This window comes from Myxocyprinus asiaticus, chromosome 39 (genome assembly GCF_019703515.2).
Source record: "Myxocyprinus asiaticus isolate MX2 ecotype Aquarium Trade chromosome 39, UBuf_Myxa_2, whole genome shotgun sequence".
NCBI lineage: Eukaryota > Metazoa > Chordata > Actinopteri > Cypriniformes > Catostomidae > Myxocyprinus > Myxocyprinus asiaticus.
Window position 1 is genome coordinate 27,985,378 of NC_059382.1, and position 101,017 is coordinate 28,086,394.

Consider the following 101,017-nt stretch of genomic DNA (forward strand, 5'->3'; position numbering starts at 1 on the left):
GGGGCATTTGTCATCCTCAGTGGTAGCCACCCTGCTCAGGTTGATGCATATGAGACCGCTTCAGCACTGGCTTCAGACTCAAGTCCCGAGATGGGCATGGCACGACGGGACACATCGCGTGGTCATCACGCCGGTCTGTCACTGTCTTTTCAGCCCTTGGACCGACCTCTCATTTCTACGGGCAGGTGTTCCCCTAGAACTGGTCTCCAGGCGCATCGTGGTCATGATGGACGCCTCCAAAACGGGCTGGGGTGCTGTTTGCATTGGGCACGCAGCCGCCGGCTTGTGGACGGGCCCGCGACTGCATTGGCACATCAACTGCCTTGAGTTTTTGGCAATTCTGCTCGCCCTGCGGAGGTTTCGGCCATTGATCCAGGGCAAGCACGTGTTAGTTCGGACAGACAACACAGGAACGGTAGCATATGTCAACCGCCAAGGTGGTCTGCGCTCTCGTTGTATGTCACAACTCACCCGCCGTCTCCTCCTCTGGAGTCAGCAGCACTTCAAGTCACTGCGAGCCATCCACATCCTGGGCAACCTCAACACTACAGCAGACGCACTGTCACAGCAGGTTGCCCTCAGGGGAGAGTGGAGTCTCCACCCTCAGGTGGTCCAGCTGATTTGGAGTTGATTCAGATGGGCACAGGTGGACCTGTTCGCCTCCCAAGAATCCTTCCACTGCCTGCTCTGGTAAGCCCTGACCGAGGGCCCCCTCGGCATAGATGCGCTGGCACACAGCTGGCCCCCTTGCCTGCGCAAAGATGCATTTCCCCCAGTGAGCCTACTTGCACAGACCTTGTGCAAGGTCAGGGAGGACGAGGAGCAGGTCGTCCTGGTAGCACCCTACTGGCACACCCAGACGTGGTTCTCAGACCTCACGCTCCTCGCGACTTTCTCTTTCTCAGGGACAGAGCACCATCTGGCACCTGCGACCAGACTTCTGGAATCTCCATATCTGGCCCCTGGATGGGGTGGTAGACACGATCACTCAGGCTAGAGCCCCCTCTACAAGGCACCTGTATGCCTTTAAGTGGCGTCTCTTCGCTAAGTGGTGTTCTTCCCGACGGGAAGACCCCCAGAGATGTGCAGTCTGATCAGTGCTTTCCTTCCTGCAGGAGAGGTTGGAAGGGAGGCTGTCCCCTTCCACCTTGAAGGTGTACGTTGCCGCCATAGCAGCACACCACGACGCAGTCGACGATAAGTCCTTAGGGAAGCACGACCTGATCATCAGGTTCCTAAGAGGCACCAGGAGGCTGAATCCCTCCAGACCGCACCTTGTTCCCTCATGGGACCTCTCTGTAGTTCTTCAGGGTCTAGAGAGAGCCCCCTTTGAGCCTTTGCAGTCAGCCGAGCTTAAGGCACTCTCCTTGAAGTCTGCCCTCCTGACTGCGCTCACTTCAATCAAGAGGGTAGGAGAACTGCAAGCGTTCTCTGTCAGCAAAAGTGCCTGGAGTTTTGTCCGGGCTACTCTCACGTGATCCTGAGACCCCGACTGGGCTATGTGCCCAAGGTTCCCACCACCCCTTTTAGGGACCAGATGGTGAACCTGCAAGTGCGCCCCAGGAGGAAGCAGACCCAGCCCTGTTGTTGCTGTGTGTGGTGCATGCTTTACATATCTATTTGGATTGCACGCAGAGCTTTAGGATCTCTGAGCAGCTCTATGTCTGCTTTGGTGCACAGCGGAAAGGAAGCACTGTCTCCAAGCAGAGGATCACCCACTAGCTCATTGACAACTATGGCATATCACGCCCAGGACATGCCGTCCCCAGTAGGGCTACAAGCCCATTCTACCAGGGGTGTAGTGGCCTCCTGGGCCCTGGCCAGGGGTGCCTCTCTAACAGACATTTGCATAGCAGCAGGCTGGGCAACACCCAACACCTTTGCAAGGTTCTACAACCTCCGGGTGGAACCGGTTTTGTCCCAGGTAGTGGCACGCAATACAAGCGGATAAGCCCGGGATAGCCGGCCAAGTGTATCACTTGCACATAGCGCCTTCCACCTCCTTTTGAGCTGAAGACGTGCACCATTAATTCCCAGTAGTGTTCACAAACTTTGTTCCCTGGTTGACTTCCTCCGAGCCCTGTGGCAGTCGAGTTTTCGGAGAAACTCGCTGCCGGCCCAGTACACGTGCTAACTAAGAGTCCTGTTCTGGGGTAGGTGCTCCGCATGTGGTGGTTCCCTGTAAGGCTAACCCCATGCGATATATATCTTCCGCTAATTCGTTTCCCTGTTGCAAACTGCGTCTTCCTTGGGCAAAGCCCCTCTGCCCCAGTCTCCATGTTTGTAGTATCTCCTCCCCCGTTGGGTAGGATCTACCTTGAAGACACTCCACATGGTCCGAAAGATCATGTGACGTATTTTTCCACTTAAATACCCCCCCCTCACTTTGGGTGAGTTGTGGTCTCCGTGGTGTCCTCCCCTTGGGAGGGACACCCCCCGACTATATCTGGCGGCCCAGTCTGATAGAAGGGGAAAAGAAGCCATGATCTTTTGGGTATAAAAACCAGCATAAAACCTGAATGAGTGTTTGCATACCAGCTCCTTTTATACCCATATGTCCGGGGGGGTGGCATGCAAATACCACTCACCAATTTTCATTGGCCTTTTATCAAAGACCAGAGGTGTCTCGGTCTCCCAAGAGTGACCCCTAGTGTCACAACATCGACAAAACGTCTCGTTCCCTCCATCAGGGAACAGAGGTTACACAAGTAACCATGACGGTTTACGTTGTCCCTGATGACTGTGGCCTGTGGTGCCTCTGGACAAGCCACCTCCGCCCTGCACGCCATGGCTCTCTTGCAAGTACACCAAGCCAAGGCGCTAAAAGAACTGCACGAGAGTAGTTCTGACCCGGGATTGATGCAGGAACTGCGCTTGGCGACCGACCTTGCCAGGTAAGCCAGGTAAGTGCTTCGATGTCCCTGGACTCAGCACGGCCACGGGGCTCAAGTCCCCTCGACGTGGCACCTCGAGCTCTGCCCTGCTGCGAGGCCCCAACCGCCGGTACGTCCGACGTGATCATTCCCTTGGTCATAAGAGCATTGGGGGAGGTTACGTGACGGCCTGGTGTGCTGGCTACAAGGTACACAGTGGTCTGCCCATCACACACCACCAGTTCACGTAACACAGTTAAGATAGTTGTGGCGTTTTGTATAGGGACCCCTAGTGTCACTACATCGACACAACATCGAGAACATCATGGTTCCTTTCGTAACTTCCGTTCCCTGATGGAGGGAATGAGACGTTGTGTCCCTCTTGCCACAACGCTGAACTACCCGCTGAAATGGCTGGGACCTGGTCTCGGCTCCTCAACACAAAACCTTAATGAGTAGTTGCATACCAGCTCCTTTTATACCCGTATGTCCGGGGGAGTGGCATGCAAATTCCACTCGCCAATTCTTATTGGCCTTTTTTCAAAAAAGCAGAGGTGTTTGGGGCTCCCAAGAGCGACCCCTAGTGTCACTACATCGACACAACGTCTCATTCCCTCCATCAGGGAATGGAGGTTACGAAAGTAACCAGGATGTTTTTACTTATATTTTTAAATAATATCATTAGAATTTTTTTTAATGCATGCGCTATACTTGGAAGCACATGTAACTTAACCTGTCCTCAGCAAGAGGTCATGATGTTAAACTGCCAAACAAAGTGTTTAAAAATGCAACAAATTCATAAATATTAATATCTAATGATAGGTAGGGATCTGTAAGATATCAAACAATACACAAAGTAAACTTTAAATGATATTTCCCATTAAAAAAAAACTGTCTATAATAGTTGTGTCCTCACTGTGCTTAATTATTTTTTATAATCCTGAATAAATCAGGCAATGCCATGGACAACTATAACTCTGAGGACCCCTTTCTCACCTCCTGCTCATGGTAGATGCAACAGTAGGACACGTGGTCTAGTAAATGTTACATATTATTTTTTTTTTTTTCATATTTTATACAAACAATGTTTACGTTTCTGCGGTCACAGCTTCAACTCCGTCATTCCCATTATGATCATTTCTGTTAGAACTGTGGGATATTTTTGGTATTTGAGTTTAGGTTATAGAGACAGCTTCATCTGAGGAAAAAACAAAATGGCTCCAGAGTACAACACATGGTTAAGACAAAGAAACCTTTGTCTACAAATATATCAATTTCAAAGTAATTTAGAATAAAAAATTAAAACTTTTAAACACGTTTTGTCCCTTATTTCAAGAATCAGTGCACTATAACTATGGTTACAGCTGTTAGAATACAGTTGTGACTTTGGTTGTTCGTTCATACAGACAGAATTCGAGCTGCTACTATACGCTGTTGTATGAACAGGATATTTCAAGACTCACACCTGTAGGTAAATATGGTTGTCAATCCCAAATACTGACTGTGTGAACATAGCCAGTGTAAGGTACACATCGGTTACACATTTCTGGAACAATGGATATTGTAACCAGGATAGGGGAATATGCTTATGTCATAAGTGCCTTGAAATACACAATATAAGGAAATACATTTCTTATGAAGGTATGGAATCTTGGTACGGCAAGTTTGATCAATGACAATCGGTCACAAAAATGCGAGAAGAAGTGTTTTCTGCAAATGGTGATGCGTGATGCATAATCCTAGCTCAAGCAATACAGCTTTACTGAAAAACAAGATTCGTTCAATTCCTTTTCAATCATGGCTCTGAGAGAAAACAAATTTGATTTGGTGTCTCATATCAAGTCATTGTTGGAAACCAAAATCAGGCACTGTAATGACAATAACATGTTGGAATGTTGTAAGAGAATAGTGATGAGATGTGTTTGGTCTCAGCTGTAATAACTTCCGTTACCTCTGTTCTTATTTTGAATGCTTAAATTGATTTGGTGTGGTCTTGCACATCTTCATGGGGGTCTCCGTCCAAAAGATCATTTTAATCTCTTGAGGTTCTGCCATGTGAATAATGGTCAGTGTGATTTTCAGAATGTTATTCAAAAAGAAGCTTATATTCTTAAAGGCTTAATTTGATGAGAGCATGTGATGTTTCTTTTTTGACAGCTTATGAAACTTGCAATCATGTCATTCGATTTGTCAAGACTGAAGCCAATCTTTGCCTTTCTGTCTCTCTTTTCCCTTGATCTTTGTCTCATTTCAAATTAAATCAATCCAGTCCTTTATTTATGTGTGCAAAATATATATATATATATATATATATATATATATATATATATATATATATATATATATATATATATACACACACACACACACACACACACACACTGGCGGCCAAAAGTTTGGAATAATGTACATATTTTGCTGTTTCAGAATGAAATTGCTACTTTAATTCACCAAAGTGGCATTCAACTGATCTCAAAGTATAGTCAGGACATTACTGATGTAAAAAACAGCACCATCAGTATTTGAAAAAAGGTTTTTCATTTTTGATCAAATCTAAACAGGCCCCATTTCCAGCAGCCATCACTCCAACACCTTATCTTTGAGTAATCATGCTAAATTGCTAATTTGGTACTAGAAAATCACTTGCCATTATATCAAACACAGTTGAAAGCTATTTGGTTTGTTAATTTAAGCTTAACATTGTCTTTGTGTTTGTTTTTGAGTTGCCACAGTATGCAATAGACTGGCATATCTTCTGGCTGCCTTGTTTTCCTTCATTAGATCTTCTGCAAACTGGACGCCAAGTTCTTAACAGACCTGTGAGTTTTTCATAGCTTTCCAAATGAAATCCCTGTGACGGCACATGGTAAACTGCAGAATAACCTGTCGTGGTTTCTTTCCATCTCAGCAAATGATGCACAGAATCCACCACGTCCTCTAGCTTAGGTGCCATCTTGGGAGCAATCCTTCCGAGAAGATTTATGATGTCTTGCCTGGTATCCTCGTTTTCTTTTTCTTTTAGACCATTAATGCGAAGATTCCATCGCCTTTTGTATCTGGCTAGATCATGGTTGGAAGCTTTCAGATCATTGTTCTCCTTAGTGGCCAGCGAGATTTGTTTCTCAAACACTGAAACCCTTTCTTTGCACTCCTTCACCTCTGTAGCATTAAACTCTACCGCTTTTGAAATCGAAGCTATCATGGCAGCATTCTGTTTCATCTGGGAAGCCAAGTCTTCTAGTTTCTGATCTTGACTGTCAAATCTTCTTGTAAGAGCCTGAATCGCCTGCAGTAATGTAGCGTAGGAGACTTCTTCACCCGGGTTATCAATTCTCAACTTTTTGGAAGAACAACTTTTGACAGGCACAAACGGTGATGCCAGTAGCAGCTTATCAACGCTGCTATCTTTAGATGAATTTGGCATTGTAACCTCTGAAAGGCAGACGACTTTCAATCAAATTCTCTGTATAAAAATGACATACAAATTAAGATATTACAGCCTATAAAAACGTATCTATTGGGGAATCACGTGTAGAGCAAACAAAATGGGTTCTGCTCAGTCCGCCATCTTGCCAGAAACCGTGAGCCACGAAAGCCCAGATATTATTTAACTATTGACTTAGCCTAGCTATGTGTGATTTTATTTTAATATAATGACCTAAGATAGCGATGTGTGCCAGCCAGATTTGGCTAAGGCTTACCTTATTAAGACGTGTTTCTGTGTGTCATGACCAGTGCAGACCTTAACATGCAAGCTGATAGAAGGAAACCCCCAGCAAACCACCTAAGCAAATAGCATTTTCAGAGAAAAAAACTCTTGCAGTGCTCTGTAGAGAAACCAGCTTAACTGCAATTTTAACTGAGCCATTTAAATGTTAGACAAGAGAGATGCAAGTTCATTGCTAGCCGATTGACTTAACATGTCACATGTGAGAAAGCCGATTGGCTAACAGATATCAAGTCAGCTTGCACCACATAAAGTTGTATGGCTGAACTTTGGTCATATATATAATTTTTGTTTTATTGAAGTATTTTTACATCACATTGTATATTACATCACATTGTACGATCATTGTTGTACTGAATTTGATTGTTGCTGTCATCAGTCATTGTACTGCAGTCATTTTTACTTTAATACCGTAAAAAATTATTGTATTACACCGTGCTCAACCTGACATGATGTGACAAGCAATTTGTCTGTCCATACTAAAAGCGATAATGATGCTAGACATGAGACACAATCACAGCCAGTCATATTTGAAGTTTAACACAACTATGTGGAGCAGGATTTTGGACCAATGAGATTTCACTGTGATTTCACATTACATATGAGTTATGAAAATCGAATAAGTAGCACTAACAAGAATAACGGTCAAAAAGCACAAAAGTAAAACATCCAGACACATACAGTAATGAGAATTTTGGGAGTAAATGTGCTTAACTGTCATATGTGTCACAATGCAGTTGTCCCAAAAAATAGGCGTAATTTTATGTATGCTAACTATATATATATATTTTTTTTTTTTTCTTTTTTTGTTCTTGAATCAGGGATGAAATATAATCTGGACATGTTTTCACCCAATCAGACCTTAGTTATATGAAATCAATTATTTGCATTTTGTTACAATGCCAGGTTGCACCTCCTACATGAACATGCTTCCATTTGTTGTCTGCACCTCAGGAAGGTAAAAATCAATTGCTTGAGGGAAGCAAAGCAGACACAGTGTTCTGTGCACATCAAAATCCCTCCAGGTTTCTTGCTGTGGTGAGATCTCAACAGTGGCTGCATATTGTGTAATGCAGAAACCCTTGAATTAGCTCTATTGTGATGCAATAGAGTTACTATCTAAGTAAACAATATGGCCTATCACTGTGCTTTTATGAACCCAGCAGAAATGTTCTAGACAGTGTGTGAAAAAAACAAAAAAACTCATAACTAGGGATGTTGACAGTTAGATTTAATCATTCACAAACACTTGACAATTTGTTTGACTAATGCTATTGGTAAATATTACTTTTAAAACTAGACTGATCACACTGTGAATTCAAAAACAGTAGGTCAAAAGTTTTCCTGCTGGAATCGGTCTGTGCTTACTGAAATTAGAATCACTGCCCTCCAGTGGTTGAAGCTGAACGTGTTTTTGAATGTATGGGCAAGTGTGAGATCATATTTCCGGTAAAATGTCCACAGTGTTGCACCTAAAATGATTTGTATTTTTTGTTGTAAATAATGTAATACAGTCATCAGTAATGCATAATTTATTAACCCTCACCCTAACCCAAACCCTAAATCTAACCATCAGTGGACCAAAATTGTATTTTAGAGTGATTAAACTTCAACAATGCAACCTCCATATTGTGCTCACCATTGTTTATGTGAACAGCATTACTTACCGAATCCCATGGGACCAGAAACTGTGTATTGGAGGGTACTCATGTAATGCATTAGTAGCACCAGATGAAAATGTATTCATGCTCGAATTGATGCAAAAAATGTCTGATGAGGGAGGGCGCTTGTGAGTAATTTGGCTGATTTCAGGGTACACAAACTTTCGGAAGTAACATGTTCATTACTAGTGTGATCATGTTGGTTTGGCAAGTTGCATCTGAACCACTGGCTTCCTCTCAATCTGTTGAGATAGACTGGAAAATTTAAAAAGTAAATCTAAAAAGAGTGCAGTGTCTCACCAATTTATTTGTGAAGACAACAAGGCCTGATGCAAATTGTGCAATACAATATTAAAGTTCAGTAGTCTTCCAAGTTTAGCATCAAACATCTGCAATCTTGGCAAATAAGAACAAGGTCCATAGCCCAGCATTTCATCCATGTTTCAAGGTAAAAGATGTCACCCTTTAAGCGACTGCCTACAGGTATGTCGACAACGCCAGGATCTGACACTGAGCAAGTTTATATGCAGGTTCTTAATCTGATTATTCTTAAAAAGCAGACAACTTGTAAGGTCATGTTAATGGCTTAAACTGTGTTCTTTTATCAGGGAAATGTCATTAGTAAAAGACTATTCTCAGGGCGAGTTTGACATCTCGTTCAGAGCCCGGAAAGAAGACGAGTTATCGAGCGGGCTCATCAGTTGGACGCAGAGGCTTCGACTGGGCTTCCTCCTTCGGGAGTGGTAGCCCAGTCCCAGACCGACGCAGAAATGACGGACATGCTTTCCCGGGCGGCCGCAAGCGTCGGGCTAGAGTGGAACCCTCCACTCTCCCCTGAACCCCCTGTGGCTCGACGATTGGTTCCTGGGCTCGGGGCGACACCCACAGCCACGCCCCAACCCGTAGGTTTACGTCGTCCCTGTAGGTTTACGTCATCCCTGACAGCTAGAGCCTATGGTGCCATTGGACAAGCTGCCTCTGCCCTGCACGCCATACCTCTCCTGCAAGTACACCAAGCCAAGGCACTAAAAGAACTGCATGAGGGTAGTTCTGACCCAGGATTGATGCAGGAACTAACCTCACTCTCCGGGCGATGAAGGTCACGGCGCAGTCTCTCGGGCAAGCGATGTCCACCCTGGTGGTCCAGAAGCGCCACCTTTGGCTCAACTTGATTGAGATGCACGAGCCTGACAAGGCACGGTTCCTTGACACCCCCATCTCCCAGGTTGGCCTATTCGGCGACACCGTCGAGCACTTTGCCCAGCAGTTTTTAGCTGTGAAGAAGCAGATGGAGGCCATACAGCACATCCTGCCCCGGCGTGGCTCAAGACCCCGCACCCCGTCTGCTTTTCACCAAGGGTGTCCTCCTGCAACTACAACACTTGCTCTGCTGCAGCCCGCCCCCGTGGCCCGGCCCCGGCGTGGAGCCCAGCGCAGGAAGCAGATGCCACCCGTCTTACGGCCAGCCGACCAAAGGGCAAGGAGACCCACTTCTCTGGAGCTGGTTAGCAGACCACTCCATCCCCCGGTGGAGGGCCGGGAGGAGAATCATTTGTTTCATTTTCATTTAATTTCGCCGCATGTCCAAGAGGCTGCGGTACCCAAAATTTCAACAGAAGAGTTTTTGTTCGGTGTGCACGGCCGTCGTCATGACCACCGTCCACCATCCCATCTTTGCAGGTATGGTGCTCCAGCGGCAGTCCCCCCGCCCCTGTGCACCCAGCTGTGGCACAAATACCGCCCCGCCGCAAGGCCCCACCCGCTGGTACGTCCGATGTGATCATTCCCTTGGTCCGCCTCACCCGGAGTTTGGACGCGTGGCTCGCGCTTTCCAACCCATCGCGGTGGCCTAGTGTCACTACATTGACACAACGTCTCGTTCCCTCCATCAGGGAATGGAGGTTACAAAAGTAACCAGGACATTTTCCCTGTGGTATAAAAAAGTACTTTGTGCTAGTAATTTCTAGTTTTTCCAAATGTATCAATAATCAAATAACATATTTTTTACCTAATTGTAATGGAATATTCTTACATTTTTAACTAGTTTTACACTAATTCCCAAACCTGCTTTTCTGCTGGGTCACATGTTTCATTTAAGGCTTGTCCGCAAACAGTTAACAATTAATGATAAATAATTGTTGCATCCCTACTCATAACATAAACGAGTCAGTTCTGACACTAAATAGCATCCCCATTCCTGGAAATGCATGGTAGAGTCTAGAGCGACAGGTGAAAGCGAGCAGTCATTTAAAGCATGCAGACTGCAGATCAGGTGCTCAAAGCTACAATTCTTTGCTTCACTCACACTCCAAAATCACTCCATTCAGTTGGTCCGTGGCATTTTACTGCAGAGCACAATGGCCACTCTAGCTCACAGACTTGTACATCTGAGTGCAGTCACATGAGAGGCACTCATCTATAGAGGCAATCATGCCAGCGGAACACGGAGGTACAAAACGGTACAAAGTATATCGTGGGCAATAGCAGTTAGAGATGCTATCCAAATGCTTTGCTTCATCAGCGCCCAAGAGCACTTGGCAGTGTCATTATGGCTGCTTTCTCCTCAGAAAGCATCATGATTACACTATGGTACCTGATTATATATGTGTCCCTCCCCTTGAATCAAACACTAATCATTTTCACTTCTTTTAAAGAGCTGTAATGGAAGTGCCACTTCCCTCAATGTGACATAGGAGTAAAAACAGTGCCATTTTATTATGTAATTTACAGTTTCTTAGCTTTAAATACTGTAATGGTAAATCACAGGAAAGAAAATGCAGCATTTGTTGAGCATAATATGTGAAGAACAACATGCCGTGCATCTAAATAGTTCACTTTGCAACAGGCTGTTTTTAACATCCAGATAGATTAAATCTTCTTTAAATGTGCTATATGTAATATTTTTACTGTACCAAATCATAAAATGAACATAGTATGTCATTAGAGAATTAGGAAACACGCTAAGTTTAAATACTGGCTTCTCCGATAACAATGCTACAGCCAGTATATTCTACATTGAAATTTCCATTCCGGGCCGGAATTTCTGTTTTTGTTTTGGCCTGTGTGATCCCGCCCACTGCCCACTCATCAATAGTATTTCGACACCGCCGGGTTCCAGATTTGAACAAGTTTGCAGGCAAACAACACTGCATGCTGCAGCCATGGAAGCCAGCAAACGAACTGGATCAGAGATAACAGATTCCACCCAACCTAAAAAGCCTCGCCATCCATCTAAATATCACCATGACCAGAGGCGCAGTAAAACAAGGATAAATATTAGAGATGTCTTTGGAAGATGGAGACAGCTTAAAGCCCAGAAATCCTTTAAAACGGATGCTGAGTTGGTAACATTTTGGCAACCCGCATGAGTTTCGAGTCTGGGGTGGGGCAGACAACTCTCCAATATTTTGAAGTTGGACTGCAGTACCCATTTCACGCTTGTTGTCAATCTTACATATAGCACCTTTAACGATTAAATCTGGTTTAATGGTAAGGTCACAGGGAGTAGTCTGTGAATTAATCAGGAAAAACAAGAAAAGCTTTAGCCCACAATAACAACACTTAGTACGCTGAATACAGCTCTTACACAGAAAGTTCAAGTGATTCAAGAGTCCTTCAAAGCCAAAGATCCTGGTTGCTGTAACACTGCAAATCTGAAAGTACATTTTGTAAACATCCTCTTGAAGCATGCGAGGACACAGTGACATATCCGTCATATCTCAAGCTAAAAAACAATGAAATTATTCCTTTTTGCAAGCCTTTTTTGACAAAAATTGACAGAATGGACTCCAATGTTGTTGTGTACAAACATGTGCACACAACAGTTACTAAACAGTTGTGTCACTTTTACTTCCAGTTTTTCATTCTGTTGTTTTTACAAAAAAAAACTGGCATCTGTAGTTGCCAGAATAATTATGTAAAAAATACAATTAAAATGTAAACAACTTTACAGAACAACCTGTAAATTTTACTGTTTAAAACTTGTAATTTGCATGACCGCGATGGCACTGTGAAAAAACAAACAACAAAAAAAACAAAAAAAAATCTGTTAAATTTACAGTAAAAAAAAACAAAAAACATCATAAACTTGATATTAACCTTCTAAAACTGTAAAAATCAGTTTTTTTCTTTATAATGTATTGTTAATCACTGTAAAAATTACAGAAGAGCACATGATGACATGAAGTTCATCAATAGTGGCTCTTCCAGGAGCAATGACCAATAAACATGTAGAGACAGTGCTCAGTGTCACTCACACAAACACTAAACACCATCAGGGTAACACATGTGAAATTTAAATAATGCAGTAAACTTTAACTAAACTACATTAAATATAAAACAGAACATCCCAAAGTATATAACTGATATTAAAAATCAGATAAAATATAATTAAATATGATGGGTCATGCAGGGAATTTTGGGAACACCTGATTATTGTTTTTTACTGTAATTTTAACAATAATTTACTGTAAAAAGTACATGTACTCTCTTGTTAAACATAATGTAAATTTTTACCATTAATTATACAGGAAAATCATACTTTTTACATTTAAAAAATGTAATTTTTACAACATTTTATTGTAAAAACTACTGTATTATCTTTTAAATATATATTTAAAAAAATAAAAGATAATACAGTAGTTTTTACAATAAAATGTTGTAAAAATTACATTTTTTTAAATCATACTTTTTACATTAAATTTGTTTTTGTTTTTTACAACATTTTATTGTAAAAACTACTGTATTATCTTTTAAAATATATTTAAAAAAAATTACTGTATATTTGACAGTTAATACTCGTTAATCTATTAACTTTTTTTTCTGTAGCATTTTTACAGTCTTTTACCATTAAAATGACAGACATTTTTAACAGTGTGGGGTCTTATTTATTAACCACCTGCAACCAGTGTTGGGTAATTTACTCTAAAAAAAGTAATTAATTTCTAACTAATAATTACATCTTCTACAGTGTAATTAGATTACTGTACTTCGAAAGCACACTTTTGAAATTTTAAAGTCCATTTTCCTGGATCAGAGTGTTGGATTGTGATGCTGTTAGGGCTGTCAACTGTCCCATATTTTGTGCGAAATAAAGATGCCTATTGTCCTATATCATAGCAGCTAGATGCTTAAGTGTCCCGTATTTGTGTGGGGAAAAGTTGGCAACCCTAATTTATGTACAGTCCTTGTAATCACGGTAAATAGTGGTAGTCTGCTGTACCCTCCTGATGCCAAAACAATGCAGAAAGCTTGTGCCAATAAACCACGCTCTCAGTGGGCACAATTCATTCTTAGTGAATTCCCCCACAATTTCTAAAACCTGAGGTTGGCCTCAAGACAAATGAGTTACTCTGGTCTTCCATTTTGAATCAACAAGAGGACTTCCTGTTTCCTGTGTCGGCCTGTTTTTCCAACAGCACCAACGCATGTCCTCCCTCACTCCATTACTGGCCAACACATAGAGCACTGGATCTACCATGCTATTGAGGCTAGACAGGGCTAGGGAGCAAGTAAAGGGTAAATACATTACTTGTTCAAACTTGCAGCTTGCTTTATCCCCAACAGAGAAGAATGCGATGGAGCGTAGCAGCAGGAGAATATGGTATGGGGCAAAGCAAATCGTGAAAATCCCAATAACTCCCATAGACAGAAGCCTCACTTTGCGCTTGCCCTGTTCGTCCACTCCTCTGCTTTGCTGCACCTTATTTGGGATCAACCAGTAGCAGACTGTGATGACCACAAGCGGCAAAAGAAAACCAATGGCCACCCGTATCAGGTTGAAGATGGCGATGCGCTCTGTCATGGGGAAGGTCTCGTAGCACCTCTTGTCGTTCAATGGATCTGGCAGCTTATCCAGGGCTAGAACCAGACAGTGCAAGACCATCACAAAAACATAGACCAACCCACAGATGATCCAGGCATACCGTTGGCGGCGGAAGGCTTGGATTCGCAGTGGGAAGGTGATGGCCAGGCAGCGATCGATGGAGATCCAGCAGAGTAGAAAGATGCTGATGTAAAGGTTGGAATAGTAAAAGAAGCCAGACAGGCTACACAGTTCCTGCTTAAGTGTCCATTTGTGGTTGTTGCTGAAATAATGTATCCACAGAGGCATGGTGAGGATGTACAGGATATCAGAGATGGATAGGCTGAGTAGGTAAATCCCTAAAACGTTCTTTTTGCGGATTTGCTGGATAATGGGACCGATAGTGATCAGGTTGAACAGCAGGCCCAGGATAAATGCAATGATGTAGATGGACATCAGCAGGTGACTTGACGATTGGGTCATAATCACACATGCAGAGCTTGAGTTGTTCATCATAATCTGTGTGCATAAAAAAAGTTCAAGTTTAGTCATGATTCTACATGCAATGGAATATCCAAGAAATGGTGTGTACTTTTTGCAATTGGGCTGACACTGTATGAGCCTACAAAGAAAAATAAATCAAATGAGACACATCAAACTTAATAATGAGCTTGTTATCATGCACGTCCTTGGACTGATTATGCTTAATAAACCAACAAAAGGCCATGAATGCACCTTAAACAGCATTCCTTTATCAGGGTAAGGTCATAAATTCCTTAGGAAAAAAATGATCTGTATACGTAGATTTCTGCCTATTACCCCGATTTCGCATTGCATGTAACTTTTCTCTCCTGTACATTTATGTTCTTACCATCTTATCCATTGTGTGAAAGTGTTGTGCGCATGTCTGTTTATGTTTTGATGTCAAAAGCATAGAATAATCCAATGATTTCATATCTTTTGTAAACACGAAACATGGTTCCCTATTGTCACTCACTCAACGTTGTGTCGATGTAGTGACACTAGGGGTCACTCTTGGGAGCCCGAGGCACCTCTGGTCTTTGATAAAAAGGCCAATGAAAATTGGCGAGTGGTATTTGCATGCCACTCCCCCGGACGTACGGGTATAAAAGTAGCTGGTATGCAACCACTCATTCAGATTTTGTCTTCGGACCCGAACGGTCATGCTCACTGAGCTGAATTCCCACGATTGTTCATTCACCTCTGCTGGATCTGACGGCGCATTTCAGCGGCTTCTCCCTCCTCTGCACTGGTGCACTGCAGAGAATGCCCCTGGGCGCTTCGGCAGAAATAAGAGTATATTTCTAAAAAAAAAGAGTATATTTCTCTAAAAGAGCGGCACACACGGAATGTCTTTTTAAAGATGCCTTTGTGTGTTATTCCTGGTTGCGCTCGTTATCTCACGCCTTATGACGGTCACGATCACTGTCTTTCGTGTCTGGGCACTGCTCACGTGGAGACGGCATTCGTGGATGGTCATGTACTCATTGCGAGGACATGTCCATGGCAACGATGCGGTCACGGCTCGCCTCCGTAAGAAAGCAGGCCACCCCAGAGGCTCCCCGCCTCGGTCCTTTTACCCATGGGTATGAGGCCAGCGCGGCTAGCACTGGGGGCGTTGGGTAGGATCTACCTTGAAGACTCTCCACATGGTCAGAAAGACCATGTGATGTATTTTTCCACTTAAATATCCCCCCTCTTTTTGGGCGAGGTGTGGTCTCCGCGGTGTCCTCCCCTTGGGAGGGACACCCCCCGACTAGACCTGGCGGCCCAGTCGGATAATCCCCCTTCTTTTTTAGGGAGTGGAAAAAGAGAAGGGGAAAAGAGGCCACGATTGGGTTAGCCTGTCTCTATCTTTTGGGTAGTCGACTTGTCCCCAAAGGGCCGTTCGACACTCATAACTATGTTGGGGGAGGTTACGTGTCGACCTGGTGTGCTGGCTACGAGGCACACAGTGGTCTGCCCACCACACACCGCCAGTTCACGTAACACAGTTCAGCCAGTTGTGGCATTTGTATAGGGACCCCTAGTGTCACTACATCGACACAACATCGAGTGAGTGACAGATAGGGAACGTCATGGTTATTTGCGTAACCTCTGTTCCCTGATGGAGGGAACGAGACGTTGTGTCCCTCCTGCCACAACGCTGAACTACCCGCTGAAATGGCCGGACCTTGTCTCAGCTCCTCAGCATAAAACTTGAATGAGTGGTTGCATACCAGCTCCTTTTATACCCATATGTCCGGAAGAGTGGCATGCAAATACCACTCGCCAATTTTCATTGGCCTTTTATCAAAGACCAGAGGTGTCTCGGGCTCCCAAGAGTGACCCCTAGTGTCACTACATCGACACAACATCTCATTCCCTCCATCAGGGAAAAGAGGTTACGCAAGTAACAATGATGGTTTCTAACATTGTGCCTTTTTATATAATTATAATAATAATAATTTTTATTATCTTTTTTAATAGTTATCAGCATATTGCTGTGCATGTAAATGCACTCACTGATTATTTCGCTGTCATTTAATTCAATGTTTGATTTATGAGTGTTTAAGTGTAGAAACAGATTAATGTATGTACATCAGGGTTAGGCATAAATCAGGATTTAATTTTTCGAGATTAGGTTCGATAGTTTTATGTTTAATACTACAAGTGTATCAGCCCACAAAATCAAAAATTTTGATTTTGTATACAACACCACAAAATGTGCACCACATTGTTTTTAGATAACTGCATGGAAATAAACATTAACATCCAAATTAAATTTATTGATTTGTCTGTATAATACATTGAGATATTACCAAACAATTTACTAATAATAAACATGCATATCAGAATATTCCATAGTCAATTAAATACACTTTTCACTTCTGACTTCTTCACTGAAGTTGTACTTCCTTAAAAAAAATACAAAATAAAATCTGCATTCTGGTTGCTACCACACTTCAGTTCCTAAATTGAATCAAAGGCTATGTTCAGACTGGAGGCAAATCGGGTTTTTTCTCAAATCAGATCTTTTCAGGCAGACTGTCCGCATTATTAATTGCAAGTGATCAAATCAGATTTGCGCGTTCAGACATAACCAACCTATCTACATGGGTTGCTTTGGTAACGACGTAGGCGTACTCACGTGACGATGCTTTCAAAACAGATGAGGGAAAAATGGAGGTCCATCATCTCGCTCTCAAAATAAGCACCCTCTCCAGTCGCGGTGCAGAACTCCTCCGTTGCACAAGAAACACTCAGCGACGGAAGAGTAATATTTATAATATTTGTAAATATTATGATTTTCCGTGCTGCAATCACCGATTTTTGACGTCATCGTTGTGTGTCGCATTAAGAGTGACGCAAAAGACCATTTGAAATCCGATTTGAGCAACTAGAGTGTCCGGACTGAGACGCATCTGAAAAAATCAGATTTCAATCGCATTTGAAACCACCTCCCAATTGAATCAGAATCAGTGGTTTGAATCAGATTTGGAAAAATCATATTTTGTGTTTTTTTTTTTTTTTTTTTTGCTCTCCAGACTATCAAAAACTCATCTGGATACAATCTGGATATGCAAAAAATCGGATTTTTAGTGGCAATCTGAACAAGGCCTAAGACACATTCTTAGTTCAATTCTGAATGATGCGCAACCCTGGTGCATACCTGCCAACACTCCCGATTTTCCACCCCTCCTCCCATTGTACTCCCGATTTACAATTTCTCCCAATAAACTCACAATTTTCTGCAAGCACACTTAGTTCATATGGGATCGACCCTTATTTAAATATGAAATGACGCGTCCGAATCAATCGAATCAATACGGTTGCGATTTGTCCATAAGCTGGTCAGATGGCGTCACGAAATCGTTCCAGATCGTTAATTTAACACTGATATAAGTTGGAACTTTTTAATATGGTCGGCAAGGGGTCGTCTGAAAAGTCCACACGTTGTGCTGAAATGTGCTAATACTGTGGAGGGTGTGGTAAGGGACCGTTTAAAAAGTCCACATATTGTGCTAAAACTGTCATAAGTCATGGGTCAGAAAAGTTCTCAGCATATAAGAAAGTATATATACGTACTATCATTAATAACGCAAACAAATATTTGTTGCTAAAACTGTGACTGATATGGTAAGGGACCATCTGAATACATGGTCAGTTTCTTGGTATTATTCATCTTCATTGTAGTATTACTGACCGGTACTTTTGCTCCCTATACATATACTGGATTATGCAGTCTACATGGTTCACCTACTCTCAACGGTGGCACCATCTTACCCTAGGTGGGCATCAAAAACTCCACCGGCTGCCATTCCTCGCACCACGACACCATCCCCAACACACCTGAAAAAACATCTCTCTATTTTTCACAATCCAATGTTGGCAGGTATGTCCTGGTGTACAAAGTAAAATTTACCATAGTCATATCAATAGTTAGTATGGGTTGGTTGTATTTGTATTAAGACCTTATTAACCACAGATAAATGATGGATGGCTCTCCTAAAAGTTTGAATATAACTAATTTACAACATAATACTATGATACATTTTCAAAAGGATTCTGAAATCTTTTGTCAAGCCTACATCTACTTGTCAGTTTGCTTGACAGAGACTGATTCATACTGCAGCTGTGAGACAGTGGTAAACCACTGACCTTTACACTGAAATTTGAGCTCTAATTTAGCTTCAGATTGTTTGTGGTTGTTTGTTTGTGCAGATGTTGTCATGTTGCACAGTATAGTGTCATGATAAATAGGGTTTGTTATGGATTTTGAGTAGTTATAACCTATACTATGTGTCAAAATGTCAAATTGATTGATTTATGATGTGATTTATGACCCTGTCACCCCTGATTGACAGGTATGTGTGACATGTGATTTATGACCCCCTGTCACCCCTGATTGACAGGTAGATGATAGTCTGGACATGTTAAAGAACATGTTTGGACATGATCTTCCTGGGATGTATTGGCCGGTCATCGGATGTCAGTGATTGTTTATGGTGTGTTTATGTTAATGATTTTAAGTGTGAGCCCTGCTTTTCACAGTTTTTTTCCAGAAGATTTATCAAACCTTGTAAACAAGATTGGCACGTCTGGAAGTGAAAATCACACAGTGAGGGCTAGCAGCCATGGCGTTGCAACAAAGCCGAAAAGACTCAAACTTAAAACGTTTACGGTCACCCAGGTGCACGCTCCGGTTGATGGGGGTGTGAGAGATATTGATCTCATACCACAAACACTAGAACGGAAACAGTCAAGACATTCGCTCAGAGCATCTGCTGGTATGTGTGTGTGTGTGTAACTAGATGCTAAAGTTTGTGAACAAACATTGATGTTGGCTTGAAGTCTTAAATAGTATAACAATATGTACGACTTCTCAAAGTCTACATAAATAAATATGTTAAATGATGTTCGGAGCTGGGGTGATGGACTGATAGAATCGTGGGATGCCTGTGCATTTTCCAAGTACCTAAAGAAACACAACGGGATGATCAATCCAACAAATGCGTGGTGTCTGTGGCAGATTCCAACCCTGAGGCTCTGCCTTCAAATCAGGAGGCTTACAGATGGGGATCATATCCCGTTATAGACAATCAACACATAATCAGACTGTTACAGGACGGTTTCAAGACCATCGAGGGACGTTTTAACGCCATTGAGGGACGTATTAAAGCCGTTGAGAGGCGTTTCAACATCATTGAGGAGCTCTTGGATACCTTTGAGAAGAAGCTGTATTATTATAAACAGTCTGTGACGACCACACTACAACAACAAGGTATCTGGATTATACAAGTGATAGCGACGCAGCGTTTGCATGGTGGGGCGAGCCAACGAGCAGCCTGCGATTAAAACCTGACAACGGACTTATTAAAGCAGGTCGTACTCATGCTTAAAAAGAAACTCGGGTGAGTTGTAAAAACTTTATATATTTTTTCAACATTTATTCCCACTGTATGTCATTTTGGTTTGGTTGTAATAGTTGATGTTTTCACTGTATGGGTCTAGATTTATTTCCTTGGTTGTATCCTTAGTTATTTTAAGTGTACACCCCTAAGTGTGGTTTAAATAAAAAAAAGATCTGTTTTAAAAATGGCAAAACGTTGTTGGGAGTCGGATGGTTGTGATCAGGGGCCAGCAGCTAGGTTTAGACGATGCGACGACAGTGAGATCCCCCTTGAACTGTGCAGCAACACAGAAACATTGCTCTATTTAATTAAGACAATGGAGGAGATGAATAGATCTGATTCTACAACTGGTATATTGCTAGAATTATTAAACATTGTGAGATCAATGTCAGATGATAAAACAGATCCAAATTCAGCATTAGACAGTGACAATTCTCACCAGGTGGGCGAGGGTACAAATAACCATCCGTATCATTCATTTGTTCCTACAGCACCAAATATGGGATTAACACCCACTGATACTGACATGCTTGTAAGAGTGGGTGGTGACATTGGTGGTTATACTGTGGTCCCGAGACACAGATTCAATAGTTTGGAGATACGTCGGCGTATAAATCTGCGTGTGATATCTGCCACAGACTTAGTAGCCTACGCTATATTTTTGCATGATATTTTGTCCGAAATAGTGTCATTTTCCAGACTGTTGGCTGGGGATGATGGGTTAATTAACATAACATTGAGAGGTCCTAGTCTAACCACTGATGTTAACACTGCCTTGTCACCTGGCAATGATTACAGTGTGGATGTCTTCACAAATCAGATTGAAAAGATAATGCAAAGTAACTCTGAAGTGCAGGTTGATGATAGTTTGGATCTAAATGTGACTATAGCAAGGAGTAAACAAGGGGGTGTGTATTGAAAGATACGTGATCTTGCCCATAACGAAGTGATCACCAGAAACAGGATGAATCTGTTCAGCCCCATCAACACATCATATAATCTGTTTTGTAATCTGCTTGGCACATTTTCTAAACCCTCAGAAACCACACACAGATCTAGAAACTATAGCAGCGGCGATGCAGAAGATGGCAGGATATTCAGAACAGCTTAAGATAGCGTTTAATGATATCACACGGTTTGAACGGATGTTACACATTAAAATAGCGGTCTTCCATAGGACATGCACTGGTGTGTTAGAGAAGTATACGTCCAATGACGCTCATCATCACAAGACAGTGTTCTTGTACCTGCACAATGGCCACTATTTTATGATTAAGAAGTTGAATGCATTCATAGGTACTCCATATGTGTCTGACTACTGCTACCAGGGTTTTACTAACTGTAGAGATCATCGTTGCAAATACGTCTACGATATCTGCAATGGTCCTTATTGTTATAAGTACCCTGTCAAAACAAAGCAATGCAGCGACTGTTTGCGGTACTGCAAATCTGACTATTGTTATGACGCACATAAGCAACAGCCATTAGGTCAACAGTTTGCACAGTGTGCTGTTACAAAATACTGCCAAAAATGTAATAGACGTTATCATGTCAGTGCCACCAACCCAAACCACACATGTGTGCAGCCGATCAGTGTATTCATTGTGGCGAGGAATTGATTAATGACATTGTACATCAATGCTTTATACAACCAATAAAGCTCGAGGCACCTAGCGACAAGTACATATTCTATGATTTTGAGACGCAATATGTAAATGGTAAACACGTTGCAAACTTCGTTTGCGCCATTACATTTAAAGGGGAGGAGTTCACAGCCGCTGGTCCAGACTGTATAGAACGACTTGTTAAAAGGTTTAGACATCCACATTATCAGAATTTCGTATGGGTTGCCCACAATGCTTCTGGTTTTGATAACTTTATACTTATGGAATATTTCACAAAAGCAGGGCTCACACTTAAAATCACGATGCAAGGATGTAGGATAATTTTAATGTATGACAACACATTCAAGCAGCGCTTTATTGACAGTTATTCATTCATCCCTATGCATTTGTCCATGACATCTGCTGCGTTAAATCTAACCTGCGCAGAGAAAGGTTATTTTCCACACAATTTCAACAGATTAGAAAATGAGAATTACATAGGCCCATACCCGGACAGGCATTTCTACGGCTATGAGACAATGTCTGACAAAGAGAGGGCTCTGTTTGACGAGTGGTACGTTACAGTATCAGGTAAAGTGTTTGATTTAAAAAAATAACTTGCTATGTATGGCAAGAATGATGTCGTTTTGCTCAGGGAGGCTTGCATGAAGTACCGCGATAAATTCATACATGTACCAAACTTGATCCGTTTAGATGCAGCACTTTAGCAGCATGTTGTATGGCAGTGTATAAAACCCACTTCTTACCAAAAGACACTCTAGCTCTGACCCATATCAACGCGTACACCAGTCAGAACAAGACATACTCAAATATTTCCATTGAATGGCTTGAATATGTTAAATCAACACATGGCGTAGACATTCAGCATGCATTAAACCACGGCGAGATGGTGATTGGAAAATACCATCTCGATGGTTATTATGAAAATGACGGTGTAAAAAAGGCTCTTGAATTCAACGGCTGTATGTTTCACGGGCATGAATGTCGTTATAATTCTAACCATTTACACCTGTTATCAAAACTGCCCTATGGCACACAAATTTTAGAGCATGCATATGGGTTGGAGGTAGAAGTGATGTGGGAGTGTGCTTGAAACACTGCTAAACAGACTGATGTTGATGTGATGGCATTTATGGCCACTTACACACATCCTGAAAGATTGAAACCACGTAACGCTCTATTTGATGGTTGTACTAATGCGTACAAGCTGTATCATAAAGCTGACAATGGCGAAAAAATACGATATGTCGACTTTACAAGTTTTGCCAGGCCAAGAAATGCTACCCCATAGGACACCCCAAAATAATTTTCAAGGATTTTGAACCTCTTGAAAATTATTATGGATTTGTCAAAGCCACAGTACTGCCCCCAAGAAAACTGCTTCACCACATCCTTCCCTATAGGACTGGTGGCAAGCTTATGTTTCCGCTCTGCCATACATGTGCAGATCAGCAGAATCAGACCACCCCGTGTAGACACACCGATGAGGAAAGGGCTATTTCAGGCTGCTGGGTCAGTATCTAACTGTTAAAGGCTGTGGAGAAGGGTTATGATGTAATGAAGGTGGAGAAGGTATGGCATTTCCCTCAACGATCAGAAATCTTGTTTTGTGATTATGTTAAAACATTTTAACAGTACAAACAAGAGGCCAGTGGATTCCCCACGCACTTTGTGACAGATGCAGACAAAGAATCTTACATCGACGATTACTTTGAGAAAGAGGTGATTAAACTGAATCTTGACAAGATAAGCCTTAACCCTGCATGGCGGTCTATTAATAAACTTCTGCCGAACTCACTTTGGGGACGGTTCTCTATGCGCGAACCTTTCCATGCACAGAACTACTTTCAGACCCTGAACAGTTTGCCCAGCACATTTTTGGTGATGGTTATGACATTAAACACTTCTCGTTCATGTCAGACACTGTTGCACTAATTCAGTGGTGTTACGCAGATGGGAAAGGTGGTCAGTCCCGTGACATTAATGTCTTTCTTGGTGCGTTTACAACTGCATATGCGCATCTAGAACTGTATGAACTAATGGATAAGTCGGGGGATAGGCTGTTGTACAGTGACACAGACAGCATCATGTTTACTTCTAGAGACAGCACCTGGGAGCCTCCATCGGGGCCTTACCTCGGTAATCTGACTGATGAGGTTGGGGATGGGAGATCACATTGTAGAGTTTTGTTCAGGGGGCCCGAAAACATACGGCTACCGCACTGCTATGGGTAAGGTCTGCATGAAAGCCAAAGGTATCACTCTCAATGCTGTAAACTCAAAAGCCATTAGGTTATACACTCTGATTGGACTTGTTGATCACTATGTCGTGGGGGAAGATAATGTCGACATATACTGGCATACACCGACACTATTGTGAGAAATAAAAAACACTTCACACTACACAATATGTCAGTCGTTAAAAAGTTTAAGGTGTTGTACAACAAACGTGTGCTGCTCCCTGATTTCACCATGCTCCCACCATATGATTCTGACAATCTTTTTGGACATAGGGGTGTGCGAGACATAGATGGTTTTGATTTCAGATTACAGCATCCATTTTCATGTGTGATAAGTGGCCTTTCAAACTCAGGAATGTCATATTTTGTAAAATGTTGTTGCAAAATGCTGTATGGTTGATTTCTAAAAAAAAACTGAAAATATTGTGTATATTTATGATTGTTGGCAACCATTGTATGATGAATTGTTGAAAATGTACAAAATAAAATTTGTTGAAGGACTACCACAGACTCTGAATGATAATGATTTGTTCCCCGTCAAAAAAACTAATTTACTGATCCTTGATGACCTGATGAAAGAGGCCAGTGGAAGCAATGAGGTGGAGAAGGTGTTCACACAGTACGTTCACCACAGAAATCTTAGTGCTATTTATATTGTACAGAATTTATTTTGCCAGGGTAAATCCAGCAGGACCATCAGCTTAAACACAAATTATCTGATGTTGTTTAAAAACCCCAGAGATACCAATCAGGTCAATGTACTAGGAAGGCAGATGTATCCCAGGAACACAAAATATTTTATGGAATGCTATCAAGATGCAACCAACAAATCTTTCGGATACCTGATGATTGATTATAAAACAAAAACACCTGAACACTATCGGCTCAGAATAGATTTACTTTCAACACATCCTGTTTTATACCTCCAGAAAAGAAGGTAGTGAAAAAAACTGTTGGATGGTGAAAATGTCAGCTGGACTTTGTAGAAACATGCCTCTTTTAAAATTATTATTAAAAGCAACACCCAAACAGAGATGGGTTATTTTACAGTCTGCAACAGAGGAGCTCATTGTGACATTGTGTGAAGTATCTCTTAATGTGCTCTACGGCAATATACCACTCACGTCACAACAATACCAGAAGCTAAGTAGGAGGAAAAGCGAGATAAAATTTGTTGCAGATAAGAAGATTGGGGTTAAAAGAAAGAGACTGCTGATAAACCAACAGGGTGGATTTCTTCTGCCCCTCTTAAGCGTCGCAATCCCTTTTATCTCCAGCTTGGTTGCTTCTAGATAACTTTGGGGATGGAGTATGCAGAGAAGATGTTTTTAGTTCCACAGCATCAACTGGATAAACAAAAGACTGGTGGGGGGTACGAGTCTGTTCAACAGGTTGTGGAGAATGATTTGGACATGACTATATGAAGCATTTTGCACAGATCTGATTTGGACAATTATGAAAAGGCAAAACTGCACACAAATACTTTACAGTGATTTTTAACACTTTCTAGACAAGGGGATAGGGAAACCAACACATTAACATTAACCCTACCACAGCCTGACCACGTAGAAAAAGAAGACCCTCCCGCGACGGTCGGTGTAAGTGTCCAGGATGTTTTAGATAATGTTGTGGATGACATTTTGAAGAATGTTCCACAGAGGAGTGTAAAAAACATTGTTACATTTTAGATAAAATGTCTAAAATTAAAGATGTCACTTCTTGGGCTGAGTCGGGCGAGTTTGTGTTTAAAGGTAGAACAATCCCTGGTTCACACATGCTCGATTTAGTTAAAGGTGTCACGGCTCCACAAAAGATTGCTGATGCACGGAGACCTGTTAGATGGAACGAGTTTCTGGAGGCTTTTGCTACTTTAAACATACCATACTCAATGGTCCCAAATCATTATGTCAGACATGCAATTAACTCTTTCAAAATCAAATCGACACAGACTATAACCAGCTCATCTAAGAAGAGTAAAAAACAGAGAGTACACCCGAGTTCACCATCAACACATTCAAATTATTCAGATGGACATGTATTCATTTCATCCACTCTTGACTAGAGTCAGTGTCTAAGTTTTTAATCTCAGAGTTTTGAATGTTCTGTGTTCTCATGTTTTGATCTTGTTATTATCTGTATTGTTGAATGTGTTGTATGTATAATAAAGAGTCAAAAGAAGAAATTTCTGTTCTTTAGTTGTTTTATTGAAAATATTAAGCATAAGACATAAACATTTCACCTGTCTTAACACATTGAACACACTTGAAAACATTTTCATTACAATGAGATTGTTTTAGTTGTAGTTTTTTCACAAAAGCTGACACCTTTTTGTCATTTTTAATAAAATCATTGGTATACAGCTTCAACACATAAGCATAATCATACCCCTTTGCCAGGTGGTAGAGAAAGAACACACAATGCTGATCACAAGTCTCTGATGAAAAATCTTGGACTTGCACTGATGAATGCTGTACTACACTAGAATTGCGGTTTAGAAAGATTTTGATAATCGGCGGAAAACGGGGGTAATCTGGTTTATTACCAAAGCTGTCTAAAAAACACCCCACATCATCCTCCTTTATGTAGATGGCTAACCAGTGTTCACCTGGGAGTCCTGAAGGATGTGTGTTGATTATAACCATTGATGGTAATTTTCTTAAAGGGTCTTTTGGTAGATAGTCACACGGGAGTACACCGAGGAAATGGATGTTGCATGAGATCTTATCCATGATAGTCGTAAGCTGGATAGTGTCCATTTTTACATATTAATAGTAATCAACCAGGATCTGTCGACGATTTGACACTTCGATGATGCTGTCGAATATGGTATAAACAATTAAGTTGATCGTTCGGGGTAGCGGTTGTCTAAATCGAGCTTCTAGTCTAATATTTCCAGACTTGATAAGCGATATGTGCTGACTGCACCCCTCATCTGGTGTGAAATTTATTAACTGGTACGTAATGCGGTCTGTCGTATCTAACACTAACAATATTGATATTCTCACCATCTATATGTACACACCTTAGTAGCGGAACATGATGATCACCAACTGATTGATATTCTATAATATCCGTGTAGATATGCATAATGTTGAACCCACCATTTATGTCTGCTTTATAGGGCGCATACGTCACAGGCTTATACCCAACACTATGATTTTCATGAGTTTGGTTACCAGTTTCTATAGCAACCCCTGGTTTTAATCCTAAAATTTTAGCCAACTTTCCATAAAATGTCAGTGACGTCTTCGAGGGGCTTTCAGAAACACTTTGTTTTTAACATGGTCATAACCAAGACTCACCCGCGATGGCAGGTTTGCGTTGATCTCCCTGATCAAAAAAACTATGTCATCATAATATCCAGTTTTTAACCTGTAAGGTACATTTAATATCTTTTGATCACTGCTGATGAAAATCTCTATCTCTTTGCCTTCAACAGGATAGTCGGTGATGTGTTTCTCACTATCTGTCGCCGTTGTTTCACCATAGTTGAGAATGAATGCAGCATCTTCCTCATTAAATGTGTACAATGACACATGATTTGCAAATTCGATCAATCCAGCTTGCCATTCTCCTTTTAGGTTTATAGTTCTCGCTAACCTGGTTGTATAACTAGATATGCGGTTTTCCGGATAAACAGATAACGAGGCGTTGCAGGGCAGCGTGACATAAAATCTACCCTCACTCATGGTTGGTTTTTACATGAATGTGTGCTACCTATGTAGGTCTTTTGTTTTTATGGCTTCTGTACATCAACCAATTCTTTCTGGTCGATCAATTATGCAAATTTTGCAGGCCTTCCGAGCCAGCGAACCAACACTAACGTTTTCCGGCCTTGTTTCTTCTTGTCTAAAATGCGTGTAATATGTCCAGCATCGTTTGTGCTATAGACATGAATGATAACTCATTTCGGAACATTCCATTACTTTTCCCAAGGCTACATTTGTAAATTAAATCATTTGAAAATTCTGTCATCATTTATTCATTGATTTATCATTTAAAATTATTCTGTTTGCCATGGGACACAAGGGAGTTTTTAGAATGTACAATTTGCAGCTCAAAAAATGAGAAAAGCACCATAAAAATGATCATAAAAAGTGATCCTCTATTTGTGTGCTGTATTCCAGCTCCTTTGATTCTGTGTGATGGCTCTGTGTGTGGAAATAGATCCAAATTTATTTAATGATCATCGTTCCCATCTGCTTATTTAAACATAAAAAAATTGCCGCATCAAGGAGTAGAATATCACTGCAGTCCGAGCTCCAAAAAAGAGGTAGGACCTCCAAACCGCCAGCAAAGTTATATTGAGCCCCTAATCTAACCCTTTCCCTTTAACTCTAACTGTGTGTGGAAGTGTCTCCCCCTTTTGGAATTGGACCGACCCCCTTCTGGAGCTACCCTGCCCTCTTTTGGAGTTTCCGCCCCTGTTTGGAGATCTCCATGCTGCAGCAGTACCTACTTGGCCTCAACAGGCGTTACAACAACTTTGAAGTGAGTGATGTGAAATGCAATTGGTTTTCTCATGTATTGTGACCAATTGTGATATTCAAAAATACACACCCAAACATTGAATGTATGAGATGTGACTGCCTTGAAGATTTTTTGTGATTAAAACTTTTAGTTTAATTGGCGAGGTTTAGGAATAGTGTTGGGTTAGGGGATCTCAAATATCTATATAAAAGTACAGTATATTGTAACTAAAATAATGTATTTCTAAGTATAATCAAACATATTGCAGTTAAACATGCAATAATATCCTAAGATAGCCAAGCCTTTGACGGAATCGTCTGAACCGTGGAGAGACTGTTCTGTCTGAAACGTTTTCATGGTGCAGGATAAATGTCACTATGGTGATGCCTCATCTATGTGACTGCCCTGTATGGGCACATGTGTGCTCCATTTTCTGGAGAGATTGTCCACAGAGCTCATATAAGACAAATATTAGGCTTATTTTAACATCAAGGTATTTCAAAGCCAATGCTGTGTAAGAAATATAAAGGCCCATAAAATTTTCAGTAATGCTCTTGTGACTGAAACCAATAAATTGCTGAAAAAGAGGAGACAATGTGTGACTGCAAACATGTATGATATGTATGTCTTCTAAGACCTCTGCTTCTTAATGGCCTCCTCAATGTGTTTTCTATATCAAACACAGGTGTACTAATAGTATTAGCTGCTGTAGCAATTGGCCTACAAGCAGAATGGCACACACTTCAATTCCAGCCTAACTGAGCAACAGTTCTGAGCAAGGTGAGCAACACACCCTGCTGAATGCTAAACAATAAAGAACAAAATCAATAGCCGAGTAATGTGAGCATACACTCTCAAGCTTCCGAGAAGAATTGTTGATCTAGGATTAGATTGAGCCACTAAATACATAAGGGTCCCTGTCCCAATGATTAAAAATTGAAAACTATATCATACAAAGCCCCCATCCTCAGCTTGTTTGCTGTGAATGACAATATAGTGCAAACTCCTAAAGGTTATTTGGATAAGCAGTGATAAAGATATGCTGTGATTAATTTGCTGTGCAATGTATGCAAATGATAGTGTCATACTATATCACAATGTGTTACTTGTAACAAATAAGATGGTATATTTTTGTTTAATTTACATCACCAAGTGGCCACATTGGTGTGCTCTTTCAACATATGAACACAATGTGGCTGAGGTTGAGATGTGTCACCAAATATAAACTCAGCTCACGTACATTGAAGAATGTTTTCATCTTTGTTATGATGTAGTTTTGTTTCCATCTATTTTCACAGTTATATAATTCCTCTATTTAAGGGTTTCAACTTTATTTTCAGCATCAGGGTTGATGTTGTCTTTGTAAGTATGTATGTATCTGTCTGTCTGTCTGTCTGTCTGTCTGTATGTTTGTCTGTCTGTCTGTCTGTCTGTCTGTCTGTCTGTCTGTCATCTAAAAATATATAAATAAATGACTAAATAATGGCTGGCTTTCTACCAATTCATTCATTCATTTATTTGCCTTGCTTACTTATCTAAGCATTCTGACTATATAAAAGCTAAATAAAAGCTTACAAATGTTTGCTTGATATTCTCAATGACCTTACATCCTAACATGTACCAAAATATGTTCATTTTAAGTAGACAAATCCCGATCTCATGAAAATCCATGCATAATTTACGAGTTGGCTATTTCATATGGTCTCGCTTGATGTTTTTCGCATAAACTCGTACGACTTCATCCCTTGCAAATTCCTGGATGTCTAATGCCGAAGTAAGTGTGAGTTCCGCGCACAAGGCATTAAGGTCATACTTATTAATATTATGCCCTTACCCAAACCCCTTATCTAAACCTAAGCAATCAGTAGAGTGTGTAAACATGATAGGAAGCTGTTATGTGTGACAGAAGCAAGTAATTGTCACGTATTAGATGGAAACGATGTCCAGCGACATCATTGGCTGTAGTGAAAGTCGTAGGAATTCATATGAGTACGATATCATATGAATTTGCCAAATTTAGAAAAGTCGTATGAATCCTGACGATTTCACCGTGAAAGTGTGTTGCACAAATTAATAATTACAACAAGGAAAGTTTCTTTTCATTGCCATTCAGGAATAATGATTCACAATGAAAGAGGTGTAAGAAAATGAAAAATCTACCTCCCTTAAAACAGCTGTTTTCAAATAATTTCTCATCAATGTGGACTATGTTCTTCAAATTCCCCACACAGAGAGAGGCTGCTAATGCGAATGTGCAAACTGATAATGAGAACATATTCAGGGGTCTTACAACTGTACTTCTTTACAACTGCTCGGTCTACCCTTTTTAAATTTAAAATGGAACTTAAAGCCAACTTTGAAACCACTTTGATTTTACTTAAACATTTATAGGGATAGTTCACCCAAAAATTACAATTCTGTAATGATTTACTCAACCGCATGATATTCCAAACAACTTTTGTTCCAAACGACATTCCAAATGACTTTCTTTTTTCCGGTAAAAAACTAAATCATTTGTTACAATTTTACATGAATTTTATTTTAAACAATATAATATTTTAAGTAAATAATAATAATAAAAACATCAAAAATTAATGTAAATTATCTTACCGACCTCCCCACGGTCCAACATTTGCAGAAAAATGTATATGCTTTGATGCTATAAATATGACTGCATTTTCTGATATTGTACATGAAATTCACCACACAAACCAGATATTACAAATATGGACACAAGCCAGTTCAGCAGGGGAAATTACAGATCCTCTGATATAAAATCTTCCAGAATGTTTTCTTCAGAATAGAAAGTAAAAATTCCAAAACAGATCAAGTGAGCAATGAATCACAAGGTATGATTATATTCCAACTTGGTATACATAGCTGATTAAAAAAAAAACGTCAATAAATAAATAACATTTGGTATCCGAATAAAAAGTGCTTTATCTGCAAAAATCTGGGTAATTTTCAGACTTTCGCTCAGAAAGGAAAGCACATGTTAAGGAGGAGGAGCTGTAAGGAACAACATGCAACTCTTCAGTCAATAGTCACCATACAGTATTTATAAACACATAATCTACTTTAACAGAGAGTCCCTTTCCATTTCCTTTCCGTAAATTATATGAGATGTTTACACTGCATTCCAGCATAGTTTACTGTTGTTTTGCTATTACAATTACGGGTATAATGAGCACACCCGAGAGCTGCTGAGAAACTAAACAGGCTGGTGGTCAGGAATGTTGTGGGCATAACTTCCTATCAGCCCATAAGTATGTCACAATGATCGCCTCCCATCCTTAGGAAATCACACACTGAATCTACAGGAAAATGATGTAAGGGCACAACAAAAATAACTGTGCCTCTTGTGTCTTCACCTTGCATAATTATCCTATGAATTTCTGTGTCATTTCAGTCACTTTAGTTAGTCCAATGCAAAGTTATATGAGTACAACATACAACCCTTACAACATCATGGGTCAGGTGAAAAAGTAAAAGATTGTTAAACCTGTTTAGTCTGCATCACTGTCACTCATGTGAGTTAAGCACTATTTTATTTTTTTTTTTTTTTTTGCTCTTTATGCTTCACTATCCACCTTGACAACCATATTAGAGGGACTGTGCAATCCAGCAAGAATCAGGTTCTCATTACCGTAGGGTTGTAAAGGGTTAAGTTATTAGGATCAAGTGTCTGAAAACTGCATTTGTGTCGTTAATGTCTGCAGCACAAAAACAAACAAAATCTTTAAACACACACACACACACACACACACACACAAGGCCCTCTGATACTATATTTCTTTTATAATTTACATAAAATACTTTTGGGAAGTTGGCAAGTCTTGTGTTGTGACATGCTGAACATCATCTAAAGCTATTTTAAACAGCATTTTGTATAATCAGCATGAAATTATATTATATTATATAATTATAATATTTGTACTCCACATACATTTGTAACACAGCAGGACCGTTTAAAATTAACTAAGGAAGCCAAATAGATTATTTAAAAAGGTGAAAAACTATAAACTTCAAAATAAATGACGAGTCAACCCATATATATATATATATATATATAATTATGTTAACTTTTAACCTAAAATCTTTATCTTTTCAAATCTTTTGCTAATGATAAAAAAGCTCATGCATACAGTATATTTTCTTATGCAATTTTGCTTCTCAGGTAAATGTATCTCCTTTTAATGATTTTAAGTTCCTATAATGAAACCAGCCCAGACAACGAGAAAATCTCACCTGCATTTGAACACAATGAATGCTAAAATCTTCTAATGCCAGCCCCAAGAGAAGTAGGGGTGTCCACCCAATCCCAGCAGTCTAACCTTACAACCTCAGCTCTGGTTTTGCCTCAAGTCCAGCTCCGGTCCCACGTGACCTCTGAGAACAGTGCCAGTGCTGAGTTTCACAAATGAGAAGAGAGTGATGTGCACTTCAATAACACTTCCTGCCCGGAGATGATCAAAAGTGACCCTGTGAGAGCCGGTTCGACCACTGCACTTCGCACAGAGTGGATGGAGAGCAGATGAATGAAGAGAGAGTGAGGGGAGGAGAGATGAAACGGGCATCACACATGTCTGTCTTCAGGAAGATGGAGCAGATGGGTTTTCGAGTTGCTTGTGATCGAGATAAGAAGGAACTGCAGTGAGTAGATGTATTTTCCAGAGATGGCTGACAATAACTGAAGATGGCAAACATCCAGTGATTGTGCAGTCTGCTTTAAGTGTTCACCACAACACCCTAACTTCCTGTTTAGTATAAACGAAGCTATGGTTGCATTTTAAAACGTGCTCTCTGAACCAGTGTCATATTCTAGAATTATTCACTCGCCCTCATGTTGTTCTAATCTGTATGGATTTCTTTCCTCCATGGAACACCAAAGGAGATATTACACTGCAAAAATGATTTTCAAGACAAGTATTTTTGTCTTGTTTTCCTGTAAAATTATCGAAACATTCTTAAAATGTGATTTACTTGTCAAGCAAAATGGCATAAAATATTATAAATTAAATAAGTCTTGTTTTAAGAGAAATCTGACAAAATTTTAGATTTAAAACAAGAAAACAAAATCTGCCAATGAGGTGAGAAAAATAAACTTGTTTTCCCTTTGAATTAAGTTTATTTTTCTTATCCCATGGCAAACAGTTTTTTTCTTGTATTAAGCATAAATCTCACTAAAGTTGTTTAGATTTCACTCAATACAAGACTTAAAATCTTATGCCAGTTTGCTTGTCAAGCAAATAAATCATGTTTTAAGAATGTTTAGATATTTTTACTGGAAACCAAGGCACAAATACTTGAAAATATTTTTTTGCAGGGTAGGCAGGATGCTACTCTCAGTCACCATTGACTTCCATTGCATCTTTTTTTCCATACAATGAAAGTGAATGGTGACTGAGACCAACAGTCTTCCGAAAATCGCCTGTGGTGTTCCACTGAGGAAAGTCATACTGTATAAATTTGGACAACTTGAGGGTAGCATGTGAGCATGAGTGAGAGGGAAGTTTTATTTTTGAGTCAATATTTGCACCTTGAAAATTAAAAAGATTATTATTATTTTTTTCATCATTTAAAAACAAAGCATGCTGATAATGAATGTAAAATACTTAAACCCCATACTTAACTAGATAGGAATAGAAAATACTGATATCATAAGTTCGATAACAATTTTGAAAAACTGATTAATTCACTTTGGGGGCTTTTTTGCCCCCACATTTGAAATATTTCTGGCATTTTTTGTCACTTTCTGTAGCATTTTTGCCCCCAGTCTTGGTTAAGTTCTGACCCTGACTGTAATGGATTACTTCTTAATTTGCATTTCAGCACTCTTTTTACACTTCAATACATCACTCATTGTCATGCTGTAACCTTTTCGTGTGGGTTTTCAGTACAGTATTTACTCATTAATGTATTATTTCATAGCACAAGTGGTTGGTGAATGGAAAAAGCTGACTTTCCTTTACACCTCCTTGATGCCATGTTTCTAGAACATAATGTTCTCTAGTGCCAAACCTCCTACTGATTCTCTGTCTTAAGCATTCAGAGAAATACAGAGACTTCTGGGAAATAAGGTTAAATTATATCAAATCTAATATTCTCTTAATTGATTATTTAAAGGTTACATTCAACCGGGTATGCACTTCACTTCTATTTGATTGAAGTACACACCTCGCCTTAATCTAAAGTTGTTTGACCTTTCAGTGAGTTGCACTGATTTCAATTGTCTAAGGAATGAGACTTATAAAGGTAATAAAAATAAATAAATAAATAAATATATAATAAGTGTGTGTGTGTGTGTGTGTGTGTGTGTGTGTGTGTGTGTGTGTGTGTGTGTGTTATGAATATATTAATTATAATATGAATGCACTGTATATATAAGCCTATATATACAGTTGAAGTCAGAAGTTTACATACAATTAAGTTGAAGTCATTAAAACTAATTTTTTAACCACTCCACAGATTTCATATTAGCAAACTATAGTTTTGGCAATTCGTTCAGGACATCTACTTTGTGCATAACACAAATAATTTTTCCAACAATTGTTAACAGACAGATTGTTTCACTTTTAATTGACTATATCACAATTCCAGTGGGTCAGAAGTTTACATACACTAAGTTAACTGTACCTTTAAGCAGCTTGGAAAATTCCAGAAAATGATATCAAGCCTTTAGACAATTAGCTTCTGATAGGAGGTGTACTGAACTGGAGGTGTACTTGTAGATGTATTTTAAGGCCTACTTTCAAACTCAGTGCCTTCTTGCTTGATATCATGGGAAAATCAAAAGTAATTAGCCAAGACCTCAGAAAAAATTTTTTGGACCCCCACAAGTCTGGTTCATCCTTGAGAGCAATTTCCAAATGCCTGAAGCATGGGGGTGGCAGCATCCATTTGTGGAGGTACTTTGCTGCAGGAGGGACAGGTTCACTTCACAAAATAGATGACATCATGAGGAAGGAAAATTATGTGGATATATTGAAGCAACATCTCAAGACATCAGCCATGAAGTTAAAGCTCGGTCGCAAATGGGTCTTCTAAATGGACAATGACCCCAAGCATACCTCCAAAATGGCTTAAGGACAACAGAGTCAAGGTACTGGAGTGACCATCACAAAGCTCTGACCTCATTCTGATAGAAATTTGTGAGCAAAACTGAAAAGGCGTGTGCGAGCAAGGAGGCCTGACTCAGTTACACCAGTTCTGTCTGGAGGAATGGGCAAAAATTCCAGCAACTTATTGTGAGAAGCTTGTGGAAGGCTATCCAAAATGTTTGACCCAAGTTAAACAATTTAAAGGCAATGCTACCAAATACTAACAAAGTGTATGTAAACTTCTGACCCACTGGGAATGTGATGAAAGAAATAATCACTCTCTAGTATTATTCTGAGATTTCACATTCTTAAAATAAAACAGTGATCCTAACTGACCTAAGTCAGGGAATGTTTTCTACGATTAAATGTCAGGAACTGTGAAAAACTGAGTTTAAATGTATTTGGCAAAGGTGTGTGTAAACTTCTGACTTCAACTGTATATATGCACACACACACTGTGCATTCATACAGTATGCCGACCCCTTCAATTATTTTCACATTTTGTTATGTTGCAGCCTTATGCTAAAATGCTTGAAATTATTTTTTTTCCCCCACATCAATCAACACTTCATACTCCATAATGACAAAGCAAAATCCGATTTGATAACTTTGCAAATTTATTAAAAAGAAAACTTAAATATCACTTTGACATAAGTATTCAGACCCTTAACTGAGTACTTCATTGAAGCACCTTTGGCAGCAATTACAGCCTCAAGTCTTTGTGTATGATGCGACAAGTTTTTCACACCTGGATTTGGGGATTTTCTGCTGATCCTCTCAAGCTCTGTCAGGTTGGATGGGGACCGTCGGTGGACAGCCATTTTTAGAGATGATCAATTGGGTTCAAGTCCAGGCTCTGGCTGGGCCACTAAAGGAAATTCACAGGGTTGTCCCTTAGCCACTCTTGTGTTGTCTTGGCTGTGTGCTTAGGGTCATTGTCCTGTTGGAAGGTGAACCTTCGGCCCAATCAGTTCAGTGACTTCATTATCCACAATGTGGAAATGTGTCTTCAGCTTCACCATACACAATATAAACACCAGCACATCACATAAAACAGCACAGAAAAACAAACCAATATGATCCATTAAAAGTATACCCTCTGCAGGCATATTAAAATACCCACCCACATATACAGCTATGCATTTAATTGTCTGACTGCATTTGCCACAAATTGAGGCCAAACAGTTCAATCTTCGTTTCATCAGACCAGAAAATCTTGTTTCTCACAGTCTGAGAGTCCTTAGGCACTTTTCAAATTCCAAGCAGCTTTCATGTGTCTTGCACTGAGGAGAGGCTTCCGTCTAGCCACTCTGCCATAAAGACCAGATCGGTGGAGTGTTGCAGTGATGGTTGTCCTTCTGCAAGTTTCTCCCATCTCCACAGATGATCTCTGGATCTCAACCAGAGTGACCATCGGGCTCTTGGTCACCTCTCTTACCAAGGCCCTTCTCCCCCGAATTGCTCAGTTTGGCCAGGCAGCCAGCTCTAGGAAGAGTCCTGGTTGTTCCAAACTTCTTCCATTTAATAATTATGGAGGCCACTGTGCTCTTGGGAACCTTCAATGCAGCTGAATTTCTTTTCTTGTAGCCTTCCCTAGATCTGAGCCTCAACACCATCCTGTCTCTGAGCTCTGCAGGCAGTTCCTTTGACCTCATGGCTTTGTTTATGCTCTGATATGCATTTTCAGCTGTGAGACCTTATATAGACAGATGTGTGCCCTTCCAAATCATGTCCAATCAATTTAATTTGACACAGGTGAACTCCAATCAAAATGTAGAAATATCTCAAAGATGATCCAGAGAAATGGGATGCACCTGAGCTAAATTTCAAGTGTCATTTCTTTGTGTCTTCAGTGTGATTCATACCATTAAGAAAACAGTTTCACAATGAATAAGACACCCTGTGCATTTGGGCATCATACATTATGTCGCAGCTAACTAGTAATACCAACTGACATTTTAAAAACACATCCAACTTGAAACGACATTTAATGCTAAAGCAAGCTTAATTTTAACAGCAGCATGACTGTTTTGTGAAATGAACTTCTCCCGAACAGACATTCAAAAATCATAATTTTTCATATGACTCTACCAAGGAGGTCTATAATACCTGGAAAAATCTATCTAATAATATTTGCGATTTAAATGTTGCTTGCAATAAATTTCGTTTCATCAGGGTACACAGTTATGCTGCATTCCATTCAAGTTGGATGTGGGATATTCCTGTTTGATATCTCCGACCATAAATGCATTCCATTCCCCGATATTCGGAACTGCAACACTCCCGTTAGTTTAGCAGGGGTTTTTCTCATTAGAGATATCTCCTAGCAACCCAACTGATAAACAATGATGCAGTTCTAGCATTTGTGCTTCAGGTGTACGATTATCAAAAGAGATTATAATGTTTTATACACCTGTTTCTGCAGGTGTTTGTTAAACAAGCTTTAATATCATGTAATGTGGAAAGGAACTCATTTATTGATATTACTTAATAAAGTGAATGTTTATCACTTACTTTATATATCTGTGTCCACATGTTTGTGTGACATTATGCCCCTGCATCTCGGCGAAATCGGAGTTGAGAATTTCTGCACGAGCCTACAAGTTGTAATTCTGACTTCAAGATGCATTCCATTGCACTTTTCCTAGTAGGGAGTTGTAAAGTCTGACTTTCTGAGTTGAATGGAACGCAGCACTACTTTTCAAAACTTGATCTGACACTGAATGCTCAAGCAGCCTACTTTACACTTAGAAAACTCCTGATGTTGCTATAACAATGCAATAAGCACTTACCAATTTACTTGAAGTGAAAATTAGTCCTCTTTTCCTGTTTAATAAATTAAGCAATCACAAGGTCATGCAGAACATCTTGTGTTTTTAAATCCATAAGGATATCTTTCTCAATGGTGATAGAGGCAGTAATGACAGTCGACTCGTCAGCTATAGATCTCGCGCTTTTCGCTCTTGAATTACGTACATCACTTAAAGCGTGATTGCTTCACTCAAGGCCAGCTAAAAGGCCTCACCTACCAAGAACAAATAAATCAATCTGATTGGCTGATGAATCTGACAGTCTGACTTTAGTTGCTCATTCATTTGCACTGTTGAGGGATTTTGTAGAAATTCTGAAGGCCTGAGGGGGTGGAGCTTAGACTCAAGCGCTGCTTCGGGCATGTTATTTGTGAAACAGCTGTCACACTTTGCTTGTAAGCATCAGTGAATAAATTCTGACTGGACAAACTTTTTGTTTTTCTCTATTTGTTTGTAGATTAATTAAGAGTGGAATGTGATTAAAAATACATAGGCAAAAAGGTGATTAAGAATGAAAGGATGAAAAATATTTATTTATTTGGCATGTTAGGCCAGCAGAGAAGGCTTTGCTGGCCCTGAGAAATCACCACTGTTCACAACGCTGTGGTGGAATTTTGGCCCACTCTTCTTTGCATAACTGCTTTAGTTCAGCCACATTGGAGGGTTGTCGAGCATGAACTGCACGTTTAAGGTCCTGCCATAGCATCTTAATCAGGTTCAAGTCAGGACCTTGACTAGGCCACTTCAAAACTTACATTTTGCTTCTTCTGAGCCATTCAGATGTGGACTTACTCCTATGCTTTGGATCATTGTCTTGCTGCATAATCCAGTTGCGCTTGAGCTTGAGCTTCAGCTCACAGACTCATGAATTCATGTTTCCCTCAATTATTGCAAGTTGCCCTGGCCCTGAAGCAGCAAAGCATCTCCACACCATCACACTACCACCACTATGCTTGACCGTAGGTATAATGTTCTTTTTGTGGAATTCTGTGGTTGATTTATGCCAGATGTAACGGGACCCCTGTCTTCTATACAGTTCCATTTTCGACTCATCAGTCCACAGAACATTCTTTCAAAAGCTTTGAGGATAATCAAGGTGTGTTTAGGCAAAATTCAGACAAGCTTTAATGTTATTCTGGGTTAGCAGTGGTTTTTGCCTCACCATTCTTCCATGGATGCCATTTTTGGCCAGTGTCTTTCTGATAGTGGAGTCATGAACAGTGACCTTTATTGATGCGATAGAGGCCTGCAGTTCCTTGCATGTTGTCCATGCTTTTTTTTTTTTGTAAATTCCTGGATGAGTTGTCGCTGTGCTCTCGGAGGAATTTTGGAAGTCGGCCACTTCTGGGAAGGTTCACTACTGTGACAATTTCTCTCATTATGGTTCTTTGGAGTCCCAGAGCCTTTGAAATAGCTTTGTAACCCTTTCCAGACTGATGTATTTCAATCACCTTTTTCCTCATCATTTCTGGAATTTCTTTTAACCTTGGCATAGTGTGCTACTGGGTGATACCTTTTAGCCAACTTCATGCTGCTGAAAAAGTTCTATTTAGGTGCTGATTTGATTGAACAGTGCTGGCAGTAGTCAGGCCCCTTCCAAAAAATCTAAACTAGCCGCAAACTTGCCACAGATTTGCAGCAAATTTGCTGCTTGTTATTTTCACATGCAAATGAGCTTTTGATTCACCGCAAATGTTTGCAGCTCTTTGACGGTAGTGGTGAACCTCCGGCAAAGCTCATTTGCATGTGAAAATGATCAGTGCTGAATTTGTGGCAAGTTTGCGGCAAATTTGCCATGAACTCTCAATTTTCGTAAGGCTGGGTGTGTCTTGTCCAGCTGAACCCCATTATGAATGCAGTTTCATAGATTTGGGGATTTAATAACTAAGGGGGGAAATAATTTTTTCACACAGGCCGAAGTAATAAAGAGTGCCTTTATTACTTGTTTTTTTGCATGTGCGTGTGTGTGTGTGTCTAATGGTTTGCATATTTTTTTTTCCAGATGCGTTGATGATGCTCTATGACTGAAATCCACCACAAAGTAATTTCAGTTCCTTCCTCTCTACCAACTGTTACACTGACTAATCCCTAGAGCCATTTATGAAGAATTACTACTACAGATGGTTGGGCTTTCCCTGAAACTGTCCAGTAAAATATTTCAGCACTTTTTAACTGTTTAAAGCAGTGAACATTTAATGTAGCTTTGAAACATAAATGTAATTTTCCATTCATGGTTTAATTCACCATTTAATATGTTAGAGTATAAGATTAAAAGAATGTTTCGGGTTTAATACAGACAAAATAAGCTTAAAGGGTTAGTTCACCCAAAAATGAAAATCCTCTCATGATTTACTTACCTTTAAGTCTTCCCAGAAGTGTATTAATTTTCTTCTACAGCAGAACTGAAGTAAAGATTTTTATAAGCAGAGTTCAGCTCAGTTTGTCCATACAATGCATGTAAATGGGTGCCATCAGTCTGCTGGCTGTTTGACAGTTCAAAAGGCATATTTAGGCAGCATAAAAGTAATCCACACGACTCTAGTTGATCAATTAATGTCTTCTGTAGCAAACCGATAGGTTGCTGTAATAAATTAATCAATACTGAATTTTCTTTTTTTACTTTAAATCATTGCTTTCGGCCAGCGCTGGGATGCTGTTTGAAATTAACAAACTCTCGCCATTGTGCTTATGTCACTGATGCGTCGACTACTGGCAGGAAGCAATAGTCTTGATAATCTATTTATTTTTTTACACAAACCTATCTATTTGCTTCAGAAGACATTAATTGATCGACTGGAGTCGTGGATTACTTTTATGCTGCCTAAATATGCCTTTTGGACCATCAAACAGCCAGCAGCCTGATGGCACCCGTTTACATTCATTGTAAGTACAAACTGAGCTGAAATGTGCTTATAAAAATCTTCATTTAACATGAGCTGACTTTTTTTGGTTAATCAAAAACAACTACACATCGGTGTATTGCAAATGATCAGTAATCAGCAGTTTCTGAATTAACCTTTTTGATGCTCAAGTAATTAATTTTGTCATGTCCAATTTAGAATGAAATAACTGTTAAAAAAAATATTTTAGCCTATTTTTAAGATTCATGCATTTCAGATTCAAATTCCATCAAAAACATTTTTTTAATTTTTAACTAAATTAAATTCTAATGAATTAAATTAAGGGTTAGGGTTAGGTTTGTTTTACAGTTTATTCTGTTAAAGATAACAATTCAATTTGATGGAATTTTGATATGAAATTGAAATGTGAACGTGAATTACGATTTGTGAGACTTCAATCAGGCAGTGTGGTTAGCTGCAGTGTGGATTGCTGTTCACATGACTCTGTGTACTGTAGTTAAAGATACACAAATTTTTTGTAATCAGTGGAATTTTATTTAAAAAAAAAACAATAAATTTGATTTTATTATATTGTATAATAAATACTGTGCTCATTAATATATTGTATAGTCAACTGACATTTGACAATGTATAGTAAATTATTGGAATGCACTTAAGCCTCTAAAAAGCACAAAACATGCAAAATGCAATATGTAAACATGCATTTTGCAAGAATTACATTTATTTCTCATTTATATCTGCTCTGTCGAAATCTGAAATTATCTCATCATTGGGCAACAGGCTGCTGAGGGCAGTAAATGCATAAAAATTTATAACATATTCCAAGTGTTTATAAATCCCCCCTTGTCTCTGGTCACTGCTGATAAGAATTAATCAAGCAGTTCTATCGCATATACTTTTATCCACGCCATTGGTGTGAAAGTGTACAAGCGCACAGAAAAATCATGACTCAAGTTGATTCAGTTACACAGATTTCTGCTTCACCATTTTTATTATACCTGCTGAAAATGTTCTGACATTCCCTTCCATTAAACAACATACTTGTTTCTAAGGTTACATGTGTACAAAACAGTCCTTCATGGCAATAAGTCTCAAGCAAACCTAATTCTCAGTAACATGCAGCCTAATGCTCAGGTCTAGGGTCAAGAGTGTGAATAAATGCCTAATCAGTACAGCTTCACTAGAAAAACCCAGATGAGTTGAAATAGCCCTTTCACCCATTGCCAATAGCAGCTGGTCTGAGAACAGTCTACTGTAGAAAGTCTTTGTGCACACAGTTTGTCTTTCGGACAGCATAGGGTGATAAGGCTTATCGGTCCTCCGTACAACCGCAGGGAAAACTGATGAAATTATACTGGAAACCACCAAGCTCACCAGGTTACATTTGAAGAAAAGTGAATAAGAACCGGATCTGAAACTAAAGGGGGTTTCAGTAAATGTTCCTGTAGCTCGACTGGTCAAGAAACCCATGACGGGTTAGATTCCAAGGAAATGCAAGGCCTGATAAAATGTGTAGCCTGAATGCACTGTAAGTCACTTTGTATAAAAGCATCCACCAAATGCATGAATGTAAATGTCATTGCAAGAAATTAAAAAGGAAAATCAAAACAGGGATTTCCAGCAACTATACAGATCATATTTCTCTCTGCATTTTGTATCGCAACTGATACACTCGTTTTGAAACTTAAAGTCAACTGTATGACTTTGTGTCTGCGTCAAGGCCGATGCTAGGGTCCAAAACGGTTCATCCCTGACCTTAAAATCTTGGGATCCCAGTTCGAGCCATGTTCTGGTTGGGGAACGATCAAAGGTCAGAGGGCCTGCTGATGGATAGGAAAATGGATGGACAGGACCCCATTCTGCAGTAGAGGCTGTTTTCTTACATAACTACCTCCATTCTATGCTCTTGGTGTGCTAACAATTCCTAATGTCATGGCAGGCACTCGTCATCCCTCTCGCCATCTTCCTCCTCCTCTTTTTCTTCAAAGAATGCTTACGCGCTCTGTCAGCCCCTGCATATCTGCGTCATCTGCACCTTCCTGCTCATCGTCGTCTGAGGCAGGTGGTGGTGGCACCAGGTGAGGAGGGTAGGGCAGTGTGTGGTCACGGGCGTACTGTTGCCAGCGGCTGTCATCGCTCTCGTGGGTTATGTAACGCTCCCCAAGCTTTGACTCCAGCTCTCGGAGGTCCAGCCAGGTCTGATAGTCCTACAAGAGTGGACAGGGGAGGGGATGGTGAGGGGGGAGAGAGAGTAAATAAGGAGACGACAAAGACAGAAGGGCGCCACAGCTAATGACAATCCATTTTGCTTGTGGTGTCTAAAAGCACTTTACTTAGGGTGCTTATTTGTCCTTAATGTAATCTGCTCCTCAAGCATAAAACGCTAAGCATATCCAGACTTTTGTCTTCTTAGGAGTTGTTTTGCACATTTATTTTTTGGTCTGTAATGCAGAGCTTTTAATGTACTGTAATTATGGAGCTCTTTCAAATATTCCTTATTTAATTTAGAGCTGATAATTTTAACAGTATTTACAATGTTGTTATATTCAATCAAGGTCTAAGGCAATATGCTACAGGCCTATAGTGAGAAATGTACCGTTACAATAGTATAACAACATACTCTATTATAATATAATATAAATAGTGCATTGCCATAATGTTATAAAGTATTATACTATATACTATTAGCTTTATACTAAACTATTTTAATAGTATAACAGTAACATAAAATGTATAGTATAGTATATTTATAGTATAAAAGGTAACACTTTGCAGTAGAGTTCTATTTGTTAATATTAGTAAATGCATTAGGTATCGTGAAATAACTATGAACAATTATTTTTTTACCACATTTATTAATCTTAGTTCATGTTAATTTATCAAAACACTTTAATACATTGCTTGTTCATGTTAACCGAATGCTGTAAAAGTATTGTTCATGTTTTGTTCATGTTTACTAATGTAGCAAAGTTATGTTAATATTACAACCTTATTGTTAAGTGTTAACAGTGCATTTTTCTTTAAATACACTATATCGTACAATATATACAGTAGTTATGTTGTATTTTTAATTAACTCAAACCAGTAACCAAAGTTACAGGTGTTATAAAAATTTACAAACAAAATGTTTCTTTAATGTCTGATGAATATACAGGTGCATCTCAATAAATTAGAATGTCGTGGAAAATTTCATTTATTTCAGTAATTCAACTCAAATTGTGAAACTCGTGTATTAAATAAATTCAATGCACACAGAATGAAGCAGTTTAAGTCTTTGGTTCTTTTAATTGTGATGATTTTGGCTCACATTTAACAAAAACCCACCAATTCACTATCTCAAAAAATTAGAATACATCATAAGACCAATAAATAAAACATTTTTAGTGAATTGTTGGCCTTCTGGAAAGTATGTTCATTTACTGTATATGTACTCAATACTTGGTAGGGGCTCCTTTTGCTTTAATTACTGCCTCAATTTGGCGTGGCATGGAGGTGATCAGTTTGTGGCACTGCCGAGGTGGTATGGAAGCCCAGGTTTCTTTGACAGTGGCCTTCAGCTCATCTGCATTTTTTGGTCTCTTGTTTCTCATTTTCCTCTTGACAATACCCCATAGATTCTCTATGGGGTTCAGGTCTGGTGAGTTTGCTGGCCAGTCAAGCACACCAACACCATGGTCATTTAACCAACTTTTGGTGCTTTTGGCAGTGTGGGAAGGTGCCAAATCCTGCTGGAAAATGAAATCAGCATCTTTAAAAAGCTGGTCAGCAGAAGGAAGCATGAAGTGCTCCAAAATTTCTTGGTAAACGGGTGCAGTGACTTTGGTTTTCAAAAAACACAATGGACCAACACCAGCAGATGACATTGCACCCCAAATCATCACAGACTGTGGAAACTTAACACTGGACTTCAAGCAACTTGGGCTATGAACTTCTCCACCCTTCCTCCAGACTCTAGGACCTTGGTTTCCAAATGAAATACAAAACTTGCTCTCATCTGAAAAGAGGACTTTGGACCACTGGGCAACAGTCCAGTTCTTCTTGTCCTTAGCCCAGGTAAGACACCTCTGACGTTGTCTGTGGTTCAGGAGTGGCTTAACAAGAGGAATACGACAACTGTAGCCAAATTCCTTGACACGTCTGTGTGTGGTGGCTCTTGATGCCTTGACCCCAGCCTCAGTCCATTCCTTGTGAAGTTCACCCAAATTCTTGAATCGATTTTGCTTGACAATCCTCATAAGGCTGCGGTTCTCTCGGTTGGTTGTGCATCTTTTTCTTCCACACTTTTTCCTTCCACTCAACTTTCTGTTAACATGCTTGGATACAGCACTCTGTGAACAGCCAGCTTCTTTGGCAATGAATGTTTGTGGCTTACCCTCCTTGTGAAGGGTGTCAATGATTGTCTTCTGGACAACTATCAGATCAACAGTCTTCCCCATGATTGTGTAACCTAGTGAACCAAACTGAGAGACCATTTTGAAGGCTCAGGAAACCTTTGCAGGTGTTTTGAGTTGATTAGCTGATTGGCATGTCACCATATTCTAATTTTTTGAGATAGTGAATTGGTGGGTTTTTGTTAAATGTGAGCCAAAATCATCACAATTAAAAGAACCAAAGACTTAAACTACTTCAGTCTGTGTGCATTGAATTTATTTAATACACGAGTTTCACAATTTGAGTTGAATTACTGAAATAAATGAACTTTTCCACGACATTCTAATTTATTGAGATGCACCTGTATATTTATCAATAACTACAAACAAACACTGGGTAAAATCTGCAACCATGTTACTTTTAACCATGATACCCATTCCGGTCTGTGTGTGTGTGGGGGCAAGATAATGTATTTTACGAGGATTTTTTTAGGTTACAAACTGGTAATTACAAGGGTATTATGCTATATAATTATAAATGTGGTTTATGAGGACATTTCTCATGTCCCCATAATTTTAATTGCTTAAAAAACATAATAAACTATGTTTTATTGAAAATGTAAAAATGCAGAAAGTTTTTTGTGAGGGTTAGGTTTAGGGGTAGGGTTAGGGTTAGGGGATAGAATCTATTGTTTGTACAGTATAAAAATCATTATGTCTATGGAGAGTCCTCATAATGATAGTTACACCAACATGTGTGTGTGTGTGTGTGTGTGTGTGTGTGTGTGTGTGTGTGCGTGTGTGTGATGTGTGTTAAGATTATTAATAGATACCTGGGATTTCATAATATGTTTAAGTGTAATGTTTATTTAATGTTTTAGCGAGACTGTATTAAAATCAGAAAATTTCAGACATGCCCCAAATTATGGTAACAGTTTTGCAAAAAAAACGCCAACCTCATTTAAAAGAAATATAACAAAATTGTTCTTATAACATTACATCATTCTGGTGAATTTAAATTAATGTAATTTAATTTAATTTAATTTAATAAATACTTTTACCTGTGAATTTATAATATATTTATTTAAGTTTAATGCTTCTTTAATTTTTATTGCAAGAAAGTAAAATGACACAAATCAAACATTTACAAAAATTGCAAACCTCATTTTAAAAAATATTTATATATTACAGCACACATAATATCTCCTTTTTAAAAATTTGTCACATTGTCAAAGAGTTCCGAGCCCTATTTTGCACCAAATTTGTGGTCTGTGATTACCTGCAAATAGGCGTGGCTGAGACTCTTGTCCACACTGTAGCGTTTTCTCATCTTCACTTGGAGCAGATTATTGATGAGGTCGATAGCTACAGAGAAACGGAGAGATCACACAAACTAAATTTGCATTGATCGGAACTAAAAGATTTATAGCAGAGGACAGAAAATCAAAGACGGGTGGAGTTACTTGATGATCGGTTTTGCTTTTAATGCATTAATGGCCTGGAATAGCCATGCAAAGTGTGTGCTTTATGCAGCTCAAGAAATATTTTTATTCTAAATTTGACATTTTATTATACAACAAATGTGGAACCTGTATTTATTCAAGGTTACAGATGTAGTAGTGTTCTAGGTTGAAGAGTTTGGGCTGCTATTTTGGGGGGAATTACTGTAATTGTGCCTGCCGATAGAGTGGTTGATTTGCATGCGCTGTTTGCATTGTTTTAGTTCCCTATTCAATAAAGAAATTAAGTAATTCCGGTATCAGTGCATACGGACTCAACAATTTAGTGGTGAACGCAATTTGAATGCTGCTTTTCCCAATGGTTATAATGCTCTTCTCCATAATTTGATATATTACTGCTGCCATGATCAGAGCATGTGAGCGGAGCGGATATAATTCTACCTGAGCGGAGAGAGCGTTTTTTTTTTAAGATTCCACTCTGCTCGCTCAGGCCGCTCAGTGCCACTCGCTCAACCCAGAATGCGCTTCGTGATATGCTGGTTTGGGAACCTGCAAAATAAGCAATAGGCCTGAGGGAGTTCAAATATTGTTTTAGTGAAGTTGCAAAGCTTATAGCCTACATAAATGCAAAGTATAAATCAAAGTTAAGAATGAGGAAATTGGGGGGGCCTGGGTAGCTCAGTGGTAAAATACGCTGGCTACCACCCCTGGAGATTGCTAGCTCACTAGTTTGAATCCCAGGGCCTGCTGAGTGACTCCAGCCAGGTCTCCTAAGCAACCAAATTGGCCCGGTTGCTAGGGAGGGTAGAGTCACATGGGGTAAACTCCTCGTGGTCGCTATAATGTGCTTCGTTCTCAGTGGGGCGATTGGTGAGTTGAGCATGGTTGCTGCGGTGGGTGGCATGAAGCCTCCACACGCGCTGTGTCTCCATGGCGGAGGCAACTGGGATTCGTCCTCCGCCACCCGGACTGAGGCGAATCACTACATGACCACGAGGACTTAAAAGCACATTGGGAATTGGGCATTCCAAATTGGGAGAAAAAGGGGAAAAATCCCCCAAAAAAATTAAAAATAATAAAATAATAAAAAGGAATGAGGAAATTGAAAGAGAGTGTGGAGAGACTGTGAGAATTAGCAGATATTCCTTTTGGAATGTGTCACATTGCCAGAGAGCACGAGGATGTGCTACGCAAACATAGTAGTGCAGCAAAAGGTGAGCTAGTAGGTCACACTACCATTCGATATTAAATTAATAGATAAGCAGATAGTAATGCATCTTGTTGTTTTGCAGTCAAGTCAGTGCAGCTGCCAGCTAGATGCAGGCCCGGTTCTGTGGGGTTGTGAACGTTAGAGCACCCTCACTTGAATATGTAAGCTTGATAATACTGTATATTGGCAAAGCATATTTCCTTGAATCCCAGCTAACACAAAAAATCCCTGCATCAGAACTAATAAACATGTATGATCTTGCAGATCATTGTGTCCTAATTTGCAGGCGCAGCATTCTGCTTTCATGCCTCCATTGAACAATTGAGCATTTGACTAGTAGAGAATTTCACAGCTGAATTATCTCACTTAATCGACCGCCTGTTGCTTTCGATTTCTGCTCCGGGATAAAGTGGCACATAACTGCTGGTCAGTTTCTCAAAGCCAAATCCACCTTAACGATAAGTGAAATTAAAAAACTGACTCTAGATTAGTGGTTGTGGATAACATCTTCCGACATCGCTTGCTGCATTCATGCACAGAGATAAAAGCTATAAATTATTGTACATTATAAAAAAAAAAAAGTTTTCTTAAACGAAGGCAGTGTAATTTGTCAATTAAATAATTTTTATTTGTTTTCGGATCATTAAACATGATTTCATCTAATATATACATTATTGGACAAAATCTTACTTAATGCAGGACAAATATTTTTAATTTGTTAAATCCATGGTTAAACCCTGCTGTATATATAAATAGCACATGCATAGCACATGATCGTTTGACGCATATAAAGTCCAGATTCACTTTATGCTGCTTTAAATATATCAAGGAAAAACAAACGGGGCACACGATATTTTTACTAATATAATAATATTATATAATTAACCACAGTCCTTTAGATTGCATACAATTGGTACATATACATTTGTAGTGAATATTAATCAAGCAACTGAAAAAGAGAAAAAAACATTTACTGCTCATTTCTGGATAACTTAATATGCCCTTTAAAACTGAACACAAAATTAGGATGAGAAACTGCTAATTTTAATTTACAGACCCAAAGTCTGATAGCATTAAATCAGAAACCTATTAATGTATCAAATCTACAGTAGCCTAATAATCATTCCATGGAGACAACTGAAGAACAATTATGAATTTTACTTTTACCTGTAATATTTTTCCTGGTACCAGTTCATGTTTTCAATATTGCCATAAACGACTCGAACAAACTTTAAAGTTGAAAAGATTGTGTTTTTCTGGATCGGTTGTGTCACTTAGATCCAGTTTAATCTGAAAAGCGCAAATTTGCGTGTATGTGAGTTTCTGCGCCACCGCACATATGTTTTATCACTTGTAGAGGCATGTTTGATGACTTGTTTAAAGTAAATAAAGGTAATTTAGAACTGAAAAAAATAAAAAACAATAGCTGTTGTAAAGCAGCACAAATTAAACAGCAAGATTTTATATATTAAAACACAACAATACAATCACACTTGGGCCGTGAGCGGATAAGCAGAGCGCACACGCATGGAGTGGGTTATTGAGCAGAGTGTCACACCGCTCCGCTTCGCTCACCTGCTCTGGCCATGATCAATAGAAAATGTACACCAACTTTTTTTTAAATAACATTTCATTTATTGTCTAATTTCCATTGGCGGCAGCTAATTGCACCAGGAAGTAGCGCTGAGTTTTATAAATAAGACGCAATCAGCAATAAGCCTAATTTACATACAGTAGTAACAAAGAATGACAATGACTTATTCAATTTAAATACTCATGGCCCAACACTGTTTAATGTTTCGGTGAAAAACAACCCGAAATGTCTGTAATTTTTCCAACATGATCACACAGGTGGTCGGCATGTTGTTTCCGATACTTCTGGTACCCTACGATCGGCCACATTATGCAGACTCACGGACAAGCGGCATATCCTATCAGACTGGATGTGTATCACGTCAGCAGCGTGGGAGACCGGGGCTCAGATACCCCCTTGAAACCAGTAAGTGATCACGTTCGCATGATTCGGCGGTTGCATTTTTCCCTTTAACATTACATTTTTACTTCACTGATTTAAGTCTAGGTTTGGGATTGGGGTTGGGAGGTACAGTTTATAAAACATGCATTTATATTCTCTGTATAACTGCATGTGTAGCTAAAAACAACTAGCTTCAAAACTTGCTTTTGGCACCCCTCCATGGATTACACCTGGAAAATGGAGCTTACAGGTGCCCATACGCCCAACAGCATTTACTGCTTTGGCCACTGTGGGCAGTGTTTTGAATTTCGGTAAGCACGGACCAATTTTAGATGAAGAAAAGTCAACCTAGTGTTTCTGATTTCACTGTAAGATCAGTCTGATTTTTCAGTGTAAATCTTGATGTTCCTTGCACGTTCATGAGTGCATCAGAGGCGCTCATTCACAGTGGCGCAAGCGTTCACGTAAGAACTTGCATTGTATTTTACGCTAAACAACTGTGAACAAGCTCCTCTCATAGCACTCATGAATCTGCAACATACATCAAGAATTGTATGCCTTCAGAAGACTTAGAATAAGACCCAAGAGTCGCATGGACAACTGTTTTAAAATTTAGTGTACTTTTTAATGCTTTAAAGTAAGTCACCATAAACTGCCATTGTATTGACAAGACAGCCCAAGATATTCATTAAAACATGCTCTTTTGTGTTCATAGAAAGTCATACATACATTATTAAGAACAACATAAATTATGACATAATTTTAATTTAGAGTGAACTACTCCTTTCACAATTACAGACAATTATGTAAATTCACCCCTTTGTATCTGAAATCTTTTATATTGACGATGAAAATCTGTTCACAGAAGATACACATTTTTTCTGAGTTACCTTCAGGAGAGATCTGTTTCCAGGGGTTGGGTGGGTACATGAAGGCGGCATTGTGGATCTGATCATTGATGTCTTCATCCTCGTTGAAAGGGAAAGTTCCACTTAGACTGACATACATGATAACACCGACGGACCACATGTCCAAAGAGCGATTGTAACCCTGGTTCAGGAGGACTTCAGGTGCCAAGTAAGCTGGCGTACCAACAACAGAGCGGCGGAAAGACTTCTCTCCGATGATGCGAGCAAAGCCAAAGTCGCAAAGCTTGACCTACGTGCATGCATATGTGTAAAGTGTGAGTATGCAGAGGACAAAAAAGAGAAGTAACATCAGTCACCATTCACTTGCATTGCATTTTTTTTTCCATACAATGAAAGTCAATGGTTAAGATTCTGCCTTACATCTCCTATTGTGTTCCTTGGAAGAAAAACCTTTGATGGGTTTGGAACCGGTAAATGATGACAGAATTGTAATTTTTGGGTGAACTTTCCCTTTAAATTGACTGTGAAATATCTGAAATGAAAGAAAGGGTTGCTTGTAATCACCTGTGGAAAAGGATCCGCTGATGCCAACAGCACATTCTCAGGTTTGAGGTCACAGTGCACAATGTGTTTGAAGTGAAGGTGTCTCAGAGCAGCCAAAATCTGGAGAGAGAGTGAAGGGGAGGATATGGGTGCAACAGAATGTGGTCACATTCTAAGAAATACTTAGTTTCCAAAAAACAAAAAACAGTTTATAACAACCACATCCATGAAATAACATGCACAAACATCTGCACACACTTACACAGTCACAGTGAGCACACATGCATACTACATATAGTGGACCTACAAAGTATTTAGACACTTAAGTCACACTTAAAAATGTCTGAATGTCAAAGCATTCGATACATATCAAACAAAGTGGCATCTGCAGTCATGTTTATCACATTGACTATGGGCATGTTCCACAATGTTTAACAAGAAGTAAGGGTCCATATACTTTTTATCTTAGTTTTGAATATTGAATCTACCAAACATTCTTGATAACGGTTGAAAAGTGATTGTGCTACATTTCTTTAAAACCACTTGCACTGCAACTTGCACTGCACAAAATCATTTTCTTAGCAATAATATGGGCGTGGTTCCAGTAAAAATACAGTTATATTTAGTGTTTTTAACTACTATGTACTAACATTAAAATATGTGTAAGTACATGATGTTCTACAAAATTTCACAAGATTCACATTTTCTGCAAACTGAGATACGGCTAGGTCTAGTAATAGGGTTTGGGGTAGGGGTTAAGAGTTAGTGTAAGGGTTGGGGTAAGGTTAACAGTGTAACTAAAGATGTAATTATGGTACTTTAAATGTAACTACAATGCAACAACATGTTTGAATATAATAAGTACATTGCATCAAGTACATACAGTAGTAGTTAAAGACACCTAATATAAAGTGGGTCCAAATTTTAAACATCCATGAAATTAGATAAATTTGAGATGCAAACATAAACATTGTTTAACATATTAATTGAATTAAAAAAAAAAATCTAACTCCCAGTTTTCTTACCCGGTTGGCAAATATTTATGTATTCTTTTTATCATAAGCCTTGCAAAATTTTGCTAAAAACAAGGCAGTAAGAAAGATACATTTAATTCAAGATGTATTCCTGTACATCTTAAGAACTTTTCATCTCAAGTAAATGTATCTTAAGGATGTTTAGATATTTTTACAGGAAAACAAGAAAAAAACTAACTAATTAAGGAAATGTGGCTTCTAAATTTTTGTATATAATGCAAAGTCTTTCTTACAGCTTTAAGTACAACTTAAGCATCAAAATACTTTTTCGGGCCACTGCCCAGTACACATGCATGCTCGCGCTTAAAGGGTCATTCCTACAATAAGGTGACTTTATAAGTTCCCATTCAAGTTATGTTATTTATAATGTTTCATTTCAACTGATTACTATTTTAATAGGCTTGTTAAAGAGATAGTCCACCCAAAAATGAAAATTCTCTCATTATTAACTCACCCTCATGATATCCCAGGTGTCTATGACTTTCTTTCTTCACCAGAATACATTTGAAGAAAATCTGAAAAATTTCTTAGCTCAGTTGGTCCTTAAAATGCAAGTGGAACTCTAAACTCTAAATCATCGCTTCCGTTCGGCAGCGGCATGCGCGTGTGACGTAATCGCGCTGGCACGTGGGACACGCGAGAACCAATGCACATGAGTCACATCTGGAAGAGCAGCGCTGTTTACAAGTGAGAAGGAGGAACACTGTACAGAAGCTTGGTTGGTTTTGGTTTATATCTGTATTTATCTGTTTCTTTACTCACAATGGTGCATTTGTGTGCTTATCCTGGATGTCTCAACGAGTGGAGAATGTGAGATTACGTCTGTAACATGCCAACGTGAATATATCACACAAGGGACCGCTTGCACTCCACCCTCTTTTGAAGCTCATCTGAAGTGATGATTTAGAGTTAAAAAGTACTTAAATATTGATCTTTTTTTGCACCAAAAGCGATCGTATCGCTTTAGAAGACATTAATTTGACTGCTGGAGTTGTATCGATGATGTTTATGCAGACTGTTTCTTCTTTTTGGAGCTTTAAAAGTCGAATCACCATCCACTTGCATTTTAAGGACCTACTGAGCTGAGATATTTCTATTTTTCTTCATTTTGGGGTAAACTATTCCTTCAAAAAGAATAAAGACTACTTGTATGTTATTAACTGCTGTGGGCCTAAAAATCGAAAAATTTAATTATTGAAATAATTGTTATTTTTGCACTAGTGTCATTTCCTTATGTCCTAGGAGCTGCGTCTTAAACGTCTTTGACAAAAATATGTGCTAAATTATAAAATTTCTGATTTGTTATTTTCCACTCTGACCTTGCTCACCTAACCCAATGGACATCTGACAACATCTTTAACATGTCCCTTTAATGATAAAACATAAAGATACCTATAAAATTATTATATGTAGACCCGGCCATACTATGCCAAACAGTGCTGACCTGTGTGATGAGGAACTTGGTGAGTCTTTCAGGAAGTCGTCCTTTCTCACTAGACAGGATCATCTCTAGCATGTCACCATGAAGTTTCTCCATTACCACAAAGACCTTCTCTGGAGTCTCAAACATACACTCCAGATTCACTATACCCAAGTGTCGCAAGCTCTGAGAGAGATAAAGAGTAGGATGGGCAATGAAAACCAGAGGTAAAGTAGCACAGCCCATTGAGTTACAACATTGTGGTCTATTTGCATTCATGACCTCATATTAGGTGTCCTCACGGTCAGTAGATACACAACAGGTTCAATTATGTTAAACGAGTTCCTTATCATTTAGTCAATAAGACAGCCTACTCATTCAACAGCCACCACAGCACTACGTGTGGTGAGAACACTGATTCTCTATCGCCCCCTACTGCTCACCTGCAGTATGGCCACTTCATTCCTCAGTTGGCTCTCCTGTTTGGTGGGGAATCGGAGCTTATCGATCACCTTCACGGCTACATCCCGGCCAGTTGTCCTGTGTTTTCCTGTGTGGATTGGGGAAATTATAGTGATTGGTATACGGAGAAGTATAATTAGGTGTACCTTCTTAGCTGTAAATATCCTTTATTGCATATCATTAGTAGTGTTTGCTAAGGCAATTGCAAATGCTTATACTTAAAGGAATATTCCGGGTTTAATACAAGATAAACTCAGTTGACAGCATTTGTGGCATAACACTGATTACCACAAAAATAAATTTTGACTTGTCCCTCCTTTTCTTTAAAAAAAAAAAAAAAAAAAAAAAAAAGCAAATATCTGGGTTACAGTGAGGCAATTATAATGGAAGTGAATGGGGGCCAATTTTTGAATGTTAAAATATTCACTTTTTCAAAAGTATAGCCATAAGACAGAAACGATATGCTTGCAAACATGATTTTAGTGTGATAAAATCACATACTAACCTTTTCTGTGTAAAGTTATAGCCAATTTTACAACTTTGTTGCCATGACGATGTACTGTCAACAAGCCATAAACCCCCAAAATGACTGTAAAAATTACAATTTAAACAACTTTACAGCTCAAATAATACATGAGTTTTAACATAAGAATTAATGTAAGTGCTTTTATGAAATTATAAGCTTCACATTTCTGTGTTTAAATCCTCCAAAAATTGGCCCCCATTCACTTCCATTGTCAGTGCCTCACTGTTACCTCGATTTTTGCTTTTTTTAAGAAAAGTAGGGACGAGACGAAATTAATTTTTGTGGTAATCAACATTATGCCACACATGCATGCTTTTCTGACTCATTTTCACTTTGCCGACGATAAAACAGGAGAAAAAGTCCCATAGAATTGCATTGAAAGAAGGACTTGTGTAATATACAGGCACCAGAATATCATAGAGACTTGGGGTGGGCTTTTTTGGCTTGAGCAAGTAAGCAACCACCTAGCACCCATCCAGAACACCATAGCAGCCAGATAGAATTGACTTAGCAACCATGTAGAATACCTTAGCAACCACACAGCAAGTTTTGCATGGGCAAACACTGCTCGCATTTGATGATAAAGTTAAAATCTAGTTTTCAATAATGTTTATATGGACATACCTCCATACACCACACCAAACTGTCCAGAGCCCAGAACCTCATCAGCAAAGATCTGGTACACTGTCCAGATGTCCTGTTGGGTACATCATCATCATCATTAGCATCATTGTCATCATCATTATCACTGTGTAATGTAATCCAGTTTTAAATGTCAAGTTCATTCCACTCACCACATTCTCCTGAATCTGGCTGTTAGACACAGAGATGCTGACAGATGCCTGCCCTGAAAATTGCACAGATCAATAATAACATCATTAGTCTCACTTGATAACTGCCCTATATAACACTCACATTTACAATACCTGTCAAAAGTTAGGACAGAGCAGACTTGAACTGTGTTTCTCATAGCTTTTTAGTCTAAAGACTTTTGTTTTGTAGACAAAAATATATTGTGCCTAAATGTGAATTGCTATACAAAACAAACATTTTTATTATATTTGGATGAGTTTGAAAATGGATGGAAAATTGACTTGTGTCATTCACATGGTCTCACTTACGATGAGGGGTGTGTCCTGCTGGAGGATTGTCTTTGAAGATTACTGGCATGAGGGCTTCACGAATAGCAGTTTCCCAGCCTTTGGCGAACTCCCGCCCCAATCCACTATTGGGTGCAACGCTGCTGGGCGTGGCAGAGAAATGAAGGCCAGATATACTGGATAAAGGGGAGGGGATGGGGTTGGGGTCCTCTCCAACAAAGTAGATCATGCTGCCTGTGACAATCTCAAAGCAGTGGGGGCTTGTTCCAGCAGGTACGAGAGAGAAGTCACCCGCCGGGCGTAACCCTAGGATTTCCGAGAGAGGGATCTCCTGTGGAGGAGGGAAGAGAGAAAGACGGAGGGGCAAATTGGACTCTCAATCATTCAGACAAAGGTGTGCAAAGGTGAGCAGAAGTTAATTTCACAGTTGAATTTGAATTAACATTGTAAGCCAAGATAATTAACTGAAATTATACATGAAACCAAATAATTTTACATGTGAAGTCACCTTAATGGCCAAATAGCTTGCGGAAACCATTCATAATGCATTATTTCATGAACCAGGACTGCTCATGCATCATTTTTCTCTGTGAATGTGTAATTTAAAGGTGTGAGGGCATAATGTAATGTGGCAGTTCCACACATATTAATACCATCCTTGTGTGTCATTTAGATCACAATGTCTACAAACATGAATGTGATTAACTCTTTGATGCATGACATCCACTACAGTGCAAAGATCCTTGAAAGCCATTTTTAACCATTCAGGGTGTGATGTTGCATCCGAACCACCATGGGGAGAGAAAAATGTACCCTTGCCCATTATTCTTTCTGATTGTCCTCTTTATATACCTTTTTATTTTTATTTTTATTTATGACAACATAAATTCAAAGTGGCTGATACACCAAGTACATCTGAAACATGCTCAGGTTTGACAACCCTATTGACCAATGAATTTCCACAACTTATTCAGTCATTTGTGCTTACTGGATAAGGATGTACTTTAATTTGTTTTATAGAGATCCCACTCACAAAGAGCATTTCCTTGACAATAAATGTTTTAGATTTGCGCATAACTAAAAAAAAAAAAAAAAAAAAACGTTTTTATTTAATTTTATTTCTGTATTCTTTTTCTTTATTTATTTTATTTAAAAATTCCCTGATATTTTCAGGTTTTCCATGACTGTGGGAACCCTGCATACTACTACTTTTTATTGCAAATGTGTAACTCTCTAAAAATAGGTCATTTGGGGGATAAAAAGATATTGGTAATAGAGGTCGACTGATAGTGGATTTTGAGAATACAGATAACTAAGGTGGTGGAAAAGGCTGATAACTGATTAATCAGCTGATATTTTTTTAAATCAATTTAAAGAATCTTAAAAAAAAATATTTTTTTCTCTCCTTATTGTGAAGGGCACAAACATAGAAGCTAGAAACATAGAGGATTTTAATTATTACAAAATAATTAAAATCACAGATTCAATGAGCAGTGAGGGTTTTTTTTTTTTTTTATCATTCATAGGATGTGAAGTTGGAGACATGATGAAAACAGCATTTCAAAAAGCTACTATTGGCATGATTAATCATAAAACATACTCTTGATTTGAAGTTAAAAGGAACAGTACATTTTTTTTCCTTCATGATTCAATCATTCATGCATGATGCATCAGAGGTTTAAACCATACAAGAAAAGGAGGTTATACCTTGTAGTATTTGTTGGTGGTGTCATTCTGAAACAGGGTGATGCATTTGCAGTCAAGACGCCAGTAGTGTCTCTTCCTCTGTTGGAGGGTGGAGTGAGAGGTCAGAGGTCATAGGTCAACATAGGGTTGATGCTGGGGTACAGCATCACCCCAGCAGACAGGAGGAAGAAGAAAGCGAAGGGTAAACAGAGCTGGAGAGGAGGATGTAAGAGAAAAACCAGGAGGAAAGTTAGAAAGAAAATGGCTAAAGAAGAGAAAAACGTTACATAGAAATTCAGAAGCATAACAGGAGGGCAAGAGCAGGTCAGTAAATCAATGCTGAGAAAATACCTCGGCCAATTTTTCCCATTCTTCATGAAAATAAATTTCGAACCCCTGCTATGAGTGACATTTAGCACTATTCATTCTTACAAATCAATATCCATTCTAATAGTAACCATGCAGGAGACACTCAAAACAGAATAGACTGATTATAAAGATGAAGATTGGTGATATTACGGAGCAGACTGATGCAGAACACAAAAATAAATATCAATAGCGATGCTTGGAAGTGAGGTCAGGATAGTGCAAACTGCAAAGCAGTGTTCTCAACTGGTTTTTCTTCAGGACTCAGATTTTGCACTGGCCAAGTGGTGACCCAATACAACATAAAAACTGTTTAAAGTATTTTGATTAACAAAAATGTCAAACAGGTATTTCTTAACATCAGTTCTGAATGTAATGCAATAGTTAACATGAACAGTGAACAATAATTTTACTGCATTTATTCATCTTGCTTAATATTAATTTCTACAAATACCCCCCAAATTTTTTTACATCAACATTAGTTAACACATTAAGAACTAATCGTTAAAACAATGGTATTTTAACATTAACGAAGATTAATAAATGCTGTAAAACATCATTGTTAGTTCATGATACCTTATGCATTACCTAATCTTATAGAATAAAGCCTTATTGTAAAGTGTTCCCATCAAACACTGATTTTTTTTTATATTATCATACACTGTAATAATATACACACAACATCATTTCTGTCTTGTTTCCATTAAAAATATCTAAACATTCTTAAGACCAGTCAACTGTTCTTGACAAGCAAAATGCTTGGTGTTATGCTTCAAACAAGAAAAACCTTTTTGCCAATGGGGTAAAAAAATAAAATAATTAACTTATTTTAAAAACAAAACAAGTTAACTTTTCTTACCCCATTAGCAGATTTCTTTTCTTGTTTTAAGTATAAAGTTTACTAAAATTTACAGATTTCTCTGACAAGGCCTAATTTCTTTTCTGTCAAATCAATATATCTTGTTTTCAGAATATTTAGATATTTTTACTGGAAAACAAGACAAAAATACTAATTAACAAAATGAATTTTGATTGTTTTATGGCAGCTAAACTCAGATTTAATTCTCTCGTCATTTACTCACCCTCATGATATCCCAGGTGTGTATGACTTTCTTTCTTCACCAGAACATATTTGAAGAAAAATAGAAAATATCTTAGCTCGGTAGGTCCTTAAAATGCAAGTGAATGGATATTTATCTTTTGAAGCTCTACAAATCATAGACAGTCCGCATAAACGTCATCCATATGACTCTAGCGGTTAAATTAGTGTCTTCTAAAGTGATATGATCACTTTTGGTGCAAAAAAGATCAATATTAAAGTACTTTTTAACTATAATACATCACTTCCGGTCAGCAGCGGTATGCGCGTATGACGTAATTGTGTTGGCATGTTCACGCAAGAACTGACGCACGTGTGACACATCCGGAAGAGCAGCGCTGTTTACATCTGAGTAGGCGGAAAGCTGTACAGAAGCTTCATTGGTTTTGGTTTAGATCTGTATTTGTATCTGTTTGTTTACTCACAATGGTGCGTTTGTGTGCTTATCCTGGATGTCTCAACCGAGAGAAGAACGTGAGATTACGTCTGTAACCTGCCGATGCAAATGTGTCACATAAGAGACCACGTGAACTCCACCCTCTCGGGAAGCTTTGGTTTATATTTAAAAAGTACTAAAATATTTATCTTTTTCGCACCAAAAGTGATCGTATCGCTTTAGAAAACATCGATTCAACTGCTGGAGTTGTATGGATGACGTTTATGCTGACTGTTTGTTCTTTTTGGAGCTTCAAAATTCGGATCACCATTCACTTGCATTTTAAGGACCTACTGAGCTGAGAATTTTTTTTTTTTTTTCTTCAAATGTGTTCTGCTGATGAAAGAAAGTCATACACACCTGGGATATCATGAGGAGAGAATTTTCATTTTTGGGTGAACTATTCCTTTAAACAACATTTCCAAATTCACGTCTGCTTAATTTGGATGACTTAAGATGACTTTTTAACTCCCCACTGGCAAATACCCCATCCCAACCCACACCTTGTTTTAAGCATAAACCTCAGTGAAGTTTACTAGACTTATGCTTAAAAAACGAATTGCCAATGGGTAAGAAAAATTACTTAATTCAAGATATATTCTCTGAAAATAAGTATTAATATCAGAATTGTGTGTCTCAAATACATTTGAGTTATTCATTTTAACTGGAAAACAAGACTTAAATACTGATTAAGAAAAACTATATATGCTTTATTGTGTTTACAAGCCAGTTTGAACTTACTTTGTATTAGGTGTCTTTAACCACTATGTACCAACATAAAAAAATAAGCATTTGATACTCTGTACTTATTGTGTAAATACTGTATGTTGTTATATTGTACTAACATCATGATACTTCAGTTTAAAATACCTGCATTTAATAACATCTGTGATTACACTATTGACTTTACCCCTATCCCTACCCATACCCCAACCTCAGCTAATGCGAATCACACAAGAGTTTTACAGAACTACATGTACAATAATGTACAATAACTACATTGTGTCAAATGCCTAATTTGAAATGTAAGTACACTGTAGTTAAGAATATCTGATCTAAGGTGTGATCGCCTGGTTTTTCTGCATTTTTTAATTTGTATTTAGCATTGTGCCACAACCCTATCAGAAGAGACCTCCGACCACCAATTGAGAAGCACTCGTGTAAAGAGAAGGAACAGAGAAAGAACTCTGGCTGTGTTAAGAGGAAGATGGGAGTCAGAGGATGTTACCAGTGTGTCCTTGTTGCTATAGTGCACCATCCAGCCCTCTTTGATGGCTGTGCTAGAGCGACGAGTGGTGTGTCTGACTGACTGCACTACCCTCATCAGAGGAATATTAGCACTGGGGAGACATCACAGCACACAATCAGACCGCAAGTATATGAGATCTTAAGAGAGGATCAAGGTGTTTGAGAGACAGAGGTATGCAGGCAACTGAATACTAAATAAAGCCCTATTCACACCAAGAAAGATGCAACAAAGGGAAGTGAATACCTGATTCATCAAAACCATTTAGCATGGTGCAAATGTTCGTCAGGCTCTGAGAAAAGATTAACCTGAACAAAAGCGAATCACGCTTTGGTCTTTCACATGCTTTAATGAAAAATATTTGACAATACAGATTTCACTTGCTTTGCTTTGTGGTTTCTTTTGCTTCACTTATTTGTTGCTGCATGTTCATCTTCGGCGTTTCTATGTCACAAAGGAGATGTTAGGCAGAATGTTTGGTCTCAATCACCATTCACTTTCATTGTATGAAAAATTTAATGCAATGAAAGTGAATGGTGACTGAAACTGAACATTCTGCCTAACATCTCCTTTGGTGTTTCATGGAAGAAAGAAAGTCATATGGTTTACAGCTAGAACTATCCAAGCTACATTTTTGTCTAATTTGTGTCTAAAACCTGTCTGACAAACCTCTGGTCACCACTGGCTCCGTCCTGGTTGCTGTCGGGGGAGAAGGACCCAGGGATACTGATGGCCTCATCTGATTCGTCCATCAGAGAAGACTTATCATGGTCAGAATACTCATTACTGTAGTCCATCGGCACCTCTGCGTCTGTGCTCGGACTTAACATGTCTGAGAAACAGACAGGAAAACAGGTGAAGAGGGCAATTGCTGGTTTGCAGACACAGTAGTACAAATATTCCAAATTTGTTAAATATGTCCATTATGACAACACTGTTTTTCTCAGGCTCTCATTACCTCCAATAGTTTCCCCTAAACAGTCGTTGGGAACTTTGTATGCACAGCGTTTGTGGCAGTTGAACTTGCAGTCTTAAAAAAGAAAAAAACATTGCAAGTGTTATGAGGGGGGTCTCCTACATTTAGTTTACTCCACGTATGTCTTAATATATTGGACATTGGATAAGTGAATTTTTAAACAGCTTCACTACTTTGGTTTGAGCGGATGTTGCCATTTTTGTCATGTCCCTGGGTGCAATGTGCTAACTCCTAACATTATAATCTAGCCATTTATTAAACAATATGCCAGGTGTTTCTTCATTGTTTTCTGTCTCTAATAGAAATATTTCAAACAAATTTGTTATTTATTTTTTTAGAATATTGTTTCAGTTGGTAATCAATTTGTCGCCTTGTCCCATGCCATCAATATCTCTTTCAATGCCGTTTGTCTTTTGTGATGTCCCTTTAAGAACCATTTCGGGTGCAATACAAGTAAAGCTCAACCAACAGCATTTGTGGCATATGTTAATTATTGCAAAAATTCATTTTGATGTTTATATGAAAAAAGCAAAACTTGCAGTTACAGTAAGGCACTATTTTTGTTTGTTTTATGTTTTTTGTTTTTTTGCGATAATCAACATTTTGCCACAAATGTTGTTGATTGAAATTAACTTGTAATGAACCTGGAACATGTCTTTAACTAACAAAAGCCAGTTCCTTTGTAACATTGTCCTCCATGAAACATAATTTTTGGTAGGACAACTACAGCATAAATATCAGCACATATTAGCAATATATTTCCCAAATTCTGAGATGTTTTGTGGTATTATTAGTGTGTCTGTCACTCTTAAACATTCCACCAAGAAGATAAAATCACAGAAATCGGTATAATAAAGATTAAATAAATAAATAAATACACACGCACATATATATATATATATATATATATATATATCAAAATTCACTTAATGTTGGCACCCTTATCCTCCATCGCTCACTGAGCACTGGGCACTGACCTGAGCACAAGGTAATTTTTCTATTTTGTTAGGCATCCTGTTCAAGTTAAATTAAAGGGATAATTCACCCAAAAATGAAAATTATCTCATTTATTCACCCTCTTGCTGTCCTAGATGTGTATAACTTTCCTTCTTCAGCAGAACACAAATTATGATTTTTAGAAGAATATCTCAGCTCTTTTGGTCTATGCAATTCAAGTGAATAGGTGCCAAAATTTTAATGCTCCAAAAATCACATAGAGGCATCATAAAAGTTATCCATAAGACTCCAGTGTTTCAATCCATATCTTGAGAAGTGATATGATATGTGCGGCCGAGAAATCGATCAATATTTAAGTCTTTTTTGCTAGAAATTTTTCTCCGAGCCCAGTAGGAGGCGATATGCATGAAGAATGTGAAAGTTAAAGTGGAGACTGACTGAGCAGGGAGGAGAATTTATAGTGAAAAAGGACTTAAAAATGTATCTGTTTCTCATCCAAACCTATCATATCGCTTCTGAAGACATTGATTTAACCACTTGAGTCTTGTGGATTACTTTAATGCTGACTTATGTGAGTTTTGGAGCTTCAAATTTTTGGCACCCATTCACTTGCATTTTATGGACCAGAACAGCTGAGAAATTCTTCTAAAAATCTTCATTTGAGTTCAACAGATGAAAGAAAGTCATACACATCTGGGATGGCATGAGTAAATGATGAGAGAATTTTCATTTTTGGGTGAACTTTTCCTTTAATAAGGTTTAAGTGCCTGAGCTTGACCTGAGCACATTTCTGAAAGTCTTGTATATACTGTAATAGAAATACTTCCTTCAATTACTGTACAACACAAGCATATTCAAATGGCACTTCACAACAGGAGTAAACCATTTGCATAATCAAATAGAAATATTCAGTAATATAGTGTTTTAAATAAGGATACACTGTGTGTAATCATTATGCAGGTAAAAGTGGAATTCATTCAGGAGAACTTTCAGACCTTTGCATTGGAGTCCCTGGCGGAAGAGTCCTCTCAACAGTCTCTTGCAATACTGGCACACAGTGGGACGTGTGTACGAGTGAATGGCAAACGTGTGCGGGACCTTCACTTTAGTCATGAGCATCTTGTCCAGTTTGACAGGCCTCCCGGTGTAATAGCGTCTAGCATCGCTGGGCGTGCGGGGCTGTAGACAGAGTAGCACATAACACAGTACTTATTTACAGCTAGTAAGTACAGTAAGTAGTTATTTATTTAGTAACTTAGCGTTAGACTCTAACAAGGAAAAGTTCACCCAGAATTAAAATTCTGTCATTATTTACTCTAATATCGCTCAAAACCAATAAGACTTTCTTTCTTCCATGGAACATAAAAGGAACATTTTTTAAAAGTCTTCAAATATTTTTTTGCCATATAATGAATAAAGTGAATAGTGACTGCAGGCTATCAGTTGTTACAGACACGACAGAGGTTGGATGGCAGTAACATCAAACCTCATCAAGTTCTTGCTTGTCTCATGAAACAGGGTTCTTGGTTGTCTTGATTGCTTAGTTACCAATCTCAATTCCTCAATGATTTGATACAGTTCTATTTGGAGCTTGACAGTCCAGAGTCACTTTTCACTTTCATTATATGGCAAAAAGCCATATAAAGATTTTTAAAATAAATTTCCTTTTATGTCCAAGGGAGAAAAAATTCATAAGGGTTAGGAGCAACATAAGTAATGACAAATGTATCCCTTTAAGGAATATGCTGGGTTCAATACAAGTTAAGCTCAATCGACAGCATTTGTGGCATAATGTTGATTACCACAAAAATGATTTTTGCTTTTTTTTTAAGAAAAGGGTTGAATCAAAATTAATTTTTGTGGTAATCAACATTATGCCACAAATGCTGTCGATTGAGCTTACAGTAACTTGCATTGAAACCGGAATAAAAAAAGGGATAGTTTACTCCAAAATGAAAATTCAGTCATTAATTATTCACCCCTGTGTTGTTATAACCCCTTTGGAATTTCTTTCTTCCAAAGGGATTAGGAGAGAAATTGTGAAAAAAAATGTTTTTAAAAAAATGTGTGCTCAGTGATGTCATAGAGTGGCAGTTCATGGTGACCACCTCTTCAAGCTTCAAAAGCACACCATCAGTCACACAGTTACACTGTGTCCTAACCTGACAGCAAATGATAAGTGACAAAAGCTAAATTTTATGTTAAGATTATATTTATGTTAATCAGAGTTTATGTCCTAACCAGCCAAGATGAGTGTCAGGACATTCTGTTAATAGCTTGGTTTCTATTTTCGGTATCGCGCCGGTTAACTCCATCAGCTGTGAACTGGCACTGGTCCAAAAACTTTCTCATAACAGTATATTGAAGCCTGCATCTCACTAGCTGGGTAAAAAATACTTGATTTTGGCCAAGAATGTTACACCTACCGAATTATTTTGCTGAAGTATCGCTCTATTCAGTCGGAGGTCTGTCACAAAGGCTCACAGGTTTAGAATAGAGAAGAGACATTCCCGCCTCTTCTATCTCTCTCAGTTTGATTGGGAACTCTGTTTCAAATAAATAAGGCTGGGCATAGAAACGCATCTATTCTCTGACTACAAACTCATCAGACATATTTAGTAAGTTTGATTCTCTGGTTTGTGTGCAGCTGTGTTGTGTGGTGGGCCTGTTTGTAGATAAACAAAACGAGCTGTTGCTTGAACGCCCTATTTCATGAGCTGGGGCTGCTTGAACATTCTCTCGTGCGGTCTTAAGAACATGCAGAAGAGAACAACGATCGGTCAAATGTTTCACTAAATAATACATTCGATTTTGTTTTTTTTCTCTCCAAACCTTAATGTATGCTTTCATAAAAATCAGGAGTCTCATGGAATAATTTATTAGACCTCTGAATTAAACTTTTGCATGCTTTTGAAGCTTGACGAGGTGGTCACCTTAAACTGCCATTGTATGACATTACTGAGCACAATTTTTTTTCACAATTTCTCATATGTCATATGGGGTTATAACAACACAGGGGTGAGTAAAAAAAAATTACTGAATTTTCTTTTTTGGGTGAACTAACCCTTTAAGGGCACATTGGTGATGGTTCATAATTGTCCCTTGCAGAATTTAAGCCTTCACCTAGATATTTATCTACTACAACACACTATCCCAGAAAGGAATATTTATCTCTCTGATGTTTAAAGTCAAAATGAAATCAAAATAGACCCTATTCATTTTCTTAATGTGAAGGATATTCTTGGTCAATCATATTCTGAGTGTTATTGTTTGCTTTATTGGGTTTCAGTGTATGAGTGCTAGTGTGCTCTGTACCGAATGGGTGTGTGATCGGACAAGGCTGGCTTCCTCTGATGTCACGCTGCTGTTGAGGCTGCTGAGGGACTCGGTGGTGGACAGACGCATAGACTGACTGCTGGTAAGAGACGTGGTCGACAAGCGTCGCTTTCTAGCCCCACTACAGTTATTGGGAATGCTAAAGGCACAGCGTTTGTGGTAATTCAGCCCACAGCCTGTAGGGGGAGACAGTGAGAGAGCAAAAGAAGTCAGTGATAGAGTCAAAGGAAACTGAAAACTTATCATACTTATAGATAATGACATAAAGACATGTGTATCCTCACCATCGCATTTGAGCCCTTGACGAACCAGTCCGAAAAGCATCTCACCACAATGATCACAGAAGGCCGGTGCACGATACGAGTGCACATTTAACGTGTGCGGTCGAATCTGGAAGTCCTCAAACGTGGCAGCAGCTGCAACACATACAGAACAATCACAAATTGAGGTCAGGAGATAAGGACAGAGATAACATCGTAAAATTTGTGCTAATAGTTCAGGTTTTATGTTCATCACTCAACAATATCAATAAATTATCAACAAAGTATGACTGGTATGTCGCGATGCAAAAATGAAACATAGCTCAGTCCTGAAGTTCTGAACAATGCTAAATGCTAATCATAAAATGCTATTAACCATTGGCTATAATTGTGCAGAGTTAGCATAGCAAAACAAGTAGGCTTATCATATGGACTTTTAAGAGGAAACAATTCCAATATATTTTGCTTTTGATGTCAAAAAAGCGTCCAAGCACACTCTACTGTATTTTGGAGCAAATTTATCTGTCATTTGGTTGAAGCTAGCCAAATTAGCAAGATGCTAACATAGGTTTCTTGACATCACTTCATCCTTGAACACCATGAACAAAACTATGCAAGGCTAAAAACACAATATGACTGCGAGTGAGGATAAACATGATTTCTGTCAACCACAATTTGTTTTGTGTAGCAAAAATAAGAGTCAAAGGCACAGTTGTCTGTATCAAATATGTTACTTCAGCATTATCTCAGAACAATTCTGTGTTTATTAAAGGCTCAACCCTCATCTGGCTACATTTGTTCTTCCACTTCGAACATCATGTCACATTAATGGTGCATGCACAAATAAGATGATCTTGTGTGAAATGCTCCACCAGGTACAAGGCCAAACTTGTCAGAATGGGTCTTTGGCAAAGCTAGTTCTGGTAAAAGGTTCCACTAAGCTTTTGGCTGACTCACAGTTATTCATAACCCATGCTGATAGGCATGTGTTTTCAGCAACTCACCGGACAAAACAACTTCCACCAGATCTCCCTCCTGGATGTCGGACACTGCCTTGACCAGCTGCAGGATGTTATTGCTGCTGGTGTCATGCTTGAAGAGGAGGATTTTGTCATAGATCCCATAAAAACCACACTCAGGAAACTGTACAAAACAGAGACAGATAGAACCCTTCATCAGTCAGAGTCAGAAAAACTAAACATGAAATCACTTAAAAGTATTGACGCTGACTACCACCTCTGGAGTCACGAGTTCGAATCCAGGGTGTGCTGAGTGAATCCAGCCAGGTCTCCTAAGCATTCAAATTGGCCCGGTTGCTAGGGAGGGTAGAGTCACATGGGGTAACCTCCTTGTGTTCGCGATTAGTGGTTCTCGCTCTTAATGTGGCGCATGGTAAGTTGTGCGTGGATCGTAGAGAGTAGCATGAGCCTCCACATGCAGAGTCTCCGCGGTGTCATGCACGATGAGCCACGTTATAAGATGCATGGATTGACGGTCTCAGAAGCGGAGGTAACTGAGACTTGTGCACCGCCACCCGGATTGAGGTGAGTAACCGCACCACCACAAGGACCTGCTAAGTAGTGGGAATTGGGCATTCCAAATTAGGAGAAAAGGGGATAAAAGTTTCCAGCTGTAAGCCCCATTTATAGCACATGGATAGTTTGACATTAAATAATTTTCGGAAGTTGACATCCTGCGGTGTAACATGCTGTACTCCATTCAAAACCATTTTAAACAGCATTTCAAATTCTTTTATAATTATTGTGCATACAGCTTTCATGACCTCATATTGTACTTTTAAAATTAATTTGTCACACAGCAAGACTATTAAAAATCAATTAGTGAAGGCAAAAATGTGTTTAAACCCCATTATATGGCAACACAATAGCAGCTCATCACAATTACAACATCCTTCTTAAGATTTTTGGCTCATGGACAAACATGGAAAATCCCATTCGAAGGTGAGTTGCTGGGGATGGCAGTCATGTTAATGAAGAGCCATCTGCAAGGGTTCCTGATAGTTTAAAGATGGAGGCACTTCTGCAGGTGTACCCACCAGGGAACTCCTCTCATATGTGTGCAAGTTCTGTGCTTTTTCTACCAGCTGCATATTGAAGATTTCCTGTTGTTGCAGAGAAGAAGCTTTTAATTTTTGAAGCTCTGATGTGCCGAGAGCTGGCATAAGATTTATGATGTTTTATGTTGTTTGTGTTGTTCAAAGGGGTTATATTATTGGGTAAGTATTATTATTTAGATAAAGTTTATTACACTATGTAAACATACTTTATCCTTCAGAACTGAAAACATTCTTACTAGTCAAAAAAGACCATCCATTAAAAGTGCATTCAAGGTGTAACACAAAGGTGTAATGTTTTTGCTGATTGCAAAACTTTTAAACAGAAAGAAACTATAATAATAGAATAGTATTTTTGAAAACTATTTTTATATAATGTAGAGTCATATCTGTTTCAGAGACAAAAACTTCTTTATTCTACATATAGTGCTGAGAGCACATTCATGAGCACCATGACCTTGAGATCACATGACCTGCCGAATACAGTATTATACAACTTATCTTCATTTACAAAAAAGTTGCCGCAAACTTGCTGAAAACTTGCCAGAAATTTGCGCCTCATTAATTTTCACATGCAAATGAGCTTTGCGGCAAACTCTTCATTGTTGCCAGAAAGATTTTCTGCAGGTTCAACACTACCGGCAGCAAACTATTTGCAGCGAATTTCATGTATACATATTTACGCTAGGTGTTAGCGAACATAAACAGAAATTTTACTGAGTGCACCTTCAAAACTAAGCTGTAAAAACGTCTCTTTATGAACTTTCGCAACTATCTGTCATCAGATAGATGAATACATTAACAAATAACCACTCACATTCACATATCGAGATGCTTAATCAGTGTTCAGCAAATTGAATTGCCCAGTAACAGAAGAGTAATACGGAGGAAGTAGGACATATATGCTACTATTTTTCTTAAACACTAGAAAAAGATATTATTCCAGAAATAATAATAAATTTGGAGAATTTTGTACTGTATCTTTAAGAAGGTCCTTAATCGTTTCTGTCAGACCATAGCTGTTTTGTGTGGCACATTTCAGCCTTTATTGTTTTGTTAACCTGTTACAAATGTAATGCAGACTTTGCAAAGAGGCTGTGGTTGTAGGATGGGGAAGCACCAAATATAGGACACCAAACCTGCAACCCATAAGTAAACTTTGCTTCTCATTTCAATTGTGAAGTGAGTGTTTATGTGGAAGTGTTACTGTATACAGTATATAAGACAGTATATGTAAAATATGTACTGTATATATAAGTATATACTGTTTATGTATATAGGTCATTGACAATTAAGGTTGTCCAAAGTGTTAAAAATGAGAAATCTTGTAAAAATGTATTTTAAAACATTAGCTAAAACAATATAACGCTATATATATATATATATATATATATATATATATATATATATATATATATATATATACAAATATCAAAAATCTTAAGTCACAAATATCAAGAAGTTTTTTTTTAGGGTTACTCCCCCTAGGGTTACTACATTTGACATGAATAAAATGTGCCTTTTAATAAAAGTCAAAATATAAAAATTTTAAAATATACGTAAATAATTACATTTATGAATTTGAGTCATTTAAATATAAATATTAATAAATAATTAAAAAAAGATTTTAATTAATTTATAAATATTAAATTTAACTATTACTGGTTTAATTCATGACTTTTCAATTCAATTAGGACTTTTTGGTACAAGTAATATTGACTAACATGATAAAATAATGTATATGACTACTATACAGACTTTTTGGACTTGATGCTGACATTACACTAACAAAACTAAAACAATGTTTTTTTGATTATCAGGCCTATACACCAACAGTAGGCACAGAGCAACATCTTCTGATGAAGAGCTTGTAGGGGGATTCTGATGGGGTGTTACATGGAACCCATTTACAATAATTATCATGGGAGCTGGTGTGGTGGATTCAGCTGATTGCTTTTCATTTTGAGCTGACAGCTGTGACCGCACTAAGATATAACACTCAGACCCACTCTGGTGTAATACCTGAGCACTTCTGCTTCACAGCCTGCCAATCAATGTACAGCAAAATCCCACTTGGCACTGAACTAGCCTGGCATAAGATGTCTTTAGAAATAAAAAAGCTGGGCACATTCAATAGCATTAACAAGGTGCTGTGTTACATATAAAGGATGAAAGACCAACAAGGATGAAAAAAGATACATCCCCTCCATTCGGTAGGTCAAAGAAGTGTGGGACAAGGGGTTGATAATGTCACTCAAATGCATAGGGACTTATCGGAGAGCAGATCTCTTGAATACTTTATGGTGATCCATTCAGTGCATGTCATACAACTTGGAGTCCATCACAAAAGTAGCATACTAAACCTGACTATTTCAAAAGGGCCCTTTGTCTTGTGTGTCTTTGGTGTGCGTGTGGCACTGGAGAAAGTTTGTGGGATTTTCCACTGCAAAACATGGAATGATATTGCAGTTTTGCTTGAAAGACCATCAAATTAAGAGTTTGTGTCTCTTAGTCCATGTCTGTTAGATTTGAAGCTATATGCTAGTGTACACAAATGTTGACAAAAAGCTCTTTTAGCAGATATTTTACAGCCTCTCTTTTATACAGGAAAATGGGCCAAACATATTGATGACTTGAAATGTGCTCACTCATTTTGTCCAACCAAATGCTCTCTAGAAAGACAACGATGCTTCCCCTAATACTATCTCCCTCTGACTAGCTGTAGCAAGTAGCAAATTAATATACTAAAGGCTATTGTTGTTTTTTTGTTTTGTTTTTTCAATTGGAAATGCGTCAACACTGGAAATTAAACTGCACTCGTCAAGGCAGTTCACAGGGACTTTTAAGATCACAACAACATACACAATCAGGCACTCATAAATGCATTCATCCATAGAGAATCTGGTTAATAAGTGGAATCAAGATTAAGGTTCAACCAGAATTGTGTGCTAGTCCCACATTTAAGTCTTTTCCTCAATGAGTTTTGGTGTGACTTTTTCATTTCCATTCATCATTTTCAGATTTTCCATTCATTGACATGCTAATGAAGGATGCAAAATCCAACATGTAATCAAGCTGATGTAGTGATACTAGCATGGAATCTCATTCACAGTGAGAGAGCATGGGCTGTGAGAAATATTCCCCTCGTATTTATTGCTGAGAAAAACCTATTTCTATTGGGGTTGACTCTTCAATCACCTGAGCAGAGACTACATACAACATATTAGAAACTGGAAAACTGGAAACTATACATATAGGCCTACAGTATATATATCTATGTTTGCATTTTTTTATTATTTTATTATTATTTATCTATGATCTAGATTTAAAGATGAATTTTGATTATAAATCATTCATGTGTTATTATAAATATAAAACATACATTTATTATAAAAATGAAATAAGTATGATTAAAAGAAAGTAAAAAGAAGAAAACCCAAGGTTACTAGGGTCGAGATCACAAGACCACTTTGGCCTTCTGTATGTGCCCCCATGAATTTAAAAAAAAGAGTTAAATGTTCTCCCAAACAGACATACCTACCCTAAACCTTAAGGGGGTCGCACACTGGGCGAGTCTGGCGGATGACATGGTACATTCTAAAATTCAAAACAACTGTTTTCAATGAAGGTATGCACACTGCCGCTCGGCGTCTGTCAGTGGCATCCAGCAACGACTACGGAGGCTGCACGAATTTCTGTCATGCAACTCACAAATGTTTTTTTTACAATTTTATTATCTTCCCTGAGGTCCACTGATAATGTTAGTAAAGTTTTTTGCACCATAACTGTCATAGTTTAATCATAAATTATAATTTTCCACCCTGTCTCTGGCCCTCTGTCTGAAATGCTCAGTTTTGTCCTCAGTGGCTCCATTAAACTTCAATGTAAACAGCCCACTGTTCTAATTTGCTAACATCGTCATATCAGCCATATTTCAAACTCAATCAGAAGAGAATAAACAAGCTCTCCACAACATTATAAAACTAAATTTCAGGGTTTACACATAACGCACATCCAACACATTGAATCTGAATATATTAAAATGTTCACTCAAGCACATCAGCACCATAACTGTCAAACAGTCATGACATATGAAATATTCATGAATGAAACTGCTTACTCACGATTTTGGATTTGTTTGGTGTTCAGGAATAGCCGGTCAAACTAGGCCCGTCTCTCTCCCTCTCTGTTTACAATATGAACTGAACGCCAGTGGGTGGGGCGGCCAAGGGTGCGATGACACATGTTTTGGGGCATTTAAATACAACTGAGCAAAGTCTCCTGACATCACCAACACACAGTTCTGAAATTTACAGTATTTTTTTTTTTATATATATAGAATAGTACATACTCATATGTTTAAATATCAAGGACATTTCTAGACCCCTTTAAATTTGACCCATATCATTATCAGAGGACATAGATTATTTACTCTAGTGTTGTTCATTCTTGAAGAAGTGAAAAACTTTGGTAACTTTTGTGTGTACTGTCTGCCACCTGAACTGCATCGACGTGCCCTGTGTTTGATACCTGTGCCATGTCCTAGCCGCGACGCAGCATGTCGCTTCTCATCCGGTGTGCGACGGCCTTTAATCCTAAATCTAACTAATTGTGTCATAAAAACAAATGTGAGATGAAAAATGCAATTGCTAAAGCAACCACATAATTTTGTGGTGCTTCTATGACACTTTCGCTCATTTGTCGACTTTTCAGGATTCGAGTCCTTTACATCAATAGTGCAATGCTCTATCAGTTTAGCTACTGTGCAATTTGATTGCACTCAAACAAGCTAATCAATGTAGTTGGATATGTAATGCAACCTTTAAAATGTATCGCCTTACAAGTTATTTGCTATAGTAAAAGTGTTTTGATGTCATAAGGTAGCATCGTGTGAGGAACAGGGAAAAAGTACGTGTTTTTGAGCTGATAATGTGCTGCTTTACTCATGATGTGTGTGAAAGTGAATAAAAGGCTTAACGCTCAACGAGTGTGTGCTGTGTCTTATTCAATTTTCGTGAGAGCGCTAATACTAAGCACAATATTCGTGCCAGCACAAAGAACAAATGGGCATGGATGGGGGTGTTTGCAACATCACAGTGCAAACTATGGGTGTATTGTATGGTACTGAAGTGGTGCAAATCACATTTAGCTATTTTTGTGAGAAATAGGTCATTGCACTACGACGTCTGAGAACCACGTCTATTCTCGGCCAAAGTCTAAACTCAGATCCTGCATTTGCATTTTGGGGATTCCACCAGCAGTAATGTCCAAACTCTGAAAATATAGTGAAACATCAAATTATGTCCCTGACAATCACTGTTAATACTAGCCATGATTTGAGTGTCAGTAAATAAAAATGATTAATTATACTTGCATTCTCTGTAATATAACGGAGTCTACATCCAATTAATCCTGATGAGCACTACATTTTTCAGTCCATATTCCTATGTGGAGTCTGTGTGTGATTTGTTTAGTATAGTTTCATGTCTTCTATTTTGAAGTTCTTTGTCAATGTCATGTCTAGCTTCATGTTTCTCTTCTTTGTGTTTTCTAGTCTTGTCATTGGTTTATTCATCTTGTCTTGTGATTGGTTATGTTTTAAGTCTTGTTATCACATTTGCTGTTTTTGTATTGAAGCCCTCATGTTTGCCTTTGTCTTTTGTCATGTATTGGGATTGTAATGTTGTTTCATAGTTTGTTCTTGGTCATGGTTCTAGTTCATGGTTTTTGTCATTGTTCATTTCAAAATCAAATCAAATCACTTTATTGTCACACAGCCATATACACAAGTGCAATGGTGTGTGAAATTCTTGGGTGCAGTTCCGATCAACATAGCAGTCGTGACAGTGATGAGACATATACCAATTACAATAACATCAAATTAACACAACACAATTTAAACATCTGATATACACATAATTACACTCAACAATATACAAATAATAACATACACTGTACAGTATACAATATGCACTATATAGATACACATTATTCAATAAAAATAAAAAATAAAAAAATATATAAAAAAAGTATATATAGTATATATAGAATATACAGTATTGTACTGTATTGACATTCAGGCTGACTATGTCATAGTCTCATTATACTGAAGTTCATGTTTATGTTCTATTTTATTTTGTATTCATTTTGACACTTTCACGTGTTTGGAATTAAGTAAACTGCACTTGGGTTCTCACTTCACCATGTCTTCAAGTCTCGTCAGCTGCTCCACGTTTCATTCTATTGTTCTAATGCATTGCATGTATCCCAATTACACTACCAAATTCTTATGAATGGGCTGTATTCATTTATATCAATGTTGCTTGACAGGGAATGGAATATATAATAGGATGCAGATGCTGTATTAACCAGAGAACAGCCCCCAAATTAAATTGCACTTGACCAAACCCATTCATGCTTTGTGCACGCCAGTTTGCCAACCCACTAATGCCTAGGACTTGCATACTTGTATGAAAATACCTTCATTGCCATGCCCACTGATGTTGTGAGTACGATGTATCGCATAGCACTGTGCGTAGGACATAGAAGTCTTAAAATATGTCCCCTTGTGTTTATTTCATCAGGAAACTGCCGCGATACTTACATCGAGGCACGTTAAAATCAAAATGTACGTAAAATATACGTATAATAATATGATTTTATGAGACCAGCTTGGATTTCACACAGCTTCAGTTCCATACATAAAATCAACAGACAATCGGATAGACTCCAATTATAACCATGTCCATTCATTTCAACTCAGACCAACTCTTATCACTAGCTTTTTCCCCACATGTATTTGAGTCCACCTTCTGCACGGAACCAACATGAGTAGTGCATAGCCACGCATGCGCACAGTTTAGAGGGAACATAGGATGTGAGAAAGCAAAACCCTGACACAACATCAGAGAACACACAAGCTTCAAAGCTCCTCACAGTGGCGGAAGGCAGGAAGAGACAAACTGAGACATAGGATGAGAAAGAACACAGAGAATTACTGCACTTTACACTCCATGCCCTCCTCAAACAACACCTTTCAACCTAGTTCCTGTTTTCCCACTTCCACAACCGCCTAAAGATTCCCATGTGTTCCTCTCAGAGCACATCTGGCCAACCTCCACCTCAGAGGAACCCTGGTGCTGCCTTCTGCCCGAAATACTCCCTCCTTCTCCCTCAAGCTTCCACAAGAAAGTCAACAATGCTCCATCTTGTCTATTACCAGTGGCTTGAGTCTCTGCCCAAGAATATAGTCCACACCCGGCCTGCTACCGCAGCTTCCGACCAGCCTCTAAACAAGCACAACAACAGTAGGCAGTATCAAGAAGAAAAAAAACAGTCCCAGATGGCTTAAGGATCTTCCATCTTCCATTAATCCACAAAGTACCAGATTTGCCAAAGTTTGGAGTTTTGTGTGGAACTATATATCATATAAGGAAACAGTCAGTTGAACATAAATTTAAATTTTAGTCTACATTCATTTGCGCTAACTTTAAAGTGTTTTCTGTCCAGTCGGTTGCAGACAAACACTTCCCTAAACCGCACATAAAAACAAACGAAACTCTGATCAGTTGCTTTACATGTTGATCAGATGGTCTCATCCTTTCTAAGAAAGGTTCTTTGGGTGGTTCCTGGGCAGTTCTTTGTCTGAATAATCTGCAAAAGTGAACCAGACTTTATGCCAATTGTCAAATGTCTGGCTATGTGAAACTATGGCCACATCCACACTAATACGTTGTACATTTTTGTTTGAAAACGCGTTTATTTCTCTACGTTTTTACCTCTCATCCACACTTAAACGGTGTTTTCCTCTACCGAAAACTGAGCATTTCGAAAATGCTCTCTGTTACCACGATGGAAACAATGACATTAGAAAACTGAAAACAGAGTTTTCAAACTTAAACAAATTAGCTGGACATGGCCTATAACCAATTGACAAAAAGCTTACTGAGCTGAACAGTGGCAGCTCCAGTTCAGACAACGGTTAACTATATCAGCGTCAACCAATGCTGATTTTAATGATCAACTAAACTGGTGCCAAAAAGAAGGATTTATTCAGACTGTTGTTGGAATTTGAATGCAACATACATATGCTACATAAGCATCTTCATTTGTTCCTATGCATGTTTGCACAGTGGTCAGATAATAGACGCTGGTGCAATCAAATCTGCCATTCCAAGGGCTTTGCTTGGAGACAGCACAGTGTTTCTAAGGGAGCTTTGTGTTGACTAGGATTGTGTTTCCTGCATGGTCTCAGGCCGCTGCGCCTATTATGACTCTGATGAATTATGGAAGCCGCCAAGTCCCCTCTTCTCTTCTCTTCTCTCCTCTCAACAGTTAAAACTAGCCCAAGTTGGTTGACTAGACTTAGCTGAACTCCCAGCCTTATCTGTTGGCTGGTTTTTAACAGGGCTCTGGGACTTTTCAGCTGGTCAGTTTGGGAGACCAACTTCAACCAGAAAAGACTATCTTAAACCAGCTAAGGTAATCAAACCAGCTAAGGGCAGGGTCTTCTCTTCTCTTTTCCTAACACAACACAGAGGCAGGCCACACAAACAACTTTCATAACACCCATCAGGACTTTGACCCTGCTTTGTCTCAGCAGACATGAGCAGGTTGACACAAAACCTCATGCTATGAATAGCCAATGCCCTCTTCTCACATGTAATATCACAAATCTTTCAGCTGTCTGACAGGAAAAAAGAGGAATAACATTTATTTGCACTTCCAGGGGTGATCTGTGGTTTCCTTCCTTATTACAATAAAAGTTGATCCCCAGTGAGTTCCGGGTATTTGAACTCATCGGGTATCAGCTTCCTAATCAAAGCTAGAGCAAAAAAACAGCAATAAATAAATAAATAGATTGGTTGCATTGTTGGCCAAACTATTACTGCTAAATTACAGCTAGTAAGCTAGCATAGCAAGTATGCTAATATAAGCATAGCAATTGCAACACTACAGTAGCTCACTTTGAAATTCTAAATGATACTACTTTGATTCATGATACTGAATGATAGTAATATTCATGTATCATAGTATTTACAGGGTATTACAAGGAACTTAAAAGAATACCAAGTATTTCACTTTTTGTGAACTTTTACTGCTCACTTCATAAGCTTGTGCATTATTGAAAAATGCAAACATATGGACTAAAACAAACACGCACATATATTTAGCTAAATGAGGACATACTACAGACTTCTAATTTTTAATATAAAGTTAATTGTATTTACTATAATCTCTAAAAATTACTATTTTTTTATTTTATAAAACAGTATAAGCTCCATTATTTCTGAATCAATTTTCTGCTTGAGGATGAGGAGGTTTTGTCTGATTTAGCTTAATAACTAAGTACAAAAACACACACACAAAAAACATTTGTGTGTGTGTGTGTGTTATGATCATGGTCACATGACTATGTGAACACAGTTTGCACCACAGCAGTTTTAGAATGAATGGCTGCAACACAGTGACCCACTTCAGTCTGTCATTGTTCCCACACGTCAAAGCCTTGTCCTTACCAAACAAACTCCTTAATAATGGAAAGAGAAATCACTTTTTCCTAAGGTTGCACTCTGTGTACTTTCCAAGCATCTGCTAATTGTAATGGAAATGCCCACTGAACCGATTCCAATTCAAGACCTGCTTTACAGCATTTAGAGACAATGTGCAACTTGGGTTGTGGACACTTTCAAGAGGGCCTTGGCAATGTGGAAAGAATAAAAGAGAGTATTGTGAATTTGTATGCTTTTTACATTTTCATTGAGAATGATTCAGACATTAGCATATTTGTAAAAAATCTATACAAAGATGAAAATTATCTTATCATGTACTCACCCTCATGCCATCCCAGATGTGTATGACTTTCTGTCTTTAGCAGAACACAAACAAAGATTTTAGAAAAATATCTCAGCTCTGTAGGTCCATACAATGCAAGTGAATGGTGATCAGACCTTTGTAGCTCCAAAAAATCACATAAAGGAAACATAAAAGTAATCCATACGACTCCAGTGGTTAAATCCATATCTTCAGATGCGGTATAATAGGTGTGGGTGAGGAACAGAACAATATTTAAATACTCTAAATCTCCACTTTAACTTTCACTTTCAGATGTGAAACTAAACAGGCACCACATGTGACTTTCATATGTAAAAGTGAAAGTGGAGATTTAGAGTTAAAAAAAAGTCTTTCATTTTGATTTGTTTCTCACCAAGACCTATTATATCGCTTCTGAAGTTATGGATTAAACCACTGGAAATATATGGATTAATTCTGTGTTTCCTTTATGTGATTTTTGGAGCTACATGGATCTGATCACCATTCTCTTGGATTGTATGGACCTACAGAGCTGAGATATTCTTCTAAAAATCTTAATTTATGTTCTGCAGAAGAAAGAAAGTCATACACATCTGCGAAAGCATAAGGCTGAGTAAATGGTGAGAGAATTTTCATTTTTGGGTGAACTATCCATCCCTTTAACAATAGAAAGTTGAGGGGAAAGGTGTAGCCTTGTAAAAACGACTGAGTCGGCTAAAATAAGAACTGCGAGAGCATGAGAATCTGAATCAAAAATAGCAGCAGAGAAGTGCAAAACATAAACAAATCGACTTGAGAGTTCTGCTTTTCATCTGTACCTCCAATTCCTTTCAAATATTTGTATATATAGTGTTTACAATAACAATACACACACACACACACACACACACACACACACACACACACACACACACACACACACACACACAGCATATGTAGCTTACTATGGCCAGCACTAGGGCTGGGCAATATAGATGAATATATATTCTGTATATATGTATCTATACACTGGCGGCCAAAAGTTTGGAATAATGTACAGATTTTGCTGTTTCGGAAGGAAATTGGTACTTTAATTCACCAAAGTGGCATTCAACTGATCACAAAGTATAGTCAGGACATTACTAATGTAAAAAACAGCACCATCACTATTTGAAAAAAAGTAATATTTGATCAAATCTAGACAGACCCCATTTCCAGCAGCCATCACTCCAACACCTTATCCTTGAGTAATCATGCTAAATTGATAATTTGGTACTAGAAAATAACTTGCAGTTGAAAGCTATTTGGTTCCTTAAATGAAGCTTAACATTGTCTTTGTGTTTGTTTTTGAGTTGCCACATTATGCAATAGACTGGCATGTCTTAAGGTCAATATTAGGTCAAAAATGGCAAAAAAGAAACAGCTTTCTCTAGAAACTCATCAGTCAATCATTTTTTCAAGGAATGAAGGCTATACAATGCTTGAAATTGCCAAATTTTTCATATACAACAGTAAAGAGAAGACTCAGGGGTGCAGGCATTATGGGAAGAATTGCAAAGAAAAAGCCAATTTTGTGTTTTGAATCTTAACTCCATTGAGCTTTTGTGGGATCAGCTAGACTGTACAGGTGCATCTCAATAAATTAGAATGTCGTGGAAAAGTTCATTTATTTCAGTAGTTCAACTCAAATTGTGAAACTCGTGTATTAAATAAATTCAATGCACACAGACTGAAGTAGTTTAAGTGTTTGGTTCTTTTAATTGTGATGATTTTGGCTCACATTTAACAAAAACCCACCAATTCACTATCTCAAAAAATTAGAATACATCATAAGACCAATAAATAAAACATTTTTAGTGAATTGTTGGCCTTCTGGAAAGTATGTTCATTTACTGTATATGTACTCAATACTTGGTAGGGGCTCCTTTTGCTTTAATTACTGCCTCAATTCGGCGTGGCATGGAGGTGATCAGTTTGTGGCACTGCTGAGGTGGTATGGAAGCCCAGGTTTCTTTGACAGTGGCCTTCAGCTCATCTGCATTTTTTGGTCTCTTGTTTCTCATTTTCCTCTTGACAATACCCCATAGATTCTCTATGGGGTTCAGGTCTGGTGAGTTTACTGGCCAGTCAAGCACACCAACACCATGGTCATTTAACCAACTTTTGGTGCTTTTGGCAACGTGGGCAGGTGCCAAATCCTGCTGGAAAATGAAATCAGCATCTTTAAAAAGCTGGTCAGCAGAAGGAAGCATGAAGTGCTCCAAAATTTCTTGGTAAACGGGTGCAGTGACTTTGGTTTTCAAAAAACACAATGGACCTACACCAGCAGATGACATTGCACCCCAAATCATCACAGACTGTGGAAACTTAACACAGGACTTCAAGCAACTTGGGCTATGAGCTTCTCCACCCTTCCTCCAGACTCTAGGACCTTGGTTTCCAAATGAAATACAAAACTTGCTCTCATCTGAAAAGAGGACTTTGGAACACTGGGCAACAGTCCAGTTCTTCTTCTCCTTAGCCCAGGTAAGACGCCTTTGACGTTGTCTGTGGTTCAGGAGTGGCTTAACAAGAGGAATACGACAACTGTAGCCAAATTCCTTGACATGTCTGTGTGTGGTGGCTCTTGATGCCTTGACCCCAGCCTCAGTCCATTCCTTGTGAAGTTCACCCAAATTCTTGAATCGATTTTGCTTGACAATCATAAGGGTGCGGTTCTCTCGGTTGGTTGTGCATCTTTTTCTTCCACACTTTTTCCTTCCACTCAACTTTCTGTTAACATGCTTGGATACAGCACTCTGTGAACAGCCAGCTTCTTTGGCAATGAATGTTTGTGGCTTACCCTCCTTGTGAAGGGTGTCAATGATTGTCTTCTGGACAACTGTCAGATCAGCAGTCTTCCCCATGATTGTGTAGCCTAGTGAACCAAACTGAGAGACCATTTTGAAGGCTCAGGAAACCTTTGCAGGTGTTTTGAGTTGATTAGCTGATTGGCATGTCACCATATTCTAATTTTTTGAGATAGTGAATTGGTGGGTTTTTGTTAAATGTGAGCTAAAATCATCACAATTAAAAGAACCAAACACTTAAACTACTTCAGTCTGTGTGCATTGAATTTATTTAATACACGAGTTTCACAATTTGAGTTGAACTACTGAAATAAATTAACTTTTCCACGACATTCTAATTTATTGAGATGCACCTGTAAGGTGTGTGAGAAGTGCCTGACAAGACAGCCACATCTATGGCAAGTGTTACAGGAAGCGTGGGGTGAAATGTCACCTGAGTATCTGGACAAACTGACAGCTAGAATGCCAAGGATCTGCAAAGCTGTCATTGCTGCACGTGGAGGATTTTTTGATGAGAACTCTTTGAAGTAGTTTAAGAAGTTCTTTTTCAAATTGTAATAGTAATTTTTCACATTATTAATGTCCTGACTATACATTGTGATCAGTTGAATGCCACTTTGGTGAATAAAAGTAACAATTTCTTTCCATAAGAGCAAAATCTGTACATTATTCCAAACTTTTGGCCACCAGTGTATAGTATAATATATATATATATATATATATATATAGGGTTGGGAGGGTTACTTTTGAAATGTATTCCACTACAGATTACAGAATACATGCTCATTAATCTCGATACATTCCCTGAAAAACCAAAATATCTTATGCAGTGTTGTTTCTAAAACAAGATAAATCAAATTTATATTTTAAGGGTTTTTAGATATTTTTACAGGAAAACAATAAAAAAATTACCAAAATACGATTTATGCCCTTAGATCAAAGGTCTTACTAGAAAAAAAGTATATCATAAAAGTATATAAAAAGTATATTTTAAATACGTAATCCTGTTACATGTATTCCGTTACTCCCAAACACTGTGTGTATATATATATATATATATATATATATATATATATATATATATATATATATATATATATACACATACATACATACATACACACACATACACTACCGGTCAGAAGTTTTGAAACCCTTACTCATTCTTTATTATAATTTGTTTTGTTTTTTTTTCACATTTTAGAATAATAGTAAAGTCATCAAAACTATGGAATAACATAAATGGAACTATGGGAATTATGTTGTGACTAAACAAAATCCAAAATAAATCAAAACTGTGTTATATTTTAGCATCTTCAAAGTAGTCACCCTTTGCCTAGAATTTTCAGACGTGAACTCTTGACATTTTCTCAACCAACTTGATGTATCACCCTGGGATACTTTTTAAACAGTTTTGAAGGAGTTCCCATCTATGCTGGGCACTTATTGGCTGCTTTTCTTTATTATTTGGTCCAAGTCATCAATTTCAAAAACTTTTTTTTTATTATTATTAAATTTTAGTTATATAATGAAATAAATTATTATGGTGGCACAATTATATTTTTGTCTACAAAACTAATTTCAAACATTTAAGCATATGCCTTCAGGTCAAAATATTTTTAAGATCATGAGAAACATTTCAGTCAAGTGTTTCAAAACTTTTGACCGGTGGTGTATATTATATATATATATTTACACAGTTGTGCTCAAAAGTTTGCATACCCTGGCAGAAATTTTGGCATTGATTTTGAAAATATGACTGATCATGCAAAAATCCTTTTCCTTTTATTTAAGGATAGTGATCATATGAAGCCAATTATTATCACATAGTTGTTTGGCTCCTTTTTAAACCATAATGGTAATATAAATCACAACCACACCATCTTTTTCCAGAGCAGCCTGTATTTCTCCTGAGGTTACCTGTGGGTTTTTCTTTGTATCCTGAACAATTCTTCTGGCAGTTGTGGCTGAAATCTTTCTTGGTCTACCTGACCTTGGCTTGGTATCAAGAGATCCCTGAATTTTCCACTTCTTAATAAGTGATTAAACAGTACTGACTGGCATTTTCAAGGCTTTGGATATCTTTTTATATCCTTTTCCATCTTTATAAAGTTACATTACCTTGTTACGCAGGTCTTTTGACAGTTCTTTCCTGCTCCCCATGGCTCAGTATCTAGCCTGCTCAGTGCATCCATGTGAGAGCTAACAAACTCATTGACTATTTATACACAGACACTAATTGCAATTTTAAAAGCCACAGGTGTGGGAAATTAACCATTAATTGCCATTTAAACTTGTGTGTGTCACCTTGTGTGTTTGAAACAAGGCCAAACATTCAAGGGTATGTAAACTTTTGATCAGGGCCATTTGGGTGATTTCTGTTATCATTATGATTTAAAAAGGAGCCAAACAACTATGTGATGATAAATGGCTTCATATGATCACTACCCTTAAATAAAAGATTTTTTTTTTTTTGCATGATCAGTCATATTTTCAAATCAATGCCAAAATTTCACAATTTCTGCCAGGGTGTGCAAACTTTTGAGCACATATACAGGGTTGGGGAGTAACGAAATACATGTAACAGGATTACATATATCAAATACAAAATAAAAGTAACTGTATTCCACTACAGTTACAATTTAAATCATTGGTAATTAGAATACAGTTACATTCAAAAAGTATTTTGATTACTGAAGAGATTACTTTGCATTTTATTGTCATTTGTTTCATTTAATATTTAGTCCTTTCAGATGGAAAACATTTATACATATAAATGATGTGATCCAAAGTGCATTTGAACAGCGGTGAAACACTTTCTTATGATGTGTTACATTCATACGAGCAGACAGAGAAGTACGTCTGAAGTAAGTCTGGAGCAGAAGAAATAGAAATAAACCTTGTGTAAATTGTCAGTTTTACGCAAAGCTAAAATGCTATTTCTAGCCATTTTACATGCACCTTTTACCAGGTACAATCCTAATTTTTTTTTTTATCAAGAAAATCCACATTAGATCATAATTTTTTTTCTCTAATAAGACTTTTGATATTACGGCAAAAATGTTATTCTTGATAATAATTTTTGTATTGTTTTTCAGTAAAAAATATCTAAAAATCATTAAAACAAGATCAATTTGATTTATCTTGTTTTAGAAACAACACTGCATGAGATATTTAGGTTTTTCAGAGAATGTATTTTTAACATGTGTATTTTGTCTTACTGTACTGGCAGAGTTTTTATAGTCAAAACAAGTGAAAAAATCTACCAGTGCTGAAGAAGTAATCCAATGTAATTAGAATACATTACTGACCTTGAGTAATCTAACGGAGCCACAATGTTACACTTTTAGATTAAATCAACTCACAAATGGTTAACTTAATTGTTGATTCTGCATATTAAACTGGCATACGAGAATATTAACATTAAAAAAATGACACTTATTGAGACATCTTCAGAGTTGCTTAATTCTACAGTATATACCAAAGAAAATCACTGCAGATATTTGATTAATATTCAATAGATATTGCCCAGCTTTAGCCAGCAATACTCCTTTACTCCTTGAAACTGAGTTCGACTTGCTAGCTCACAAAGTCCTAAATAACCTGTTAAGATCACAACTTCACTCCAGATAAGAGGTCAAGTGTTCAACAGACGTCTTTTGTGTATTGAACCCTATGAGGCATTCCAGACAATAAATCAAGATCTCCCTTTTCGGGGGGCCTGGGTCGCTCAGCGAGTAAAGATGCTGACTACCAGTCCTTGAGTCACAAGTTTGAATCCAGGGTGTGCTGAGTGACTCCAGCCAGGTCTCTTAAGCAACCAAATTGGCCCAGTTGCTAGGGAGGGTAGAGTCACATGGGGTAACCTCCTCGTGGTCACTATAATGTGGTTCGCTCTCAGTGGGGCGCGTGGTGAGTTGTGTGTGGATGCCGCGGAGAATAGCGTGAAGCTTCCACACGTGCTATGTTTCCGTGGTAACATGCTCAACAAGCCACGTGATAAGATGCGCGGGTTGACGGTCTCAGACGCGGAGGCAACTGAGATTCGTCCTCCACCACCCAGATTGAGGTGAGTCACTATGCCACTACGAGGACCTAGAGCGCATTGGGAATTGGGCATCCCAAATTGGGTAGAAAAATAAATAAATAAATCTCCCTTTTTGATGGTGTAGTTTTATATTTTTAATCGCCTTAACAAAAGAGATTACTGTGCTTTGCACTCTCAGCTAAAGATGCCACAAGCAACTTAATCGGAAGTTAGTAAATTTATTTTGAAGACGCTGAAATTCAGTCTACTACAGAACAAAGACATATCTTCACAAATAGTGGGCCACTGAGCCTACACCATATAAATAGCTCCTGGTCACTGATGCACCATGAATATCTATGTTTTGTTACACTGCCATCATTGATTATACAGTCTTAATATGATCAGTGAATCATGCCAGAAGCTCAAAGTGATTACCTGAATATGACCTTCTTAGATGGCAATATAACCGTCATATGCACTATTTGCTGAGCAATAATTACTACAACCAACTAATATAAAGCAAATACACAAGCAACTTAAATAAAATCATATCTGCTGACCCTGATTTTGTGTAGTGCTATTTTACATCGAAGAGTCTATAATATATTAACTACAGAATTGAATCTACTGTATGTGACATTTACAATCTGGTCTCATAGATTCACTTTACTATATCTTTATTTTTGCAAAATTATTGTTACATGGCTTGTTGTACTTATCGCAGCAGTTTCCAGGTGACATGAACACTAGAGGCGCTACAACAATGCCATTCAATTTCATAAAATTCATGAGTAAAACAGCAGATTATCCACATACATTTCGCACTGTTCCTAGCGCAATGCTGTCGTATGAAATCAAAACACTTTTACTACAGTGCATATAACTTGTAAGGTGATACATTTTAATGTTTGCAATACATAACCAACTACATTTAAAAGCAATTACCATTTTTATTTTTGGGTGAACTATTCCTTTAAAGTGAAATGTATCATTCTTTTAGAAGAAATATCTACTCATGGAAGTTTTGAGCAGTACATATGAAGCAAGGGCAGATTATTGTGTAAAGCGCAGAAAAGGACTGAAAGAATATTAGGAAAAATGATCGGTTGTTGTCAACATCGTCAGTTTCCAATTTCCAGTACAGTTCTGCAGAGATGCCCCTTTTTTAAAACAGGTCTCTCATTTTTGTTCCACTGTGACCTGGCATGCAAATGTTTGCAATAAGTTGCATCCAGTACTCTGAAGAGTCAAAAGGCTTTTTAAAATCTTTAAAAATGAGCTATTGTAAATGACGTTTTAGGCAACACCCTTGACAGCTTCTTAATACTTCCACTGTCATCACCTTTGAAATATTCTTCCCATACCAAGGTAAAATAGCTAAAACAACAACAACAACAAAAACCTCCTAGGGTTTTTACCATATATTGACGTTTAATGAAATGCTTCCATGGCAATTGCGTTGTGAAAACGTCAACGCACTATACTCATTAGCACCCAACAACTGCTTGGCTCAGTTCGGGAATTTCACCGTCTTTGTGTATGTGCGTGATGGAACAAATGCTTTGAGCGAGTCAGGCTATTTTAAGAGTGTGTGATGTCATAGTGTCTCAGAGCTGAGAAAAATATCAGAAATGCCAACAGTTTTTTTTTTTGGCCCTGAGCCACGGCCCTACAATGTGAGTGACAGAAGTGCATGAAAACTCCTCGTCAATAGAGATGACGCTCTAGTGAGTGATGATGTCATTAGCCGACTCACACCAACAAATACATTGAATTCATTAGGAGCACAATAGCCTGGAAGGTAAAAAGGCACAATTCTATCTGTTTTTCTCACTTGCGTTAACTTTATGCACCCTGTTTCTCCACCCTGTTCCACTTGTGCATTGTATATCCCCCTGCAGTGTAGTTTAAAATGCAAGAAATGTATGTTGTTCTTTGCTAAACAACTTTGAACAGCTAGCTAAGGAGCTAATCTGACAAATGAGGCCAAATTTAAGGACATAAATGTTTGATAAGGGGGCAAAAGCAGAAAGTTTTAGATTTTAGTCCATGTGTATTAGTTTTTTAGGTCATATTTGCTAGTGTACACCTGCACAGTAGATAAAACAAACATTTAGCAAGTATACACAAGTAAGAACCCCTATGAAATGGCTTAACGAGTGTAGTTTTCATTCTCCTAGAATCTAGGTGAAACAACAACTGATCTTTCTATGCTCAATTGTTTTACTTTTATTAAAAAAAGTAAGGAAGCCAGCTTGGAAATACATGTTGGTCTAAGCTGGTCTTTACAGCAGGAAAAGTTGTTTCTTACAAGCTAAAGTTAAGAGAAAGAAGCAATAGCTACAGTGGACTATGTTTGGACCCTCCCACTCATCTGCTTTGGTCCAAGAAATCAGGAAGCCTGTCAGACTCAGTAAACTTTTGCCATGGCTCTGTAGAATCTCTGGGTGAAGAGGCTGACTTCCTGTTTGTGTCCACAACACATTCAGAATGGAGAGGAAAAGGCTTGTGGAGGAACTAAGCCTGTTTCTTTGTGTAATGCTCTTGCGTCAGCCCCATACTATCATCTGTATATTATATTTGTGGTGTGAAGATTGCTTTTCCTTGAGTCATGAGTAGATTGCACTGATATGAGTAACAAAGGTGAATAGCTGTGTCATGGAAAACAGTGGAAAGGCCAAATTTACATTACGTACATGACTGGGCCTGCTACGTAGTGCATGGCAGCCTGCTGGATGGGTACAAATACCAATGATACCTCAAACAACATTGCTATGTCAAAATGCTGCTGTAGCATTTTACATTCACTAATATTGCTCAACATATACAGTATCACATTAATAACTTCAAATAAGTACTATTAGAATGGACAGCCTGTGCTATTTTAATTTGATTTCCATTTATTTATTTTTGGCCTTTTTTGCTATGTGCTACATGTCGAAAAACACCCTGGGGCATGTTTCTGACCTTTTTGCCACTTTAATTGACAGAATGGTGGAAAGAGGATGGGAAATTTGGAGAACAGGGTGGAGAAAGATTGGGAAATGTTGCTAGCTGAATTCAAATTTGCATCGCCCACATGAGCACTACAGCTAATAAACCACACAGTATATATAATTCAAACTAGGGATGTCCCGATCAAGTTTTTTGCCCCCGATCCGAGTCATTTAATATCAAGGATCTGCCGATCCGCTACTTGTATTTTCCTAGTGCTAGGTGCACACTTCAAGTACATTAAAGCTGCACTCCAGATTGTGCACAGTAATTCTAATCCAATGCACTTTTTGTCAAATTCTGCAAATATCTCCTCACAGTCTGCAAGCTGTCCGTTCTGTGGGTGGGCTGAAAAACAATCTAGTATTTGTACACAGCCCTGGCTCTGTAAATGGGACAAAAACAAAGTGGATCAGACTGATCTACACAACACTACTCAAGTCAGTCAGCAACGGGGGGTGCTTCTTGTATGCACAGGATGGAGGGTGGGGGCAGAGCAAGAGGGAAATTCATTAGAAGAGCGAGGCAAATCTGGCTGATGTGAACTTTCTAAACTACAAGGAGGACATATTTTTTTTTAATTTTTTGCCTGAATCCAAGCTGTTCCATATATATATATATATATATATATATATATATATATATATATATATATATATATTTATTTATTTATTTTTTTTTTACAAAATAAACAAACTAAAAATATCTTAATTCCACTTAGTGCAGTATTGGTTTTCATTTGTTTTTTAACAAAATAACCAAGTAAACAAACTAAAAGATGTATTTAGGAATAGCTCTTATCAATTCCACTTAGAGTAGCATTGTAGTAGTAAAACTAGAACACTCAAAATGGGTAATATAATCACAATTCCACTTTGAAGTGGTGTAATAGCTTAACTTTAAGTAGCAGCATTACAGTAAAACCTGAATAACAAAATAAAATTGCATTGCACACTTTTGTTATCAAGGAAGGCCAGTTTTTAAAGTGCTTTTATTGGAGCTGCTACAGGAGTTTTCCCTCTCTCTCATTCAGTTATCTATACTCTTACTCTCACTTCAAAATGAAGTGAAGGTTCTTTTTGAGAAAGATCAGCATCTCTGCCATGTTAGCGGAGAGCCAGTTCCTCTTCTCATCAATGATGTTTGAGACTGCACTTAAGAGTCTCTCGCTGTCCACACTTGTGCAGGAGACACAACATACTGCTACCCCATATCATCCATTGCTTTTTTCATATTTCTTGCACTGTCCTGGAAAATGACATGGACTCATTGCTTGTCTATTTCCCTTTTACATGCTCTGCTGTATGAGACCCTCGAAAACTGATAAGCATGCAATACCGCATGATTTAAATCAAAAGCGGAGACAATCCAGTGTGCAGTGAGGCTAAGCAACGACATCAGGCAAACATCAGAACTCCAAATGTCTGTGGGAAAGCCAATAGCAGTCACATCTGATAAAAGACCTCGTAGGTGGTCATGAACCTTGTTGTAAATGCTCCGGTAGAGCAGTCTAAAATGTAAAAATAAAATATTTCCACACTGCAGACATTTTAGCCGCGTAGTCCTGCCACAAATTGTGCTCTCTGTTTACGTGTGTAAAACAGCTGATGTAAAACAAAGGATTGGGCTTAGGTTTGTGCTCAATAAAGCTGAAACCGATCAGTTAAAAAAACTGCCTTAATCGGCCCCGATACTGATCTTTGAGATCGGATCGGGACATCCCTAATTCCTTTACAAGAGCATTCTGCGTTAACAATATGCGCAAAGATACCAAGAATGGACATGATATAACTATCCGTTAAGCACTTTTTCCATGGTGGGAACTCCACCCACAGGAAGTTAATTTGTCTGTAAAAGTAGTCCCACTTTAAAGGTAAGAATTACCTCTCAAACAATGGTTCAAACAATAGACATTGTTACTGAAATAAAAGTTGTATTTAGCATTCCTTTAAATTGAAGGCCATAATGAATTTTCCTTTTGTTGATCATGCTGTCAAAGTGAGTTTCATCAAAGAGACTTTGAGACATTGAAAGATTTTTAAGTGCAGTGTCTAAAAAATAGGATTGGAACCGTCTGCCTCCAGAACTCAACATGTTAGCTAAGATGTAAAACTCATGCACACTGCAGACACACACACATACACAAACACAGTGCTTTCATTAGACCCTTTGGATTAACAGAGTTTTAGGGACACACAAGCTTACTTTCTGTGTGCTGCTTGGTGCTGAGACAAGGGCTCTGAAAACAAAGCAGTCCTTTTTTTTTATTCAAGAGAACGGTAACATGAGAGGCATAGCTGGCAAGCACAGGGGAGAAGGGGGCGGAGGGGACTTGGCAAATGGACTTTATGGAGTGTGTGCTCTACCATGCTCAAATGGGTTTTTGTGGCCCAGGCGTCAGGATGATGGGACAGGTTATCCAATAGGAATGCCACAGTGATCCCCAGTGACCCCAACCACAGCCAGAACTTTATTTCTTGAGGAGGACGTAGAAGAAGCACATGAGATGACCCTTACAAAAAATTGTACAGTGATGACATAAGATTATAATACCATAGTACTTTGAAATTTACCTTAGTACTGAATGATTACTATAATCGTGTACCATGGAAACACAAAGAATAGCTTTGTATTGCCATGGTACGTCTACAAACATGGTATTGTCATACTATTTGTCCAAAGAACCATGGTATTACCTGTGCCATGGTATGTGTCCAGAAACATGGCATTGCCATGGTACATGTCTAAAAACATGGTATTACCATGTATGTTACATGTCATAAAACATGGTATTACAAATGAACCTTCCTTAAAACATGGTATTACCATGGTAAATGTCTAAAAACCTGGTACTACCATTTTACATGTCTAAAAACATGGTATTACCATTTTACAAGTCTAAAAACATTGTATTACCATAGTACATGTCTAAAAAACATGGTCTTTCCATAGTACATGGCATAATACATGGTATTACCATTTTACATATCTAAAAAAAATGGTACTACCATGTTGCATGTCTAAAAAGCATGATATTACTAAGTTACATGTTTAACAACAACATAGTATTACAATGATTCATGTCTAAAATATGGTATTACCATAGTACATCTAGAAAGCATTTTATTAGCATGATACATGTCTACAAGCATGGCATTACCAAGGGTACCTGTCAAAAACAGGGGTATTACCATGTTATATGTCTTAAAACTTGGTGTACATAGTACATAGTACACTCATGGTATTACCGTGGTACCATGTCCAAATAATATGGCAATACCATGGTACTTTTTCATAAGTGGATGGAGTGAGAGAGAAACAGGGAGCTCAGAAAATTGGCAGCACTGGCAGTGTGAGGGGAACCACACTTCTCTTCTCTGCCTGAGATCATGTGTTTACCCAATAGCAGTCACATCTGATAAAAGACCTCGTAGGTGGTCATGAACCTTGCTGTAAATGCTCCGGTAGAGCAGTGTCTGAAATGTAGTGTCGAGAGGGTAGGGCATACCGTGGCTCCAAAAGCTCCAAAAGACTGCGAAAACCTGTATTCTCTACCACAGCGATGGGTTGGTCATCCAAATCGATGAATTCAATTACCTTCTACGTAATCTTTTTGGCCTTGTTGCTGTCAAGAGGAAATTTCTCTCTCCTTTTAAAAGTATCCTCCAGTGTGTGTTGCTTCGGTGCAGCCTTTGCCTGAGTTACCTGAGTGAACTCACTGTATTCTCACTGAGTGTTTATTTTTTAGGTGCTGTATCAAATTGGTAATACTGAACACAGCTCTGTTGCTACCGTCTCGCGAAATGCTCACACTAGAGACATTACAAGTGGCTGCTGGGCTGCTTTCATTTTCCAATGTAAAATATTTCTAAAAAAAATGGTACTACCATGTTGAATGTCTAAAAAGCATGATATTACTAAGTTACTTGTCTAACAACAACATAGTATTACAATGATTCATGTCTAAAATATGGTATTACCATAGTACATCTAGAAAGCATTTTATTAGCATGATACATGTCTACAAGCATGGCATTACCAAGGGTACCTGTCAAAAACAGGGGTATTACCATGTTATATGTCTAAAAACTTGGTGTACATAGTACATAGTACAATCATGGTATTACTGTGGTACCATGTCCAAATAATATGGCAATACCATGGTACTTTTTCATAAGTGGATGGAGTGAGAGAGAAACAGGGAGCTCAGAAAACTGGCAGCACTGGCAGTGTGAGGGGAACCACACTTCTCTCCTCAGCCTGAGATCATGTGTTTACCCACTATGGTAACCCATTTCTCTTTCTGCTGTGAACCGGCTTGGAGACACATACACACACACACAAACTTCTGTTCCTGCGTGTAGTGCATGCACACAAAAACACACACTGCTCCACCTTCTCCAAATTCGCATGCACACCCCACCCACGCCTAACGCTCACACTGTCCTACATTACAGTCAATCCAGGCACACACCAGTCTCACACCCCATTCTACCCATTTGTGCTCTTTTCATGGCAAATCTAAGCTGCTTTGATTTGTATAACCATACAAAATCTCCATTCTTTCAAAGAACCAATTTCAAACCACGGTTGGTTTGAAAAGAATATAATCCTAATGAGATTAATTACATACCGATTTACTCACAGCATGGCATTGAAAAATACATTCTGTAACCAAAATGTGTGCCAACTATGGAATTAAAGACTTACAAACGGCTGCACGTGTGTGTGTATAAGTACTGAACTGAGTATTAACATCTCTGCCATGTGCTTATCAAAATGCAGGGTTCAATCTGATGTGATTACTTCAGTATTTATTTCCTATATAATAATAATTATAATAATAATATAATATAATAATATGTCCTAAATTTTACACAATTATTTCTCTCCAGTCTGTTTGCTATCCATTTCCTCACACCCTCATGTACACGGTCCCAACATAACTGCTTGTTTATTTTCTGTGTACTGTTTTTGTAGTTTCTTCAACAACAATTTACCATAATAACCATAGATTCCACCAAAGTAACAATTATTTGTGACTGTCAATTTAATTCTGGGAACATTACAAATATTATGATGTCAGCTGTGTTATGACCTGTCGTTCTGACGTCTGTGGTCATGAAATAATTTGAGAGACTGGTGTTGGCCCACCTGAAGAACATCACTGGACCCTTTCTAGATCCCCTTCAATTTGCTTATCGAGCAAACAGGTCTGTGGATGATGCAGTCAACATAGGATTGCATCATATCCTGCAACATCTGGACAGACCAGGGATCCTTTTTGTGGACTTCAGTTTGGCTTTCAACACCATCATCCCAGCTATACTCCAGACTAAATTACACCAACTCTCTGTTCCCACGTCTATCTGTCAGTGGATCACCAGCTTTCTGACGGACAGGCAGCAGCTAGTGAGACAGGGGAGTTCACTTCCAGCACATGTACATTCAGCACTGGTGCCCTCCAGGGATGTGTGCTCTCCCCACTACTCTTCTCCCTGTATACAAATGACTGCACTGCCAAGGACCCCTCTGTCAAGCTCCTGAAGTTTGCAGACAACACTATTGTCATCAGCCTCATCCAAGATGACGATGAGTCCGTATACAGAAGGGAGGTTGAATGGCTGGCTCACTGGTGTAGTCAAAACAACCTGGAGCTGAACACGCTCAAAACAGTGGAGATGTTTGCGGACTTTGACCCCCCCCAACATTGACCCCCCTCACCACTCAAGCAATGAGTCCATGTCATTTTGCAGGACAGTGCAAGAAATATGAAAAAAGCACTGTGGCAGCAGTGGAATCATTCAGGTTCCTGAGCACTACCATCTCACAGGACTTGAAGTGGGAGACCCACATTGACTCCATTGTGAAAAAGGCCTAGCAGAGGTTGTATTTCCTTCGCCAGTTTAGGAAAAGGGCTGGAAAAATCACTCTGGACCCCACTCGCCCTGCCCACTACCTTTTTGAACTGTTGCCTTCTGACAGGCGCTACAGAGCTCTGAGCACCAGAACCGTCAGGCACAGGAATAGTTTTTTCATGACATGAGGAATCAAATTTTCATGTACTATAAAAAACATACTGTAAGTTTCAGAACTAAAAACAACATCCTCACTGCAAAAAGAGCATTTGTTAAAACCACACTGTGATGTTTTATTTTATTAGTTAAGTTGTATTTAAAAATCTCACTTATGTACAATCTCTATGTTGGACAAATAAAAAAAAAAATATACTTTTAAGAAAGATACTGAAAGCTGCAAAGCTATTATATTAGCACACTGTCCATCTGATCAGATCAAACACAAAGCTCAAGTCAAATCAAAGAAGGAAAAAAACATCCAGATTTAGGGAATGCTACTCTTATCTAAATCTTCAACTTTAAGATTTAATGCAAAACTGCTCTCAATCAGCTATTATGGAAATACCTCTATCAAAACAATGCTACAGATCACCTGTCTTGTCATTTCTCTTCTCACTCTTTGGGATTCACTTCCTGTTGAAAGCCACATATAAGAACATGTGTTTTCAATAGTCAAATGTTGACCAGTGCAAAGCGGTAAATTAGCCAGGAAATAGGGTTCTTCCATGCAAAGACTTTCCACAGCCATGCAAATGAGCAGGAGCGAAAGGAATACAACACATGAGAGCTATACGGTGCAGAATTGCCAGTGATTCCCCCAGATACCAGACACTGTGGGCTGTACAGCACAGTAATACACAAAACAAATTATTAGGGATTTTATGCTAATATACAATAATATTTTATTTAAATTGGACAAATGTACTTGTTTTAAACTTAACTTATTTCACTACATTTTGTTAAATTTATGCTTAAAACATTATATTTACCAAGTCTTAACATCCTATGCTATTTTGCTTATCAAGTAAATTTATCTTGTTTTAAGTATGCTAATAAAAAAATACAATGAAAAAAAAAAACAAGTCAGAAGTCGTGATTAAATAAATTACATTTTGCAATGTGACATTTCTGTATGAGTGTCCTTAAAGCTTGATATTGGAGGGGTCGAGGAGGCCAATTATGCCCCCTTTAGTGTGCCGCCGGTGCCCCCCTTTGCATGGCACCCCTATGCATTGCATACCTTGCATATATGATTTTTGCGCCTCTGTCTAGAGGTTGCCAAGTCGCTTCACTGTTGGTTGCTAGTTGCTTCCTAACTGCCTGCAGTGTCCATTTGCATTAGGTGAGCTCCACTGTCTGCACTGACATTGGTAGTTGGTGCATCACGTCACGCTCATTTGCATAAAACTAAATTGAACTTTGTCAGAAAATCTGGTCCTTTTCTGCTAGTAACACCTCAGGCACAGAATACAAGGAGATTGGTAAACAACAGATTAATAGTATGAGGCATTCCAAAGAACGTAATCCTCCATGGAGCCAGATAAAGAAACACACATTGTTTTCTGGGTGACGACTTACCATCACCCCAATCATCTGTTTCATTTTCAGCTAGTTACTATGTATACACCTACATTTTGTTGCTAACCACTCTTAATTCTTCTTAACACATTATGCAGAAATCTGTCTGGAGGCAGTGAGATAGAAACTGGGTAACTAAAACAGAGACAAGACTTGACACGCATTTCAAACCACACCCTGTCAATGCAATGGTGAGATAATGTGAAAAAATTGTTGATTGATTCAGATTAAAGGAAGTATGCAGTTTCTACGCCACTCAAATGACCAAACAAACTCTCAAAATTGCACAAAATCCCAAACACTCCTGCTCCAAATTCGTTAAGATTATGATTTTACTCACCAAAACCAAATGCATTTAGAAGACTTGTAATATGACACACAAGTCAACAATTCCTGTGAGGGTTAACAATTCTTTTAAGCTGAGACAAGAAAAAGCATTTTAACATAAGATCACACACCTCACCTTTAACCATAGAGAAGATTAGGTTAAAATCAGCTGCAAGTTCAATCAAAATAGGCAAATTCACATTTTTTCGATGGGCTATAGTATAACAATCTATGGGAAGTTTGAATGAATATCTGTTAGAAATAGGTGCTAGAAAAAGTGTCTTTCCTTTAATCTGGTCAAATACCATACTATCTTTTGGTGAACTTCAAAACATGCTTGTCTTGTATTGAATTAAAGGCTGCTTTACATTAAAAGGATAGTTTACCTAAAAATTTAAATTCTCTCATCATTTACTCACCCTCATGCCATCCCAGATGTGTATGACTTCCTTTCTTCTGCAGAATACAACTTATGATTTTTAGAAGAATAGTTCAGCTCTGTAGGTCCATACAATGAAAGTGAATGGGTGCCAAAATTTTTACGCTCAAAAAAGCACATAAAGGCATCATAAAAGTAATCCATACAACTCCAGTGTTTTAATCCATATTGTCAGAAGTTATATGATAGGTGTGGATGAGAAACAGATCAATATTTAAATACTTTTTTGCTTGAAATTCTTCTCCCTGTCCAGTAGGGGCACATGAAGAATGTAAATGTGAATATGCATGAAGAATGTGAATCAGCAAAAACACAAGAATAAGAATGTGAAAGTGATCTGTTTCTCACCCACACCTCTCATATTGCTTCTTAAGATATTGATTTATATTGATTTAGTCTTTGATTTGATTTTTGGAGCTTAAAAATGTTGGCACCCATTCACTTACATTGTATGGACCAAAAGAGTTGAGAAATTCTTCTAAAAATCTTCATTGGTGTTCAGCAGATCAAAAGAAAGTCATATATATCTGGGATGGCGTGAGGGTGGGTAAATGATGAGAGAATTTTCATTTTTGTTTGAACTATTCCTTTAAGGAATCCAACGAATAAAATGTCTAAACCAGCAATAGGCGATGGGAAGGTGTGTTGGGTGGAGATGTGCAAAGATGCAAGTAACTGCATTGTCTCTAAACCAGCATGGAGAATACAGACTCCTGAAGGAAGCCCCAGGGAGCAGTTCAGAGGCAGAGGACACACTATGACCTCCCACTTTAGGAGGAAACAGGCTTCATTTCCTCCTCTTTATCCCATGGACAATGGACTGCTTACGTGCTGAGCCAGCCGGGAAAATAGACAGGGCAAGGAACAACAGGGACACCCCAATCAATGGAAACCATCCTTGCCTTTACTTTACAAATGCTTTATTTATGCCTGCATACAGTGGCCCCAAAAATTATTTGGAGTACACTTAAGCCACACTTTGAAATGTATACATGTCTTGCATTATATGATGAAATATCAAACTAAGTGGCATTCATTTTAAAAACATGAATCACACAATAAACACAGTATATTGTTTAAAATGAAGCCTAAAAGTATTTGGACACTGGTTGACAAACTCGTAATGTGATGAACCATATGTGGTTACTGTGCAAAGACACTCAAGGGAAAGTGACTTCATACATCCACTAAAAATCACTATGACACCAGTTGGCTAAAAGTAATTGCAAAAAGGTCTGGTCTGGCAATATTTATTTGAGAAGTCACTTGGTTTAATATTTTGTTATCTAATGTAATGAAATTCATAAAGTTTTAATTGTGACTTCAGTCTCCAAATACTTTTTGGCCATTGAAAATGTTTAAACAGTTTTGCAGAACAGTCTCTTTCCTAATGTGCAGGAGTCAAGGAAAAGGAAAACTGGTAGTAGAAGAGCATACATTGAGTGTAGGGGGGAGGATTTGAGTTCTGCTGCCACATTACCTCCAAATGAATGGAAAAAAGTTTCTGTGGAACATAAAGATCCATTTGCATAAACAGAAAGGTAACACAGTGACTAACTCTGCCTAAAGCCAAGGAGAGATGAGAGAAAGAGAGAGAAAGAGGGTAGCATGAGCCAAAACCCAAACTCACAAATCTGGCAATCTAAAGGGTACAATAGAGAACTTGTTGCAATCAACTGATTTGCAAGTTGAAGGGAAAAGTTGTCACTTATGATCAGTGTTTCCAATATAGGTCCAAATTACATTCTGTCTTCAACAGAATAGCTTGAAAATAGATCCTGTAAGTACAAGCAGGACTAGACCTGCAAGTCTCCTTCCAAAGCAAGAGTTTTGCAACAGTTTAAGGCATTCATCTTCATGAGAAGAACAAAACTAAAGCTTTGCAAAGCTCTGTTCTAAGGGGTTTGGTACAAAACATGATTACTGGTCCAGTGATGCTCTACAAATGCTTCCTGGAAAAACCCTTTCCCCATGAACCTTTTTAAGCTGACAATGGCCATCGCCCAGAGCATGGAAATCTGATAATTGAATCAACATTGGCCATGCTGTAGTCAAAGGTAGCCTGATTGGCTGATAAAATCTCAGCTCTTCGGTACTACTGCAGATATGAGGTAAGGATGGTTGCGAAATGGCTGGCCTGTGTCTTATTCCATTAGGGTGGAAATGGGTTCTGGACATTTTGTGGAAGATTAGGGCAATAAATGCATCTGATTTTCCACAATGGGCTAAATTCAACCTAACTGGTTTTAGTCTTAATGGATACTGAGGTCTTGGTTTAATTGATACTGAACATGTTTATATGAACAGCAAAACACTGATTGTTTTTCTGTTTTTGTTTTTTGTTTTTTGTTTTTTAAAGTCAGCATAAGAGATTTATATTCATTGGATTATCCTCTGCTTTTGACGTCAATACTTCAACAGGCATACACACAGCACTTGCACAAATTGGATAAGCTGGTAAGAACACAGGTAAAGGTGTTTACATGCAATGCAAAATCAGGGAAAGGGGCAAAAAAATCTGTTTGTGTTGATAGTTTTTGCTTAAACTGTTCATGATCTTACTCCAATATAAGAAAAATTATACGTCAATTGCACGTTGTTGGCTTATTAAGCATAATCGTGCAAGAACATGCATGTAAATACACTCAATGCTTTGAACTCTAATTTTATACAATCTGTGTAGTTTTAATACACTTCCAACTTTTCTATGACTCACATATCAGTTCCTTCATTTGCAAAGTTCACAAATCAGTGTCTTGAAGGGATTTTCTGTGGTGAGAAATGCTGAACCTGGGCTAATAATTGCCATATACCACAGTAAGTTCTGCACACAATGGATATCTGTGTATTCAGTGCGTGTGAGTGTTATGCAAGTGTGCATGGCAGCTTTGAATGTCAAAGACTGGAAGAAGTGGCACTAGAGTAAAGGAAATACTTCTCACTCTATTGAAATGATCAACTATAAAATAAAGAGCTTATGAGGTTTTGAAAAGTTGTAAAGGATCTTTGATATCTGAATTGAAGTGAATTGAAGCTATCTTGGACACAAAGGTAAACCCAACTCGGAATAATCCTTTTCACACTGAATGTAAACTGCTACTGACCAACACTTACACTCTGTAATCTAGTAAACCAAGTACATTAACTCTAAATCCGAGGACAAGTTTGCTTCTTCAAAACTTCTTAACTTCCGTTCGAGCTGTGCAAAAGTGCTAGTGCATAAAGCATCACAACTCTCGGCACAATGTATTGGGTGGTGCTTACCTTCTGATCCACAATTGAGCATGCAATCTGTTTGACGTAGGCCAAGTCTGCAGTCTGGGGTAGAAGCACAGACTCTCTAGTCAGCCCAATCTGTATGATGAAAGAGACACCGGCTGGTGCCGGGGGCCCCGATGGGATACCCAACGCTCCTCCAGGCCCTGGGGCCACCCCTATGTCCACTGGAGGGAACCCTGGGGTTGCAGGGACAGAGACCGATGTCCCTTGGTGCATCACCACTGACCCAGGTGGGGAAGGGCCACCAAGGGGGAAGAAGACCTGGGACATGGGTCCCGGAGACATGAAGGAACTGACATTGGCCATGCTGTAGTCAAAGATAGTCAAAAGAGAGGTAAGACTAAGTTGTGTGAGGTAACAACACAACTTCACAGACCAGTACACACTCACTCATCAATAGTGGCTGTCCCTGTTGTGTGTCCCTTGTCCCTTTGAGCTCAAACAAAACGGATCCCTTTCCAGGAAGTGGCTCTTCTTTCTTCTCGCCCTCTTTTTCACAGAAAACGCCTCTACGTGGCTTTCATTCCACAGAAGGAGCAGGTGAGGAAGGCGGATAAGTGAAGTTTGGCTTTCAAACTGAGAGCGTCTCGCCCCCTCCTTCTCAACCTCCTCTACCTCCTCCTCCTGCTTCCTGTTCTCGCAAGACTCCAAAGCAGCTTTAAAGAGGAAAACGTCCAAACTTGAAAGAAACACAGTTAAGATAAGAAACTGTAACAAAGGAGGAAAAACTGAGCCAAAGTCTGTCTGTTTAAGATGGCCTCCAAGTACAGGAAACAAGCTGGAGAGAGAGAGCTCCTGGTTAGGCTTGCTTTGCAAGTCAGACTGTGTTTCAGTTTCTTGTCGGTGTTGAGCAGTGTCTGCTGTGTCTCAGTAAGAAAACTACTGAGGACACTCCCTCTTCCCCATGTCTCCACCTCCCTCCCTTCTGAACCTCCCAGAGGCCAGGAGGAAGTGGTGTGACTGATAGCTCTCTTGGCCAATCAGAGCTGTAAAGGAAAAGCACTATGAGATCATACTCCAGTTATGTCTCCTCCCAATACCACATACCCCTCCCTCTCTCTCTCTCTCAACTTTTACGTCTCTCCCTTTGTGTAACAGTTTGCCTTGTTTACTCCCCCACCCTGGAATAACTTTGGCGTCCTCTTTTTGCCTGGGGCCCCACACTTACACTCCTTTCCCAGACTCTCCTTCTCTTTCTCTTTCCCTAATCTGTCTCTCAGTGTCCCACATGATAACCACATACCTGACCTGTAGTGTGCGAACACGCCTAAAAGTTCACCCCAAAGGGTGCTGTTCTGAAGCCTGCCTAATGTAAAGAAAAAAAGGTGGAAGTTTTGCATTGTTTCCTCTTGAATGGATAAAGGGAGTGTCAGCTCACAAAC

General features: G+C 38.6%; 2 protein-coding genes across 3 annotated transcripts; both read right to left on the reverse strand.

Annotated features, from left to right (window-relative positions):
• Positions 1-6,889: 6,889 nt before the first annotated feature.
• LOC127429571 (G-protein coupled receptor 4-like) lies at positions 6,890-33,029 on the reverse strand. The gene is made up of 2 exons (XM_051678690.1): positions 32,562-33,029; positions 6,890-14,583 (listed from the first exon to the last, which is right to left on the reverse strand). Exons 1-2 carry the CDS (start codon positions 32,565-32,567, stop codon positions 13,594-13,596), a joined length of 996 nt encoding a protein of 331 aa, XP_051534650.1. The 5' UTR covers positions 32,568-33,029; the 3' UTR covers positions 6,890-13,593.
• Positions 33,030-41,456: 8,427 nt separating this feature from the next.
• On the reverse strand, positions 41,457-100,491 carry LOC127429542 (serine/threonine-protein kinase D2-like). 2 transcript variants are annotated; one of them, XM_051678650.1, is made up of 19 exons: positions 100,026-100,491; positions 99,621-99,942; positions 67,420-67,558; positions 66,440-66,571; positions 66,135-66,331; positions 63,815-63,998; positions 61,845-61,916; positions 61,556-61,718; positions 60,869-60,980; positions 57,761-57,838; positions 56,075-56,384; positions 55,748-55,800; positions 55,578-55,650; positions 54,409-54,515; positions 53,990-54,151; positions 51,533-51,631; positions 50,990-51,257; positions 46,734-46,819; positions 41,457-43,291 (listed from the first exon to the last, which is right to left on the reverse strand). In XM_051678650.1, exons 2-19 carry the CDS (start codon positions 99,939-99,941, stop codon positions 43,067-43,069), a joined length of 2,781 nt encoding a protein of 926 aa, XP_051534610.1. In that variant the 5' UTR covers position 99,942; positions 100,026-100,491; the 3' UTR covers positions 41,457-43,066. The 2 variants fall into 2 exon arrangements, with proteins under 2 accessions (XP_051534610.1, XP_051534609.1); XM_051678649.1 differs by having other exon boundaries at positions 99,621-100,491.
• Positions 100,492-101,017: the final 526 nt, after the last annotated feature.

What these genes read in the sequence shown, in the direction of transcription:
- LOC127429542 (XM_051678650.1), bottom strand. Translation starts at nt 99,941, where the DNA reads ATGGCCAATGTCAGTTCCTTCATGTCTCCGGGACCCATGTCCCAGGTC. An exon ending in TCCGATCACACACCCATTCG is followed by an intron (nt 63,999 to 66,134) that starts GTACAGAGCACA and finishes CTCTGTCTACAG; the next exon opens with CCCCGCACGCCCAGCGATGC. An exon ending in CCAGGGACTCCAATGCAAAG is followed by an intron (nt 61,917 to 63,814) that starts GTCTGAAAGTTC and finishes TTCTTTTTTAAG; the next exon opens with ACTGCAAGTTCAACTGCCAC.